Source organism: Chenopodium album, chromosome 10 (genome assembly GCF_948465745.1).
Source record: "Chenopodium album chromosome 10, dcCheAlbu1.1, whole genome shotgun sequence".
In the NCBI taxonomy this organism is placed as follows: Eukaryota; Viridiplantae; Streptophyta; class Magnoliopsida; order Caryophyllales; family Amaranthaceae; genus Chenopodium; species Chenopodium album.
In genome coordinates, this window is record NC_137843.1 from 55,205,847 (window position 1) to 55,320,440 (window position 114,594).

The following is a 114,594-nucleotide window of genomic DNA, read 5'->3' on the forward strand; positions in this document are numbered from 1 at the left end:
CGCATGTGGGATAGATTTGTTCCCGGTGCTGCGTTCAGTCTTCTGCTTGGTGGATATACTAGAGTTCCACCTGGAGGACATACTTGTGCACCTGACTACCTATCATGGTTTAGGAGAGTTAGCCATCCTATCGTCACTCCTAATGTTGAGGATGATCACGGTCTTCCTGAGAGGACAACGTTGATTATGTAAGTTTTTTGTTAGTCGTTTTTTATTTATTTTTTTTCTTCTTATAATTATTATTAATACAATTATAATTGTTTGTGCAGTGGGTAGGACGATTCATGGTTACAACACAGCGATCACTTAGTGAGTACCCTACGCTATCGAGAGACACTAGAGTAATGTTGGAGCAAGTGATTGATGATTGGAATGCAATAAATGGACTTGGAGATTAGTTGTCATATGTATTTTAGCTTGGACTTTGTTGTTTTATCTATGTTTTGGATGTTGTTAGTGGCCATTTAAGTTTTACACATTTGTTGGAAATTATCAAGTTGACATTTATGTATGAGTTTTTTATTTTCTAATTATGTAGTACTTGTTTAATATATTTTGAAAAGAATTGCTTAAAATAAATTTAAAAAATAACCATGTTTATTAATAAAGTTATAAGAAAGTTTAATCAAAATCCACGAAAATACTCAACAGTACTTAAGAGTTGATTAATGTCTTCCACAGTTGAAGTCTTCTCTCGTACCTTGTCTCCCACCCATCTACACTTGCCTGACGAGCGTTAAACCACATTGGTGAAATTGGAGGTAGTGGGTGGTCACGATCCATATGCAACCGAATGAAATGCGATCCACCAACAGTTCCAATCACAAACTCACCAGAAGGCCTATCTAAGCGTCCACGATTGTTCAATGGTAAAATAGTAGTAGATGGATAGTAGCATGACAGTCTATTTCCTACTCCATAACAAATCACCACCACATTCCATATTGTGGCAATAGCAAAAAAATCTTGTTGTGCTACCATCCAGTGCTCCTCTCCACACGCATCACCGTCCCATCTGATCCGGTCTACCTCCCTTTGCAATCCTGAACCATCCCCTTGGCCCCATATGTCGTAGTAAATCATGCTATACAGCCAAGGGTGAGAACCAACCTCATTTTCCATTTGATGTCGAACCAATCGCCACTCCCTGATTTCCGTACAATAAATCTGCTACGCAACGAAATCCGCAGTTCCCATCTCCAATAACGTCCTTAACACCTACGACATAAGGCCAAATGATGTTGGGAATATCGTAGCTGTATCTGCATGGTCGCATGTCGAACCCGGTACCTACAAAATCAAAAACATAATATGACATATAGTTAAATTAAAATATATGATGCATAAAAATATTATTTAAATCGATAATCACCTGTATCAAATAGGGGTGGCCTACTTCTAGATCGATTCTCTCGCCCACTACGTTGAACATGCTCGAAAAAGGAAGGATCCCGCCTATTACGATTCTCGGGTGGTCGTCCCCTTACACGGGGGTTGACTCTAGGCTCCTGAAGGTCATCGTAGTTAGGATCCATCTCACCCTCAATAACTCGTGACACGTGCCTAAGCATCACAGGATCGCTGGCAATAACCTGATCAACAAGGTTGCGGAAATGAGCTCGATCCTCATCATTTTCATCAACTATATTAGGAATGTCGACACCATCTCCAATGACAAGGGTCCTCCAATATGGATGAATGTCCTTCGAATAAAACCCCTTCCCTGCAGCAATCGAGTTGTATATTTGGTACGCACAAGGTAAGCCGTGGGTAGTACGTAGAGCACACCCACAACGTCGATGGATATCCGTACTCAACCCTCGCATCCTGTTTGTCTCACTGAGAAGAATAGATAGACAATAGTGGGATACCTTTCCATTCAACTGATGCAAAGGCTTATGCTTGTACTTCTGACCATGACTTGTTCTACATGCCTCCAATCCATTACGAATGGCTATGATCTTGTTCTCAAGCGAGCAGTGCACCTGAGCCCAAACCGTGTCTAAAGAACATATTGAACTGTCAATCCAACACTTCAATGCTGAATGCTAGCTCTCAACCCTGCAGTTGTTAACATTGCCGAAGTGTAGTACCTGGTTTGTCCAAAACAATACGAACTTCTCCTTGTGTACGAGCCAAGTGTCCACAACATATTCAATCACTTTCGGCCATCGACTCCACTTGGTTTTCAACACTGCAAGTTCTCTGTTATATGCCTCTTCAGAAGTAGCATTAATCACAAGCCTCCACCTCCCATTTTTGAACTTGGCACCAATCTCCTTTTTTTTCAAACATGGAAGTAACCTTCGCCTCAACATCTTTGTTAATATGCCACACACACAACATGTGTCTTGTCTTTAGAAACACGCTCTTCAACGCTGCACAAAGGCCAAGCTCCCTATCTGTCAGTAGTACCGACGGCTCTCTATGATGACCGATCAACAACCTCAAGCACTGAAACACCCACCGATAACTTTCTTGGGACTCTGACCTCATGAATGCGTATGCAACAAGAAAGTTCTGATTAGTCGGTGTAACCCCAACAATCTCAAAGAATGTATCGGTTCGTCTTGTAAGTGGAATCCATACCTATCACGTACGGGTATGTGCGTAGCAAATTTGTCATGATCGGGTGTACCATGAAAGCATGTTGCAACACATTGTTGGAATCAGTAAAAACCCAAGTGAAGTAATTGCTCTGTCTGGCCAAATAAAGCACCTGGTGAACTACTTCTCTTCCCTCGAATTGCTCCATTCTTATTTTACTTCTGCAGTTGTAGACATGCCTGATGTTTGGACGGTCTCCGGGAAACTTTTCTACAAGAGTTCTCATGATATGTCAAGGCGACACCTGTGCCTGAGTCATGTCACGCACTACCTGCTTAGCAGCAATACTAAGACCGCTAATTTGTCGATGTCCCTCAGGATAAACAACCAAAGAATGATTGTGAGTGCCGTTCAAGCAACTAAGTTTCCAACCATTTACTACTCTGACATACTCAACCTTGAGTTTGAAAGGAAAACTGTTTGCCTTGCTTTTGGTGTCTTTGCGTATCGCATTCATCATGTCTCTTATCGTGCCCTTTTTTCCACGATCACAACTCACATATCGATACGGTCGACCACTTTGATCGGTCTTGTAAGAAGCCTTCACTAACATAAATCCGAGCGGTCGACAAACATTTTGTGCCCATAGAACAACATCCTCAAAACTCGAAAACACTTCGTCTGTCAAAAAATGTCCGCTATAGTCCACACCATCACCATCCTCGGACTCAGAATCCTATATAAATATTAATAAAAGTTAAGAACCAACAAACACGACTAATAATAATAACAATTCTAACAACACACTAATTATAAAATACTTAATATATTCAATAATATAATTAATGATTTAAACCCAATAATCATTCTAATAACAATATTATAATATAAATTTAATAACAATAATAATTTCGACCATGTAAAATCCAATAACAATCAACGTATACGTGAAATCAAAAAATAAAAAAAAAATCGAAACCCAAAAAACGCCTAGTTTTTTCGAATAACCTAGGCTGAAACGCCTAGTTTTTTAGAATAACCTAGGATGTTTCGAAAAAACTAGGCGTTTCAGCCTAGGTTATTCGAAAATTCTAGGCGTTTCCTGGGTTTTGAATTTTTTTTTTAAAAAATATCGCAACGTACTGATTCCGTACGGTTTGACGAGCCTTCGGCGATCGTCAAAGGTTGTGTTTCTGGTATTTCATCGTCGTCCATAAGATCTAATGAATTTGATTTTGCAAAATTAAAAAAAATTTGTTTGATTTTGAAAATCACGGTGGTTAGGGTGGTTGACCAACGAGCGTTGGTGGCCGTTGACCACTACAGAGAACGGTAAAAACTTTTATGTACAGTAAAAGTGTGAAATTAAGGTAAAATTAATTATTTTTATAATCGTTATTATAAGGATAAATACGTAATTTTACTATATTTTGCGGGCGTTAGTTAGATATTCGAGGGCGACGTTTAGCTTTCCACTTTCTAAAATGTTATAATTCAAAATAATTCATTTCATATATCAAAAATCATTCATTTCATATCTTATTTATGAAAAACGTCCAAACCATTTTATTTTGGTCCATAATATGAGTCCAATAAATGTGTAGTTGGATAGGGCTTGAAAAGAGCTTTTCAACGATATATTATTATAAGCCTAATTTTGAGTTATAACGAAAAAGTTATGGCCAAAATACTAAATTGGATCCAATATGAGCTTTATATGCGGACCTGATGATCATGTGGAGGGTCCATTAATTTTAAATATAGTTCTAAAACCATTATGATTTATCTTAATTTTCTAGAATTATCTACAAAGTTATTGTAAGTTCTAAAGGCATTAGGATTAATTACTATCTTCTAGAAGATTTTCATTTATCCTATTTTGAAAATATAATGACTAAGAATTTATATCGGATAAAACAAGTGTTCTTAATGGATTTAAATCTGATTTAATAAAGATAAGTACAGAAATTCGACTAACCCAATTTGATTGGAATTCGGATTCCATACGAATCTTATTATACGGAATCTATCGCATCACGTCAGATCCATCACTGATGTGATGGAGTCATCGCGACGCGATAAATCTATCGCGTCGCGATGAATCTTGTTTTACTCCGAGTCAAATTTTGACTCTGACTCTTTTCTGATCTTTTCAGTCGTTTTCTCTATAAATAGGGACGGTTTTCTCCGTTTTCGTGGACCAACAATCATCATCTTTTCTAGCTCTCTCTCAAAGTTAAAGATTATTATCTCTTTCTTGATTTTCTAAGCATAGCCTTACAAACACACATTCCTTTTCTTGATTTTATCACCATTCCTCGTTCACGTGACACTAATACATCTAACCAATCTCGAAGTTGCCTTAGACCTCGACGTGAAAGGTTGATAGTTTTGAGGGTTTGGGCCCAAATCTATATTTCAATTAATATTATTTTGATTGTTTGATTTAATATTTTGTTGAATTTACTAACGTGTGTATTCTTTTTATAGAAAGAGGTACGAGGCTTCAAAGTAAGTAATTTGATTACTTCTTAATTATTCTTTTGATATAGAAATCATGCTTTGAATTTTATTTTAATTCCTAGTATCATATTAGAATGCTTTTATTGTTTCCTAGTATCAGGATGTCTTTATGATTTCTCCTATCATATTAGGATAAAACTTTGATTTTTATTATTTAGTAACATGCTAGGTGTAGACACCTAAAAATGTCTCACCAAAACCAAACTCGAGATGAACAACCTTTCACCACCATTATTGGTCGGGTTGAGTATTTAGTCTTGGAGTGCTTAAATCCACATTCAATCCCAATACATTTCATAAACTAAGCCAATTCCTAGCCCATTTCCCCAAACCATAACTTATTTTCCTCTTTTCGTGCCTTTAAACTTAAAATCATTCATTTCGTGTCCTTTTTATAAAAACGTTTAGTCTAATTTATTTTGGTCCATAATCTAGATCCAATGATTGAATAGTTGGATGGGGCTTGAAAAGAGATTTCCAACGATATATTATAAGCCCAAATCCGAGTTATAACGAATAAGTTATGGTCAAAATACTAAACCGAGCCTAAACCGAACCTAAGTCCACCTTACCTACGACCCAATGATCATGTGGAGGGTCCAAAGGATTTAATCCCATTCCTAAACCAATTAGGATTAATTGGAAGTTTCTATAAGATCTTTATTCTTTTTGAAAAGATAAGATTAAAGAGTTTGAAATTGAATAAAACTCCTCTTTTTGAAAGTCCTAATTCTATTCGAATTGAAAGACGTTCAAAGATAGTCAGATATGATTTTTGCGCCTCATAGTTTTTATCCAAATCTTAGATGGTTGGATAGTCCTTGAAATTATCTTTTCAATGATATATTATAATATTCTGAGCTATAACGAAAAAGATATAAAAGAAATACGAAACTCTATTCAAAACTGATACCGTCCCACTATTTCGGCCATATATTTTATTCTATAAATTATTTTAATCTAATTTCTAATTGTATTAGAAAGTAGACTTCAAGGCTTTCCAACGACATATTAGTTATCTTATTCCAATTTCTGAATCAAAAGATATGATAAAAACAAAACCTGTAAAAACCGCTGTCTATCGCAAGAGTTTTATTCCGATTCGAATTCGGATCTTTTCTTGATTCTTCGGCCCTTCTTTTTTCTTTATAAATAGAGGTCATATCACCCCTTTTTCAATCCTCAACAAGCTTGATCACAAAATCATTCTCTTCTCCCTCTTTAGCCTAAACACTAGCTCCCTATTCTCTCATAATACTTCCCCTAAGCACTCCAAGGAGTCCATACAATACCCGAAGTTCTATACTTAAACCAAGGCGTGAAAGGTATAATTAACTGAGGGTTTGGACCAAATCAACTTTACTTTTATTTAATTTAATTTCCATTTGATTTATATTTTTATTGAAATTAGTAACAGTTTATTCATGATATAGCAATTCAAGAAAACGCGGAAAGTGAGTAACTAATTCACTTAATTACTTTTATTTTTATTCTTGTTGCTAGTATCATGATTAGGTTTATTATGATTTGATTTGACTAACAATTTATTGTTGAATTGCTTCCAATATTAATGTTGATTATATTATTATTGATCACCGTATTGCATGCTTAAAGGGAATATGTAATAAAAAATCACGCCTAATAAGATAATTTGGACGACCGGTTTAGGTTCCTTTTTTAATCTTGTTGTTAATTGAAGTGATCACAATATTTTAGAATTATGTGTTGCATTAATATTCAACTAATTTAGCATAATAATAGTTTGGAGAAAATTGAATCTTTGTTTGTATGCCTTTGAGATCGCAGGAAATACTTTTCACTATAAGAATCGAGTAGAGGCCAATACGGGCGAATGTGACTCCATGACTCACTTCGTACCATCATCCCCGATCCTCCTTTCGTGGTTCCGAACCATATGGAGTTAGTAATCTCATGGATTATGAATGGGGTGTAACCTTCACGGGTTAATCATTGTTGCTTATCGTTGTCCCTTAATCGTGGTTGCCTTAAATGATCCGTGGATGGTTTACAAGTTCCTTAAAAACTTGTTGGCGGCTCCCTACTTTCCTTGTCCCTAATCGTATATGTCAATTCTCATTTCCTATGAGTGCCAAGCATATTTACAACATGCTTTAACGTAGGCGCACTTCGAACGACGCCTACACTAGGATTTGTTATTAATCTTATTAGTATCATGCCCAGAATCTTGCTAAATATTATGCTTTGAGAATATTATTAGTATGATGATTGTTGTGTCAAATTATACAAAGTTTAACTTAATTTACGAATAGTTTTACCTTAGTTGTTAATTAGTTTTGTGCCCTGTGCGATGCCCGGGTTGTTAATTGAATTTTAAGATAAATTTATAATCTATATATCAAAATTTAAAATATATCATTGATACAAAATTAGTTAGGAATTGATGTGCTTTTCTGACGATTTGTTATCTAGTAGGTATGTAATGACTAATAATAATGTTGGTGAAAATGTTCGATTTAATACATTAAAAAAAAAATAGCAAAAAATAAACTAAATAAAATAAATGTTCAAAGCACGTTGGATTGACCCGAACCCAAAACTATGGGCAACGGTTGAACATTTCTTGACTCATAACCTAAAGTGACTCAATCTGAGATGACTCATGACCCAACCCTAATTAACAGGTCTCCATTCTATTAGATTGTGAAGTATATAATTTTAACCGATTAGTATATATTATAAATGGATGTTTTACGCTTTGAACTACTCCTTCGCTCCAAAAAAAATTATGATATAAAAAATAAATTTATATGATGCTTTTTTAGAATTATAATCTAATAATTTTTTTTTTTTGGAATAAAATTATAATTCCATTTGTACATCTGAAATATTGGTATTTTATCGATAATAAAATTCTAAATTAACAATATTATCTTAAAATTTTATCCAAATAGAATTTTAAACTAACTTTTTTATCTTATGAAGTCTATTTAAATCTGTCCAACGTGGCGTGACACTTGGCGAAAAGTTAAAACGCCAAGTGTCGCAATCTCGTTACCTAGCTAAAAGTTTAGCTTTATATATTAGTTACATGATATACGAAAAGTTTTAACATAATTTGTTAATTTACGAATAATTTACATATAATTTGTTAATAATTATATATGTTGCATGATTATTCATCATATTATTGTCATTGCTTGTTCATGTCCTCTTCTTGCAAGATTAAAGGAAATTTGTGCTTGAAATCACGTTTAATAAGACAAAAAATTGGATCTCAGCCATTAACACGTTTTACTCTCTATTTTCTTCTATCTTCCTCCTCTATTGACAACTCATCCGCTCCTCCTCCTCCATTAACACCTCCTCCTTTTTCTGTTGCTGCTTCTCTAACCATAGATATTGGCTCCCTGGGAGCAATTGGCGCCTCGAGTCTTGGTGAATGTACGGTTCTCAGAGTAGGAAAGTTGCATCTGAGGTTAGGAATGGACACCCTCTGTGAAAATGGTTTCTACTTACGTTTCTTCAACTGTCAGTTACTCTTAAAGGATATAAGAAGAATGAGAGTGGGGGCGGACGGCCGGGGGGGGGGGGGGGTAAGGCTATAGTGGGTGACCGCCGTGGAGGAGACCCCGACCCATCTCCGGACGTCGAGGGGGTTGTTGATGGTGTTTGAAAGAGAAATTTTAACGCCATTAGAAAGGGGTTTTTGATTGAGTGCAGTGATTTTTTTGTAGTTTTGATAGTGATGTAATGGGTTTCCTTAAATAGGTATGAGAAGAATTGAGAATGGAAATGCATCATCTAATTTCATTTTGATTCGTTTATACAGAAATCAGAAAGGTAATCATAACAAACATCTTCAAATACCGATTTACCGCCATTAATTTTTTTTTATTTCTATTTTTAAGGGGTAAATCGGTAAATCCTTATGGGACTGTCAAAAGTGTACTTGTCTCATTATTCCAGACAAGGTGAAACCTTAATGTAGCTTAAATTATCCCAGCCGTCCATCTTTAATAATCCAATGGCTCACAATAATCTCCCTAACAAATGTAAATCAAGCTGCCCTTTTCCTTCCAATATGTAAATCAAACTAACCATACAAAATGCTCTTAACGCACACGAATTGTCCAACAGAGGACTGATGGTGCTGCTCCTATTTTTCTATTTTTTTTGATGATACTAATAATAGAATTAGTGGTGCTTTTGATTTTTGCAAGTGTACTCATGTTAGAGGAGCGGGAAATACATTACACCACTTTATAGCTAGATGAGATATCGAAATAAACACTGAACGTATTTGTATATGTTCTTTTCCCCAAAGGTTTTAGACTTTGACGAACCTTGATTTAGCTTAATAAATTTGTCTATTTTTAAATGCTTATGTTTTGTAATTGCGTGTTCTAAAATTAAGTGTCTATTTTTGTTTTTATTTCATGTATAATTACATATATATATCCTCACTTTATACTTTTTACCATACTAAACTTCCTTATATATCCTTCAAAATTAGTGCCCATATGTACTTCATACATGTTTTTTCATTATTGTTTCGTTAACAAGAAGATCATCAACAAATTGATTATCACCAATAATATCATCGTCCTCAATACGAGCCACCACATTGTCCTTTGTAATTATCTCTATGTTAGCTAAAGCACCTTCCAGATTAAAAGAAGCTGAATTCATAGCAATGCTGCTAGTTTCCCAAAAGCATGGCATTTGTTCACTCATATTATGACTTGCGTGACTTTGTGAGAAATAAAAGGGTGAAAACTGAGTTCCTTCATAATCTACGTATACATAGAATATAGATACAAAAATATAATCGCCTGAATTTAATAGATGTCTTATTCTAATTCCTTCGTCCCATAATAATGAAAAAACATGTGTGAACTACATATGGGCACCTAAATGTTATTCAATAATGAACAAAATGCTAATTACTAACCTTTTTAATATTGTCAATTGAATATCATTTTAATATAAAAATGAACATCTTATATAATTGAGCAAATACAAAAATCTATATTAATTAAAAAAAAGAAAATGAACATTAATTTTATGAGAATATCCTATATCATGAAAATAAACATTTAATTTTATAAGAATTGTCAATTTTGGTGGCAAAAGTAACATCCTGTACTCAGATCCTGTACAACAAATTGTCAATTTTCTTGATTGGGTATTACGTAGTACTTTTGTTATTACTTACTCGTACTTCACAAAGATCCTGTACTTAGATCTCCAGTTTCTTCTTTTAGCTGCTCTCTCCTACTGAAAGGTTTGCATTTCATTAGTTTCAATTTGGTTATTTTAATGTCTGAATTTGATGGGTTTTCAGAGAGTTTTGATTAATAATTTGATGGTTTGTGTAAATTGATTGAACAGTTAACTTAGTTGATGGATTTTTGTGTTGATGTTTGATTCATGATTTTTGGTGGGTTTGTTAAAGATTGGAAATTGAATTGATTTCCATCAGGGTTTGTGGTAGAATCTTGAATTTAGCTAGTGATAGTCTATTATTGATAGGAGGTACGCGATAAGTCTGTATGAGACGGTCTCACTTGATCAAGCTTTAATATTTGATCATGGAAGATTGGAAGCAATAATTTATTATTATTGTGCAAAATTTTAGTTCCAAGATGAATAGTTTTTAGCTTGTTTATTATTATGCTAGCTTGTTTTATTCATCTTTAATAATTGTTCTTAATTGGACACATATGGAGTTGTTTGAGCTAACATTCAATTAATTGGGGTATATAATTGGAGATTTGCTGGAATACTTTTATAGTAGTGATGATGATTGTAGGAAGTTATATATAAAGCATTGTCTGAACTAGTTAGTACGTTTTATTAGATATGGGGAGCAGCTCCACGACTATAGTTTGGTTTAGAAGGGAAAGGATTGAAGACAATCCTGCCTTGGCTGCAGCAGCCAGGGATGGTAGTGTATTGCCTGTGTACATATGGTGTCCAAAGGAAGAAAAACTACCCTGGCCGAGTTTCGAGGTGGTGGTTGAAGGAATCCTTGATCCATTTGGATCAGTCGTTGAGGTCACTTGGTGTTGAACTCGTGTTGATTAAGGCGGAGAGTACCCTTGATGCCATGTTGGAATGCATCAATGCCACTGGCGCGAATAAAGTGGTGTTTAATCGTCTTTATGGTGAGTTTCGATTCCTAATTCATGCTTGATTATGCTCATTTGCAAGTTTTTTTTTGTACTTCAGACTATGTTTTTGCTACTGTTATGTGCATTTGATTTATAGGATCAAGTAGTCTATAGTACTAGGATTTTGTTTGTAATACTAGCAAGAACTATGTTTTGAGTAGTTGGTAATCATAGAAACTATAGTTTAGACTACCCTACCACTATGAGAAACACTATAAAACAGAAAGTGAGGCTAAGAGGCTTCATGGTGTTCAGGCTGTGATTTTACTTATAACTGATAAAAAAAAAAGGTTATAATAGTGTAGACTAAGAACTCTTCTTGTTAACAATGATTTGGCTATTTGGCGATCTTTATTGTGTATAGCTAAGTTTAGGCCGTTGAAATCTTTCTTGTGTATGTTGCTTGATGTTCTTTATCAAGCTTCTCTCTTTCAGATAGATATGCAGAAAGATCAGTTATGTTATGGTAGGGAAAGAAGGAAAAGATGCAGGATTCTGCTCATTTATTCATCCTCTGTTGTATTATGTTTAAATTGTGCCTGTTTTTAATATAGTAGTAAACTTCTTGGAGGAAAAGAGTGTCAAGGTTAGTTTTTATATATCATCAATTTGTATGAGGAGCTCATTTATTCATAAATTGACCGTGCTGTTATACAATACTCTGTCCTTTGTAGCAATGGCTTATACTGTATTCTTGAAATTGGATTGTGTTTTTCTTGCAGATCCTGTTTCACTTGTTTGTGATCATAGCATCAAGCATAAACTTGGAGAGCTCAACATTGCTGTACATAGCTACAATGGAGATTTGTTGTACGAGCCATGGGAAGTGTATGATGAAAAAGGCCATGCTTTTACAACATTGGTTCCTTTCTGGGACAAGTGCCTGAACATGCATATGGATCCCACTTCATTTCCTACCCCATGGAGTCTTTGCCAGCTGCAGGTGCATATTCGTATTATGTATTCCTTTCATTCCATATTGATTTGACTTCTTAAATAACATTTTTTATATCATAAAATATATGCATTTTTATCTGTCAATTTATAGCACCAATGCGACATTACTTTTCAGTTTTTAATGCCAATGCTACTACCTTATAGTTTTTCATAACCTTATAATTCACTTGTAAAAGAATGGAAGGAGTACAAATTTCTACAGTAACTTATGGTAAGGAAACTTTTTAATAATCAGTGACTGCTTGTATTGTCTATCAGGATCATTTAAGAAGTTTTCAATTAGGGATTTGGGTCTTGAGAATGGTTCAGAAATATCAAGCAACGATTTGCTAAAAAGAGCTTGGTCCCCAGGTTGGACCAATGCTAATAAGGCACTCAGAGTTTGTCGATCAGCATCTGCTTGAATACTCAAAATGCAGGGTTAAGGTAGGAGGGAATTCAACATCACTGTTGTCCCCTTATCTACATTTTGGGGAGTTGAGTGTAAGGAAAGTTTTTCATAGTGTGCAAATGAAGCTGATGGTGTGGGCAAATGAAGGGAACAGTTGTGGTTTGGAAAGTGCAAATATGTTTCTAAGGGCTATTGGATTCAGAGAAAATTCTCTATATATCTTTGTTTTAACTTCCCTTTCACCCATGAAAGACCCTTGCTGAGCAACCTGAAGTATTTCCCTTGGAATTCAGATCAGATGCTTTTCAAGGCTTGGAGACAGGGTCGAACTGCCTATCCACTGGTTGATGCGGGAATGAGAGAGCTTTGGGCAACTGGGTGGACTCACAACAGGATGAGAGTGATAGTTGCAAGTTTCTGTATGAAATTTCTGCCGCTTCCTTGGAGGTAGGGAATGAAATACTTTTGGGATACACTTCTGGATGCCGATTTGGAATGTGATATTCTAGGTTGGCAGTATATCTTTGGGAGCTTACCAGATGGTCACGATCTTCACCGTCTGGATGACCCAGAGGTACGCACATTAGCTGCTTTAGTAAGTTCCTTCTGTTACATTAAAGAACCTCCTTTTTATCAGGATTCCAGTGTTGAGTTAATATGATAAAAGATGCATCCTTTGTTATCTACATGTAAATAGATGATGTTGCTTATTTCTTTTTCTCTGTCTATGGGCATGTTTTTGTTTCTAATCAGTTATTGACGTAAAGCTAAACTATGCAGTGATATTAGGCTTTGTTTTTTTTCACCCAAAAAACCTTTATCTGAACTTATTACCCCTTAATGAACTTAATGGCTCTTTCTTGAACTTATCTAAACTTGCTGGCCCTTGTTTGCATGTGACTGCAATTTTAGTTCTGAATTGAACTTGGGTATTATCAACCTTATTGTTCTGAACTCATTTTACCTAAAACTTATACGAGTATTTTTTTTAGCATGATGCTTTCGACATGCATACTAGCAAACACATAGTTCTTTGATGCCCTATAGGCAGTAGTTTGATGACAAATTCTGTATCAATTATGCTTTCTTTTGTTTCTCTTTCTCACAATTCGTACTTTGCTATATATTCAGAAATACATTTAGGCTAATATAATTTTTTCCCCTGTTTTATCTTGCTACCCTTAATGTTATGCCAGCTTCAAGGTTCTAAATATGATCCGGAAGGGGAGTATATTCGGCAATGGCTACCAGAACTTGCAAGAATGCCAGCAGAGTGGATTCATCATCCATGGAATGCACCTGCTACAGTCCTAAAAGCTGCAGGAGTGGAGTTGGGATTCAATTATCCAAAACCAGTCATTGAGATGGACACGGCCAGAGAAAATCTGACCTAGGCTCAGGGGCGGATCTAGGGGGGGTTCAAGGGGGTTCATTGAACCCACAGATTTTTCGGAAAAAAAATTATAAGTTTTAATTTTTTTTTTAAAAAAAAAAAAAGAAAAAAAGGGTTAAAAATAATTTATGTGAGATAAATAATCAAATGTTAAAGCCTGGCACATTGGTAAGGGAGTGATTGTTAGAGCATTGAATCTCCTCCTTAGGTCTTGGGTTCGATTCTTGCTGCCCTCATTTTATGTTTTTATTTTTTTTTTGATATTTTTTTCCGAGTTCTTCTGTTCTTTATGAGTTTGTGAGACCTCTTATTCCTCTACTCCTCTTAATTCTTAAATCTTTATTTAATGGTTAATCTCATTTTATGTTTTTATCTTTCTTTTTTGTAATTTTTTTCCGAGTTCTTCCGTTCTTCGTGAGTTTGTGAGACCTCTTATTCCTCTACTCCTCTTAATTCTTAAATCTTTATTTAATGGTTGATTTTATTAAAATTAGTGATAATTAGTTAATTACATACTGATTTTTTTAATTGGTTTTGATATATTGTTGAATACTTGAATTGTTGACAAATTGAATTGTAGAAACTTAGAATTTAAAATTTTTACTTGGTCTTTTAATTGATAATTAGAAGAAGTTTACATTGTTAAATTTGTGTTTATTGGGGGCTTGAGATTTTTTATTTTTATTTTTATGTGTAATATTGATTTTTTGCAATAGAAATATAGATTTATAGAAGTAGTAATGTATTAGCACGCTTGAATTTCAAACTATGAAAACTCGAAAAATGCTTTTGTAGGTGTTTTTTTTTTTTTTTTTTTTTTTTGTAAAATCCATCCATTTGTAATTAAAAAAAAAAAATGAACTTATGTATTGAATATTTAGTTAATATATGATCATCATTTTTTTAAAAATTCCGAACCCACAGTTCGGAATTCCTGGATACGCCACTGCCTAGGCTATATGTTTGATGCAAGGAAAGGCAGGAGCTGAAGAAACAAATGGCACAAATGAAGTTGTAGTCGACAGCTCCGAGAAGGGTGGAAACACAGGAGATACAAGGTTTGATAACTCTGAAATTTTCAGGAAATCATCTATACCAGAGGTTGTCTTGAATGGAAAACCAAGTTGCATTACTGGGTCATCCTGTGATCAACGGGCTCCCTCGATGCAAAATATGACTAATAATCTCTTGCCAAATAGGAAGAGACCGAGAATTACGGGTTCTCTCAGAATAATCCCTCTCTCCAGAAGAATAGACAGCACTTAGACAATCTTAGGCCTTAGCAGCTGCAGGAACAGCTGCGCGGTTTTATAGTTTACAATACAAGCCTTGTTCGGATTATGAAGTAGCCATACAAAAAGCAAAAAAACAGAGTTCAAGTGAAGATGGTCAGTAAAGCTGTTTCCTTTATATACTTTATGTGTTACGGTTTGCACATTCTGATGTAAGATTATTTAAATATGTCCAACTTGCTGTTCCATTCAACTTATGTCAATTAGCATCATGACATGTTTATAAGGAATACGAATTTATGTTGTTTTCTTGACTTCTAATTTAACTTCTTATTGCTAGTTAAATTTATAAAGTTTGATTTTTTCCGTAGGTTTGATGCTACTTCATAAGATTTGATTTTGTTAAAAACCAAACAAGGGCTCAGGTTCTTTATGTGAATAACGCGGTACAGTACTATGGCACTACCTTTGTTACAAAGTTTAGAAGTCTTTGATACAAGGTTCTTGGGTGTTTTTAAGACCCCCTTCACACACAATTCTCATATAGGAATTATTTCATGAGTTCAGAGTGGCTAAGATGGGTGCAGCAGGTAATGAAATTGCTAAAACTTTAGTGTGATTGGTAGGAATTATACCTCGGAAGAGTAGTAAGACTGTAAGAGATGTACAGATCCCTGAGACTTGGTAAAACCGACATCTCATATCTTAAATAGAACCACCTGACCTGATCCAAATCTGAATTACGAGATCCAGCTTGTAAATTTAATGTGACTAAATTTGATTTGTTATCTGAGTTTGCAAAACAACAATAGATACCAAACCTAAATGGACTACATGAAAACGAATTGTATGACTCATCACCTTAGTATGATAAGAATCGAACTTGATGTGAATGACTTGCAACATCAAAAATCACCCAAGTTATAAAATTGCTTCTTTGTAATATAGTGAGGGGCAAGTTAAGTTTTGTACTTTTATGAGTTTAGTTTTGGAAAATACTGGTCCTTTGATGTTTGACATTCATTCAGGCAGGTTTGATTATAATTCAGTATTATAGAGGAATGAAATATTTTTGAAAAATTTAGAAACCTTGCTTGCAGTTTCCTTTAATCGGCACCAATTTCCTAAGTTTTCTGATAATATTAGTTGGGTGTGGTCATATACTGCTTGTGAAGCATGTACTGCAGAACCAAGGTTTACGGCTTTGGTTGGTGGTCTATATGACTATATGTGACTGTTAATTACAGACGAAGGGAGTATATAGTTTTTATATGTGGTACTAGCAAGTACAACCGGAAAACTTTTTAGTGGCCGGTAATTAGGAGTTCAGACATCAGTTGGTCCTTTGCCGTACTCCAAGAGCTACATATACGTACGTAAACCATTTGTCTTGGACACTAATGGATTTCATCAATGAATAGCATTTATCTTCTTTTGTTAAATGCTTTCCTATTGGATTTGTCTCTTTGTCTAAATATCTCTAGACAAAAGCTTGAGTGTGATCTACTGAGAGCTCCAATCAGTAATTAGTCTTCATAAAACCTCTTTGAAATCGTGTCGTTTTCCATGTTTAACAGTTGAAACAATTTTTTATGTCGAACTACTAGTTTGCAGGATTACTTAATTTAGCTAGTTTAAGTGCAGAATCCATCTAAACTAATATTAAAGAGTAAATGCACTTTATAAGTGTGTGGCTCAATGTTGGAATTTATGTCTGAAGGCAATATTCTCCTAATAGTACAGATTGATTAACTATTGTAATGCAGGTGGGATTGGGTAGATTACCGAACATTTTGTCTGGTTGATCTAGACAAACATTCTGCGTATTATGTTCGTAGTCATCGTATAACATAAACATTTACCTACAACATAGATAATTCTTCTTATATCATCATCGATTAGGTATATATGCAGAAGGCAGAAGACAGTTTCCGCGAAACTCTGGTGCATCTTTCTCAAAAACAAATTGTGTACTGATTTCTGATACCGAAAAACATAGTCTGATAGTCAATGCAACCAAGTATGGAAACTTCGGTTTATAGAATGTGGTTGATGTTGAACTGTTAATCAATTTCAGGCTCATTCTGAATTAGGAACCTTCAGTTCTTGTCTTATCATAATAGGAAATAATCATGTTTATTTCTATATTTGCTGCTTTAAACTCTGGTCTGCAATTGCACAAGTAGCAAAAATTTTATGTACGGACCACATACGATTTTTAGTGAATGAGACGTTTGGAGATAATATCTGTCGACGTCTGGTCGTTTACGTGTTGCTTCTTCCCGTGACAACTTCATGCAGTCCCAAATAATCCCACGCGGTGTTCTACAAGGTCCTCCTTTTGCCACTCTGTGTCACTTCTTAACGTTTTCAGTGGTGACATTTTCTGAAATTTCCATCAGCAGTGCTGCTTGAGGCTTATATGCATCAAGATTTGGAATGGACTTTAGGAATGTTGGGGTGAAACTATACATATTGTGTAACTTTATCACTCAATTATACAAAAATGAAAGGTAATAAATGTGTAAGGTAGCGCCAACTCCAAATTTAGACTATGCATCATTGGTATCAACATTGACGATTCAGATAAATTAATATAAGTAAATACGGAGTATATCTAGGTGAAAAGAACACAGGCGTATTATACTTTTAGCACGATACTCTCATACTCCATACTTTTTTGATGTTTAGAGAGCCACAAGGACAGGGGTGAGAATCGATCACATGATCTCCTAAAACCGGAGAGAAGCTCTAACCACTTGATCTATCCCTCACACTCGTACTCCGTACTATTTAGCTATGTAAGATTATCATAGATGCCTAAGTTGGAGAATAGTCTTAAGAGCCTACCATAATGCGATATTAAGTTGGCTAAATTGGTCTCTTGACTTTCTCGAAAAGTCAGTGGAAGTTGATATTTCTGATTCTTAGGGGACAAACCCAAATCTTATATTGGCCCCGTTCTCTCATAACCTCATTTGGATCATATAGTTTAATAAGCAGTACTCAATTTTTGTCATATTAAAAAAGCCACTAATTACATTAGTAGTTTTTCAAAGGGAGTATCATTTAACTTTTAATATATTAGAGAGTTCTAATGTGAGACGGTCTCATGTTGTAAACTAAAAAAAGAAGTCTCATTTTTTTATTCATGAAAGTCATCCTTCAAAATAGGTTAGAAGGACGGAGTTTCATGAGTATAATGATATTTGTATGAGGAAATTAATTATTTTAAACCATGAATTATATAAGATCATTATGCTAAAGGAATGATGATAGATGAGTATATACCCAAGGATAAACTATGCATCTTTATAAGTAGGTTCCACATCAAAAGAATCCATGCACAAAAGAGAGGTTTACATCTAATCTATACATTTTACAAGATAAATAAACAGTATATTAATTGTGTGTTTATTAGGAAAAAGATTCTACTCCGAATTCTGTGGTGCTTTACCAATAATTTAGTGTTACTTTTGATATTTCTATGAGAATCTTCCCAAAATAATAGAAAAGGCTAGGAAGGAATTTGAGAAGTGGATGAGAATCTGAATTTTTAATTACGAGTTTATTTAAAAATAGTTTTCCTAGGTTAATAATCTAAATTTAAGGAACATTATTAGGCCTTACTTGTATAATATAGGCTTAGATTCGGCAACTATAATAAGCTATCACAAATATGATCACCGGAATTGCAACTACAAAAATTACATGCACTACCTAGAAGATTATCCATTAAATTCATCAGTAGCATCAATGTGAACACCAAAAAAAATCAATAGCATCAATGTATCATAGTATGATACGCTTTAATGTATCATAGCTGGAAAAACTTATTAATGTTAGAGGGAATCAATAATCAATAATTCAATAATTTAATACTAAAACAGACACCGGGAGTGACACGTGTCACATCCTGATGATGTTGTTTCCCTCCAAAACTCCCCTTCCCTTTTTAATCTTTTTTTTTTTTTTTATTTTTTTTTATTTTTTTGTGTTTATATTTGATTCTATAATAATATCATTTCAAATCTTTTATATTATCTTTATGACAACTATATATTCATTTTTATTTGGTGTTCATAATTCAAAGAGTTAAGTATAAAACAGGGGACTCAACTCTTGCAAAATGTAGAGAAAGGGGACTCTATTTATTTTACAGAGGAAAAGGGGATTGGGGTTAAATCTCTGGTGGTAGGGAGTATTTTCAGGTGACTTAACTCACTTTTAACCCAAGAAGAATTAATTCCCTTGTAAAGAATTGAGTCCCCTCATTATTACCTTGATTAAACCAGACAAATTCAATTCCTTCATTAATCATTACTGATGATTGGTTTAAAAATAAAATTGTTCGAAATTAAGAAAGTGCAATAGCAATGCAAAAGTTTTGTTCTTGAATTTTTTTTAATGTTTGTTGTCCAAAAAAAAAATAATTCTTTCAATAATAATAATAATAAGAACAAAAAAAAAGCCAAAGCATGCTCTTCATCTCTGGTTTATTGTAGCTTATTTGTCTTGTATTTGTTTGATTGCGTGATTATAAAGTTGGTAGTTGGTCAAAATTGGACCGGATCTTGACAAAATTTCTCGTGCCCAGGCCAAACCCGCAAAAAAGTAGCAGACTTGTCGAGTTTTTCTGGCTGGGATCGGGTTTGTAACCAAAAATATGTTTTAAGGCTTGTCCAAACGCGCTCTATTTTCGAGCCGGATCGATCCAAACTCGAATCAGACTGATATTGATCACCTCTAGGTGGTAGGTGGTTGACAATCCACGTGAGTCAAGATTATCTTATGAGATGGTTGTGATTTTAAAGAGAAATGTGGAGTTGGAAGGTCGAGGATGTAATGAAGATGTGAAGAAAACAAACATTCAGAAAGTTTTGTAATTCTATGCCTTATTTTTGTTTCAAAAAGAGGAAGGGACTCTATTTTTTATTAGTCTTAATTTAAATTTTTTTTTTCTTAATAAAAAAACACAATTAAACCAAAGGGACTCAATTGTTTAACCAAGGGGACTCAATTCTTTCTCTTATTTAATTAAAACCCACCGAAAACCCAAACTCATTCTAGCCCAGTCCCTTTTTCCTCTGTAAAATAAATAGAGTCCCCTTTCCCCACATTTTGCAAGAATTGAGTCCCTTGTTGTATACTTAACTCTAATTATTATATATATATACATTTACCTAAATAATTATTTCAACTTCTTTAAAAAAAAAAAAAATCAACTCTTTTTTAACTATATTTTAAATGGAGTATTATTATATTTTGTCAAAAAAGTTATAATAAATTGATTCATATAATAGATGTTAAAGAAATTACTTTAAAACATCACTTTTTTTTTTCAAATACCTCTAGCTAATATTTTATTTCAATTTCAATTCAATATAACTATATATTCAAGTTAATTACAATCTTGTTTATGAAATTTTACTACTATACGTACATATTATCACAAACTGATATACTGCTATAAAATAAATGTTGTGTTTAACAAATGATTTTTTAGATATAAAGGTGATATATTATTTGTAATTTTGTGTATGTTTGCACTTTTGCTAATAATTTTAGTGGAGATTTTAGTTTGTTATTCGATTAATTTTTGATATTTATTAAAAATACATTTATAAATAAGTATTCACTAATATGGCCACTAGACATGATCAAGCCCCGCCTGAAAAATTCTCGAGTTTTGGCAGACTAAAAAAATCCATTTTTTATATCATTTGTTGTTTTGCCTATTTAAATATATATTATGACATTATAATTTCTATATATTTGATTTGTATGTTTTATCAAATTTTATTTGTTGGATATAATTAATTTTCTTAAAAAAATTAGACTTATCATGCATGGCACGGGCCTTAAGCTAGTCTTATATTATAATTTTACCTCAGTAAAATCTCATAAATATACTTAATTTAAATATATGCATTATTTGAGTGTATCTATATTCTACATAATAATTTTTTTTGACACAATCTATACAATATTTAAATTCGTCTAAAGATAATATTTTTTTAAAAAAAATAATTAAAGGAGCAATATATTACCGGATGTATATTGACTTCTATGTATACTGTGATGTATAATAGGTTTATTACTTTTTTTTTCTTTAGGAAATAATAGATTTATTACTTAATTTTAAGCAAATTATTTTGACGAGAAGAAATTTAAGCAAATTTAATCACTTTAAGTTATTATGAATACAAGTCAAACAGTAAATTAGGATGGGTCAATTTTGTATTGACTACTACTCCTTAATAGATGAGTACTAAAAGTACGGATTCTCTTATACTCTATTGGTATAGTATACGGAATTACGGAGTCCTAACTCTTAGTCCTACTAGACCACAAGTCCACAACTACCACCCTTTTTTTTTTAAATAAAACCCAAAAAATTTGTACAAACTCCAAAATTACAGTTACAATACCCTTATCGACCGTTGGATCACACCCCTCACCTGCTCTCTCTTATTTTATTGGTTTTTTAATTTAATTTTTTTTTTTATTTCACCATGCTTCGTATAAAATATTGGAAGAATTTATTTCACATGGATTGTATGAAATTTCCTTAAACTTATACTCCATGTAAAATTTGAAGTACTCCGTAATTTATATCCGTCTTATCCTAAATCCAAACTCACATAATAATTTTCTTATTTAATTCCTCCCGAATATTTCCTTCTTTAACTTAAACTCTCACTCGAGGTACTTCGCATGAAATTTTCTTCAACTTGTACTCCATGTGATAATTGAAATACTCGTAAGTTATATCCATCTTAGAAAGTGAGGAACGAGGAATAACTCAAATGATTAGACCTCCCTCTCAATTTCAGGTGATATTGGGATCGATTATCATCACCCGTCCTCGTATCTCTCTAACCAAAAAAAAAAAAAAAAAAAAATTATATCCATCTTGCCATTATTTAAAAAACAAAAAAAACATATTAATCCCCCAGAATATTCCTTTCTCAACTTAAACACTCACTAACTCCCTCTCACTCTTACTCTCAACCAATACTCTCTCTCTCCTCCATTAACAAACAATGTTGAGCAGAGACTACGAAATCATCGAAGAAATCGGCAGCGGTCGATTCGGCGTCGTTTCAAAGTGCAAATCCCGATTAACCGGAGAATTCTTCGCCGTCAAATCCATCAACAAATCCTCTGTTTCCGGCGACACCATCGATTCTCAATCTCTCATCAACGAACCCAAAGCTCTCCTCCTCCTTTCTCTCTCCTCCACGTCATCACCACCACCACCATCCTCCTCGTACATCACTCGTCTTCACTCCACTTACGATACACCCTCTCACCTCCACCTCATCCTCGACTTCTTCCCTTTTCCCTCCCTTTACGACGTCGTTTCACTCCACCATCGAATCCCCGAACCCGAATCTCGCTCCATCGCTTTCTCTCTCCTCCATGCCATCCTACATTGCCACCAAAACGGTGTCGTTCACCGCGACATTAAGCCTGACAACATCTTATTCGACCCGGTTACAAAACGGGTCAAACTATGCGATTTCGGGTCGTCTGGGTTTGTTAACGAAGGTGGGAGGATGAGTGAGGTGGTCGGAACGCCATATTACGTGGCACCGGAGATTCTAGAAGGAAATGGGTATGATGAGAAGGTGGATGTATGGAGTGCTGGTGTCGTTTTGTATGTAATTCTTGCTGGAATTCCGCCGTTTTATGGAGAGAGAGTAGAAGAGGTTTTTGAAAAAGTTTTGAGGGGTAATTTGAGGTTTCCTTCGAGGGTTTTTGGGAATTTCTCACCTGCTGTTAAAGATCTTTTGAGGAAGATGATTTGTAGAGATGTTTCCAGAAGATTCTCTGCTCAAGAAGCTCTTCGTAAGTTCTCTCATTTTTATTTTATTTTTTGGGTAGTTTTAATTTTATTTAATCTCATGGTATATTTTTTGACCTGATTTTGATTAATTTTGGTTACTCTGTTTTCTTGCATATGTTTAATTTTACATGAGCTACTTTAATTTTTATTGTTTGAAGTTTTTTTCTCGTTAAAGTCGTATGGTTCTGTCGTGTTCAAGTGTTTGATTAAGCGCTATTTTTGTGAAATTTTACATGTAAAGAGTTTGAGTTTACATGCATTGTGAAATTAGTTATGTAGATTATTGTATAGTTTTGAAATATTTAGGAGATATTGGGTGATTTAATCCCGGATTGCATGCAATAGATTAGTTTGGGTATAATTTTTGGATCAAATTTGAGATATGTTACCCTTTTTTGGTGGATTATGTTATGAAATTTTTATTTATTTATTTTTTTTATTTAATAATTTGGTGGATCAAAGTGTAAATTATTATTTTTTTCCTTTTATTTTTAGATGGTGGTGTAAAATTAATTAGAGTTAAATTAGGAAAAATAAGTGCAATTTGGAAAATATTATTCCTCTGTTTTATTCCCCTGTTTATGTGTTTCTTGATGAGTGCTATTTTTGTTTGACTCAACAAAAAGGAAAATTACAAAACAAAATTAAATGGTGTGGGAATTAATTGAGGGTGATATCATAAAATTATTGAATATTCTTTTGTTTGACTGATAGTACATGCATTAGTACTAATGATTTCTAGAGCCCTAAACTACTTTATATGCATAATAATATTGTTATATGAAAGCTAAAGTTATATCTAGAGTCCTCTTTAGATACCGTTAATTGTTCTATTTCAATAATATTTTTGAGAAGATGATTGCTTATTATGATCTTTTTTAATTGTAATCAACCGTATCCATAGTGTTGCTTTATAATGTAGTTTAATTAATCAATCAGCCTTATCAATATACAAACGACAAAGATGGGGTGTACGTACCATGTACGTGCACAATCTTATGCGTCAAATGTTGTATAATCTGAATTGTTGTAATCTTTTATTTGCCTCAAATACCTATATTAGATCATCGATACTTTGACATGGGTGTAAAATTTTGACATGTCGACCAAGAACATGGAATTTTTTTATGCATCCGTACATAATATTGAGTTTATTAGTCCCAAGAGTAGGTCATGAATATGGTATGCATGTCAAGTAGGTCCTCATTGCATAAAAAAGTGCATTCTTAGTATAATTTTGGTAAAAATGAACTAATATGAATACGTTTGAATGATATGTAGGACACCCTTGGTTCATGGAAAATGGAGGGCAACCTACGACAATGACATGAATCTATATAAAATTAATACAAAAAGACAACATAAGAGTATATAATATATATATATGATGGTAACAATGCTAAGAAGTATTCTGTTTTTAGCTTTGCGAGGAAGTAATGTAAATGAAGTAAAAGTGTTTGGTAGTAGTTGTAGTAGTTTTCAAGCTATAAAAAGCCCGGTTTTCCTTCAACATAGTGGCTTTTGCTTGGATTTGTTTTTTAGCATTGCGGGAAGAAGGGTTAGGAGTATATGAGCAGCAATATGGTGTAGGCAGCTCTAATTTGGAAGATATTGTACAAAAACTACTAATGGGAATATCTTCTGATTTCTATACTTGTGAATCTTGTTGTTGTCTCATTCTTTTCATGTCTCTATCTTACAAATATGTACTCGTACTATACATAGTTTGTAAAGAAAATAAGTTATGAGGGTCTTTCCTCGCACAAATGATTTGATGCGTGTTGCGCTTGAAGTTGGCGCATATAGGACACAACTCAACCCTTCACATGTGCATGTTGTTTTTCATATCAAATAAACCTAGACTGTATGATGTTTATATAATATAGTATACGTTTCAACTATCATATATAAAGATAAATTCACTTCAGTAATAACGTCAATAAGACCAAAGAAAAGAATATTGACTAGTCAAGACACTAACACTTGTTAAGTATTTAACCCGTAAATAGTAGATAAAAAAAAATTCACGTGAATTGAGATTTATTGCCATAGATATACAACTCAAGTACTAAACATGTGTTTGGTTATATCAATTGACTGTTATGTAGCCACAGACACAGTGACCAATAAGATTGATAAAATTGATCCATAACTGAATTTCATTAATTTTGGTCAAATTTTAGGCTTTTGATTTATTTGGGCCAAATTTAGGGTTAGAAACTTAGAACCATATGTCAATATGGGCCTCTTTGATTTGTAATGATTCAATCTGGCCCAAATGGATTGGTATCATTAATATATAGCTATAGCCCACTATGATTGGTTGTAAATGTAGCAAAATTGTTTGGGCCATCACAAATTAAATTTGGGTTCACTTCTCACTTGCAATCTAGAAATTTATATCTTCTACTTCTGGTTGATGATAATAATTCAAGGAGATTTTCATTTTATACAATTCATAGGACCAAAATTTACTATCCATTTTCTCCTTCATTAATCAGCTTCTTATATGATCAAAGAGAATTTAAATTTTTCAGAAAATTTGTAATTCGTTATATATCTATTCTGTATAGTGTAGACCTTAATCAAGATGGATGAATATTATTGAACTTTAGAGAAATATTTTAAAATCATAATAATGAATTTCTTTAGATCCTTTTAACAATCTTTTTAATATTTCAATTAGCAACAACTTTTTGGTGCAGCAGGCCATATCTTGTGATAGGGGTTTTCCGAGTTATTTTGTTAGGGGTTACTCGAGTTTCAGTCAGGGGTCACTTGAATTACTCAGTTAGGGGTTATTTGAGGGATTCAGACATATGTTACTTGAGTGGTTCACTCGGTCAAGGGTTATTTAAGGGGTTACTTGGTCAGGGATTACTAGAGTTACTCGGTCAGGGCCTCAGGGGTTACTCGAGTTACTCGGTCAAGGGTTACTCGACTTACTCGGTTAGAGGTTACTCGAGGGGTTACTCGGTCATGGGTTACTCGAATTACTTGGTTAGGGGTTATTTAAGAAGTTTGGTCAGGGCTTACTCGAGCAGTTCGGTCAAGGGTTACTTAAGGAGTTCAGTTAGGGGTTACTTGAAGTGTTACTCAATTAGGGGTTACTTGAGGTGTTACTCGGTTAGGGGTTACTCGAGGGGTTTGGTCATGGATTACTTGAGGGGTTACTCGGTCAGGGGTCACTTGAAGGGTTACTCCATCAGGATTAACTCAAGTAACCCCTGACTTAGTAACATGAGTAACTCCGATGACTCGAATAACCCCTGACCGAGTACTCTTCGCCGCATGGTACAGTAGGTCGCATACAAAAAAAAAAATGTATTTAATTAGTCATTTGTAATAAAAGCCTAAAAGAGATACTTATCCATAAGTTATGCTACATCTAATTGATAAAATTTCACATTCTAAAGACTCGTACATTTATTTTTATAACATAAATTAAAGGTTTTTCTGAGCTATGCCCTTAAGATTGTTGAGTTTCTAATGTGTATCCATGTTTTTTCAAAAGTACAAGCTATACCCTTCAACTTAAAATATTTTACCAATTGTATCCTTAGATGTTAACTCAACATTAGTAATACTATGAAAACGTATATGATGTGATACGATGATGAGAAAAAAAAAAATGCAACTTTATATTATATGTGCACAAATGCGTTAATGTCACATTGAAAATAAGATACCAAAATGGGTTAAATTAAAACTCAATCAATTGTTATTGGATACTTCTTCTGTTTTTTAATAGTTGCAACAGTTTGACTTTTACACTATTCATGTATTTCTCTTTGACTAACTTTGACGGTTTATACTTAAGTAAAAATATAGTCATGTTGGATCTTGTTAGATTCATCTCGCCTTATACAATTTTATAATTTTTACATGTCGGAAATTAAAGATATGAACGATTAAAAACATGCATCGACAAATGTGAAAAGAGAATTATTACAACTATAAAAAACAGAGGAAGTATAAGATTATATTCAGTCGAGCAAGTACTGGCCGCCCACTTTGGTTAATGTTACATTGAAATAAGATGGGACTGGGTGATTAATTTACAAGTCTAGTGATGAGATACTTTAACTAGTAACAGTCGGTTTATTGATAGAACCCTAACAACATGGGCTTGATTAGGCTTGTGAATATTTTACATGCTTAAAGTTTGAAGTAGTGTTATGTAAAGTAAGAAATGCTTTACCTTATGAACGGATTTTGGGATTAGTTTCTCAAAAGATTGTAAGTTGTCATTGATTTATTTTCGTCTACTTCTTTCATCCCTATTTCGCTTCTGTTTTAAAAAATGCATAAGGTTTATTAACCACACAATTCAAGATGTTCGATAATATTCATTTTCCTTTAAAATTAGTACAGAAATCGGAGTTGAATAAGGCCCCAAGCTTTGTGCACAATTTCATTACATAGCCATAAATGTAGCAAAGGATTATGATCCGATTCCCTCCGTTCCCTCCTAGTCTCGGTCCCATCATTTTAGATTAGTGTTTGATTATCAAATGTTATTCGTACTATTATGTAGAAATTATTAATTAAAAAGTTTCTTAAGTGAGATGGATAAATAAGGAAATTAAACAGAATAATATAGACGAAATTTAAAAGAGTATTTCTGAAAGGAAAAAAAAAAAACTTAGTATATTGTCACTTTAAAGAACCAACTAACCAATTCAAGTGATGCACTCCGAATTTCAAAGATAAGTTGGGGCTTGAGGGAGAATTGTACATAAATCTTGTTATTTAGCCAATGAGCAAAGACGTGCAAAAATGCTTTCTTCAAGACACAAATAATTAAAGTTAAACACAAAGTATTGTGTAAACAGGAGGTAGTACCTTTGTACGTGTGAGATCAGAGACTAGATTGACCATGAGTCCAGTCTATGAGTTTCTACATAGGCCGTAGCCCATAGTGGTTGAGAAATTTAGTTGTAGCAAGTGAATGTGGCCCAAATTGATTTGTATCTTGATAGATAGGCCACTTGACATGGTAGCACAGTATGGCCATCTCTCTTTTATGTTAACATTCCTAATCACTCAAAACCGTAAACTTCATAGTAAGATAATATTTCATCATCAATACTCCGTACATGATATGATTCTATTATTAAATACTTCCTCCGTTTCTTTTTAGTTGACACGTTTCTTTAATTACGTTTGCCAACGCACAACTTCAACCATTCATATCTTTAATTACCGATAAGCAAAAATTATAAAAATTTGATATTTTGAAAATATATATCATGACGAATCTAACAAGATCCCCCATGACAATATTTTTCATTATGTATAAACCATAAAACACGGTCAAAGAGGAGTGTATGAATAGTGCTAAAGTCAAAATGTGTCAACTAAAAAAAACGGAGGTAGTATAAGAAAGATATATTATTTAATATTATAATATCTATGAAAAATATATCACAATAATATATTTTCCATTTTTCCTATATCCCTAATGTCAAATTTATTTTCAAATCATCATTATTAACGAAAAAAATATATAAAAAAACTATAATATTCATGTACGGAATAATAGCATAAGTTGAGCACAATAATTTTTCCTTTCCTAATTTTTTTTTTTTTTTAAGGATAAACTGATAAACTTTAACATAAGACTCCATTCCTTTTTTTTTTTTTTTTTCCAGGGGGTTTGTAATATGGGAATATGTAGTGGACCAAAGGACACTACAAAAGAAGAGACATTTAGCAACAGATCAAATCTGTTAAAGGATTTTTATTTCGGTCGCTAGTTTAGCAACGGATTATTTTTATCTGTTTCTTATATTAGCAACGTAAAAAAAAATCCGTCTCTAAATTCAGCAACGAAAAAAAAAAAAAAAATTCGCACTCTCAAGAATCGCAAGAGGTAGGAGTCGAACCCGTGACCTCAAAGTCACATAATGAAATATTAGAGACGAAATTTAAAATCCGTCTCTAGTTTAGAAACGGATGATTTTCAAATTAGTTAAAAATGGAAATTTACATTAGAAAGAAAAATTAGATAAAGTGAGAAGTGTAGAACTATAGAGATTAGAGAACTAACAAAAAAAAAAAAAAAAAAAAAAAATCAAGTGAACCGAAAAACGAAGGAGATCATTAAAAAAAATAGAGTGAAGTTATATTTATGTTTGGAAAAATTGTTAAAAATAATACAACCTTTGACCTATTCTTTTTTAATAATATAACCTTTTTATTATTTTGTAATAATACAACCTTTAGGGGTGTTCATTTTATATACGACAGAATCGAGTTTTCGATGGGTTTTGAGGTAGGAGAAGAGGAGGGGATATTCCCCCCTTCCCCATCTCTAGGGGTGTAAATGAACCAAGTCGATCAATAAACTACTCGTGTTCGGGCTCGTTTGAAGCTCGTTCATGTACGTTTACTTAATTAATGAGCCGAGCTTGAACAAATTTTGAAGCTCGTTTAATAAATGAGCTTGAACACGAACATAGATGTTCATGAACAACTCGTTTATTTATGTTCATGAACTACTCATTTATATATGTTCATGAATTATTGATTTATTTACAATTGTTAATTTAGTTATTAAATTTATAATTAAGATTCAATTATTATGCTTATTTTGAAAATTTCAAATATCAAAAGTACAAATCTCATTTATTGGAGAAGCTCGATTATTATTAAGTTCGTTCATGAAAGACTCGTTAAATAAACGAGTAGTTCACGAACCGTTCGTGAACATATATTGTACTAAATGAGCCGAGCTTGAACAGAAATTTGAGCTCGCTTGAAAGCTCGGGATCGTGCTTGAACTTGCCTAAGTTAAATGAACTTGAACATGAACAAGGTAATACTCGGCTCGACTTGGCTCATTTACAGCCCTACCTATCCCCACCACCAAAAACTCATCCCTTCTCCTTTTCTAGCCTCAAAATCCACCGAAAATTTAATTTTGTCTTGTTTAAGATGAACACCCCTAAAAGATTGTATTAATACAAAATAACCCAAAGATTGTATTATTAAAAAAGAATAGGTCAAAGGTTGTATTATTTTTAGCAATTTTTCCTTTATGTTATTACCATAGTTTGATGGTTATCTTGTGCGCTTTAGAATATGATGTGCATTTTGATTTTAGTTAAAATTGTTTTTATTCTAAAATGAGTATTTTATCGTAATTCTAGGATGTTTTGAAAACGACGAATATACTTTATGAATTTATTGAATGGTGTACACGTTTAATAAATTCATGTGATAATAAAATGATTGGTTATTAAATAATAAAGATAAGGCCATAAGAGAGTACAAGAGTTGAGTGAGAGACTGCGAATGATTGAGTGAATAATATAGAGAAGATAACGAGGGTGTGTGTAAAAAGTCAAGGTGGCATGTATCAAGCCGAAAGGCCAAAGTAAATATGTAGGACGAGGCGTGGAGTAGAGTGCTTGTTTTGTTAGCATTTTTTGTAATTTTTTATTATTGCTAATATCACTACTAAGTAGGTTGGTCCAAGGTCAACGGTATTGTGCAAATTGAATCTTATGCATAAAAGTCCAACTTCGTGTGCCCCCTTACTACCTAGCATTTACATTTGAGTTCTTAGCTTGTTATTTGATCATCTCTTTATGAACTTTAGGTAGTTAAGCTGAACATTTGTGAAAATAATTTAGGAGATTATCATTATCATTTTTTTTTTCTAAAAAAAAAAAAAAAAAAAAAAAAGGATACAATGGGAGATTAGGATCAGATTATCATTATCATTGTAACAAGCTGAGATGGGCTAAGCTGCATAAGGCCCCGTTCTTTAAAGCTGCTCTGCCCTGCTCTGCTCAAAAGAAATTTGCTCTGTTCTGCTCTATTTTCAAATAATAATTAATAATAACAATAATAATTAATATTCAATATTAATAATTAATATTGTATTGATGATAATAATTTATTATTTTAAATAATTATAATAATTATTAATATTAAAAATAATTATAATAATTATTAATATTAATAATAATTAACATTTATTAATCATAATAATAATTAATAATAATTATCAATAATAATCTAATATATATATATATATATATATAAAGGGGAGTTTTTTCCCGAGTTTTTAGAGAGTCATATAGGATTCATTTTTCTAACGCACCACGTAGGATTATAAAATTTAAGTGTAGCCAATAAAATAAGAGATTATTAATTTCTTTTAAAATTAAATAATTCAAATGCCATGTAAACAAAATTGTCGAATGAGATTTTTAAGTTTAAATTAATTAAATACAAAATATTATCTTTTGATATTATGAATTTTATCTAAATATATAACAAATTTTAGCAAATACATAAAAATATATATATATATATTTTTAAAAATTCAAAAAACCGTGCATCGCACGGGCTTCATCTAGTATTTAATAATTCAAACTATTAAGAATTAATATTTAAATATTTAATAATATTATTAATTAATAATTTCTAATAATTATAACAATTCTTTCAAAAAAAAAATAATAATAATTGTTTCGGGTGCTTTTTGGATCTCCTTGGATACTGGTCGCGCTCTTCAGGCAATGAGACTCGGACACCTGCAAAATGAACGAATATTCCTTTACCAGAATATTCGCCTCCGACGATCAAGTTAGAGATCTAAAGCGGAAAGGCTAGAGAGCGAAAGTAGAGAGAAGTTGGAGCTATTTTATGCTCTTTTTTATGTAATGTCATAATCCACCCCTCCCATCATAAATGATTGGGGTATTTATAGGGGTGGGAGTTTGTGCCCCTTTAGGGTTTGTGACCTAAAATTCCGTGACATGATTGGCTGCGCAATCAGGAGGTGCCACGCGTAATACGGGGGCGCCGTTTTGCGGCTTTCAAGAATATTTCTCGGGAGTTGGGCTATGATGCAATAAGGCCTCTTTATGATGGTTTCAAGTGCTCTTTTGAGCCCTGGACACGCGTCATCTTCCCATAGGGACACGTGTCGCCCTTTGATTGGGCCACGTGTCGCTACTGGGTTGGACCACGTTTATGGGGTATTTTTACCCTAAACATTTGCCCCTCAGAGGGGGTGGCTCGTACGCTACAGGGCGCCTCCTTTGATCTTTCACCCATCTTGAGGTGTACGAGTACATGGAGACTGGGCGTGTAGCTGAGAAGGCGAGCAGATCTGTCCGCCCTCATAAAGTTGGTCGTTCTACGCTGGCTGACTGTCTTCGTCCGCCTAAAAGCTTTTCTAGGGGACGCTCGAGTCTGAGAGTTAGACGGACGAACTATGCCACTTGGATTCTCGGGGGTGAGCTCGGACGCCCAGATTTTTAAGATGAATCCCTTAATTTTGTTTATTTGACCATCTATTTGGATGCGCCGTTACTCGTCTGTCTCTTTCTCCGTCCAACTTAACAGGACTATCTTTTCACCCTTTTGAATTCTAGATTACATTTTCAAATTAAAACCGTTCGAGTTCTGAAGGCGGGAAGATGAATTTACAAATATGCCCCCATAAATTTTGCCTATATATATAGAGGGTTTGACCTCACTTTTGCACTTTGGAACTTTGCGAATTTTTAGAGAGAGATCAGAGCTTTTTAGAGAGAGAAAGTGATTTCCTTTGAATCTTCAAGAGCTCTGCCGTGTGATTGAGTTTTTCGGGCATATTTTTGAGTTTTTCAGTCAACTTTGAAGTCTTCTCAAGAACTCTTCGAGTTTTCTACACGGACAGAGGTAGGCCGCCTGTTTTCTTTCCCTTCACCTTTACTTGTATTATTATTTTTCCTTTGTTTTATGTATTTTTTCAAATCTGGCTCAACACTCGGCTTCGTCCGTTTCTCCTCATGAGCCCGGCCGTTCGCCTGCGACTGAGGAGTCTAGAGTGGACGGAGACGAGTTGTCTTCTTCAGGGAGTGGGTCCATTTCTAGTGCGTACCTACTCACCTCCACCTACTCCTCTCTGTCCCTACAGTCGGACATGGAAAGGACAAGGCAAACATATGATCTTCATGCGGCCAGAAATCCAGACGGTAGTCTTGTAATACCTCGTATTTTTGAAACGTATTTTCTAATTAATTAATTAATTAGTAATTTCTAAAAAGGGTATTTTAGTAAATTTATTATTTGGAGCCAAAATAATATTTGAATTTTGGCGCCAAAAGTATTTTGAAAACTAATCATTATTTTGGATAAGATTTATTATCCATTTATTTTATTTAAAAACCGGATTATTTATATATATTCCGGATATTTTAATTAAACAAAATTATATTTTATTATGGCCGAAAATTCCTAATTTAATGACTATGATTTTCGGATTATCTATGTATGGAAAATCTGATTTTCTTAGTTATTTTATTTAGTGAATAATTGGAATTTTATTAATTAATTATTTTATACAATAAATATTATTTACACAATTATTTTTAATTCCTTAAAACTAGCAAATTAATTCCCTAAATATCTAAAGCCACCATGATGGATTTTTGGGTGACTTATTTTGGTAAATTATATTTTTAATTATCTCCTTAAAATCTCTTATTTTCCTTAATTCTATTTATCCATCTTTTTAATATCCAATCATCATATTTTCTTGCCATTTATTCTTCTTAATTATTCCCCAAGTAATTCCAACGTCCTTATTATTTTTCATGACATACATACATTCCATATTCAATTATACACAATCACCTTAATATCCAAACTTTCCTTAATTCTTTTACTCACTTCTCCAAGTAATCTCTTAAACCCTACTTACCATAATTCTTCCCACATTCTCTTGCCATAATTCTTGCATGAGCTAGCCTATAAATACCCCTTCATACCTCTCATATTCTTCACACAAAAACTCAATTCTCTTCTTCTCTCTTATTCTCTCTTATTCTTCTTTTCCCTAAACCTTTTCATACTTTTCTTCTCCTCTTTTCATACAAATATTATCCCGTTTATCTTTGAAGACAATTTTCGGGCACTTCTGGTCAGTTTTTGGGGTATTGCTGTTTCACAAAAGATTGTTTCTCTCGAAAAATCCTTGAGGTTAGGCTCAAGAATCACCCAATTCGGAGTTATATTGAAGGAGTTATGACCTCTGCAAGTTCTGCCTATTCTTTCCTACGAAAATTCAATTCTCTTTAATCCTATTCCTTTATCTACTTCATGGTTAGTTTTCTAAAATAAAAATACCTATTTCAAAGCTATAATTTTATATTAAAGTATTATTTTAAAAGAGTTTTATAGTCCATGCACATTAGATTTGAGTTTATGTTGTGATAACCTTATGGTTATGTTATTTGCAAGGTGTATTCGTGATTGAACTTTAAAAGTGCGAAGTGTTGATTGATATTCGGAATCAAGGTTCTTGAGGTTCTTTTTGTGTGGTTTTTCTAGCAAGGATCAAGGTACGTTTAGGTGGCTAGATACCTTTGAAAGTGATTGGTTTGAATAACATGTTTTACATGATTTGATTGGTGATTGAATTAAATTGATTTGAATTATGATTTTGAAATAAATTATGTTTGAAGGTATTGATTTTAATAAAAGTATTTTGAATGATTGATTTTTAAATCATGTTTTGAATGGTTTGAATTACTTATCATGTTTAAATAAAGGAATTGATTTTAAAAGGTTTGTTGAATTAAATAAAAGGTTTTTCAAGGAAAAGTTATTGATTTTGAAAAGTTATTGATATGAGATTTTATTCTCAAGTATCTATTTCAAAGGTTTTGATTTTCAAAGTATGTGGAATTATTAAAAGGAGTTTGAATTATAATGGAATTTATTGGATATTAAAAGGATTTATTGAACTATTGAATTATTATTATTAATGCTTTATAAGCATGTTGGTAATCCCACTATGCGGATTTGGTTTATTGATAAGGCCTTGGACTTTGTATGACCGGGTCTTTCCTTAAGAATAGTCTTGTAATATAAGGAGACTAGCTTGGGGGGTGTGCACACTTGGGTGAGAAATTGGATTAAAAGAAATTGGTTCTTAATAAAGGAATTGGTTTTATTAATTATTATTTTGAATATTGAATAGTTGTAATCGGTTTTGGAATAATGAGTTTGAAATTATTGGATTAATTATTGGAATTGATTTTAAAAGCATGTTTGCAAATAAATTGATTTTACATTATCTTGCACTTACCGTAGTTAGCATATTTTGCTAACCCGTATTTCCTATTTGTTTTGGTTCGCCCTGTTTACCGTAATGGTAAGCAGTGTTATTTCAGGTGGAGTGAATAAATTGATGCATTGGAGTCCCGGGATTTGGTTTCACTAAGTCAGGAATCGTGGTCTTTGTATCTATTTTTGGAGTACTCATAACGTTGGTTTCTATTCATAGTTATTATTAATAAAGAAGAGTTTTGAAGTTTCCGCTACAAAGTATTGGTTTATTTAGTGAGTTTGAGTAGCCTTGCATAATCACGCGGCGGTAATACGCCCAAGTCTATCTCTACGGTATAATTATACGTATTATACTAGTATTTCCGTAGAGGGAGATTTGGGGGTGTTACAAGTCTGGTCAATCCTAAGAATCCTTATGACCCAAATAACACGGACGTAGAAACCGGATCTACTACCCATACAACCGCTTCCACGGGTACTCATTGCTCGGCCGTGGAAGTAACTTTTTCTTTTGAAGAGGGCCAACGTGCACAAGGCGTCTCTTCTTCTGCGGGAGTGTCCAGGCCAACCCTACAACTCAGGTCCTCACAACATGCCAACTCGGCCATGCAAGCGGCCGAGTTGCTATCTCGTGAGAGGCCTCCTTCCCTTTCTCGGGCGGCCACTGCTGGTCCGTCCGTCTCAGTTCCTGCACCATCCCATCTCCAACATAGCAGAACGGACAGGCCTAGGACTGGGGTCATCATTAATGAGCTGTCCGACCTGCCACCTCGCAGCAACCCTTCTTCGAAAAATCAGGCGGCCGCTGCAAGGGACAAGGGCAAGGGTCTCTTAGTTCCTGAAGAGGCTGCTGTCTTTAGGGGCGGCCACGACTCCAGAAGTAGGAGCTCGGCCGAGGCTGCTGATCTGGACAGAGTTCTGTCTATTGAGTTTGGATTTGCTCCTCACCCTTGAGAAGAGGAGGCAGTGGATACGGCCGAAGGCGGGAATGCGGCAGAGGGTGAGGCAACGGCCGAGGAGGTCGTTGCCAATGCAGACACCTTTAAGGACCCGTACGCCTGTACGGTGGGTAACATGGGCTTAGCCTACTTGAATGATGGCTTTGACAAGTACAAGGCGTTTCTCCAGCTGGGAGAAGGATTTGAACTTAAGGCCCCGAAAAGGTCTCTTTCGGTGGCCGCCTGGGAGGATGAGCGGCCGTGCCGCAGATCATTCAGCGTCTACCGAGCTGATTTAGACATTGGACTTCGTTTCCCTCTTCACCCCTTCATTCGTACAGTACTGGACGAGTACGATATTGCCCTCTTTCAACTGGTGCCAAACAGCTGGTTGAACATATTTGGGTACTTGGTGACGTGCATCCGTAAGGGCTTCAAGCCGAATTTCTCGGTTTTCTGCAAGATGCACGCAATGATCCGCCTCGAGAAGCACACGGACGGATGGTTCATACTTAGCACCACAAAGGATTATATGGTGGTGATGGACCGTGTGTCGAAGTGGCGTGATTGGAAGAACCTGTTCTACCGCTTCAAAACCAAGGATACAGAGTTCAATTTGCGGATGAATCGGTTTAATGCCAAGCCGATCCAACTTGGCCGAGGGAATCATAGACCATACAAACCACCCGTCGACCCAGACCAGGCTCACCAACTTGAATATTTTAAAGTCAGGAAGGTTAGACGGGGTGGAAAGTTGGTGGCCGTGCCCCAAAACTGGATCCCCTTGGCCGGCTGGCTCCGGGACCCAATTTTTATGTCCGCATGTGGCCTGTACACAAACATTCCCCAAGGTGGGACTTTAGCTCTTTCTGGTTTCCGAACTCATTTTGTGTTGGAAATTATTCTAACTATTGGTTAAATTTTGTTTTTGCAGAAGAAGCGTACGCCATGCTGGACGAGGAGCAGAAGGGGGAAGCTGACATGTCCAAGATTGATCTTGCTCGGTACAAGGCTCGGCAGCGAATGTACGAGCAGACCAAGGAAGTACGAGCTGCCCTCTTTTAAGTCCTTTGCCGTACTGGTACATCGGGGAGAAGCTGCCTCCCTTTTTGGCACGGACAATTTCTTCTGTCTGTGCTGCTACTATGGGGGGAGTCACCTTTTTTGCGCGAGCTTTTCTTCATGTCTGTGCTGCTATGTTTGGTGGGGTCTCCTTCCCTTTTTAGTACGGACACTTACTTGCCTTAATTATTCCTGCGCTAATTTCCTCCTTTCTTTGCAGCTAGCCACCCTACCCCAAGGGCAAAACGAAAGACACCGACCACCTCTTCCAAGGACAAAGAGAAGGCGTCAAAACAAAGGAAGTCGGTCTCTGCTAGGACCCCTTCAGCTTCTGCAACCAAGACGACGCCGCGGTTTGCTTCAAAGAAATCCAAAGGAGACCAACCCCAGCTGGCAACGAGTGGGGACTCCAAGTCTGTGGACCCGCCAACAAGGTCGGTCCACGACCTGTCCTTGGGAGAGGACGGGTGCCCTGTTCAAAAGGTTGAGAAGTCGGACTGGCAAGCGGCTGCTAGTCACTCGACTGAAGATTTAACTGGCCGCAGAGGTGAAGAGGAGGACGAACCTCAACCTCCTCCTCCCTTCACCTTCAACTTCCCATCTCCTCCCAACTTCTCAACTGGTTAGAGAGGAATTCCATACTTTTTTTTTTTGGCAATCTTTTTCCTGACTTAACAGCTTTTGCGATTGTGTACAGATGTTGGGGAGGAGATGAATATGAGGTTGCCCAGCCAATCACTGAATGGTGCGGGCAGGAAAGCGATGAGGGAGGCCATGGCTAGGGCCGTCCCTCAGGAGCAGAAGGACAAATTCCGGGAATTAACGAGGGCTTCCTCGGCCCCATGATAAATTACAGCGCTGAGGTAACTGTCTGCGTCCAATTGCTATTTTAGCTTCTATACCTGAATAATTTCTTACTTACGAATCTCCGTCCGCGCGCAGCTCTTTCTACGGCTCACTGCCTTCCTAGAGTGGAAGGAGAAGGAGAATGAACGGCTGAAAGAGGCCTGGGTCGCTGTCAGAAAGGCCCAGGATAAAGTGACGGGAACGGCCGCCATCCAAAGGGTTCACTTGGAAACCCAGATTAACGCGCTGTCCGACAAGACGGCGTGGCAAGCTGAGGATCTGGTGAAGCTGGGGAAGGCTCTTGAAAAGGAGACCTTAGCCAGGGACACCTTTCGGCAAGAGAGGGACGAGGTTATCCTTAACGCCCAACAATGGAAGGAGGGCTTTGAGGCGTCCGAAAAGTTGAAGGGGGACCTGGCCCTTGCCCAACGGAACCTAAAGACGGCCCTCCAAGAGTCAGAGGCCCTCAAGGCAGAGGTGGAGACGCTGAAGAAGAATGTCTTAGACTTGTGTGAGCAGCTTAAGGAACCTCGGCCGCCCAGCCCCACCGAGATCGTCCTTATTGAACACAACGTCGAGGAGAGGTTTGTAAAGCCACTTCTTCGAGGCGTTCGAGCTGATGGTGGAGGAAGGGGAGGCCGCCTATTATCAGGAGCGCTTCGCTAAACGTCTCAACTTCGTCTGCCTCAGAGAGGAGGCCAAGAAGGCCGGACAGCCTTCTCCCGAACTGGTCGTTACACCGGCCACTTCGGACGAGGAGGAAGATGAGGATGGTGAGGCGGACGAGGCGGAAGGCGAAGAAAAAGAGACACAACCTGCTGATAATGCATTTTTTTTTTTTTTATTTGGTGCCGCCTGTTTTGAGGAGCCTACCCAAGACAAAGACTTGGCTAAATAGAGCCTAGGTCCTCCTCCGGCCGTCCCTCAATTCAAGCCTTTCAATCTTTAACTTCTGTTTTTGTTGAACGAATTTTTTTTTTTTTTATTTGGTGCCGCCTGTTTTGAGCGGCTTTGTAAGATATTTTGCCGCCTTCTGAGCGGTTTTTATTAATGCAAATTTTGCCGCCTTCTAAGCGGTTTTCATTTTATCTGTTCTATACTTAGCAATTTTTTGCACATTTTTATGCTTTTATGCTTTCGTACGAACCTGGGGGGGTATGCCCCTTTATTCGGCGTTCGCCTAATCCATATTCTGAGTAGTTTGATTGACCCGATAGTTTTAGTGAGTTAATCAAATCATAGTAATGATTGCCCTTGGATTAGGTGAAACGCCGAATCAACAGCTTATGCGGCCACTTGATGTACCTCATGTGAGCCGTCCGTTGAATCTATCGCTTGGACGTGCTCAGGAAATTTCAAGTAATATATCAACTCAGAAATTTCTAAATTTGGTTGGGCTATTATGCCTAGGTATGCCCTTGACAGATTTAGGGTACCTGATGCTTTTATCGTCCGCCCTGATGGGGGTTTACCTGTGACTTTCCAGTCATTATTCATATATATATATATATATATATATATATATATATATATTATATATATATATATATGTATATATATATATATATATATTATATATATATATATATATATATGTATATATATATTTTTTTTTTGTGGTCCCTTGTGACCATCTTGCTATATCGTAAACAATTTTGTTCAGCTCTTATAGGCCATGTTGCTATGTTGCAAGCAACATAGTTATGATTTTCACTCGACATTTCAAAAAGCATATGCAAAAGAAATCAGATAACTCAATAAGATAACAATGCCAGACTTTCATTAATGTGTCAAGATTACATTGTTGGGGCCGTACGGCTCTAATTACATTGCTCGGTCATTAAGACCTAGCTGTATATACAACTTTTTGGCTAAGTACAAAAGACTTTAAACATAATATTTTTTGAGGTTGTCCGTGTTCCATGTTCGTGGAATTGGACAACCATCTAGGGCTTCAAGACGGAAAGTACCATCTCGAACTTCTACACTGATTCGATACGGCCCTTCCCAGTTTGGGGTTAACTTACCATCCTCATTTGCTCGGCCTACAGCTTCCATTTTTCTTAGCATCAGGTCTCCCATCTTTAGCGGACGCTTAGACACTCGACGATTATATGCCCTTGTCATCCTCAAGCAATAGATTTCGTGCCGGAGCGCCGCATTGCCCCTGGCTTCTGGAAGAAAGTCCAAGGCGGTCTTCATCGCCTCCTAATTGGCTGATTCATCATATAACATCACCCGGAGGGTAGGCTCGTACATTTCTATTGGAAGAACTATCTCGGCACCATAGACCAAAAAGAATGGAGTCTCCCCTGTGGAACATTTTGCTGTTGTTCGTATGGACCATAACACATTAACTAACTCATCGGCTCATAAGCCGCCTGCTTTTTCAAGCTTGCGCTTGATACCATTGGAGATCAACTTGTTGTAGGCCTCTACTCGGCCGTTGGCTTGTGGTTGGCCGACTGAGGCAAAGCAATAAGCTATGCCCTGGTCTCCCAACCATTCCTTGAGATGGCGTGTTTCAAACTAGGGCCCATTATCGAACACCATCGACTGAGGTACTCCATATCGGGTAATTATGTTCTTCCATATGAAAGCTGACACATCCGTCCACTTAATTCTCCGGACGACCTCGGCCTCGACCCACTTTGTGAAGTAGTCTACTGCTACAAACACATATCGCTTTTGACCAGACGCTGGTGTATACGGACCCAAGATGTCCATGCCCCATTTTGCAAAGGGGAGCGGACTACTTATGGCCGACAAACTGTTGGTTGGGCGATGAATTAGGGTTGCGAACCTCTGGCACTTGTCACATTTCTTTACCATTTTCATGGCGTCTGATTTTAGGCTCGGCCAGTAGTATCCTAAGTGGGTGGCCTTTTCAGCCAAAACTCGTCTTCCAATGTGGGAACCGCAATGCCCCTAGTGGAGGTCGTCCAGCACATCGTGCCCCCTCTCAGGGGTAATACACTTTAGATAAGGCTTCACGAAGGCTTTCTTAAATAACTCCCCCTTTTTCATCTCGAACCAGGCCGCTCTCTTTTTCATCAGCCAGCTCTCTTTCGGATCGGCCGGAAGCAATCCATCCCTAAGGTAGGAAATGATTCCATCCATCTAAGTTGAGCTTCTATCAATGATCTGTATTGGCTCGGCATCAATACTCCTCTTTTCCTTTACTTCCCAAAACACTGATCTGGGAGTATCACATGATGCCGAGGATGCTAATTTGGAGAGGGTGTCCGCTTGGTGATTGGACGAACGGGGGACTTGATGCAGGGTAAAGTGCTCTAGACCCTTAGCTTCTTCTTTTACCATTTGCAAGTATTTCATCATGGCCGGCTCCTTGGCTTCAAAGTTACCATTAACTTGGTTAACTATAAGCTGGAAATCCGAGCTCACATCAACTTTAATTTCCCCTGCCGCCTTACACATTCTAAGGCCGGCCATCAACGCTTCATACTCGGTCTCATTATTGGAGGCTTGGAACTGAAATCTCATTGCATATTCAAACTTATCTCCCTCTGGAGATTGACAGATAATCCCTGCGCCGCACCCGGCTGCCGTTGCACTACCATCTACATATTCTTTCTAGATCTGGGCTCCAGCCGGTTGTAAGTCTGGCCGTGTCATCTCAGCCAAAAAATCAGCAAAGGCCTGCCTCTTTATAGTTTTCCTGGGCTCGAACATGATGTCAAAGCCCTTCAACTCTAAAGCCCATCTAAGCATGCGGCCGCTAGCTTCTAAAGTTGCAAACGGCTTCTTGAGTGGTTGATCTGTGTAGACCACAATTGAATGTGCCAGGAAGTACGGTCGCAGCTTCTTTGATGCCATGTACAATGATAGACCAAACTTTTCAACAGGAGGATACCTAAGCTCGCCGTTGTGTAGCACATGACTGATAAAATAGATTGGGATATGGTGGCCGTCCCTTTCAGCAAGCAGGACGGCACTTAAAGAGTGTTCTGAGATGGCGAGATAAATGTACAACTTCTCATTCTTGAGTGGACTGACGAGCAGAGGCAATTTATGCAGATGACTCTTTAACTGTACGAATGCTTCCTCAGCTTCTTCCGTCCACTCAAACATGGTTTTCTTTTTGATAGTTTGAAAAAAGTATTGTCATTTGTCCCCTGATCTTGACAGAAATCGACCGAGTGCTGATAAACAGCCGATCAATCTTTGCACCTCTTTAATTGTTCTTGGGACTTCATGTCCAAGACGGCTTGAATTTTTTCAGGGTTAGCCTCGATTCCACGTTAATCAATAAAAAATCCGAGAAATTTACCGGACTCAACGCCAAAGACACATTTCTTCGGGTTTAACATCATCTTATGCCGCCTGAGTTCGGTAAATGTTTCTCGAAGATCATTTAGATGGTCGGCCGGCTCCTTTGACTTGACAATCATGTCATCAATGTACGCCTCCATATTCCGGCAAAGTTGATCTCTAAAGACTATATTGACCAGCCGCTGAAATGTAGCAGGGGCATTCTTGAGGCCGAATGGCATAACTCTGTAACAGTACAGCCCCTGCTCGGTCACAAATGCAGTCTTCTCTTGATCTTCTTCCCATAGGGGAATTTGATGGAATCCGGAGTATGCGTCCATGAAGCTCATTAGGGCATTCCCGGCCGTGAAATCAACTAGGCGGTCGATTTTAGGTAAAGGAAAGTTATCCTTAGAACATGCCTTGTTCAAATCTGTAATTTGACTTTTTCACAAGAACTACGTTAGCTACCCAATTTGGGTAGTAGCATTGCCGAATGAAACCAGCGTCCATCAGCTTCTTCACTTCAGCTGAGGCCGCTTGATTCCTCTCTTCTCCATGATTTCTTTTCTTCTGGCGGACATGTTTAATGACTGGATTCACAGCCAACTTGTGCACGGCCAGGTTAGGGCTTATGCTTGGCATTTCACTAACTTCGAATGTAAACACATCTTTAAACTCTCTCAACAGCTGAACTACCTCATCTCCAAGCAGACCCATATCTATAGTGCCTACACTGACCGTCTGACCTGGTTGATCGGGGTCGAGCACCACATCTTGGTGATCGCCGGCCGGTTGAGGTCTCAGTTCTTCAGGCCGGCCGACGGTCATTGATGCTATGCCTGGTCGGCCATGGCCTACTTTCGCTTTTGGCCAACCTGGGATGCTTGGAGTGGGGGTTCTTCCCCTTTTGACTCGGACGGTGTTCCATGTCCACGAATCGTTGGCTTAACAGCTAGCTGATTACATTCTTTTGTCATCTTCTGACTTCCTTGAATCAAACCAATTTTTCCGTCCGATCGCTCAAACTTCAACAGCATCAAATGGGGGACGATCACAGCCTTAGTAGCATTTAGAGTGGGACGGCCGAGTATGACATTATAGCTAGTCAATTCTTTCACCACTAAGAATCGGACGACCATATCCCTTCCTTCCCCTTTCTGCCCAAATCGGACTGGCAAATCTATCTGTCCGACTGGGTGAATGATGCTTCCTCCAAACCCCACTAAGGGATGAGTGATGTCTTTCAAAGCATCTTATGGGAACTTTAAATTCTATAGGGCGGCTAGGGTGATAATATCGGACGAGCTGCCCGTATCTATTAGTATTCGGCCCACTTTCAAGTTGGCTATCTTCATGATAAACACCATAGGATCGTTGTGCAGGGCTCTAACCTCCCCCCGGTCAGCCTCACTAACGGTTACTTTGGGGAAGGGTTCGACCTTCACCACGTTCGTCTGCATCACCTTTCCTAAGTTCTAAGCGTTCTGCTTGATTCCCTTCATGGTGGGGCCGCCTGAGGCGAATCCCTTCGATATTACAACCACAAAGCCTGAATCGGTACTATTCCCATCATTTTGCTTATCATTTTTCTTTTTCCCCTCGGACGTATTGTCTGTCCATGTATAAGTGAATTTGGACTTCATCACATAGGAGTTCAACATGCCCTTTTCGGCTAGCTTGTCCAACAATATCTTCAGATTGATACAATCGTTTGTGTCATGCCCCACATCTTTGTGGTAGTGGCAGTACTTGTTTTTGTTCCTGTACTGGGCCGAGCCTCTTAACGGCTTAGGCTTTTCAAACTCGAACTTATCCTTGATTTCCACCAAGATAGAGTAACAATCCTTGTTGAACTCGTACTGGGGCTCGTACGTCTTGACTTTCTTTGACTTTGGTTGTTGGCCGTCGGCCACCCAAACTTCTTTCCTTTTGGTTCCTTCCTTTTTTTTACCAGCCGAGTCTTGCTGAGTAGATTGTTTCTTCTCAGCCCCCTTGGCCGGCGCCTCTGCTTTTGTAAGCGAACAAAAGTCGGCTGCTTCAATGTAGGCCTCGACTTCCCGCAGAACGTCTGCGTATGTCCGAACCATTTTCCTTACCAAATCAAACTTAAAACCATTATGCCTTAATCCCCGGAGAAATTCAGAGTAAGCCATTTCATCCGGCAGATTATGAATCTGGGCTTTTTCTTGGTTAAATCTTTGGACGTACGAACGTAGGCCCTCATTTTTTCCTTGTACAATTGTTGCCAAATTGAGACTTGTCTTTCGAGATGGTATGTTGTAAGAGAAATTCCCCACGAATAACAAACTGAGTGTGGTAAAGCAATTGATACACCCGGCCGGAAGACTATTGAACTAATCCTGCGCCACACCCTTCAAAGTGGCCGGGAAGCATTTGCACCAGGTAGCGTCATCTACGCTTTGCAAGTACATCGGGTTTCTATACGAAGTGATGTGTTCCTCGGGGTTACCCGTACCATCATAGGCGCCCACAAGTACGCTCTTCACCTTCGGCGGCTGAGGAGCGCTTAAAATTTCTTGCGAAAACGGAGGCGGATTATCTCCAAGAGTCAGCAAACGCATCTGCCAATCAATTCACTGGGGCTGCACGGACTGTCCGGCCAAATAATGAGTCTGGCCGAACGTCTGGCCAAATGGCCCATATTGTCCGAAGACCTGGGGACTCGGCTGCAGAATGCCGATGAAACCCTGGGGGACTGACGCTGAAGCGGTTGTACTGGAATGGGGTTTATAGTACGAACAACCTGACTCTTGCTGGAGATGGCCGAGTTGCTATGTTGGGAAAGATAGTGGTTAGAAAATTTATCCGGCATTGTGGGAGTGGAGGCCGTATCTGAGTAAGCGGCACGTTCCCGTTTTTTATGCCGAAGGTAGTCTCTCGCGTCCTTCCAGCGTCGAGACGGCTCTGTCTCCTCTCTTCGAGGCTGTCTGCCCCTCCCCCCAGCCGACTGGGTTTTCGCCAATAGACTAGACAAATTCGTTTTTGGCACCCTAGGAGACCTTCCATTCGGCCTACGAAATGGGGTGTTCCCAGCATATGTTGCATTGGTTACTCTATTTTGAATTTTCTTTGGAGCTCTTTCTCCCTCTTTTCTGGGCGGCTGCCTAGAGGTAGAAGCTCGGATGCTCTCAAACTCCTTTCGAAGTTTGTTGAGTGCGGTTTGCAAGGAAGCAGCAGTAACTGGAGGATCATCGGCCTCTTGAAATGAGGCGGTCAAAGGGTCACTGGAATGAATTGTAGGGACTATATCCTCTACATGACCGTCCTCGCCTGAACGAGGGCCTGTATTAGGTGTCTGACCATCTATTTCCATGACAGACGAGTATCCCCACAGACGGCGCCAAATGTTTCGGGTGTTTTTTGGATCTCCTCGGATACTGGTCGCGCTCTTCAGGCAATGAGACTCGGACACCTGCAAAATGAACGAATATTCCTTTACCGGAATATTCTCCTCCGACGATCAAGTTAGAGATCTAAAGCGGAAAGGCTAGAGAGAGAAAGTAGAGAGAAGTTGGAGCTATTTTATGCTCTTTTTTATGTAATGTCATAATCCACCCCTCCCATCATAAATGATTGGGGTATTTATAGGGGTGGGAGTTTGTGCCCCTTCAGGGTTTGTGACCTAAAATTCCGTGACATGATTGGCTGCGCAATCAGGAGGTGCCACGCGTAATATGAGGGCGCCGTTTTGCGGCTTTCAAGAATATTTCTCGGGAGTTGGGCTATGATGCAATAAGGCCTCTTTATGATGGTTTCAGGTGCTCTTTTGAGCCCTGGGCACGCGTCATCTTCCCATAGGGACACGTGTCGCCCTTTGACTGGGCCACGTGTCGCTACGGGGTTGGACCACGTTTATGGGGTATTTTTACCCTAAACAATTAATAACAATTTCTTTTTATAAACATTTTATATTAGAATCATAATGTATAGAAACATTTAACATGGGTATTGATTGTTAGTTCATTGAGTTGAATTATTTTTCAAATCTTTCCATACAATTTATGAATTAAAAAAAAAAAAAAAGAGGTTGTTTTCAAGTAGTACTTTGTATATTATTTTGAGGTTAAAAATATATGATTAAGACATATTTATAAGTAAAATCATTATTACTCATTAATCATTTTATTTTAAAATTTTTGTGAAATGAATATAAGTAAACTGTTGTCTTTTATCTTTCTACTACTAACATATGTTAAATATGGTACACATTTATTTATATTTTCACTATCTAAATCAATGGTATATGCACTTAATAATAATAATAATGATAATAATAATAATAACAAAAAAATTAATAATAATAACATTAATAATAGTATTAATAATAATGTAGAAATCTGCTTTGCTCGGCTTGGCTCTGCTCTGCTATCCTGAAATCTGCTCTGCTGAAATTTAATCTGCTCTGTTCTACTGCCTCCTGCTCTGCTCTGCCCAGAAGCTCAAAAGAACAGAGCCTAAGCTTGTTATTACTCGATTATAAGAACTTTCATGTTCATAAATTGTGAGTTCAACTTAGCTTAATGCTCACATAAGCAAATGGGAATCTATCCGAAAGTGAGAATAGAGTTTTTAATTCCAATTTAACAACTGATTGACTATCTATTGATAAGTTGTACAAGTAACATATAATATTTTCAACATAATTAATGGGATAATTTTTTGATTTTCAATGAAAAGAAGTTAAAGTTTGAAATTAAGGTTTGAGCTTTAATATAATGATTTAAATTAGACCAAAAACTCTTGTCTAATTTACATCTATCATATCATTACTTAAGTTACGTTCTTGAAATATATGTAGACTAGCTTACAGACATCGATATTGAATTTAGCTATTTTTGTAGTGTTTGTTTCACATTTCCAAGAGATCGAGTTTTGCTAGTTTAATAATCAAAGAACTTATTTTCTTCACAAAGATATTTTTGCTTGAGTTTCACTTTACGATCATGCTTGGACGAATTGTGGCTTGTACAAACATGCTCCTTGGAAACCAGTATTGAGTGTCTCACCGTACCCTAAGGGTACATTACCTTAATGTATGATGATAGAATTTACGGAATCATTGTGCTTGATAAGTTGTACATCATACTTTTGAAAATCCATAAATTTTATATCCAAAGAATACATAGTTTAAAATAATGAACAAATACAAAAAGAGCACTCATGGCCGAAATTGCCAACAAGAAAAATAAAATATACATTTGAACATAAGTATTAAAGTATGAGATATGTTCTTTTTGATTTTTTCATGTGATCATTTATTTTGAATTATAAAATAGAGTTTGCATCATGCATATGTAGGATTTAATTTGAGTGCATAAAAGCTAGTAGAGATATCATCTTAGGCAAGTTGCCAATAGCATATGAACAAGAACATGAACACAAATCAGAAGCTAGTGGTTGTCATATTCTGTTGGTAACTTGGTTTAAGTACCAAATAAGAGTTTTATTCATCGAAAATTCAAAGTTTTACGAGTCAATGAAGTCGTCGCCAAAAAAAGTTGTGAAGGGCGTAAAGGTACAGAGTTGCAAACTTGCAATCCATTTTTATTGTCATGTTTGCTTATCTTTTCGAGTTTTCCTTTCCTTTCTCTTTTTTCGTCGCATTTTACGTCACCATAAGATTTATTTCAAAATTAAAATTATTTTTTGGCCAATGATTGATGAGAGTTATAAACAGTTATATTTATAAATAATACGTAACAGTTATAGACGGCATACATAGAAATTAAAAAAAGAAATGTAACATAGGCTAAGAGTATCCACAATATGGTTGCATAAAAGAACCTGCTTGTAATTTTTAAATAATTAAGGTTTGTTCTCTTCAACTTAATTTCAGTTTAATTCAGTTCACTTCAGTTTAGTTCCAATCAGTTCAGTTCAGCTCACTTTAGTAAATCAGAACAGACCCTTAAAGCTATATGTTAGCCACTGTGGAGCTACATATCTTTATAGAGCTATGTAGTTTCACTCCACCCAATGCACATGTATTGATTTGTTTAATATTGTTTATGTATTTGTTTTTAGTTTTTTTTTTAATGGTTTATTTATTACAAAAGGAGGCAACTTGCCATTTTAGAGGTTGTAGCTTAAATCATGTAGTTTGGGGAATAATTTTGTATCAACTCAAAGTTACTTGTACATATAGGCATATAGCAAACCATTGTGGATATTCTAAAGCTATCGAAATTAATGTTGTTTCATTAAGGACATGTTCTTTTCAGCTTAATTTTAGTTCAGTTTAGTTCAATTTAGCTCCAATTGGTTCAGTTCAATTCAGCTCAAATCGGTTCAGTTCAGTTCAGTTCCTAATTTTCTTCTCTCATAAACAATTCACTTCACTTCATTTCAGCTCCAATCAGTTCAGTTCAATTTAGTAAATCAAAACATGTCCTAAATAAAAGTTAATTTTGAATAAAGTAAGAAGCAAATAAAGTTGTGGACGAAACTCCAAAGTCTAAACTCTATAATCTATATGTACCTAGATACAAAATGAACAAGGACACAAGGTACAAGGGTTAAATAAAACGTAAAGGGTGCAAGCCTTGAGCAGAAACAGACTCAAACACACATAACTTGATCACAATTTCTTCATTTTGCATCAAAATTTCCCTAATACAAGAACCAATAGTCCAATATGACACCCATTAATGGCCTGGACCAACTTTCAAATTTTTTTGAGGTAGGAAAAGTCAACAATTCTTCACTAGTTCTAACCTATCTTTAGACAGACATAAAGACACTAAAAATAAATCAACAATGGTAGTCATATTCTTAGGACATATTCTTAAGGTCCCAAATTAGTTGATTGTTTGAAATTTCAGTTCTGCAAGTCAAGGTCGTCGCATAACTCCTCAATTATTCAGAAGCTGCAGAATTGCAATCAATTCAATAGGGTATGTGTATACGTAATTATATGTATGGCCTTATACCGTTAGATATTACCCTCTTTCAATTCTCTTACATTATCCTCCCCCCTTAATTTTCAAGATAGAGACTATGTGCGACGTCTTCTAGATAACCATTAAGATGGTTACGACTTACGAATATGATACATTGAGATGGACACTCGCACAAGTACACAACACAATTAAATACCATGATCACAAAAGTTAAAAGACGTGGTACATAGTTATGTTAGCTAGCCATATCCCAAAAGTTATTAGAGCTAGGTAACGGATAAAGAAGCTTTAGCACTTAGCCCAAACAAATTCAGAAAATTGAATTGCACAATAGAATTAGCATTACATTGATTAAATTACTCAAGGAGTAATCTTAAATCTCTTCAGTTAATTGCAAAATACAAAATTTTTAAACTTAGCATTGTTAGCAACTCGCGGTAGCCAATTGCTAGCAGCAGCAACAACACATAAAAGTGCTTATTTTTGATGCAAATGCACCTCAGTGTGCACTGTGCAGCCATTTTCCTAGCCTTAGAACCTCAAAAAGGAAGAAATACATGTATTATACCAAGTATTTAAAACCAAAAAAAATTATATATAAAAAAAAAAAAAGAAAAAATCTTAAACAGGTACAGTTCTGTTATCAATGCTAGCAGACTGATACTCATCTTCAGATTGATCTTCATTTTCACCAGACATTTCTTCTAATGATTTTCCATTAGCTTCAGGAACAAGGAATGTAAAGAAGAACCCTAGTGCACAAATTCCACCCAATATCATCAGTGAGTTCTTAACTCCAATGCCTGGTGGATACCCTGCATCAGTCTTGGTTTTATCCGGGGACTGAGCTAAGTACAAGAACCCAAATGCTCCTATGATGGCCCCGGCTTTTCCTGCTGCAGCAGATATCCCATGGCATGTAGACCTTAACCGTGCAGGGAAGATCTCGGCTGGCACAACAAAAGTGGTGGCATTAGGCCCAAAGTTGGCGAAAAAGAAGGTGAAGGCATACATGACCACAAACCCAATGTGGTTCCCGGGTTTAGTCCAGTGATCGTAAGGGATGGCTAGTCCAAACATAAAGCCGGTCATGAAGAGGAATCCCATCAATTGAATGAAGAAACGGCCTAAGATATCGATGAAGGCCACTGTGAACCAGTACCCTGGGACAGTTCCGCAAAGGGAAACTAAGGTTTGGGCTCTAGCCACCATGTAGACCTCTTGTAGAGCACTCATTGTTTGCGCTTTTGGTAGCCAGCCAACCGCGGTGAAAATGTCCTTTTGGAAGAGATTGTTGCTGTAAAACGCGATGTCTAGTAAGAACCAGCAGGAGGCTGTTCCAAGCAAGTGAAGACCGTGTCGTTTCATAAATTGCTTAGAGAATAAACCAAATTGTGTCTTATTCTTTTCTACAAGTTCTGCTGCCTTTTCTTGATCTTCTTGAATCTCCACTTGTAACACCTTTGAACAAAAACAAAACCAAGACAAAAAGTGTTAGACTTGTTCATATTATAGACTTATTATAATAGAAGAATGAATAAGCTAAGTGTTGTACTACCTTAGACATGTCAGAGGCGGCCTGTTTAGCATTGTTGGCAACAAGAGCGGTGTAACGAGCAGTTTCAGGCATCTTCATACGCCAGTAGTAAGTCATAACAGCAGGAATAGCACCGAACATGAGGATGATCCTCCACACATAATCAGCTTGTGGGACTAATGAGCCGGCTGCATCAGTCGCGTAGGAGGGTGCAGGGAACGCTGCCTTAAAGGAAGCCGCAACAATAAGAGCAAAAATTCCACCAGTCAAGTTTCCAAACCCTTGCATAGCAAAAACAGCAGCAATAAAAGCTCCACGAGTCTTCTTATTCGAGTACTCGGACATGATAGTGGCTGAAAGAGGGTAGTCCCCTCCAATCCCAAAGCCGAGCCAAAACCGAAAGAAGCAAAGGGTTGCCATGACTCCCTTAGGCTCACTTCCAAAGGAAAGTCCTGAAGCTAATGAACATAAAACCATCATCATAAGTGTCATACCATAGACCTTTTTCCTTCCCATCTTGTCTCCGAGCCACCCAAAGAAGAGCTGTCCTGAGAGTGTCCCACAGAAGGCAACACCATTGACAGCAGCCGAGACATTGGGAGGCAAAGAGCCTGGTTTAGATGCACCAGGCTCGGTGTAGTAAATACGACCGAGAAGTTTTGTGACTAATGAAATGCTAAAGAGATCATATGCATCAGTGAAAAAACCCATGCCAGCAATCACAATTGCAGTGAAGTGATACCATTGTGTCTTTGCTACATCTAGTGCATTCAGCACTTTTAGCTGATCTTGTGCCATTTTTTTTAACCTGAAACAGAGGAAAAAACAGGGGAGATCCCTATCAATACTATGTACAATTTAGATATAGATTATGATTCCGTGTATAGGGGTACAATTGTCATTTCAAATGGGTTCGAGGGCCATTATTCTAATGTTACCCATAATTCTACATTTAACATTAACAATTAATCTGAATAAACAACAACCAAGTACTATGATGCAACATGTTGCTTTGAATTTTCTATTATTGTTGATAAAAGAGAGGCAAAATTAATCAATGCTAAATTATTCAAACAAGTCCACTTCTAGAAAGATATTCAAACAAGTTGAAACCTAAGGTCATGAAGTTGAAAATTCAAAGATGGTGACCTTTTTTTGTTGTTAATGAATGAGTAGTGACAATATCATGTGAACTGCTTTTTTGTATACTTCATGCAAAATGTACATGCTCGGTTACTATTTAATAGTCACACTACTTACAAATATATGTCCGGATTAATTTGTCACATTTTAGCATAATAATGGTAAATGGTTACTCTTTTCAAAATGTCACGACTAATGTCATGTGGTGACGGTAACAATACAAATGCACTAGTATTCAAACAATTATGTAGTGTCATTATTTTAATTTGTTATATCCGTAGAGAGATAATATGACAGGATTAACAGCTTATTTCGAGCAAAGATAACTTATTGTATTATCAAATTATAGAAAATTATCAATTTTATGCTCTGCATTTGTTTAGCAAAGGGTAGCAGGGTGCTTTGATGATATGGTCAGAAACAAGCCACTAGTGAAACATTATTCTCATATAGTATGAATTTTTTTTCAGTAAAGAGCAAGTTCATCATATATTTATGCCAAAACAAGGGTATTTTTTTTTATCAATGCATGAGTTAGTACTTACAGTATTATTTCAACTGTCACAAAATTTTCAAAACTATTATAAAATTACTTTATTCACTCGAACTTTCCTAATTAGTTTTCTACTCCGTTTAATGTATAAGACGCTCCAAACAATGTTGCAAATGAAATTCGATCTCATCACCCACAAAAACCACCCCTTCTAAGTTCTGATACAATTATACTTGAATATATAAATACAATACAAGTCAATGATAAAATGTAACTTTACAAAATAAAAATTAATAGTTTAAAAATAATAAAAATACAGAGGTAAAAGACAAAATTAAAAAGAGAATCTTGGAAAAAAGGTAATCATACCCCACTTACTGACTTCCACAAATAATGGAATTGAAGTCCGAGGAAACCTCACAAAATTAATTTAACGCTTTCTAATCCCATGCAATTAATCACTCACTTTTAAACAACCAGATTTTGTTTTTGTTTTTTTTTTTCTTTTTCTTATTTTATTTGCTCATAAATTAATTAACCTGAAATTTGCTAAACCACTTAAAACAAAAGAAACAACAAAATTAAAATAGGGTTTGTACGTCATTAATCTGGGATTCTGAGCACCCAATAATTATCCGATAATTCTTTTTTTGCGTTAGGTTAACTACTTCAAATAAATTTCACACATTCCCATCTCAAAAAATAAATAAAAAAATAGAATTTAAAAAGAAAATTCAAGATTATATGATTGTATAACAGAAAATATTCAACGAAGCATGTGATGAATGACGCAAATCCTAATTATCAACCATAATACAATGAATTTCCAACGATACTTTGGACTAATTGGAAGACTGAATCCACAATTATAAATCCAAAATTCAAAATAATATCACATATTATAAAAAAATAACCAAATTGCATTTATAAATTCATAAACATAAATCTTGATTCTTGATTAATGATTAAATAACAACATATTTGTTGACGAGAATGACGACTACCCGATAATCGAATATAATATCATATTGGTTAATACACCCGACTCAATACTACAATACGATTAAGGCTGCGATATTGTTGTTGTATAAGAACGTACCTTTAGACAATCGTTACAAACCCGGTACTTGTTAAACCTCCACTGCTAGAGAAATTTAACAGATAATATTTCTAAAAAAGAAATAAGAAATTCCCTTTTTTTTTTTTTTTTTTTTTCTTTTTTCTCTCTCTTTTTTCTAATTTTATGAAATTCAGGAGAATGTAGGAGAGAGAAAGAAGAAGGAAAGAGTGAGGAAGAGAAGAGAACAGAGGTGCCGTATTTAACTGCAAACCTAAAGGAAGAGATGAAAATGAACTGTGTGTTTGGGCCCTATTTTTGTGGGTCCCCTTATAATCAATTTTTTTTAATAATATTTGACTTCACACAGCTGATTAATTAGCTAATTACTGCTGTAAAAAATTCCTAATTTTGAAAAAAAAAATTAATGAAAAGAGTAGTTTGGTTGAAAGGGAGAAGGTATCTTTTACTAAATAAAAGTATATTCTTAATATTGTTCTTTTTTTTTTTTGTTTCTATCTTGATTTGCTATCTTTTTTATGTTAAATGTATCTTTTTTTCTTGTTTCCACCTTATTTTCTTTTCATATTATGTGTAGTCAACGCCTGCTTCAATGATTTTATTTATTTTTTTAATACTGGTATTTTTTTTTTTTCAGTTTTTATCTGGTGTATTATTGGAATAAATTGAGAATAATGATACTAGAGGTGACAATTAGCGAATTTGATGCTTATAGTTTTAAACATGTTAAGTGTTCTTGTAATACAATTGCACACCTAGTAGCTCGGTGGGAAATCGATGACAATTCTGAACTTGTACGCCTGGGCTCATTCCCCCAAAATCTCACTACTTTGGCAAATTTAGACCTTATTTAATTTAAATAAAAGCATCGATATCTTTCTTTCAAAAAAAATTTAGCGAATTTAGCGTATAAATACCGTAGACATCCTGATTTTTTTACTCGTATGAGTTTTTATCCCTCAATATTGAAGAGGTGGTAATCAATTGATTAAGCGTTTTTTTATCATAATACTCCGTATTAAATATGGGTTTATGAGTATTTTTAATACTCCCTCCGTCCCCAAAACTTCGACCCTTTTGGGATGATTTCGCAGTTATTAAGAAACTTAAATAAAAAGAAATAAAAACATATTGGAAAGATAAATTTACATGGGGTTTGTAAAAAAGTAGAGTGATAAAGTATTTAAAATATATGAAAAAGGGAAGCTAATTTTGCACAAATATTGTTGTAAATTAGTGGGTATTTTAATGCAAATGGGTCGATCATTTTGGGACTAAAATTAGGCTAAAAGGGTCGAAATTTTGAGGACGGAAGGAGAATTATGATAAGGTTTTTTTTTTTTTTTTTTTTTGAGGTATATATATATTTTGCTAAGAACCTTAGATAATTAGCAATGTGAATTTGAGATTAATTGATTTTTTGAATTATTATGTCAATTTTTCAGGTCATGTGTTTTTGAGTTAAATTTTACAAATCCGGGTGTCTATTTCAGGTTGGTTTGACTAGTTTGATAGCATTTTTGAGTTTTTTTATTAGGTTACTTTGATTTTTTTTTTTTTTTTTTTTTTTTTTTTTTTTTTTTGTATAAAAAATTGTGGCTACTAATTGTTTAACTGGGATGTTGTGAGAGATCCCAACATGATAACACCTTAAATATTTAATTAGTATTAGATCTATCTATTGTTAATGGTTTGATTAGCGCATCTCGACCTTAATTATGGGGTCAAACCACTAAAACCTAACTATGTTAATGTATTATTATTGTTTTAGAAGGAAGAACTAACAAGTAAAAGTTGTTGTGTTCTTATGTAAGCGTCATAAGAATTATTATTGGTGACTCTTACGTGAGAATTAATCCACTTTTATCACCTTTCGAATATCACAAAAGTATTATACTTTCTAGTTAAGTTCATCAATCGTCAACATGACTGCCAATTAGCTCTTTTTAGTGATTATATTTTAATTTGGTGTGACCTAATTTGTTGAGCCCATGAGAAAACCCACATGTGAGTGGTGTGTTGTTCCACATTGGTTGAGTATATAAGTGAGAGTTTGTATTGGGCTACTCCCCTCATTGCCATATGATTTTGAGGTGGAAGCTCCTTGATCGAATAAAGTGGACAGTTGTGACGGATGTGGCCCAGACCCGTTTATTATAATCTTATTGGAAAAAATGATACGAGTATAATAATAATAATAATAATAATAATAATAATAATAAATTTAATCCATATATTACGGATTTACAAAGTAGATAAATACGTAATACTTGCATTATTGTTGCACTTCTTCATCAATTTTAAGTTTTTTGTTGTCGAATTAAGGTTATCAAGTGAATCTCCTGTATAGAAACCAACCAAAAGTTTAAGCTGATGGTTGAGGCTTAGGAATATATTTTGGCTCTATCACGCCCCCTCACACGAGAGCCCGTTTGGGCTAGAAGTGTGGATGCAGCATAAACCCTCCTCATACCCAGCGCTTAATATTCCACTTGGAAGTGGGGGGTGGATGAGATTCGAACCCATGACCTTTGTGTCACGCTGACTCTGATACCATGTTAGTGAACCAACTCAACCAAAAGCTTAAGTTTATGGTTGAGGCCTAAGAATATGTTTTATACTCTATCACATTGTAACATTTCCAGGCTAATCAATTATGAGCATTCAAGTCGCAATAAAAAAATGCCATTGAACATTGAAGACAATATATACGTATAATGAAATCATCTTAACACGATTAATTTGGAAAGACGAAATCAATTAGATTAACAACATAACAGCATGAATCAGATCATTGTATTTGGAACAAGAACTTGTAAACACGACAAGCGGAAACAATGGTCAAAAACTTATTATATACTTTTGTATAAAATAATGGAGGGAATACATGCACTGTTGTCTTATTTTTGGCATGCTCTATCTTTTATTAACTATGTAGTATATTAATTGAAGAGTATGAAGACGGAGACATGTATTGAAGCACTGTCCTTAATATAATTTAAGTATGATTTATATTCTTAATCATATTATTCTAATTAATAGGCATGTATACAAGCTATTATATATTTGATTAATGAATGTATGTACTCAAGTTTTTAAAAAAATCATGTAATCTGATGATTTCATTTTATAATTTTCCAATACATTTAAGAGATTTCTAATCTACATTATTTAGGATGCACACGAATGTAAAATTTAAATTTCGTTAAGAAAAAAAAACTTTTTTTCTCTTTAAAAGTTCTATCTATATAGATTGTGATTATCTCACGAAAAAAAAATTTATATACCATCTTGTCCATCTATACGTAAAAGGGAATCAATTTATATTTTCACTTTGTCTTGATATGTTTGAAGAACTTGGTCAATACGTCAATGATAACTTGCATGATACCACTTCCTTAAAAAATCTTTTAGAACCTATCATCCACATGTGAACTAAATAAAATTATGCCCAATTTATGGTGTTATCAACTCAAACAAGATAGAAAAATTAACAAAAAAAATCTTAAATATATAAAGAATAACATTATAAAATAATTATAAAGTACTTCGTACAATGGAGTAATAGAGTATATTAATTTCAAAGTTTGTCGTATGATGGACAAGTGTTCCAATGGCAATATTTGTTGACTGCAAATACGGCGCCACTTCTTTTTTAAATACATGGCGTGCATGGACGCATGTAGATTACTCATAAGCTTAAAATGTGAATATATCCCTATTTTTTAAGGGAAGGAAAATGATCTAAAAACTGATATTTACACGTTGTACTTAGTAATTTTACCATACATTGTTCATTTATTGGTTTGAATCATCTAATCAGCTCGAGATAATTTTTACTTTATTTTATATAAGACGTTTTTTAATGGTGAGACTCAAGTTTGAGTATTGAAATACAAAATGATTTGTTTTTTACCTCTAATGGTGATACCATACCCACTTCTCAATTTAGCAACTTATGTAAAGTCTAATTTCCCAATGGTGAGACTCTTTAAAAATATACAAATATCACTTTCAATTTATGGCCCACCAAATCCATTTCTTTTTAATATCAAATGTTATAAGATTAAAAAAAAAGAAAAAAAAAAGGTAAAATTTAAATAAATTACAAAATATATTAGAATATTGACAAGGGCCTACACTTTTTGTTAAATGAGACTCAAAGTTGAGTATTTCAACTTAGCAACTTTCTTTTGGAGTTGCTAAATTTAGATATCAACTTATTAATATACATTGCAAAAAATACCCTCTCTCTCCTAAAAATACTCACTTAGTCTCACTATTGAAGAGGGTCTAACTATAATAACCTGTTATGATTATCTAAGTTTTATTATTTGTCTTATTACTTTTATATATATATATATATATATATATATATATATATATATATATATATATATATATATATATATATATATATATATATATATATATATATATATATATATATATATATATATATATATATATATATATATATATATATTGTAAATTTTGTTTTGGATTTATGTTCGATATACATTATTTATTGTATACCCGCCTGACGTTTATACATTAAGAGTAATTACTTTGGTATAAATCGAAAAGTTTTAGGGTAATTTCAATCTTATTTTGAATAACTTTGAATATGATATGATTTTAGTGCAAATGGTCCATGTGGAGTTTTAAAGAGTGATATATTTACTTCACTCACTCACATTTGATTTAACTCCTATAAAAAGTGTAGGATAGCATCTCCAGTTATAGCTAAAAACTTGTTTGTAATTTTAAAAATTTTCTAACTACTAGTTTGACCATTGGAACTAAAAAATGAAAGTAATTTGAATTGGTCAAGCAAATAATTAGCTTGGTCAAAGAGGGGTCGACATAATCATAAAATAAAATTTTAAAAAGTAATTAAGAAATTAAGGCTCATTTAAATCACAAGCGATTAGCTACCTATTGGGGCACAAACTATCAACAAATAAGCTAAGATTAACTTAAAGTCATTTGTGACATAACAAGCTAATTTGCTAATTAGCTTACCATTGGAGTTGCTCTCCATAAAACATATACGAAGTATAGTTTTAGTATATCAAGGGTACGTAACTATTTCTTATATCAAAGTAACTTTTTATCATTTTTTGAAGGGAATAACTTTTTATCATTTTGAGGCGACTTTGATGTACAATAATTAATGTAAACTGAATTTATTTATGATAGATATTATACTTATGATAATATTTATCTTAAATTAGGATAATATTTGTATATATTTTGTATCCTTATCATATTAGGTTTAATTTTGATTAGGACTAGTCTTGTAAAACTATATATATATTGATCCATGGTAACACTTCAAATTGAGGAATTTTCCCGAAATCTAACAAAAAAATTTAATTACAAGTTTGTAATTCTGTCACTCATGCGTTTCAAAAATTTGCTTTTAATCATGTTTATTTTCACGATTTCATAATGCATTGGCCGGTTAATTAATATTTTATTTAATTAACATTTTGTTTGCCTATCAATTTTTATTTGTATATTTATAACTTCTCTTCACTATCTTAATTTCTTTAACCTCACCAAAAAAAAAAAAAAAAAAAAAAAAAAAAAAAAACTTAATTTCTTTAACATTTTAGTTATAATCTTAAGAGTGGTCACCAATTCACCATGACACCAATTGAGGGATGATATCATGGTATTATGGTAAGCCTCAATTCAGAATAGTTTGCCCAACAACTTAATGGAATTAACTTGTCCTTTTTTACAAATTACTTGACGAATAGCTGACGTCCTAATGGGACCCACCCCTTGATCTTTAGTGAAATAGCTTAAGTCAACAAACCTTTCCTTCGGTCTATAAATTCAGCTCTGGCATCTGGTTTTGCAATCAATTTCCATTAATTATTACGGAGTAGTTTTTTTTTACTTAGGGTCAAAGTCAACTCTCTAATTGGAGAGGGCTTTGGTGCCTTATCATCTTATGTACATGTACATCTAAACATAATATACAAGTAGTTTTTTTTTTTTCCTTTCCTTCTTAATATAAGTGCCTTTTATATTTTATCATGGTTAAACTTCAAAAATTTGAACAAAGTTTTTCATTAATAATTTTATTATACATAATAATATAGTTATGTGAGACAGTGAGATATTACTCCCATATTAGACTTGAAATATCATCTCTTTTATAATATGCAATTTATTAGATTTGCAGTTTACAAAAAAAAAAAAACTTAGAAATATATTATAGGGAGTTTACAATAAATATAATAGAAGGCGGATTTACAATAATTTTTATTGTAAGACGGTTAATTTAAGGATAATTTTAACAATTTTATATAGTAATTTTAATTCTTTTAAGAGTAATTTCAAATTTGTAATGAGTTTAATTTTGTTTAATGTGTATTTTCTAGCACAAACTATTGGATGCGGACGTCCACACCCAACAGTTCGTGCGGGCAGCTTTCCCTTTCAAACACAACTTCAATTCTCAATGAAAACTGGGATTTTAGGGTTTACAATTCACTGAACAACATTCAATTTAAGATCACAAAGCCCATAAAATTCAACAAAATTCCATAAAAGGCACAAAATATCTCTAATCACCCAATAAAATAAGAGAAAACTGGGAAAAAAAAGACATTATCAAACATCGAATTTCTTGGTGGTAGAATTTCAACACTGTCGGAGTTGAGCAATGGTGTCGCCGGTGGTAGTTTTTCAGCGTTTTCGGAGGTGAGTGGGTTCGGTGACTCCGAAGATCGAACCTGCATCTTGGTTTTCTTCCTCTGATGAAATTGGTTGAAAGGATGAGTGGGTTCGGTGGCTGTTCGGTGGTGGGTGAGTGGGTTCTTGGTGGTGGGTGAGTGGATTGGTTCTATAGCTAGTGATGCGGTGGGGATCGCTGGGTGGGTGGCAGGTGGTTAGTGGCGTGAGGTTGTTGGGTCTTCGGTGGTGGCGTGAGAAACAAAGAGCGGAAGAGGGAGATAAAGGAGAGAGGAAGAGGGAGATAGAGGAGAGAGAAAATTTTGTCTACACTTGCTTATGCAATGCAAGTTTATGCTAGTATCATATCACATATTAGCCAACAAATAATTCATATCAGCCATTAAAACGAACCTATCATCCAATTGATGTATGATATCAGTCAACATGAGGGATACATCAGACATTTATAAAAACGTATCAGTCAACACAAGGAACATATTAGCCAACAAAAAGTACTTATCAGCCAACAAAAGATACTTACCAACAAAAAATATATATAAGTCAACAAGAGGAGTATATCATCCAACAAAAGATACATATAAGCTAACCAGAGGAGTATATCAGCCAACAAAAGGTACTTATCAGGCAACAGAAGGAACATATCAGCCAACAAATGAAGCGTATCAGCTAACAAATGAAGCGTATCAGCCAATAAAAATAATAGGTAAGCCAACAAAATAAACATATCAGCTAACAAAATGAAACATATAAGCCAACAATTAAAATATTTATCATCTAACAAAATGAAGCATATAAGCCAACAATTAAAATATACATATCAGCTAACAAAATAAATATATCAGCCAACTAAAAAAACATATTAGCCAAATTATGTCAGCCAACAAAAGAAAAAAAAAAACATATCAACCAACAAAAGGAATATATTAGCCAACACAAAAACCATATCAGCCAACACATGAAACATATCAGCCAACGAGTAAAATATATCAGCCAACTCTCCCGCACCAAACAGTTCGTGTGTCCGTACGCACACAATACCTTCTTATTTTCTAATGCATATGTGTTTTTTTTAAAGTAAAAGTTATGTTAAGAAAATGGTAACATTTATAATATCACAGGGTAACTTTATATACTTTTATGTACTTTTAACTCGTCTTACAATAAATTATTAAAAGTCCGTCTTAATTAAGAATTTGTGAGGTGTTTATATTTATATTTATATTTTTTACCGTTCTAAGAGTGTAGACCTCTTTTCTTCATTATCATATTTGTATACTTAAAAAAGATAGAACACATACTTTGTTATTTGAAATATTTTTTTATGTGTGTATGTGTATTGTTTGTCATATACATGCCTACAATTGGCTACATTGATATATGTTGGACACGCCAATCAATATGAGAAATAGGGAATTTTCCGATCAATTAATTGGTTATTATGTACATGCTCTTGACTTCGTCTAAGACCAAATTTTAGCCTTCTACGCACGGAGCACAACAATAATACTCCTTACTAGAAAGTGGAGTATTTTCTAAGCAAAGATGAAATTCAGTTTAATAATGCAATACAATGATGCAATTGTCGCCATATTATAGTCAGTTTCTAACTGCTAGAAGCAATGGAGCCATGGATGGTTTCATTTTTTTGGGACATCTCCGATTCCCCATCCCTATCCCCATCCCCTTCCATGAGTGGCCCACGACCCCAAATTTAAATCTTTTGTCACAAATTTTAGGTACCTTAACTTTGTTAACCAAATACAAAAACCGCGTAAAATGAATTTATGTAAGCAAATCCGAATAGTGTTTAAGTCAATTAGTATTAGCATTAAATAGCATTCTAAGATAATATGGCCAAATTTAGCGTGGTCCAAGAGTGGCTTTTCACAATTCTTAATTAGCTTGTCTATCGGTCATTTCTAAGCTATTTCAATTATGCATAGTCACTGTGTGGAGTCAACAGTCTAGCTAAGTGATAAGGTAATACGCGTTAGGTGTCATTTTAGGTGAAAGTGATTAGGAAAAACACGAAAGAAAAAGAAAGTAATGGTAGATCACACAAGCAATTTTTTTTCCAATTAGTGATCATAAACATTATACTATGTCATTAGAGAATTTAAATTATACTTCGCATTGAATAATAATTATATCCATCCCTATTTACCCACCTCAACACCTTACAGATATTTTGCACAAGATTTTATATTATCCGACTCACGGTAATACTTTCTTAACAAGAAAGTAGGACAAGTAAATTATGGTACTCCAAATAGAAAAATAAAGCAAGTAAAATGAAATGAAATAGGTAGATAAATTCTATACGGAATAGATTTTAAGGGAATAATGATGAGCTTTATTAAACTTAAGCACCTACAAATATCTTTCTTGCAAACATGTTCCAATAGAAAGAAATGGCATTAAAAGTTCACAGAATTCTTCCAAGGTGTAACTTTGGATTATTATTATTATTAGCCTCAAATTAAACAAGCTAAGAAACCCAAGAACATGTACCATATCTTATTTCGGAGAATATCATCTCGACTCATAGGGCCAAAATTGATGATTAGTGACAATCCTACAAAAGAAATAGGAGAAAAAAGTATCACGAAATTATTCTTTTTACAAGAATTTGATTACAAGTAATTGATTTTCAAGGTGATCGAACTGAATAAATGCCTTTTTTCGATTTGGACATATCAAACTTAGTCTAAAATATAAAAACACTTACGAATTCACGAAGAAGATCCATTGTAATATTTTTATTTTATTTTTGTTTAAATTCCTTCGAAATAATGATCATTGACAAAGTGTAATGTTAACAATAATGTTTTCATTGATTTCTTTTTTTTTTTTTTTTTTTTTTTTTTTTTTTTAATGAGTTAATAAGATGGTCATGTTCAATTGGTTTTTAATATTCTTCAAGTAATATGACTTGGTTTAATTTCAACCCCTTACCTCCATTCTACAAGGACAATCGTATATTATATTCTTACTTCTGAGTTAAGATCATAGTTGGGGTCCAACTTTTTGGAAAATATTGTATTTGGGGTCTAACTTTTTTCTACTTAGTGTTTGGGGTCTAGAATAGTTTTTTCGGTGAGATTTAATTAATTGTGTGCAAAAAACCTAGACCCTTAGTTAAAAAACTTGGACCTTCTAGTTAACCAATAAAAAAAAAAATTCTTTCTTTTCTTTTTTTTTTTTTTCAAAAAAATAAAACAACCAATTAGAATAATTGAAAAACTTGGACCCTTCTAGTATTTTTTTTTTAGTTATAGTGATATTATTTCCTATATGATACTTTTTATTATTGATAATAATTTAACTTAGTTTGTTTTTTTTTTTTTTTTTTTTTTTTTTTTTTTTTTGGGTAGTGTAAGCAAAATACATAATTATCTAATTTGTTCTTTAATAATAATTCATGTTTCATTTCAATAAATATGTAATAAGAAGAGAATCAATAAATTTTGTTATATTTCACAATTTTGTAAGACAATCTTTCACTAATTAAAAGTGTAAAATTGATAATAATACTAAGAATTAAATTAATAGTAAAATCTTTTAATACAACTAATATTTGAAACAATTTAATAAAATATGAATCTTATTTATCAAACTTAAATTTAAATAAAAAAAGAATATGCATAATTGACATATCGTATTAGGGCCTGTTCACAATTACTGAGTTGAGCTGAACTGAACTGAAGTGAAATGAATATTTTATGAGAGAAGAAAATTAGGAGGTGAACTGAACTAAACTGAATTGAATTAAACTGGACTGAACTAATTGGAGTTAAACTGAACTGAAATTAAGCTGATTGTGAATTTTTTTTTTTGGAGATTTTATCGCACCCTTATTTTAGAGAATTCAGATACAGCAAAAAAATTAAAAATTATTTTGTAAATAATTATGATATTAATTTTTTCTTATGAAAAATAATTATTTTTATAAATTACCAAGTCTTACGAAGTATTACAAAATTATTTTATTGTTTGAAATAAATCAGATAATTTTTGTCACCCTTAAAAAAAAGTGTTTTTGTCAAATTAAAAAAAAACAATTTTTTAAAAGCGTCTAAATTATTCATTGTAATTTAGAGAACCAAATTAATTTGAAAAAGTGGTATATGTATTCCAACATTGTATTAACTTTTATTATTAATATGGAATCTTTGTATAAAATTTATTAGTTATTTCTATAATTAAATGCATTAAGGGTATAAATTTATTAGATAAGGGGTGTAACTTTTTTACAAGAGTAACTTTTTTTTTATCTAAGTTTAATGGTGAGTTAAACTAAGGTTAACTCACCGGAATTTCTAACCTAGACCCCAAAAACAAAGTAAAAAAAAGTTGGACCAAAATACAATATTTATCAAAAAGTTGGACCCTATTTGTTATCTTAACTCTTTTACTTCTTACTTTTGAGTTGTGAGATCGAATCTTGTCTAGTTTTTTTTTGCTCTGTCAATATAAAAAAAGTTTCTAACTAGGGAAATATTGGAATTATCTGTTAATTGATTTAATTTCTTGATTAAAATTAGGAAAAATACTATACCTTTGTTGCATGCATGGCTTAACCTAATTTGTTAGCGGACATTAGAGGTGTCAATTCGGATAATCGGATAGAGTTTGGGTCGGGTCTATTCGGGTCGGGTCTGTTCGGATCGGATATGCTCGGGTCAAAATTATTCTTATAATTCGGATTGGGTCGGGTCGGGTCAAATTCGGGTCATGGTCTATCGAGTTCGGGTCGGATATGGGTCGGATCAACTCCAGATCGGTTCATGTTCGGTTCGGATAAATTCGGATCGGGTTCAAAACGGGTTTAACCGGGTTAATTTCGAGTCGGATGAATTTGGGTCGGGTTGATTTCGGTTCGGTCAAGTTCGGTTTGATTAAGATAAGGTGATCCGTTGATTCATTAAATTGGTCAATTTCAATTCAATTCCTTTTTGTGTTTGGCTGGATTTTAATCGAGTTGACCCAATTCATATTTAAATAAGATTATTTTTAAACTAGAGTTATTATTGAGTTTTTACCTTATTATTGGGTCAATATCAAGTCATTCATGTATCATACGGAGTATATTTTATCGAGTTAAAAGAAGAGGTTTTGATATTCAAGTATTACAAACTATTTGTAGCAAATTTTAGATGAGATGAATATAAAGCTTAGAAAATAATTTTATGTAATTGGGTATATACATGAAGTAAACTTGTTACTTCGGATTATTTCTTTGTAGTAAAAAACGTAAACTTATTAATAATAACGGAGCAATATAAGAACTTGAATAAAAAGGTCAAAAATTAATTATGGCCTGGTTAAATTCGGATCGGGTAAAAATCAAATCGAGTTAAAATCGGGTCGGGTTAATATCAGTTCGGGTCAAAACAGATCGGATTAGATCGGTTATTTGCCGGGTCAATTTCGGATCGGGTTGAACTTGGGTCGGATCAAATCGGTTCGGTTAGAGTTCAGGTCGGGTCAAACCGGATTCGGGTTGAGTTCAGGTCGAATCAAATCGGTGCCGGGTTAAGTTTAGATCGGGCCGAATTCGGATTCGGGTTGAGTTCAGTTCGGTTACAGATTGGGTTTGGGTCTTGAATTTCTCGAATCAAATCGGATCGGTTACACTTCGAAACGGATAGCTTTTTTCGGGTCGGTTCGGTTTTGACACCTCTAGCGGACATAAAGAGTATTTATAATTATATACTTTTAATTAATCATAGTAGTCATACTTATACCACTCTTGTAAATTTTGAAAACATTTTTCTATAATATATTTCTTTTTTTGTTTTTCAAAAAATTGAAAAACTGAAAATATAAAACCATAACAATGAGCCCTTAGTAAGTAAGGCCACAAGAAATAACAAGATGTGGAAATTTTTTTGGGACAAAACACCACAAATTTGGCTCCTTTTCTGTTTGTAAATTTATTAAAGTTAAACAATCTAGTGTTTAATGGCCCATATAAAGGCCATTGGGCTTATATAAATCCTTAAAGTTAGTAGATCTAGAGTTCTGATGGCCAACATTAAAGCCCATCTGACTAAACTAATGGGCTTCTTTTGTGATTTCTGGCTAGTCTTAAGGGGAAACAAAAAAATTCAGAGATGAAGGGGGAAAAAAAAAGAGTTGAAATTGATAAGTTAATTGATAAATTAATTGAAATTAGTAAGATAGTATTGAATAAATGAAAATGATAAGGTGTTGAATTTATAAGATAATTGATTATATATGATGTTTGGTAGTTCTATGATAGACTATTTATAGATAAATAAATATGATAGTTTCAATTAACATTATATTTTATGATGATACTCACATTAACCTCAACTTAATTAATCTCTTTTTATATTCAAAGTGTGTGTCAACAGAATGCTAATTAATTAGGGTGCTTTGAATTATTAGAATCTTATCATTTAAAGTGTCTAAAATAGATTGTCTCTTGTCAAAAAATTAAATTGTCATTTGTCAAACACTCAAAACATATATATAGCCAAATTATTATAATTCTTCATCCAACAGTCCAATACTTCCAGGACGATTGGCACGGATAAGTTCGCTAGACTTGAAACAAAGATCTCATAGAGTCATTGCTTCAAAAAAAAAAAAAAAAAAAAAAAAAAAAATCAAAATCATAGTGTCATAGTTTCAATTTAAGATGATCAACTACAGAGCTGTGTTCCTTTGCCAAAAAAAAAAAAAAATAAAATAAAATAAAAAGAATAATTGTTAACAAAATATAATCAATTTCTGAATTTTATATAGAAGGATATAATTGTTGTTATCCATACAAAGATATGATAACACGGGGTATTACCCGAGGTCAAAAACTAGTTTATACAATATGAAGAAAAAATACATCACATAAATTTGTGTTTAATTATAAACAAACCCAAAAAAATAAAGACACAATAAAAACTCCAAAGTTAATAGCAAATCAAAAACCATAATTAACATCGAGCTTTTAATTTAAGCTGAATTTAATCATACTGAAGAAACATTAGCATTATTGTTCCCCTCAACCGTTTCCTCTTCTTGGTCCTCATTAGCTGCCTCTTCTAATGACAAACCCTTAGCTTCAGGCACCAAGAAAGTAAACAACATACCAATGAAATTAATCACACCAAGAACAATCAATGAGTTCTTCTTTCCGATACCGGCCGGGTAGCCGGCATCCCTCTTTGCCGGATCCTTCTCTTGGGAAGCGTACACGAATCCGAATGCTCCTACTATAGCCCCGGCTTTACCAGCCGCGGCTGATATACCATGGCAAGTAGACCTCAACCTAGCCGGGAAGACCTCAGCGGGTACCACGAAAGTAGTAGCATTAGGCCCAAAGTTAGCAAAGAAGAAAGTAAGCCCGTACATAACAATGAACCCAATACGATGCTCCCTTTGACTCCAATAATTGTAAGGGAAGGCAATGGCAAACATGAAAATTGTCATCATTAGGAATCCCATAAGTTGGATAATCCATCGCCCTATGACATCGATTAGGGCGACAGTGAACCAGTATCCAGGGACGGTTCCACAGAGAGCGATCAAGGTTTGGGCTCGCGCCACCTTGTAGACCTCTCTAATAGCACTCATTTTTCTTGCATTAGGGATCCAACCAATAGAGGTGAAAATATCTTTTTGGAAGAGATTTTGACTGTAAAATGCAATGTCGAGTAAGAACCAAGTAGTAGTTGTTCCAATCAAACGTAGGCCGTAAATTCTTGCAAACTCCTTTGAGAATAAACCGAATTGTTGCTTCTTGTCTTTCACCATGTCTGCTAACCTATCTTCATCGGCGCCAATATCTGTCTGTAGAACTTTAGACATGTCTGCTGCAGCTAGCTTAGCATTCTGCGCAACCAAGGCCGTGTACCTTTTGAATAAAAAAAATATATATTTATGATTAGATTCGTCTCAATATAAATTTATTTATTTTAAATATTTTTATAAAACAAATCTATGTAACGAAGATAAATAAAATGACAAAATGTTACCTAGCAGTCTCAGGCATCTGCATACGATAATAGTAAGTCGCACCAGCAGGGAAAGCACCAAACATCAAGATGACTCTCCAGATGTAATCGGCTTCCGGCGTAAGTGAACCAGCAGGATCTTCTTCAAAGCTAGGAGGCTTAAACCGGGCTTCAAAACCCGAAGACACAATTAAGGAAACAACACCACTTACTAGAATCCCAACACCTTGCATAGCAAAAACAGCCGCGATGAAGGCACCTCTAGTCTTTTTGTTAGCGTACTCAGACATGATGGTGGCGGACAATGGGTAGTCCCCTCCAATACCAAAACCAAGCCAAAATCGGAAGAAACAAAGAGTCGTCATGACACTCTTAGCGGTGTGCCCAAAGGAGAGGCCGGAAGCCAAGGAAGCGAAAACCATCATAACCAAAGTAAGACCGTAGACTTTTTTCCTTCCTAATTTGTCACCTAACCAACCAAAGAAGAGTTGGCCGGCTAAGGTACCACACAAGGCCACACCATTAACCGCAGCTGAGACATTGATAGGGAGGGTGCCAGGGTGTGTAGGGTTCGGGTGAGTGTAATAGAGACGGCCTAACAATTTTGTGACCAATGAAATGGAGAATAGATCATAGGCATCCGTGAAGAAGCCCATACCGGCAATGATGATTGCCGTGAAATGGTACCATTGTGTCTTCGCTACATCTAGCGCATTTAGCACTTCCAATTGTTTTGCTTTCACCATTACTTCCTATTTTTGTATTTTATCTGCAAGTGAAAAAAAAAAATTAAAAAAAAATCATGTCAACCTATAATACGTACTGTAGTAATTAAAGTTACTACTTACTAGCACTTCTATCATAATTAGATTCCTACTTCTCTCTATTATGTGAGGAATAAATGCTAGAAATAAGAATTTAATAAAGGGACAAAAGAAGTAATAATAAGACTACATATATAAGAACAAATTAAATTAGGAAAAATCATTTACTTTAAAATTGTATTACATAGTACAAAGTATTAGATAACAGAATGATATATATACAAAGTATACTATAAGGTATTTTTTTCATTTATATACATTATGATATAAAGTACTTTGCATACATATTAAGAAGCTTAAAATACTAATTAAGAATTTAAGACCAACCTGATTATTAGTGAAAAGATGGAAAAATGGAGCTTGAGAAGCTCCTAATTAAACTTAGTTGGAGAAAGAAAGATGATTGAATTGTGGGAAATAACGGTGGAAGATGCTGTGTATATATATGCATGATATATGCCAGCACAAGTTCATATTATGGAATTAATTAATTATTAGTTGTAGCATTTATTATAGCTTAATTAATTAATGTGTTAATATATATGCTGTCGTTTCTGAAAAGTCTTTTACATGTCCTTTTCTTATATTGCGGGCAAGCTTCTTTAGGCCGATCCACATTTTTTATGGAGTATTATTTCTATTATCATTATTTTTGTGATATGTGGAAGTCAACAACAGTTTTTTTTTTCTTTTCTTTTTTTGAGGAATGATTGATTTAATCAATATACTCCAATTAACCTCATCTCTTTTCTGGTTAAAAAAAAGTTTGAATTAGTAAATATAATCAAATCAGACAAAAGGGTATACATGAAATGACCATTTAAAATTTTGGTAAAGCTTTGTCAATAAAGAAATGTGCACAAAAATTAAGGGATGAAGTTAGTATATGAAATCGCAACTCTCAAATTGAAAACTAGGTACATCTCACAACTTTTTTTTGGTCCTCTTAATCTCTTATCATTAAATAAAAATTCGAAGTTGTTAACTTCATTCTATTTTATAGTAGGAAATTTGAATGCTGATTGCTTATCATATCATACTCCAAAATTAAGTTCCTTTAGTTAATTGTCCCGTTTGGTGGTAGCGTTTGAGGTAACAGTTAGCATTTTGATCTGTCAAAACATTACTAGGAAAAAATTGAGAGTGTTTGACAAGATAGCGATTCTAGTAGCGATTAGCGAAAGAGGTAGTGTTTAGGTAGCTTTTCTTAAACGTTAAAAATAGTAGCGTTTAGAAGTAGCGGGTAGCGTTTGGTAAATTTTTATTACTTTTTAAACAATATTTATATGAATTTTGATATATTTTAGTATTGCAACCGTTACTTTTGTCAAACACTCATACTATCAACCGTTATTTTGACAGCTAACCTCTACCCGCTACTAATTGACAACTACTCGCTATCTTAACAACTACCACTACTCGACCGCTAAAAGATACTCGCTACCGCTACCTTTTCCAAACAGAACCAATGTCTTTCTCATCCCTCCGTAACCTTTTAATTAATAAACACTCCATATTCATAACTTTTATATTCAACAATATAAATTATACTCTTGTATATAAATAGAGGTTGATGGATTTAAATTTGTGACCTATCATATACAAACAACCCTTATTATCACTCGAATGTTGCGTAGCCTAAAAATCAAGGATCGGTTAAATTGATATGAAAACCATGCGATGAGTTTATATGTCAATCCTTAATTTTATTTTATACTTCGTAGATACAAGTATAAGTTAAGTACAATACTTAGCTTGTACTTATCGCCTCCCTACAACTTTGTCGATCATGTTTGGGGTTTCGTTCTCTACGTTGACTTTTTTTGGGGGTTGGGTGGGTATCTCTATAGAAAGTCAAAAGGGCTACGTATCAAACTATCTATACCAAATTGTCTAAAAGCGGATGATGTAACCAAAAATAGAAACTTAATCATCATATTAATCACAAAAGGCCAAACTAATCAATATAATTAAATACTCTCTTATTCTTTGATAAGTATTTGTTGATAGAAGTTTAGTACGGCTACTTATTAGTAGTAGGTATTTATATTATCAATATTTTGCAATCATCTCTATATTTTGCAATCATTTCTTTTTATTTTTTTATTTGTAAAGAAAAAAAATAAAAAAATAAAAAAAAAAACCAATTTTGATTTCAAAATTTATGAACGAATACAAAGGATGTACAAGTACAAAGCACAACGTATGTAGGAATTGAAAATCAGACATACTGAGTACAAATTATGATCAACATTCAAATTAAAGAAGTACTCCGATCCGTAGTCTATCCGTATAAGTTATGGAGTACTCCATAAGTCTCTGAATTGCATGGCTGTAATATTAATTATGCCATGATGAACTTAATTGACGTGATTTTCCTCCAAAGTCAATACTTATTACACTTTAATATCGCCGATATTTTTAGTAGTCTAACGCAACATGTAAGCCAAGTAGGCAACTAGAACATGAAATTGTCACATTTCATAATTTTCATGTCATTTATTTTAATGTAACCAATTAATTGCAAGCTTAATTATGTGTTGTTGTAGCATGTTGCATGTAGATCAGTTGATGTTAGCATATTTGCACGTTATTTAAACAACGAACTAGGATAGCATCTGAGCATATAGTCTGCTACTAGCCAACTATGCGTATTACGTACTTGTATAATTTACGGATAGTTTTACTATAACGTACAATACTTATTTTGTAGCTACTATAATCTTTGATCCGATATTTCATTTTTTGTGTTCTTTTCGTGCCTAAATACAGTTCACACTTGACTTATATGGATCCAAATTTGACCATAAATTCCCGTTAATTTATAAGAGATTATATATATACTCATCTGGGATCTTGTTGGATTCGTTACGTTGTATATTTTACTAATATACAGATTTTATACTTTTTACGCGTATGAAAATAGAGATATAGACTTTTTAATTTTTAAGACACGTCTTAGAGATCATAAAAAGTCAAATAAGAACTATATTTAGGAACGGGGGAGTATTAAATTTGTACCCAAGACAAACTTTTCATTGGGAAATATATACACCTTCACCTTCAATACTTCTTCTCTGAAGTCCTGCCGCTCCATTTCTTTTTCTCAAATTTCCTTACGCTCTCGATCATTGATGAAATAATTTCTTGGTAAAAATTACTCACGAAAATACGAAATCCCTCTCTAGTTTTTGTGGATATGGATATATAATTACTAGATGAAACCCGTGCGATGCACGGTTTGTTTGTTTTTTTTTTTTTTTTTCATATTTATGTGATTAAAATTGTTATTATATTAGTTTTAAAATATTAGATAAAATTCCTAATCTCAAAAGATAATATTTGTATTTAATTAATTTAAACTTTAAACTCTCATTCGTCAATTTTGCTTACGTGACATTTGAATAATTTAATTGTAAAAGAAATTAATAATGTCTTATTTAATTGGCTACAATTTAAATTTATAATCCTACGTGACGCTCTGAAAAAATTGAGTCATACGCGGCTTTTTAAAAACTCGGGGAAAAACTCCCCTTTATATATATATATATATATATATATATATATATTAGATTATGATGTATATTACTCCGTATATTATAGCTCATATTTTGAACTCTTCTTGGGTTAGATGAGGGAGTTGTAGAGAGTATTACATCGTTATAATTAAGCTAATAAAAATGTAGAATAAATTCACAAAAAAATTTATTTATACTATAATAAAAACATTTTCACTAGAATTAGCCGTCCTATTATTTCATATTTACAAGTACAAAATAACTTTGTAGAGGGGTTATTCTTTGACTTGAAGGGGGACAATCCTTAAAAAAATTGTACTGTTATTAAAATATTCTCCAAATCCAACATACAAGTCAAATTTGCTGCAGTGAATACAAATGTTACGTCTGAAACCCTGATACATGAACTCGAGCAACATGCCTATATTAAAGTATTTTATATTCCCTAAAAAAGAGTTTAGAATTTTTATTTCTAAATTTTATATTAATCTTATTATCCCAAGGTGATATTATATTATTATGTATGCATGATGTGCAATCACATAGCCGATGAAATAGATAAACTTGATTTATAATATTTTGTAAGAAATAAATTTTATTAGGATTGGAGCATCTAAAGATAATGCGCGTACTAGCTAAGAAAAATCTTTAGATTCATCTCAATATATGGAATGTTTAAAGATTGTTATTATCATGGCATCTAACTATATGTCTATATCCAAGTACGAAGTACAGAAATATAATCGACCAATTTCCCAACGCTTGATACTCCACCACGATTACGATTATATTGTAGTTGGCTTGATGCTACAATGATACAAGTTTTTTTTTTTGTTTTTTTTGAAAAACTGGATGTCATTTGAAAAAAAAAATAAAAAAAAAATAAAAATAAAATAATAATATATAATTAAGCCATCCGATCCCATATCTCCAATTCTCAAGATAAGATTTTTTTTTCTTCCAATTATTCGGGTTACTAACAAGGTAAAAAATTTTCATATCCATTGGAATAATATTTTAAAGACATATCAATTCTTATGAGCCAAGGCCTAACACACATAGTATAACAAATTTTTTTTTTTTTTTTTTAGAAAATTTTGTGAAAAACTAGCTATTATAGTCCAGAATTTGCGAGAAACTACCTATTAAAAAAATGTTGTAATTGACTACCTAATTTTTGAAAAATGTTGTAATTTACTACCTTAGGTCGGAATTTGAAGTTTGACCAAAATTGTCCGGCGTTGACTTGGTCACGTTGATTTGGGAAAGAAAGGGGTCATTAAGTGTCACGTGAAGGTCACATGACCAAGTCAACACCAGAGAATTTTGGTATAACTTCATATTCCGACCTAAGGTAGTAAATTACAATATTTTTAAAAAATTAGGTAGTCAATTACAATATTTTTTTAATAGGTAGTTTCTCGCAAATTCTGGAGTATAATAGGTAGTTTTTCACAAAATTTCCTATATTGTATATTGCCAGACATGATGAATTATATATGAAACGATTGAAAGAGTTATAGACATGTACTTCATAATGGAAAAACGTGAAACCTTCTTCTATTAAATGTGTGAGATTAGGTCTAACCATACTTGTCATGTGGGACACTCATCGATCGATGTGGGATATTCAAATGTGTTATTTAATTTGAAAGATCATGCTTCAAAGAAACGACACTTGTGAAAACTCAAGCAAAGAAGTTTATTCAAGCTTCAAGCAAGGAAGAACTCCATTAATGGAGGAAGAATCTCCAGATTTTACAGAGAGAATTCGGAGCTTATAAAGAAGATGAAAGCAGAAAATGAATGAATGATATTGACAGCTAACTAACTCTAAGCCTATTTATATTACAGGTAGTTACAACTGTATTAAGTAATAAAAGAGCTATGCTCACTGTACAAAGTCATAACATAATATGTTATAACTGATTGTGCTGAGCTGGCAACCCACTGTCCTCAATACCCCCCCCTCAAGCTTTGGGTGGTTTGAACCATACCAAGCTTGGAAAGCAATTCTGCAAACTGAGCTGATGGCAGGATTTTAGTAAAAACATCAGCTATCTGACTTGTGGTAGGTAAGTAGCTCAGCTGGATTAGACCTTCAAGAACTTTGTCCCTTGTAATGTGGCAGTCTATCTCTATATGTTTAGTCCTCTCATGGAAGACTAGATTCCGAGCAATGTGAAGAGCACTCTGATCCTCACAGTGAAGAGTCACAGGTTGTAGATCAGAAACTCCCAACTCTTCTAGTAACCTTACAGCCCATGTAACTTCTGAAGCAGCTGATGCCATTGCTCTATATTCTGCTTCAGATGATGAAGTAGAAGTAGTTGGCTGCTTCTTGCTTTTCCAACTAATAGGGGAATCTCCCAATAGAAAAATGTACCCTGAAATAGACTTCCTTGATTCTGGACAAGCACCCCAATCACGGTCAGAAAAGGCTTGTAACTTGAGCTTATCAGAACCCTTAAGTAGAATCCCCTGTCCTAAAGTAGAAGCTACATACTTGAGTGTATGCAACAAAGCTTGATAATGAGGCACCCTGGGAGTCTGCATATACTAACTTAGAGTCTGAACTGTATAGGACAAATCAAGCTTGTGTTTATAAGAAAATTAAGCTTTCCAACAAGACACCTATACAGGAAAGGATCATGAAACAGATCTCCTTTAGTTGAACTCAGTTTCAGTTTCTAAGGCAGAGGAGTAACAACTTTTCTATCTAACTACAAAGAAACAGATTCCAAGAGTTCCTTTGTGAACTTTTTTTGAGTCATAGTAATGCCCTCTGCAGTATGACTAATCTCAATCCCAAGGAAAAAACTAAGTAAACCAAGATCCTTGATACCGAAAGTTGTATCAAGGTGCTACTTTAAATCAAAAATTGAAGCTGAATCTGTACCTGTAACTATCATATCATCTACATAGACAGCAACTATGGTAATATGAGCCCCTGACTTCTTGATGAACATAGAATAGTCATACTTGAACGGAACAAAACCCTTAGTTACCAGTTAACTCACTAATTTAGTAAACCATTGCCTTGATGCCTGTTTTAGGCCATACAAGAATTTTCTGAGCCTCCAGACTTTGTTTCCTGGGTTTGGAACCCCTTCTGGCAGCTTCATGTAAACTTCTTCATGCAAATCTCCATGGAGAAAAGCATTGTTTACATCCAATTGGAAAACAGGCCACTTTTTGCTTGTAGCAAGGGCTAGAATACTTCTCATAGTAGACATTTTTATTACTGGAGAGAAAGTTTCTAGATAGTCTATCTCTTCTTTCTGTGTGTATCCCTTAGCAACTAATCTAGCTTTATACCTCTCCAAAGAACCATCTGCCTAGCTTGATTTTGTACACCCACTTGTAACCTATTGGTTCTTGCCTTTTAGGAGATCAACAATATCCCAAGTATTATTCTTCTTTAGTGCTTCAAGCTCATTCTACATTGCTAACTGCCAATTAGGATCCATAAAAGCTTGCTTATATGAATCAGGTTCTGTCATATAAGAAAAAGAAGCAATTAGGCATTTATGAGCAGAAGGTAAGTCATTGAAATACACCAGATTACACCAGTGCTTCCTGATGCCCTTTCTTAAAGTAGAACAATCATAAGCACTCAGATAGGAAGGAGTTTTAGTAGGTCTAGAAGAAGTTCTGAGAGGGGAAAAATGAGAAATATTAGAAATATCCAGAACCTCAGTTTGATTATCTGGGACAAAAATTGGTTCTGTAGTGATAGATTGGGTGTAAGTCTTATTTTGTGTTTGGTTTTGAGTAAGGGAATGTGTTTGAGGCTGGGTTTGGATATGGTTAAGGGGTTGTGTTTAAGGTTATGACTGATTACTTTGCACAGGAGTGTGTAAATTGAACATGTCAGGGAAATCATAGGAATAATTAAAGGCAGTGTTTACAGGCAGGTAAATTTTGAAAGTAGAAGAAGATGGGGTAGTTGAGGATTCAGAAAAATGGTATGGAAAATGTTTTTCATGGAAGACAACATCTCCAGAGATTTGAGCTTTCTTTGTATGTAAATTCAAAACCTTATAAGCTTTCTGGTTTGAAGGATAACCAAGAAAAACACAAGTTTGAGCCCTAGGGTCAAACTTTGTTTTGTTTTGCTTTATAGTTGATGCAAAACATAAGCATCCAAAAACTCTCAAGTGATCAATGTGAGGTTTAACTCCAAAAAGTATTTCATAAGGTGACACATATCTCAAGACTTGCAGGGGCATCCTGTTAACTAAGTGAGCTGCACACAATAAACATTCACCCCAATACTGAACTGGAACCTTGGACTGGAAATACAAGGCTCTGCTAGTCTCTAAAAGATGCCTGTGTTTCCTTTCAACCACTCCATTCTGCTGAGGAGTTTCAGTGCATCTCTTTTGCACTACAATTCCTTTCTTATTGTAGAATTGTAGGAGTTCTCCCTTAGTTAACTCCCTTGCATTAGCAGACCTTACACAAAGCACCAAAGTATTAAATTGAGCTTCAGCATAAGCAACAAAATCTTGCATAACATGCACAACATCAGAATTATTCTTAATCAAATGTACCCATGTATTCCTTGAAAAATCATCCACAATAGTAAGGAACATATTAAAACCATTATAAGTAGAGGTTTTATAGGTCCCCACACATCTACATGAATCAGCTCAAATGGCTTTCTAGTCTTAATACTACTGACTGAAAAAGGAAGTCTTGTTTGCCTGGCAGCAGGACAAACTTGACATACACAATTATCTAAGCAATTGCCTTTCAAATTTTCTTTGAAAAATTGCAATCTATGAAAAGGTAAATGTCCAAATCTCAGATGCCAAAGTTTGGACTCCTTCCTGTCCTTATTCTTCAAGCTAGCATCAGAAGAAGATACATGTGCAACATGCTTATTAAAAGTGTCTTCAAGGTTCCCAAAGCTATCACAACCTTGTTGAGCTTGAGTGCAGTAAAGACCATTTTTTAGTTCACCAAGAACTAGTGGATGAGTAAGATGAGGCCCCTGAATAGCACAAGTGTTAGCTGAAAAATTCACAGCACAATTCATGTCTTTGCAAAGCTTATGTACAGAAATCAAATTGAATTGAAATCCCGGTACATGCAACACATCTTGTAATAGGATATCATTACTCAATTTGACTGTTCCTATATGTAAGATCTTAACCCTTTTTCCATCAGGTATAGTAATAGTATTGTCCAAATCACTCATTAAAGTATATGACTAAAAAAATCTCAGATCATGACATATATGATCTGTTGCACCACTTTCTATCAACCATTTTATGCTAAAACTAGTCATAAGACAGATTTTACCTGCAAAGAAAGCATATCTAGCATTGTGAGTCTCAGCTTCATCAGTGCTAGACCCTTCTTGCTTGCCATAAAAGCCAAATATTGGTTGTATTGATCTGTTGTCATCTGAACCTGCATCTCAAAGTTCTTACCATCCATACAATTATCATCAACATTTTCTTCTCCATCAGTCTTAGCTAGATTTGCAGCTTTGGCCTTAGCAGCATTTCCAGTCCACCCTGGAGGAAAACCATTGAGCTTAAAACACCTTTCCATACCATGTCCTGACATTTTACAGTGATCACAGTACCAATTTGAAGGTCTCTTTCCTCCTTGCATCTTTCCATTGAAAGGCTGATTCCTGTTAGACTGCATCCCATTTCCATTATAAGAATTATAATACTGTTTGTATCCCTTGTCTGTTTGCCTATCATAGAATCTCTTCCTGTCAGCAGCAAAAGCCATGGCTTCTGAATTCATTCCTGCAGCAATCCGACTTACTTCCTTGTGCCTCTCTTCTTGCATACACAGTCTGTGTGCTATGTTGATAGTTGGCAAAGGCTACATCATCAGTATATTTGTCCTGACCAAAGCAAACTTATCATCCATCTTTATCAAGAACATCATGAGTCTTTGATCTTGCTGAGTCTTAAGTACCTTCTGTGTTATACCACAAGCAAAACTTCCACAAGAACATACATGCAAGGATTCTCACTATCAATTGCATCCCATATTGTCTTAATTCTAGTGAAAAACTCAGTCACAGACTCATCTTTCCCTTGTTTAATATCTATAAGTTCCTGCTGTAATGAATACAATTAAGTAGCTGATGTCTGACCAAAACGTTCCTCCAAATCCTTTCATATCTCACTAGTAGTCTTATAGAACCAAACACTCTTAGCAATCTTCTTGTCCAAAGAAAATAGTAGCCAACCAACTACTAAATCTTGACACCTCTGCCAAGCATTAGCAGTATAATCTGTACTAGCAGGTTGAGGTACAGATCCATCTATGAAACCTAATTTATTTCTGGATGAAGTTCATAACATCATCGTTCTTTTCCAATTATTGTAACCAGTTCCATCAAATAAATCATTCACCAATTTCGTATTGGAATTGTCAGAAGGATGAATGTAAAATACACTACCAAGCACAGTTGTAGGATCAACAGAATTTCCAGCAGCCATTTCAATTTCAATAGCACTTCCAGAAAAATCGACTTCAATCAAGAATCAAGCAGGAAAAACAAACAACAACTTCGAGCAATTACTCGCAATCAAACAAATCGCCAGAAATAACCAAAAAACTTCAGCAGATCAAGCAATCACCAATGATTTCAGACAACCAGTACAATTCCAGAAATATCAAGCAACTTCAAAGAATATCTCAAAACAAATGAGTGAATACCTCGAAAAATCGACAACAACAATTGTCGAAGAAGCAATGAGAAAGTGCAGAAAAACAATCACAAATTCCAGTTTCTCTGCTCTGATACCATGTGAAAACTCAAGCAAAGAAGTTTATTCAAGCTTCAAGCAAGGAAGAACTCCATTAATGGAGGAAGAATCTCCAGATTTTACAGAGAGAATTCGGAGCTAACAAAGAAGATGAAAGCAGAAAATGAATGAATGAAATTGACAGCTAACTAACTCTAGGCCTATTTATATTACAGGTAGTTACAGCTGTATTAAGTTAAAAGAGCTATGCTGACTGTACAAAGTCATAACAGAATTTGTTATAACTGATTGTGCTGAGCTGGCAACCCACTGTCCTCAATAACACTTGATCAATTTCTTATTAGGCCACATTCATGTTTATGTTAGGTTAGCGCATTTGCAATGCTGCAGTATATTGATTGTTCGTTCTTGATTTATACTTGAATGACACTAAGGTTGGTTGGCTATTGTGGGTATACCCTATTAATAATTCTAACAAAACCTTACTTGTGTGCTACTAAAGGAATGAACAACATTCGAGATAAACCCCTTAACTATATTCATATGGTGTACAGAACGCCTATCATCATATAACTGTTGCTTTTTCTTTGTTTTTTTTTTTTATTGTATTTATACGCAGAAAAGAAAGTGGTTGTCTTAACTAGGCGTTCTGTATTAGATTGAATATAGAACACCTCCAATTGGCATCTTGTATACTTTATAAGGCACCCTAGTTGAAGAACACCTCTAAGGCAACCTATATTATCTATTTTAGACGTTCTGTATGACCTATTTTGTGGTAGTGTTGATATAAAAACCTAGTTATAAATGGCTCAACAAATCTAATAGGTCTATGCCAATTGCCAATTTGCTATTGGACAAGCTAATTCAAGAAGGTTGAGAAGATTTTCAACCATTTATAAGCTCATATTTATAGTTTGTTCCATGATAAACTAAGCTAATTGGTGATATGATTGAGGATATAAACGACTATTATTTTAAAGTGGTTTCAACAATTTTCTCCCGAAATCTAGTTATTTTTGGCATGATTAGTTTTGTGTCTCATCATTATTATTTTATGATTTTATGTATGTGTATATGTTGCAGACATTCACTTGTATGTTTTTGCTATGAGGCTATGTTTACCGAGTTGAATCCATGCTCTATGCTCTTATCCGCATCTAGCTCATGGCATGTCTTAGTATGACATTTCAACATGAGCGATACAAGTAACCCGTAGCATCCCCATGGCTTTGCGCACAACCCTACATAGCCAGGCATTCGCGGTCATTACTGTGTCACGGGCCTCTTGGCTAACACTAATTCCTTCAACCTACAAAAAAAAATAATGTAGCGTCATATATTAACGTTCAACATATTTCACTACACTCTTACCATAATCCTAATAATAACCTTTTGGTTTATGATAGAATATAAAGTCATTAGTCGACAAGCTTTTGGTTAGAGTAACACGAGTTAATAATTTTATAAAATCTATCATAAATTACTTAAATTTTAAATATTATTTTTAAAATTGCGGAGTTTATAATTAAATAATAAATAAAGTACAGGTTACTAAAAAAGGAAATAAAATACCCTAACATTAAGAGAGAAGGAGAGACAAAGAAAAAAAAAAAAGGTGCTAACCTGTCTAAAGCAAGAGTTGCACACTAAATTAGAGGGAGTTTAAAACTGGTGAAGGTTTTAAAGGACAGTAATGAAACAAAGTACGTATTAATTAGACATTCTGCCGGAAATATCGCCGGCATATAATTAGCATATGCTCGTATAATTTATGCTTGGATCTTTTTCGGCATCTTTTTAGCATATACTTTAGTCTAACAGTCAACTACATTTGTTTTTTGAGTTTACTTGATTATCATTTACGACATTTACTAGTTAATAATGTTTTAATAATGAATGTTTCCACGATTTGGAACTGTCACTTACATGAGTACATGTAACTTACTTGTAAACTTAACTGTCTTTTAATTATTTGTTTGAACTAATCAAGTATTCGTATGTGATAATCTTTTTTTTTTTTTTTTTTTTTTTTAAAAAAAAAATAAAGTGTACCAAGTTTGTACATAGTAGTTGACTTTGTAGGACATGATTTAAACTACATATGTCTAGCTGTTTGATTGAGAATCTGTATGAGGAGAATGGACAAAGAGGGTTGGTATGGGATTAGATGGAAAACTTTATCTGGTTTGGTCTCATGATCTAATCTAGTAAAATTAGAATAAAAAGCACGGAGTAATAAGTTTTTGAAATAAATAATCAAGCATGATATGTTTGGTGAAGGTAAAGGGAAACTCACATTGTGACTTTGATGATACAAATTCGAGCCCCATCTTCTACATTTTGCTTAGGAGTAGAGGATTTCCTTACCCTCGCCCCCCTAATATCAAACGTTGACTTACATAACTGAACACTCATGAACTTAACTCGCAATATAAATATTTGCACCAAAAAATTTCACCCCAATCTAAACCGTACCAAAAAAACAAGTTACATATCCCTCTATTTCCTAAAATTTCTTTCTTAAATAATTTTTTTCTTCCAAATTTGTTCAAATATTATGAGAAAAAGCAAAATTGAATCCCACTAGTTTGCATGGCAAGGATGAATTAATTCATGAGATTCCATACCCCCCCAAAAAAAAAAAAAAAAAAAAAAAAAAAAAAAAAAAGTGAAAGTTTGACAATTAGGTGTCTTTGGGTCAAGAATTCAAGATACTTCAATGCCTATAAAGTGTTTGTATTTATTTCAACGATCCTGGCCCATCTCAATTCGTTTGGCTTGGGCTTTCAATGGTACAATATTTATCGGTGCTCAAAGTTTATATATAAACGATAAATTAAGAAAGATCAAGATAGTAAAAAAATATTCTTTGGAGTTTGTTTTGGTGTTGAATAGGCCCATTAATAGGATAAAAATTTATTGGCTGATTATGGAGTATTACTAGTAAAATGACTTTTGATGGTTTATTTACAATTAATTTCCTCATAGCTAATAAATCTTAGGCTCCGTTCTCTTTACCTTATTTTTGCCGAACTGAAATTATTTTTACTGAAACAAAATTATATTTGCTGAACTTATATTATTTTTACTGAACTTAAATTAATTTTACTGAACTGAAATTATTTTTGCCGAACTGAAATTATTTTACAGATTTTCTATTATAATTTTTCTTTAAGAAAACTGAATTATACTGAACTGAACTTATTTTACTGAACTGAAATTATTTTTTCTTAACTGAAATTAATTTTAATGAACTGAATTTATTTTTAATGAAGTGAAATTATTTTTACTTAATATTATTTTTTAAGGTGAAGAAAACAGGGCCTTACTGGTATAATCTAAGCTTTAGCTCTCCCTACCGAAAAAAAAAAATACTCCCTCCGTCCCTAAATGATAGTCCCTTATGGGCAAAATTCAGTCCCAAATTGATAGTCCCCTTTGGTATTTTCAAGAAGCATTAATGTTTCAGTTTTACCAAAATACCCTCATTTTTTTTGTCCTTTTCCTCTGTCCTTCCCATATTACCCCCGTAATTTAATTTGATTGTTGTGCCATTTTCTCCTAAATTTCTACACTCTTCCTCTCTCTTCTGGCATTTAATTTCTTGTCCCCTCTTTCTCTCTCTTCATTTTTCTGCATTATCTCTCCTAAATTCTTAAAGAACCCTAGTTTTTTTTTCTTGTTCTCTCTCCTAAATTCATGGGTTTCTAGTGACGATTTGGTTGATCGAGTTGCAGATCGGTAATTGATAGGAACTACGAAGCAAAGCCCCCTAAAAAAAACAAAAAAAAATCGCCATTTTCAGGCCAAGGTATGCGTATTAATCCTACTTGTTCGTTTTTTTTTTTTAGCAAGTATGGTATAATTTGGTACTTGGGGGTTTTTCATAGTGGAAAATTAATTATATATGCCTTTGGGTTTGGTAATCTGGATGGTTATGGTTTCGTACTCAATTTGATGTTTTTTTTTTGATGTTTTTTTTTTTTTTTTTTTTTACTTACTGTATTTTTTTGTCTCAATATTTAGCTTATTTGTTGTTCAATTTGTAGATCTTGCTAAGTTATTGATGATGGTTATTGTTAATATTGACTATTCTAATTGCTTGGTGTGATGACTGTTCTTTTTAGTGAATTCAAATTGGACCTTGTTATGTCAATGTTTAGCTTAATTGCTTTGTCAAAATTTATTTGTACTCCGTATATACTCCATATAAAATTAATTCATTTGTTACTATATCGGTTTGAATGTTGAGCCTTGTTAGTTAATTTGACTGACTATCATACTCTAAGTGGTCATGAATACTGTCATTTGAATGTATCATGGATGAAACAGGAATGACAGATTAATGGCCGCTAACAGAGCTAAATAAAATTGAATATCTTCCATGCATTTGCATTTGTGAAATGTTTGATAAACTGTAATATGTGAGCTGCATCTTAAGTTGTTGTAATGTTGTTGTATTTGTGAGATACATATGTTATTGGATTGATTTGGTCTATTGTTGATAATTGATGCACAGATCATGAGTCAGTCCCCTGGTTCAGATGAAGAATCACACTCTCATCACACTTACAGCTATGACATGTACAGAAAGCAGAGGGCTAGTAGGGATGAGGTTGATAAGCCCACCACATATCCAGCCAAATCTCCTCCTAAATCTCCATCCAAACCTCCTGCCAAATCTCCGGCCAAATCTCCTCCTAAATCTCCTCCCAAGTCTACTCCTAAATCTCCTCCCAAGTCTACTCCCAAGTCTCCTCCCAAATCTCCTCCAAAGGCTCATGCCAGAATCCCCATCCCCTTGGAGGAGCAAACTAGTTCATTGATGCACAGGATATTTGCTCCTTCCAGATCAAACTATACCTCTGAGCCCTATGAGTGCACCGACAGAGATTGTGAATTAGGAAGTCGGTGTGACGGTGAGCACAGCTATAGCAATGAGACTCTGAGGCTCAGGTTTGGCATTGTTCCACCTGGAATGCCACCTGCTGATTCTGACTACTGGCCTCATAATTGGTACAGAAGGCAAGCCAGAAAACAGGGTTTGCCAAGAAGCTATGATAATGTTGATTCCGATTTCTCAGACTCTAACGATGATGATGGTGGTTGCTCTCCTTCTAAGAAGACTAAGTCCCCTAATGATTCCGATAATGAATCAAAGAGCTAAGTTGCATTTTGCCTCTTCTTACAATCTAAGATTAGAAAGCTGAATTAGTTATTTCTTGAAATGTAGTAACATGTTAAGAGTCTAATGTTTGGAAGTTGGAATTTGAAATATAGTTGGTTTTTAAATTATGGAATTAGTAATCCCTTGGTTGCCTTGATTTTGCCTTGCTGCCTTGTTGCCTTGATTTATGCCTAGCTGCATTGATTTGATTGCCTTTAGTTGCCTTTATTTTGCCTTCTGCCTTGTATGCCCTAAATTTTGCCTTGTTGCCTTGAATTTGCCTTGCTGCCTTTATATTGCCTTGTTGACACTACAATGATGAGTCTATTTTTGCTCAGATATCCAACTTTAAATGCCCTTAACTTCTGTTGTCCTTAGTGAATAACACAAATTAAGTTGATTTGTTTGCTTTGCTGACTTTTGAAGTTAAGTGGCCGTTTGGTTGGATTAACCATGACAGATTGGGGACTTCTGAGTTTTTTAAAATGTTGTGCAATGATGACTTGAGCACAATATTTTAAAACAAAATGTGTCTGCTTTCATTTCATGGCAAAAGATGTGATTATACTTTTTAAGTGACCTAAACTGAACCCATTACACTTAGAAATTTACATAGTCCCCTCCCAGACATACTTAAATAAAAAAAAGAACATTAAAAACAGACTTGAATCTGTTATTCAAAAGATGATTAAGTAGTCCCCTATTATTGGATGTTCCTTGCATTTGCATTTGATGTTGATGCTTCATGGTCATTTGCCATTGCAAATGAATGTTGTGATGCATTGTTCTGTGTGCCTTGGGTTTGTTGGTGCTCTTGTTCATCATCTGTGTCTTCTTTGTTTCCATGAACCCTTTCCCATGCATCAATCACTGCCCACAATGGTGCTTCAACTGGATCTTGTAGTCTACCTTCTCTGTCTAATTTATCTTTCTTGTTATGTGGGATGTCAAACTTATTTGAACCCTTTGCCTTTAACACTTCATTCATCACAAAGTACAATGTAACCCAGCACTTGAACAAAGTCTTTGCACTTAATTCAAAGTATGCATCTTTGACTGCCTTTAGTAGTTGATCTGGATTCCTTGCCATTTTTTTGTTTTGAAGTGACTGAATGCTATTAAAAAACCCCAAATCTAGAATGTTCAATTCTGGACTATTTGGTGGCTGTTGAATGAGAATGAATGTGAACCCTGGTTGTTCACAATGTTGCAGCCACTCTCGATCTGATTGAAGAATATGTGCCTTAGCATTGTCTTGTTGGATATATATTGTGTTGTGATGACCTGTGTGTGGCCACTTTGCCATAATGGCTGGTATGATATTTTGAATCAGCATCTTCCTTGATTCATCTCTGTTCACTCTTTCCACCACCTTTGTGACCATTTCTCCCTTCTTTCTATATTTAGAGTTCCTTAGGGCTGGCTCGGTATATGTGAATGGGAATATACCAATCTTCCCATCCCAAATGCACTCCTTTTGTGCATTGTACCATGGCTTAGCAACGGCTCCTTCAAACATGAATTTTGGGATAAATTTGGTTGATTGAGCAAATCTATGAGCACCCTTCTCCCCTTTAGCCAAGTATGCCCTTTGACTCTTTTTAGTCAAGCTAAACCATTTTTCATCTATCATTACTGTGTTATACATGCTTTGATACTCTCTTTTTGTGCCTGGTGAGTCCCCTATGAGTTTACTTAAGCACCATCTGAGTCTTTCTTTTTTGTTTGCTGGTGTAAGGGCAGGCTTAAGGGCATTTGAGTGTGGCCTTATGTCTCCCCTCTTTACCATCCTCTGAACTGTACTTTTAGACACACCAAGCATAGTTGCTAGATCTCTTTGACATGATCTGTCACCCATTGCAATACTCTCCACTATATGAGCTTGTATCTGCATCCTTTTTCTTCCAGCATTGTGAAATTTTGTTGTGACGTTGTATGTTTGATCAGCTCCTTCAATCCTGTTTCTCTTGTTCCATATTCTGCTGATATACTTCCTGTTGATATTGAAATGTTGTGCAGCAGCTTTATTAGCTCCCCTATCAAGTTTGCCATTTGTGGATCTATTTAAGAGCCACAAAAGGATATTTAACTTGTCCCCCCTGCTGAGCCTGTGCTTCTGATGACCAAATGGTTCTTGATTTAGTTGATGTTGATTCTGTGTTGGTTGCTCATTGTCTTCTTGCTGGCCATTATTGAAGTCAGTCCCCTGGTGTGTTGATTCCATGTCATGATGTTCTCCAGTTTGATTGAGATCAAATCCATCCATGTCTTCCTCATCTTCACCCCAGTAAGCGGCATTAAGATCAAATTCAAATATGGCATCCTCTTCTTCATTACCAACATCTTCAACATCAGCATTTAAATCAAAAAACATGTCTGAAGCCATTGAATACAGGCAATGATGATAGTGGATATACTCAGATTTTTTTTCCCCTTATTTTTGTTGTTGTGAAATGTTTAAATTTAGTTTAGGAGGGAATGAAATTCTTTTTATATGGAGTACTGAGTTTCAAGTCTAATTTGAATAAGAGAGTAATCTGTGTACTTTAATTTGATTGGGTGTTGTAATAAAATACTCTCATGTCATTGGTCAAATTTAATTCACATGGATTCAGCTTTGCATGTGCTTTGTTAGTGGGTATTGAATAAAAACAAAAAAAAAACCTTTGGTTTCTTCTGAAACACGGAAAACAGCAAAGCAAAACACTTTCTCTCTCTAGAATTTATTTGCTAATCATTATCTACTGCTTTTCCCCATAGAGTTGTACTTCTCAATTAAGTTTCTTAATTCCCGTGAATTTTGGCCATAAGGGACTATCATTTGGGGACGGAGGGAGTAAAATTTAGTTGTAGACACGGAAATTAATTGTCGTTGCACAGTATTTGGGTCAACGTCAAATTTGCAGATTCAAATTTTGTGTTTACATAACAATTAAAAAAAAAAGACCAATAAGTAATAACACTTACAAAAATAGAAAAAGTATAGTGCTGGATAAAATGATTACTCTCCTTGTATTGTTATTTATTATAAATGAAATTTTTTGAGAGTTTTTATTTTTTTTATTTTTTATTTTTTTAGAGTATGGGATAGTTTAAGTGGTTACAATCTCATCATAACCTGTGGAATATACAACAACGTATTAGATTAGTCCCAATATTGATATTTTACATTCTAGTCATCTAGTGATATAAAATACCAAATTCTTTTTATTAAAAGTTAATTTAAGATATTAGTTGAAACTCCTCCCAAAAAAAAAAAAAAAAAAAAAAAAAAAAAAAAAAAAAAAAAAAAAGAGAGAGAGAGGAATGAAGTGTACAGGATATTAAAGAGTAGTTGATCACTTGATATGACAATTTACTAAAAAATTTAGTGGTCTTCCAAAAAAATTTGTGAAAATATACAAGTTACAAAGAAATTAGAAGGCGTTTTGATTTTCCCAAACACCTTATTTATCAAAGTGAAGCTAAATACAAAACGTAAACAACAAAACCAGGCTAAGATGTACACCAAATTGAATCAATAATTTGTAAAGAGAAAAAGGCCCCAAAATGAAGCAAATTAATTTGAATCAATAGGTATGTTAAGAAATTACAAAGCAGTAGCTTAGTTGAACATTCAGTTTTACTGGATTTCAAACTATCACTTTGTAGTAATTTTCAGCGTTGTCAACATCGACTTCTCCCGCCAATTCTTCAAGTGATTTACCCATTGGTTCAGGAATCATAAAAGTGCATAGCATACCCATGAAGTTGATCACACCAAGAATGATGAGGGACTTCTTCTTGCCTATACCAGACGGATAGTTATGACTTCTCTTACTCGGGTCCTCTTCTTGGGAGGCGTAGAGGAACCCGAAGGCTCCTATTATAGCCCCGGCCTTCCCTGCCGCGGCTGATATACCATGGCACGTGGATCTGAGCCTAGCAGGGAATATCTCAGCTGGTACAACGAAGGTAGTAGCATTCGGACCAAAGTTGGCAAAGAAAAAGGTTAGACCGTATAAAATGAGGAAGCCTATACGGTGGTCCTTCGAGTTCCAATGGTCATAGGGAAAGGCTATGGCGAACATGAAAATTGTCATGAAAAAGAATCCGATCATCTGAATCCACCATCGTCCAATTACATCTATGAAAGCGACAGTGAACCAGTAACCAGGGACGGTTCCACATAGAGCGATCAAGGTTGAAAATCTCGCTATTAGGTAAACCTCCGTTATAGCACTCATCTCATCTGTTGGAGGGATCCAACCCACGGAGAAGTAAAGATCCTTTTGAAAAAGGTTTTGACTGTAAAACGCAATGTCGAGTAAGAACCAAGTACTGGTGGTTCCTAGGAGGCGGATACCATACCGGCTAGCAAATTCACGTGAGAATAACCCGAACTTATGCCTCTCACTTCGTACTAGCCTCTCAACCCTCTCTTCCTCCGCGTCTAGATGAACATTGAGGACTTTCGACATATCTTCAGCAGCTTGTCTAGGGTTCTTTGCTACCAGAGCGGTGTACCTAGCAGTCTCAGGCATTTGCATACGCCAATAGTATGTAAGGACAGCAGGAAAGGCTCCGAACATCAAGACAATTCGCCAAATGTAGTCGGCTTCCCGAGGGATAGATGCCACAGGGTCTACATTAAAGGGGGGAGGTTTAAATTTGCTTTCAAAGGCCGCCGAAACAATTAAGGCCACAATCCCACCGGCTAAGATACCCATACCTTGCATTGCAAAAACCGCGGCAATAAATGTCCCACGAGTCTTCTTGTTAGCATACTCAGACATGATAGTAGCCGAAAGAGGGTATTCCCCTCCAACACCAAACCCAAGCCAGAATCGAAAAAAACAAAGACAAGCCATTACACCCTTGGCAGTCTTCCCAAACGAAAGTCCCGAAGCAAAAGACGAAAAGATCATCAAAATCAATGTTACACCATACACTTTTTTTCTTCCCATATGATCACCAAGCCAACCAAAGAAAAGCTGCCCAAATAATGTACCAAAAAGCGCGGCACCGTTTACAGCAACTGCAACATTGATAGGCAAGTTCCCTGGGTGCTCCGCGCCAGGTACTGTGTAGTACAAACGTCCGAGCAGCCTCGCTACCATTGAGATGCAGAACAAGTCATATGCGTCCGTAAAGAATCCCATACCAGCAATCGCAATGGCCTTGAAATGGTACCATTGTGTTCGGGCCACATCAAGCGCGTTAAGCACTTGCAACTGCCCTTCTAACATGACTGAATAATTAAAATTACTACGTAATAATAATAAAGACAGAAACGCTATTAATTAATTAGTCGCCGCGATACGAAAGGACAGAAATAGGAAAATAAAGAAGAAGAAGAAGAAGAAGAAGAAGGTATGAATCAGGTCAATACATGCTACAATAATACTGCTTGTTCTGCTATGTTTCAGGTCAATGCTACATACAGCTATTGAACAACGCCAATAGTTTAATGAAATAGAATTATTTTTTTAAAAATTATTATATTTATTTATTTTTTGGGTATGAGTAGAATATAGTAATATCTTTTGGTTAAAAGTTTTCCTTTGCCGCTCTCAAATCTTCAATATTTACTTTAACACTTGGTTATATAATGCTACGAAAGACATTGATGTAAATTGGTTAGATCGATATTATTTTTCACATTTAAAAAAGAATAAATTTACCGAATAAGCGAGTTCACAAATCGTAACAAAATATTTAATTATTTGTTTTGCTAAACTAATTTGTAGCCTTGACTCAAATCAAAAGTGATGCTAACACGTTGTAGAATCCTTTAACAACAACTCAATCAAATGTTGTTGGAGTTTATTTCTTCGTATTTGCCAGCACGTTTGCAGCATATAATTGCATTTATGTGCTTCATTATTCATGCCTTCATTCAAATTAAATGGCTTTCTATTTTTGGGGCCTATTGACTGGGCCACTGGCGGCATATTAAGGATTCAAGGTCCAATAAAAATAAAGATTGTACCTAATAAATGGGTTTCAAAGTCCAAATATGGTCCAAGCCCAGCCACCATAATAAATCCCAAATCTATACTTAGTCTATACTTACACAAACCATCACCCTCATAATGCCACATGTAAATTATATTTTCCACCAATGCCACATGTCATCTCCTTTAACCTTTCTCATAATAATAATAAAAAAAATACACTAGCTTTAATTCAATACATGAATAAATGTTTGGTTCACTTTCCCCCAACTTAATATCTTCTACAATTACATTCAATTTTCACCGCTTTTTCTCCTTTATAAACTATTCATTTTTCAATAAAAAATATATTATAAAATTAAAAATTATATTATATACTTATAAACAATCCGTGCATTGCACGGGCCAAAAGTCTAGTTACATTTAAATTCACCTTCCATATTACATTAATAAATCTATGATACATTTGCATCAATAATAGAGGTGGTCATTGGCGGGCCGGATTAAGCTTTGGGCTGAAAATTATGTGCCCAAACCTGCCTAAATTGACCGGGCCATTTAGATTTTTGGACTGGATAAAAAAATCAACTAAAATTATATGAAACTGTATTACCAAACCTGCCCTAAAAATTTAAAAATCTAGTCAGGCTCAATCTGATTTTGGGCAGAAAAAATCTGCCAACAAGCCGCCCAAATTCGAGCCATGCTAACTTTGATCAACTCTAAGCCTCTAATCAATAATCATTAAACTCCTACCAAAAAAAAAAAAAAAAAAAAAAATACATTCCATTTGTTCAGGAGTAGGACTTTAGGAGGATTCCATATTTGTATACTCTATATTATTATGATTCCATATTTGCTCAACTATATTGTTAATCGCCCTCTTTTATCATAGTGGAATGAAACCAAAAAAAAAAAAAAAAAAAAAAAAGAAAAGAAAAAAAATCATCTTACAAACTAGTGTAACACTGTAACATAACCAACACACGTACAACACATTATTTATTTTTATTTTTTTTTAAACAAGAGAAGATCCCAACTAGGTCGAAATCTCACACGGTTTAAACAGGCTCGGATTAGCAAGCTAAAATCTTTGTGTACATACAAAGTACATAATTTCTCAAAGAAGAGAGTTGTAACTTGTAAAGCCCTTGCAAGTGTTGGGGACATATCCAAAAGCCTTTATAACATAAACAACCAAATTAAAAAATTTGATTACATAAAGTGGATACCAACTAAAGAGGACTAGAAAATGATACAAGAAATTAATTACTAGTTTAACAGATAAAAGATGCCATACTTGAATTGAACTCATCAAACAATGCAAGCATGCATGGTTGGACAATACTAGTTAAACAATCGTATATATATATAAAAAAAAACATACATTATTTATACTTTTAATTTTGATATATTTGACTAATTGAGATTAAGGATATACTTATGAGATTACGGAGAGGATTCCGGAAGAATGTGTAAACATGATTTCTATTTAAATACTCATCTTTGTTCCCTCCATTTCCTTCACAAAAACAAATATTCTCTTCTACTTGAGCTTCTTCCTTCATAATAACGCACAGGTTGGTGAATTAAACTCTCTTTTATATTTTTTGTCCAATTTTATACACACCATACATTTCTTCCGTATTGAAAGTTATAATAGTTTAGGGTTTGTATGAGTCGATTGTTAGAATTGAACTATTGTTAAGTTTATTTATTTATTTATTTTTGACGGGAACTATAGTAGTTAGATATACGTAGTCCATATATAATGATTTAAGGCTTAACTTGCATAATGCATATGTTTAGACTCTTCTATGACTAAAGTGTAGCATGTGTGTATGACCGATAAAGTTTAACATAAATAAAATATTCTAAAAATAATATTATACATTCTTTCAAAAGAAAAAAATGTTCTTTAATTAGTACATAGAAATAATATTGTACATTCATTGCAAAATTTGTAAATTTATATGTCCTTTTCACTGTTTCAAGCTTTAATAATTTTATTACAAAAATTAAGTATTCATTCAGTTTTTTAATACACAAATATGATTATTTTACCTTGCAGGGCGTAGATGAATAGGGCTGGCAAAAACTGACCCGACCCGAAAACCCGACCCGAACCCGACACGAAAAAAGCGGGTTAGGGTTGAGTTTTTCGACCCGAAAACTTAAATGGGTCGACACGAACCCGAACCCGAAATTAAATGGGTTAGGTTAAGGTTGAAAATCTCAACCCGAAAACGACCCACTTAACCCGAAAAAAAAATTCAGGTCAAAATCAGGTCGGGTCAACCCGAACCCGACCTGATAACCCGAACTAGTTAAAGTTAAAAAAAAAAAAAAACGTAAAAAGGCTTATAAAACCCCCAGCCCAGCCCAATTCCTAAAGAGGCTTCTAATGACAAAACCCTAAAATCTGATTGTTCCCCTCATTTTTTCATCAGCCGTTCCTTGGCTTCACTTCTCTCAATCTCTCTTAATTTTCTCTCTCCTCAAAAACCCTAAATCCCTTCACCATTGTTGAATCAAAGTTCTTTACCATTGTTGAATTCGACTACTTCACTATCTTCTCACTCTCATGTGGTATTGTACAGTTGTACTATTCTTTTCATGCTTTTTGTTCATAATTTATGAATTTATGCGAATTGATTTTGTTATTTTGTTAGTATACGAATAGATCTTGCTAATTTATAAATTTATGCGAAATTTCAGGCTACTTTAAGTAATTATGTGAATTTATCTTGCTAATTTGTGTTGATTTTTGTTGTTTATTTACAAGTATACGGATAGATCTTGCTAATTTATGGATTTATGCGAATAATTCATGCTAGTTTATGTTTTATGTGAATTTTTGTGTTGATTTTTGTTGTTTATATACAAGTTTACGACTTGATGTTGCTAGTTTATGGATTTTTGTTGTTTAAGATACATAGTATCGATTTTTTGCTAGTTTATGTATTTTTGTTGTTTATTTTGCTAATAAATTAATAATTTGCCAATTTGTGACTGTTGAGTGTTGGCAGGAAGTAATTATGTCCACCACTCTATGGATCCTCAATTGGAAATGCTTTGTGGATCAATCATGAAGCTTGAGATGCAGAACAAGAATGGATACGCCACATACAATCCTCTAATTAATGTTAATGTTATTTGAGAACTTAAATATTTGAACTTGTTTGGTTTGTAATTTGTTAGTACACTCTTGGTTTGTAATTGATAATTAGGTACCATAATTAGATTATGCTATTTGATTTTGGACTATCTGTTAAGTTGGTTTGAAACTTTGAAAATTTTGGCAGTTCACTTGTTTAGGTTAGTTTCAGACTTTCAGGTCATATTCAGGTTGAAATAACCTTATTTAAACCCAAAGAAAAAAAATCAGGTCAAATAAGGTCATTTTCAGGTTGACCCGAACCCGAAAAAATCAGGTTCAGGTTGAGGTTTTCAACCCGAAATGTTAAACGGATCAGGTTCAGGTCAGGGGGTAGCTGACCCGAAATCAGCTGACCCGAACACGAACCCGACCCGACCTGATCCGATTGCCAGCCCTATAGATGAAGGTAGAAACATAAAAACAAGTAAGAAAAGAAAAAATTGACAAAAAAAAAAAGAAAAGAAAAGAAAAAGAGAGCATATGATGGTGAAGGGACAACAATTAGAAGTGCTAAATGCACTAGACGTTGCAAAGACGCAATGGTACCACTTCACAGCAATTGTGATTGCTGGTATGGGATTCTTTACAGATGCATATGACCTGTTTTGCATCTCATTATTGACGAAGCTTCTCGGTCGTATTTATTATGACACTCCTGGATCTGGTAAGCCAGGAGCATTGCCTATCAATGTCTCTGCTGCTGTTAGTGGAGTTGCTCTTTGTGGTACTCTAGCCGGCCAACTCTTCTTCGGTTGGCTCGGAGACAAGATGGGGAGGAAGAAGGTGTACGGTATCACCTTGGTTATGATGGTTGCGATGTCTATTGCCTCCGGTCTCTCCTTTGGGAGCTCTGCCAAGGGTGTTATGACAACACTTTGCTTCTTTCGCTTCTGGCTTGGATTTGGTGTTGGAGGAGATTACCCTCTATCTGCCACAATCATGTCTGAGTATGCTAACAAGAAGACTCGTGGAAGTTTCATCGCTGCTGTCTTTGCTATGCAAGGCATGGGTATCTTGGCTGGTGGTATTGTCTCTCTAATTGTTTCATCCGCATTTGAGGCCAAATTCAAGCCTCCCCCATTCAAAGTCAACGCTATTGCCTCCCTCCCACCGGAGAGCGACTACATTTGGCGTATTGTCTTGATGTTCGGGGCCATACCTGCTGCCACAACATACTATTGGCGTATGCAGATGCCTGAGACTGCCAGGTACACCGCTCTTGTGGCTAAGGATGCTAAGCAAGCTGCTTCAGACATGTCCAAAGTCCTAAAGGTTCAGATTGATGCAGAGGAGGAAAAGGTTGACAAAATAGCAAAGAGTGAGAGGAACCAATTTGGGTTGTTCACTAAAGAATTTGCTAGACAATACGGTGTTCGCCTTCTAGGAACCACCAGTACATGGTTCTTACTCGACATTGCATTTTACAGTCAAAACCTTTTCCAAAAAGATCTTTTTAGCTCCATCGGGTGGATCCCACCAGCAGCAGATATGAATGCTATCAGGGAGGTGTATATGGTAGCAAGAGCTCAAACCTTGATCGCCCTATGTGGAACCGTCCCCGGCTACTGGTTCACTGTCGCTTTCATAGACGTCATTGGACGTTGGTGGATTCAGATGATGGGATTCTTTTTCATGACTGTTTTCATGTTTGCGATTGCCTTCCCCTACAAATATTGGCAACAAAAGGAGAACCGTATCGGGTTCATTATTATGTATGGGCTAACCTTCTTCTTTGCCAACTTTGGTCCTAATGCCACCACCTTCGTGGTTCCTGCAGAAGTCTTCCCGGCTAGGTTGAGGTCTACTTGCCATGGTATATCCGCAGCAACTGGAAAAGCCGGGGCTATAGTAGGAGCCTTCGGATTTGTGTACGCCTCGCAAGAAAAGGATCCGGCTAAGAGAGATCATGGTTATCCCGCCGGTATTGGGAAGAGTAAGTCCCTTATCGTGCTTGGCGTCATCAACTTTATTGGTATGCTTTGCACTTTAATGGTTCCCGAATCTAAGGGTAAGTCCCTTGAAGAATTAGCTGGCGAGGTTGAGGTCGATGTCGATGAAGTTGATGACCAGCGCAGAGGATCCGCTTGATTAACATTGCGGTGAATTGGAGTTTTTTTTTTTTTTTTTATTCTTATTTAATTATTTAATTAAGACATATCGAAATTTTTTGATTTTTTGTACTAATTGTTTTTTGTTATTTGTAATGAATACCAAATGATTAGTTGGGATTTGATCCCGCTTGTTATTTGTATTTAAGCTGCTACTAAAAGCAGCTTATAAATCATGAATGCAATGAAAGTTTTAATAAATTAATTAAAAAGTACGTACTTCGTATTCTTTATTAGTACTACTATAACTTTGTTTTTGTTTTCTTTTTCTTTCTATCCAAAGTTTATTCCGTAAAATAAATATTAAGTTCTTTTTTTGGAACTGGGATTTCATTTAAAACTCTAGAATTAGCCCAATTAGATAGATATTGGGAAAAAAAAAGGTGTATTTATCCTCTATATATAACTTCCTCATCATTTTCGACCATTATTTCAGGATATGTACTCTAATAATTTGTTTGAAGAGTTTTCATAAGAGTTAAATTAGTATCAATGATGATAGTTGGGTAAAATTTCGTGTTATTGAGTGTAGTTTTTAAATGAAATATCAAAAATTATCAAAACTAAATTAAGTTTTGTTGAAACATCAATTAAAGGATTATTAATAATATTAAAACGGGAGCTTGTAGTAATTTGTATTTTATGAATAACTAGTGTGTCAGTGTGTGGTTCGGGCGATGCATCGAGTTTTACTTTGAATATCAATAAATATTATTTGTGCTATAAAATTATTAACTATATAATTACATAAAATAAGTGAACAATAATAACTAATGAAAATAAATTAAAATATAGCAAAGTTGGTAAGAACATTAATTCATTTGTTATTGGTCTTTTGTTCAAACCGAACAAACCTTGTGATAAACATTTTTATTATTGCCATTGAAACATGTTTATTGTAAAATGGATGATGTGGCATATTATGGTGATGTGGCATACTTCTAATACGTATGAAGGGTGCCACGTGACACATATTTTATATTAGGAACGCTTTTTTAATATATATACTACCTCCATTAAATGTTATGTGCAACTTTGGAATATTTTATATCTCACAAATAATACCCTAAAGTTGCACATAACATTTAACGAAGGTAGTATAATAAAGTACGTATATGTATAGATTCAGTAAGTACAAATTGTTCTTAAAAATAAAATACCTTAAAATGTTTTTGAAAACACTCATGTAATTCTTCATTATTTGAAGCTAACCAATTTAAATCATTTATTAAATTTTCTATGACAATGAAAACATAAATATAAGTCAAATAATTAAAAGATTGTTCTCTATTGATCTGTATAATTTTAGGGTAAACTTGTTCCATCATCTCTGGTCTAGATTGAAATTCACCTCTTCTTGATCTTTGATAGAATAACCTTGATCATATCAGTAATTTTATTTCTCCATTAAACTTGTTTAAACTTAATATACCTAGTAAAGACTTAAATAATGTTGGTTAGTCTTTTGCTTTACCTATTCTCATGGAATTATGCATAAACGTCATCCGAAATGTCCTAACAAGAACAATTATAAATTATTTCCAGATGTAGTGAAAGAACCTTAATTTTAAATTAAATAAGGGTGTAAAGGATTCAAGGAGTAAAGTTTTGGGCAAAAGCTAACGAGTATTTTGGGGGCGTTAGATAAGTTAAAGTTAATATTAATTACACCGATTGATGTATGATTTTGTCACGCATTTCGAACTTAAAACTATTTTATGCAAAATCAATTACTCATTTTTTCTAAATTTAATACTCCATATCACGCATCTTTACACACGTTTTTATGCGATAAGTGTATACACCATATGCATCCTATGTACTCGTAGTTTAAACAATTCTCTAAGCACAAGATTTTATGTATGTAGTTGATAATATATTGAAATCTTCGATTACATTGAAAATAGTATAGTGCACCCGGGAGCACCATGCGTATGATGTTGCACCCGAAAAGAACATTAGACATATTTTAAAGAACATAGGCAAAAAAAAGAACATTCTAGTGTTTGAAAAAGAACATACCTGTGTTTGACAAAAGAACATGTTTGTGCTTGACAAGAACATGACATTACAAAGAACATAAAGTCTTTACAAAAAGAACATGTTATTTTTCAAGGTAACTCGGGTGGTTGAACGTGTTTGAAAAAAAACATTATATTTGACAAAAAAGAACATGTTTGTGTTTGACAAAGATAGAGGTGATCATTGGGCAGGCCGGGCCAAGGTTAAAAAATCAGCTCACTTATCGGGTTGGGCCAAGTTTTAGGCCAAAATTTTTGTGCCCAAACCCTCCCAAAATGGTCCGGCCGTGCAGGCTTTTCGGGTCGAGTAAAAAAAATCAACTAAAATGCATAAAAACGCATTTCCAAACCCGCCCAAAAAATTAAATTTACGGGCCGGGTCCGACCCGATTTTGGGGGCGAAAAAATTCTTCCCAAAACCCGTCCAAAATCGGGCCGAGCCGGTCTAACTTTGGTCACCTCTAGCCAAAGAATATAAAGTCTTTACAAAAAGAAGATGATAATACATTAAAGAACATGTTCTTTTTCCTAGTTACTCGGGTGAATTTTTTATTTATTTTTAATTTTTTTTATGTACATACATTAAAGAACATATTTTATAATGTAAAAAAATAGTAATCAAACTTAAAGAACATATTATGCTCGTGTTCTTTATAAATATCTATAATGTTCTTTTTTTTCGTCCATGTTCTTTTAAATATACCTAATGTTCTTTCCGGGTACACCAACCACACATTACAATTACATGGTGGGAAATAGTGACGAGGTGTTATTTTATTAATCGATAAAAGTAGATGTGACATAAGTAGGGGTGAGCATGGATCAGATATCCGATCCGAAATTATCCGTATCCGAAAATTGCTATATTTGATATCCGTATCCGATCCGAAAATGTTCGGATATCCGATATCCGAATATCCGAAAATGTCGGATCGGATAGCTCGGATATCCAATATCCGACCTCATTGTATATTAATATTGTACAAATACTAATTTAATGGCCAAAAATCTAAAATTTAGAGGCAAATTTATACGAAGTATATACGTTGCATTGAACAAGCATTTTTTACTTTTAACAAACTTGAACAAACAAATTAATTCTACAACAATTCTTAAAAAAAACATAAAATTTCTTTAACAAGAAGATTAAATAGACTACAAATACAAAAAAAATTCATCAAAAAGTATTCAGAATTTTCATAAATTACAAAACATAAAAATTATACACAAACCAATTCATTAAACAAAGAAATTTTAATTAGAGAAGCAGTCGTCGTTGTTGCGGTTGTTGTCGTCGTTGTCATGATTGCTAATGACGGTGTGTGTGAGAATCGAATTGAAGAGGGACGAACGAAGACACTTAACTTGGTGGTTCCAATGGAGGATAATTTTAAGGGAAATATGAGAGGAATGAAAGATAAAGGAGAAGAGATAAGGTGGTGGCCCTGGTGGGTTCTGGGTTGCAGAGATCTAAGAGGAATGAGGAGAGAGAGAAGATGGAGAAAAAGAGGCGGTGAGGTTGGAATATGAGGGAATTATTTAGGGTTTTTTGGTTTGGGTTGTTGGGTCTTTGGGTATTTGGGCCTTTGGAGTTTGGACGGAAGTATTAAATTTTACTTCTTTGGATTATATTTTTCGGATTTCGGATCGGATATCCGAAATACAAATTTTTGATATCCGATATCCGAAATTTTCGAATCGGATATCCGATCCGAAAATGTTTTCGGATCAGTTATCCTAAATTTTCGGATCGGGTGCGGATCGGATCTTCGGATTATCGGATAATCAGATAGTTTTGCTCAGGCCTAGACATAAGATAGTGGGGTAATTTTTTCATTCATTGAGAAAGTGGGAAAGAGAAAGACATTGTCAGAATAATTTTTACCAAGTTGTATAATAGTGAGAAAAAAGAAGTAATTAAACTTTAATGGGTTCATGACATTATTAATAAAAGTGCGATATTCTTGTATAAAAATATTACTTTCATTTTACTTTTACTGCACCATAAAAACATTTAAGGTTTACTTTTTAAATATAAATACTTTATAATTTTTTACAAAAGTATGACTAAATGTATAAATAACCAAAGTATGCATTGACAAACATGAAAATGCTTATGGTGCAATAAATAAATAAACAATGGAGAAAGTATATAAAAAAAAAGTGCGACAATAGTATATTTGAAAAAGGAGTACAAAGTTATACTTTGTATTGGAATATCCATTAGCTACTTTTAATTAGTAGCAAAATAAATAATTTTAAAAACATTATGAAGGCAAGCGGGTTTTGAACCCAACTAATCATTGGTGCTCAATACAAATAACGAAAACAAGAGGTAAAAATAATTTTAAAAATCTGGTAAATCTTGAATTAACCAGAAGGCAACATCTTCAAGTCACCATAGTTTAAATCAAGCAGATTCCTTGCGTTCATCATCAACTTCATCGATTTCAACCTCCCCAGCTAACTCTTCAAGAGACTTACCCTTAGATTCGGGAACCATTAGAGTGCACACCATACCTAAGAAGTTGATGACACCAAGCACGATAAGAGACTTACTCTTCCCAATTCCGGCGGGATAACCATGATCTCTCTTAGCCGGATCTTTCTCTTGTGAAGCGTACACAAATCCAAAGGCACCTATTATGGCGCCGGCTTTACCTGTTGCAGCAGATATACCATGGCATGTAGATCTCAATCTAGCTGGGAAGACCTCGGCAGGCACAACAAAGGTAGTGGCATTAGGACCAAAGTTGGCAAAAAAGAAGGTGAGCCCGTACATTATAATGAACCCAATGCGATTCTCTTTTTGTTGCCAATATTTGTAGGGAAAGGCAATAGCAAACATGAAAACGGTCATGAAAAAGAATCCCATCATCTGAATCCACCAACGTCCAATTATGTCTATGAAAGCAACAGTAAACCAATATCCGGGGACAGTTCCACAAAGAGCAATCAAGGTTTGAGCTCTTGCTACCATATACACCTCCCTAATAGCATTCATATCTGCTGCTGGTGGGATCCACCCAATAGAGGAGAAAAGATCTTTTTGGAAAAGGTTTTGACTGTAAAATGCAATGTCGAGTAAGAACCACGTACTGGTAGTTCCTAGGAGACGAAGACCGTATTGGCGAGCAAATTGTTTTGTGAAAAGTCCAAATTGATTCCTCTCACTCTTTGCTATTTTGTCAACCTTTTCCTCCTCAGCATCTATTTGAACCTTGAGGACTTTGGACATATCTGAAGCAGCTTGCTTAGCATCCTTTGCAACAAGAGCGGTGTACCTAGCAGTTTCAGGCATTTGCATACGCCAATAGTATGTTGTGGCGGCAGGTATTGCTCCAAACATCAAGACAATACGCCAGATATAATCACACTCCGGTGGTAGGGAGGCAACTGCGTTTACTTTGTAAGGGGGAGGCTTGAATTTGGCCTCAAATGCGGATGAAACAATTAAAGAAACAATCCCACCAGCTAAGATACCCATGCCTTGCATAGCAAAGACAGCGGCAATGAAACTTCCACGAGTCTTCTTGTTAGCATACTCAGACATGATTGTGGCAGATAGAGGGTAATCTCCTCCAACACCAAATCCAAGCCAGAAGCGGAAGAAGCAAAGTGTTGTCATGACACTCTTGGCAGTGTTCCCAAATGACAGACCGGAGGCAATAGACATCGCAACCATCATAACCAAGGTGATACCGTACACCTTCTTCCTCCCCATCTTGTCTCCGAGCCAACCGAAGAAGAGTTGTCCAGCTAGAGTCCCACAAAGGGCAACTCCACTTACAGCAGCCGAGACATTAATAGGCAATGCTCCTGGCTTACTTGCTCCAGGTACATCATAGTAAATACGGCCTAGAAGCTTTGTCAACAAAGAGATGCAAAACAAATCGTATGCATCTGTAAAGAATCCCATACCAGCAATAACAATTGCTGTAAAATGGTACCATTGTGTTTTCGCAACATCAAGTGCATTCAGCACTTCTAGTTGTTGTCCTTTCACCATTAAATCGTCTCTTTTTGTTCTCCAGTTTTCCAACTCGTTATCGACCTTATATTGTACAAGACCTGCAAGGTAAATTACATTATTTAGGGATAGATAGTGATGAATTATATAGCTTGAACTTGAATCAATAATTGAAGTTAATTGCACTACATATATATTTTGTAATTTATGATTAATGTATTTTGTAGCACATATTTATGAAACTATACCACGTATGTATATCATCTCAAGACTATATACAAGTATATCATTAAGCTAGGACAAGAGAAATAATTATCAGAGTAAGATTGTTTACTAACCCTTTCGAAGAGGAGGAAGAAGCCGAAGTAGAAGAGAGAATTTGATTTGTGAAGAAATTGGAGGGAAAAAACACAAGTATTTAAAGGAAAATCACGTTTAAACATTCTTCCGGAATCTACTCCGTAATCTTATAAGCATATACTCTTTCACGTTTTAACAAATAGTTTTTAATAAAGTTTACATGCAAATATATATGTTTATATGAATGAAAATTTCCGCAAGTGGAAATTCTTATGTTTCTTACATGACAATAAGAAACCAACTGTCCAACCATACATGTATATATTTGATATATTAATTCATTATATTTTGGTATCTTTTGTTAAACTAATATTATAGTTTTAAGTCAACTAGTAAACAAACAGTGCATCAGAAAATATCTCTCAATTTTTATCTAAATGTTTGATAAGTTCCTGCCACATGCAACTATATGCAAGGGTCACAGCTTTCTTCATCTGATCTACTATAAATCCGTCGCATTCTATCTATACTTGTTGGCATTAATTAATTATATATTTTTTCTTTTGAATGAAATTTACTTGCATTTTTTTTAAGAAGAAATTTACTTACACACAATCTCTAATTACGTTATACAAAAATAAGGATTTTTTTTTTTTTTTTTTTTTTTTTTATACAAAGTGAGAGACTTCCACTCATCAAAAAAAATTAAAAATTGAAAAATGAGAGACTTACATACCATCTACCAATCTGCGTTGTATGTATTGGTTAATGGATAATTTTATTTATTTTGGTTGTTGTAATTAGAGATATCAATTGAAGTGTTTGAATCAGGTTGAGGTTGAGTCGTTTTAAACGTGAGTCATGCTAAATTATTGTGCTCATGTGAGTCGAAATCTGAATTGAATATTTTTCATATTGGGTCAGGTTTTGACACCTATAGCTATAATAGACTAGTTGAACCATTATATTTGCTTAAACACTAATTTTTCTTGCAGTTTTAATTAATGAATTGCTCATATCGTCAGCGATTCATCACTAGTGGCAAAAGGTGTGTATATATTACCATATGAATGAAATAAGCTAAGAGGAGAAATTTGTTGTAAAATTAAAACGTGGAGTTTCAGTTAGTAAATACTCCTGTTGTTTCAAAATAACAGATATGTTAGACTTTTTCACTATTCATATATTCACTTTGACTATAATTTTTTTCACAAATTACATAAAAATATACTTTGTCATGAAATATAGTGTAAAAAGGTATTTACATAAAGTTTCATAATAATCTTTTTATATTTATTTTTTACTATATTTAAATAAAGTTAAACTATTACATTGACATGTAAAAGGGAAAGAGGCCAAGTTACATCCAATAAGACCTTAAGCCCTTAGAGTCCACCTAGGTGGTTGAAATTGTCCACTTTGAATTTAAACAAGCAATTTACCCATTTAATTTATAACTTATATTAAAACCACCATAAGACTTTATATGAACTTGTATGTGGTAAAAAAATGGCTCCAAACAGTATTGTATGACCCCAATATGCAATCCTTATAATCTCGAGATTTTTTGACACTGAGGGCCTGTTCTATTCAACTTAATTTTAATTCAGTTCAGCTCCAATCAATTCATTTCAGTTCAGTTCAGTTTCTAATTTCCTTCTCTCATAAACAATTCAGTTCAGCTCAGCTCAGTTCAGTTCAGTTTAGTTGTTTTCAGCAAATCGGAATAGCCCCGAGTCCCAATCAAAACCTCCAAAATTGGTCCGCTTTAGTGTGTTACGGCCTTCATTTTTGGAAATTTTAAGGCGTGAAAAGTAAAGTGGTCGTGGCTCTTCCCACAGACCTCGTGACCCCTAGGGAGTCCATTTGGGTGATTGATTGAAAACATTCTATCTGCCATTAGACCATTAAATTTAGCCACTTTCTTACACCCCGGGCTCTCTTAATTAACTTAAGACCACCATGGGTGTTTATATGACGACCAACTAATGGTCATATAGTTCCAAAAAAATAATATATGATTTTAGAATGCATCCCTTACTATCCCAAGATTTTTCGACATCAAGCCCAAAAGTCCAAAACCTTCGAAATTAAACCAAAAGCATGGATTATAGCCTTCAATATGGAACTTTTTTTACTTTTTAAACTTGAAAATGAAAGAGATTGACATTGGCCCCATGACTTCCCAAGAGGCCATTTAAGTAGCTGGTATCGTCCATTTTGCCTTTAAACTGTCAATATGGCTATTTTTGTATACGCCTCCTTTTATTAGCTTAAGACCACTACGGGAATTTATGTAACTGATTAATGGGCATATATGGTTCAAAACAACATTATAAGACCCCAAAGTTACGCCCCCTACGATTTTGTGAATATTCGACATAGGATCCTGAAAATTGATTAGATTTTGTGTGTTATACCTTCAACTTTGGCTTCTAGAGAACAATTTTGGACTCAGCAGGGTTATGCATTCCCAAAAGGCCTTAGGTGTCCTACTTGGTGATAAGAACCATCTTATTCAAGCCTTGGTCCACCCTTATCATCATTTCTTAAGATGCATTGACCTTGTTATTACCTTGTCTCGTGTTGCCTTGGTTTATGTTGTCTTGCCTTTCCTTGGATCTAATTAAGGCAAGCCAAGATGGTAACCTAAATTTTTAGATAAAAGTTTTAAAAGATCAAGTCCATTTTTTCTTGTGAATTATTGTCCTCTTTCAGCATATGTTTATATATATATATATATATCTACAAGCTAAGTTAAAATTAGAAAAAGGATTTCATTGATGAAAGATAACCAAACAACACTTACAAACAATTCCTAGGAAATCTAAAATTCCAACACAAGTACAAATCACTTTAGAATTAGTTACATATATCGCAGATTCGATCAGTGATCGCCTTAATAAAAAATATCATCCGAAACAGTACAATTTATAAGTTAGCCTTAATTCGGCTTGAGATCCACCGATGAATTCATCATTGGGATGAAGTATCATTAAGAATGCTACAAGGAATTTCATTTAGCTGAAGTATCATTAAGAATGAGGTGTGGAGCCTTTAATGAGTTACCAAATAATAGTTATCATCTAGTAGCATGTTTGATTTCACTATTTTAAAAAAAAAAAAAAAAAAAGAAGAAGAAAATTGATAATGAAAACATGCATATTTCCAAGGTTTTCTACTAATAATTTTTTTCATTCCTTCAGGATGATTGCCCTTAGGATCGATTCGAGGTGGCTAACCCCGGATAGGTTGAGTTATTAGTTGGGGACTTGCGGTTGTTCATTCATTTTATCATTTTGGTCTTGATTAAATATTATTCAATGTGTGAAATTTCTTTTTTTTTTTTTTTTTTTTTTTTTTTTTTTTTTTTTTTTTTGTGGAACGAGAAATTTGACCAGGTTCTTCATGCGAAGCCTCGTGAATTATGATTACAAGTCTCTTCAATAGATAGGGGACCAATTTGGGGATGAAACTATGTTAATTAAAAAGTACTAATAAAAATACTACACAACACAGTATGCTGCGGTAAACCCGAAAAATTCACAATCTTCATAACTACATAATCCATTCACATTCAAAAGACGCAAATAATTTAATTACCAAATTTGGAAAATGAAAGAGAGACACTAAAAGATATTAAAATTTTTCATTGCATTCAATAGCTACATTAAGTAGCAAATCAAATAATTTAAATCTTTACAAAACATTAAATTATAATTAGGAAAAACATGATAAGTAAATAAAATAAATATTCAAACCCAATTACAAAAATCAACATTGGCTTAGGGTACGAACAATGAAAATATGAAGCGAACAAAGAAATTAAAAATAAATATCAAAACAAAATAAATCACGTGATTAGTATCTACGCCAAAAAACAAGCACTAATCAAGCAGAACTCCTGCGTTCGTCGTCAACTTCATCAAGCTCAACTTCACCAGCTAATTCTTCAAGAGACTTACCCTTAGACTCAGGAACCATTAAAGTGCACACCATACCTAGGAAATTGATAACACCGAGCACAATGAGGGACTTACTTTTCCCAATACCAGCGGGATAACCATGGTCTCTCTTAGCTGGGTCCTTCTCTTGTGAGGCATACACAAATCCAAAGGCTCCTATAATGGCTCCGGCTTTTCCAGTTGCTGCGGATATGCCATGGCAAGTTGACCTCAACCTAGCTGGGAAGACCTCAGCAGGCACCACAAAGGTAGTGGCATTAGGACCAAAGTTGGCAAAGAAGAAGGTTAGCCCGTACATTATAATGAATCCAATACGGTTCTCCTTTTGTTGCCAATATTTGTAGGGAAAGGCAATAGCAAACATGAAAACGGTCATGAAAAAGAATCCCATCATCTGAATCCACCAACGTCCAATTACATCTATGAAAGCAACAGTGAACCAATATCCAGGGACGGTTCCACAAAGAGCGATCAAGGTTTGAGCTCTTGCTACCATATACACCTCCCTGATAGCATTCATATCTGCTGCCGGTGGGATCCATCCAATAGAGCTGAAAAGATCTTTTTGGAAAAGATTTTGGCTATAAAACGCAATGTCAAGCAAGAACCAAGTGCTAGTGGTTCCTAGTAGACGAATTCCATATTGGCGAGCAAATTGTTTGGTAAAAAGCCCAAATTGATTCTTATCACTCTTTGCTATTTGGTCAACCTTCTCCTCCTCTGCATCAATTTGAACCTTGAGGACTTTAGACATATCTGAAGCAGCTTGCTTAGCATCCTTAGCCACAAGAGCAGTGTACCTAGCAGTCTCAGGCATTTGCATACGCCAGTAGTATGTTGTGGCAGCAGGTATAGCGCCAAACATCAACACAATACGCCAAATGTAATCACACTCAGGTGGTAGGGAGGCAACCGCATTTACTTTAAAAGGAGGTGGCTTGAATTTTGCCTCAAATGCGGAAGAAACAATTAAGGAAACAATCCCACCAGCTAAGATACCCATACCTTGCATAGCAAAGACAGCGGCGATGAAACTTCCACGAGTCTTCTTATTAGCATACTCAGACATGATGGTGGCAGATAGAGGGTAATCTCCTCCAACACCAAATCCAAGCCAAAAACGAAAGAAGCAAAGTGTTGTCATGACACTCTTGGCGGTGCTCCCAAATGAGAGACCAGAGGCAATGGACATTGCAACCATCATAACCAATGTAATACCATACACCTTTTTCCTTCCCATCTTGTCTCCGAGCCAACCAAAGAAGAGTTGGCCAGCTAGTGTCCCACAGAGGGCCACTCCACTCACGGCAGCTGAGACGTTGATAGGTAATGCTCCCGGCTTATTTGATCCGGGTACATCGTAGTAAATACGACCGAGAAGCTTTGTCAACAGGGAAATGCAAAACAAATCATATGCATCTGTGAAAAATCCCATACCAGCAATCACAATTGCAGTGAAATGGTACCATTGTGTTTTTGCTACATCAAGTGCATTCAGCACTTCTAGTTGTTGTCCTTTCACCATTAAATCGTCTCTTTTTGTTCTCCAGTTTCTTTACTCGTTGATGGCTTTATGTTGTACAAGACCTGCAATGTAAATTATATTATCGGTTAGTGACACGTAATATATATATATGCAATGACATTAATTTTGTAGCACGTATTTATATAATATCACAAGACTTTATACTTCGTATAAAATTTAAAAAAAGCATGATTTGTAGTTCTAGTATACAATATCAGGAAACTATATAAAGCAACGTTAATTATATTGTTTTTATCTATTATAATAATTCACAATTGTATTTATGATGATCACACATGCTAATGCTATAATCGAAAGAGATCGATTGAGCTTTGAGTAAAGAGACCGTTTGATCATATATTACTCGAGCTCAATCGACAATGAGTAAACCACAAGACCTATAACAAGATTATGTTTAGAACAATATATGGTATATATAAAGCTAGAACAAGAAAAAATAAGAGATTTTCATGACTAACCCTTTCGTAGAGGAGTAAGAAGCCAAAGTAGAAGAGAGATATTTTGATTTGTGTAGGAATTGGAGGGAAGAAAGACAAGTATTTAAAGGGAAATCATATTTGAACATTCTTCCGGAATCTACTCCGTAATCTTATAAGCATATACTATTTCACGTTTTATCAAATACTTTTTAATGGAGTTTACATGCAAATATATATGTTTATATGAATGAAAATTTCCACAACTGGAAAGTCTCATGCTTCTTGTATGACAATAATAACACAACTGTCCAACACACCTAATGATATCTTATGTTAAACTGCTATAATTTACCTTAATAAACTATGGAGTACTTCCTTTAATTTGCACCTTTTTTACTTTTTACTTTTTATTAGCATTAAAATTTTTGATTGAAGATGATGTGGCATATTTCTAGTGTTTGAGAATGGTGCCACGTGACATATATAATTTCTTAGGAGCGCTTTTTAATAGATTAGTATAAATAAGAAACATTTTAATGACTCACTTTCAACCCTTCTACATCTTAGTTTCCGAATAACCTCATTATTATATATAACCCCCTCCCCCCCCCCCCCCCCCCCCAAATTCCCCTTCCCTTTCATCATTGTATCCGGCACATGCCAGGATAGCAAATTACAACTTTTAGTATTGTATATGGTACATTTTTTTACAATATTTTATTTATAATATAAGATAGTTTTTCACAAAATTTAAAATATATAAGTAGATTAGAGATAAAATTGAAATATTTTAAGGAGTGAATGTGACCTAAACTAGTTGACAAAGGTATTTAGGGTGATATTTAAGAGTTGAAATGTTATTGTATTAACCACAAGTGAATATTTGCATGATATAACCTATTTTATAATCTTTTTTTTAATAGCGTATACTGAAGATATTATTGATCAAATTTATGCACTAACAAAAATAAAGCATTCGGAAATAGATTGTGGATGAAAGATGGTAATATTGTTAGAATATATATTTATCACAAACTCTTACTAACATCCGATTTACACTAAATTAGTGTAAATCGGGCTGGCTGGGCAACTTCATCACCGAGAAAAACACCCACCACCGTCGCCACTCCCTTAGCTTCTCCCAAGAATCCGGCGTCCCCCTCCAATTCGACCTTGCTGACCCCCCCTCCCCCAATTCCGGCGCCAGTGATTTGGAGGTGGGTGTCAGTGATTCGAGGACAGGGAAAGAGGTCGAGATGAGAGAGAAACGGGTAACGACGAAGGACGCAAGGGAGGAATTCGGGTCGGAGGAGTTTGGCAGATCTTCGGAAGGGTTGTAGTTCTCAAGCTTAATTGATTTCACCATTAAAGGAGAGAAAAAATGGAGGAAAATACTTGCTAATTGTAGAAGAAAGATGGTTGAATTTTGAAGAAAGTGAATATGATGGAGGATAAATGTATTGTATTGTTGGGAAGAAGGTGGTAAGTGGGAGAGGGTGTGATATAATCTGGTACTGAAATTGCAACTTCAAGAACAATACTTTCGAAACTGAGAGGTGATGATTGCTATAGAACAAAAACTTTTGCCTTTTGTGTTTATTTTTTTTATTTTGATACTCTGTTTTTGTGAAAAAAAAGGGTCACTTTTGTGTAAAAAAATGGTAACTTTTGTAAAAAAATAAGGTCACTTTTGTGAAAAAGGGGTCACTTTTGTAATAAAAAGGGTCACTTTTGTAAAGAAAAAGGGTCACTTTTATAAAGAAAAAGGGTCACTTTTCGCAAAAATGTTCGATGTACAATAAAATTATTGTAAATCGGGGGCATGCAAAAGGAGTTGTATATTTATTCACTTTATTTCAATAAATAATTACTTATTCAGAACACAAGAGGAAAAAAAAAATCAGAACATGTCAGATCAAAAAAATAAGTTCAGATCTACTTTGTTATTTTATAAGCAATTTTCGCTAAATATCATTAAGTTCGTAGAGAAAAAATTATATGTAATTATTACCTATTAAAAAAACAAATTATTTCAAATCTAATAAGACCCCATTTGATATATTTATTTTTGTAGATTAGCGTATATATAAGATCCAAATTTGATCAAATTGGATAATAAATTCAGATTATCAAATTAGATCAAATAATAAAAATTAAGGTGAAATAAACATAGGCATGTAGCATTACTTTGTCAACCAGTCAAGCTTACTACGTTTCTAAACAATTAGATTGCATGGTGGTTTCACAGTCACTTCCCATCTTCCACATGGTGATATGGGAGAGTGGGAGACTAGAGATCAAATTCTGCATTGGGTACCAAAAAAAATACGAGGTATCACTTACTTGATTTACATTTTTTTTTTTTTTTTTAATATCAACTTTAGAGATTTTTATTTATATGTAATAGAAGTATGAGATATATTTATAAAGATATTGTTTCTGTTAGAATATATGATAATATATTCTTGTATATATCTTAGTTAGTTAGGTGTATATTGAGTATATATCCTTTCCTAGTTTGTTAGCCTAATTATAGGTGATTAGCATGATTGTAGCCATGAATAGCTACCTTGTATTTTGTATATATTCTTTGCACAGCTAATGAGAAAGATCAACAATCATTATCTTTCAGTTTCAGGTGAGCTCAGGTAACTTGAATTTTGGGATCCGTAAAGGTTTATCGGTCAATTAAGTATCTGCACACTCAATGCAAATTAGCTAATTTGGGGAATTATGCGGAGATAACCGCTCCGATGCTAAAGTTAGCAATTTGATGAGAAGAATAAAAGAAAAGATAAGAGAGTGTTTAAGAGAGAGAGAGAGAGTGAGAGAGAGTCGCGGAGTTTGTTTGGGATATTGGAAGTTCTCAATCTTTAGTACTCTCTCCGTTTTTTTTAATTGCATCACTTTGGATTACACAAAGTTTTAGGAGAGTAATATAATATTGTGAGTTGGTGAATAAATTATTATAGTAAAAATAAGATGGGGACCATGAAAAAGAAAGTATGTAAGAGAGGATATATATTTTTATTATTTTAGTGGGGACCATGGAAGAGAAAGAAATGATAAAATAAGTTGAGTGGGGTTTAAAGTAAGTAAGAGAAATAATAAAATATAGTATAAAGTTACCAAAAATAGAAGTGATGCATTTAAAAAAAACAACCTTAAAAGGAAAGTGATACAAAAAAAAAAAAAAAAAAAAAAAAAAAAAAAAAAAAAAAAAAAACAAAAAAACAGAGGGAGTATTCTACTATGCTTCATTCCAAATTGACATTAAAAGAATTTTTACTTCAGCTAAGTAGCAATAAGGTCTTGAAAAGAGAACTCATTGACAATAATATTTGATTACCCATGGCCATGGGATTAAAACGACAAAAGATAGATTAAGTTGAGTTTCTTTTGGGTTAGATAAATCATATGTTTTTAAATGCGTGATTATTCGTTTGGGCTTTTTGTTAGATCGAGAAATTTGATCAACTTCCTCATGAGAAGCTTCGTGACATACACGCGCACATGTACACACACAGAGCAATTTGATCGATGAAGAAGCTAGAAATTAACAAGATATACAACCCCACGTCATGCAGATAAATTAGATAATGCACAACCTTCAGAACTATGTAATTCGAAAAAGGTTTGAACTTTATATTCTAACTTTAAAAATAATTTTCAGATTTCATACCTTTTATTTTGAAGCCTCTAATTGCATTGAATTGATATATTCTTGGGTTTTTAACACACTAACTTGCTATATAATGACTATTTCAAGTAATTATGCTTATGGGGTTATTTTATATACTTAAAACAAATTTCCAAATTTATTTACCCACTTTAAAGTTGCTGTAATTTGATATAAAACACTATATTTTCATAAATCTAACATATAAACTTGAAGTTGGGATGTTATATTACTAACTTTGATTTTGGGGACAATTTAAAGGCTTTATTTTGATGATTTAAGAGGTTTTAAAGTAGTTTAGTATTGCTGTAATTTTAATTGCTTTGGTATTGATTTATTTCTAATTGTTTGGTTTAGGAGAGGACTTTGTAGAAGGCGACTTCTAGTTTTAAAGTGGCCAATCGAATTGTTTACTCAAGGTACGTACAATACGAAACCTTGCTTGTAGGTGCATGTTTAAAGACGGATCGAGAACTTAGTATCATGTATAGGATTCAATCAATCAATCAATCAATCAAAGCCTTAATCCCAAAAGTGGGGTCGGCTAACATGAACCAAATTTGATTATTCCGTGTAGTCATCAACATAAATCTTTCTCCTCCATCCCTTACGATCCAAAACTTCATCCTCACGTAAATCCATGCACTTCATATCCTTCCTCACTCCTTCCAACCAAGTCATCTTTGGTCTCCCTCTTCCTCGTTTAATCCCTCCATGGTCCCACTCTTCCACTCTTCGCACCGGTGCACCCTCGGGTCTCCGTCTTACATGTCCAAACCAACGCAGACGATTTTCCCTTAATTTATCTACAATGCCCGCCACACCTACTTTCTTGCGAATAACCTCATTTCTGATTCTATCTCTTAAAGTGTTTCCACACATCCACCTTAACATGCGCATTTCCGTAACCTCCATTTTTTTAATATGCTCTTTCTTAGAAGCCCAACATTCTGTACCATAGAGCAACACTGGTCTTATGGCAGTCCTGTAGAATTTTCCCTTCAACTTTAAGGGAATGCTGCGGTCGCATAACACTCCCGTGGCCGCTCTCCATTTAAGCCACCCTGACTTAAATTGTCTGGTTGTACATTGTGAATTTCAAATGATGTGCACTAGTTTATAATGCAAGTATTATTTGTGCTTTAATTATGCAAGGTGCACTTAAAAGCAAAGGTATGTGATTGGTGTAAAGATCAAATTATTACTCATTCATGATTATATAAACAGGATGAGTAAAGGAGAAATTCAAGTCTTGTAAGACAAGGTTAAGGTTTTGGGGTGCCTTATGCACTCAAGGTGTTTATACACCGAGGTAGTAATGGAATAATTAATAAATGCTGTTTATCACTAATAAATCAAGAATCTAAATTGAGAAATTGCCATGTTTGATTGAATTGTTTTTGGGATGTTTGTATTGAAATGTATATGAGTCATCACCAAGTCTAAACCTGTAAATCACGTAAAGTGCAAGATGGATGAGCAATAAAACTCTGGAATGGTGCACATCTGGAGTAATGACAATCAGGGGTTGGGGTACATGGGGTATTAGACTTGTACTTTTATCGAGGCCGTCTGATCTACGAGTCTCCTATTTCAAATATTATTTTTCTAAAACTAGGAGTTAGGTGAGATCTCATACTAACTACGGCCACGGAGTCGCGCCCGTGGTCGTTGGATGTTTATTGATGTTTCCGAAAGGAGGCATGGGGTTTTTCTTTATTGATGTTCCAAATGGGACATGGGTTGGACAACCTTGTCTATTGCTAAATCCAATGAACTAATTAAATGAGTCAGTCAATATCAATTAGTGAGGTCTTAATAAATTTAATAATCGAGTCATGAATTGAGTCTATATTTAATGATGCTTGTGCTTGATTATTCGTAGCATGTTAGGTATTTTCTTAATTTGATTTCGCAGCTTGTATGTACTCAGCTTTGCTGACTGCGTGCTTTTGTGTGTGTCTTTCTTTGGTCATGGCTTTCGCCTTTCAATGACCCTATGACGATCCAATTTTTACACTTGTAATATTGGGGAGCAGAATAACCACAGGTTCTTACACATGCAACATTCATCATGGTTGTGGGATCTTGAGTAGAGAGTTGGTTGTTTGCATTTTATTTCTTTGGCAAGTTTGAATTTATTTGAATTCGATTTTATTTGACACTAATTCTTTTGGGTTTGAATTTATTTGAACACTGAATTTAATCACTGACTACTTTTATTGGGTTTTAAATAAGGGCCTTAATGGTTCCAACTTGTAATACTTATTTTGATTTAATTCCTTTGTTTTGAGGTTTATTTAAAACTGTTTTGGTTTTCCGCTGCTAATTTCTGAGATAGCCTTAACGATTGAAAACGTGGCGGTAGCACGCCAGTAATTCTCGTGGAATTGTTCAAGTTATATACAGGTTTCTCACAGGTTTTTTAAGAGAGAATTATTGGGGTGTTACAAGATGGCATCATATTTTTCTCTTGTTGCCATATAGTAACAAAATATAGCAACAAATAATTTATTTGTATTGATTTAGAAACAAACAAAGGCAATGAACTTTTGAATTTTTCCATTAGAAACAAGTCGTCTAAACTATTGTTGCTAGATGATAAGGTATTTTTTTATTTGTTGCCATTGGAAACAAGCTATGTTACATTTTTCTTGTTAATTTATTTATAAGCCACTTTTTGCTATTAAGTATAAAATTATTTGAAGACACTATTCTTATTATTTGTTGCTATAATGACATTAAATAGAGATGGATTTCAATTTCGCCTCTAATTTAGAAACGGATTTTTGATTTCGTCCCTAATTTAGAGACAATTTTTTCAATTTTGTCTCTAATATTTCGTTCACTTATTATAAATTATATACATAGAAGTAAACAAATAGTACTTGGTATAGTTGGTAAGAGTTTCACCATGTGACTTTGAGGTCACAAGTTCGACTCCTACCAACTGCGATTCTTGAGACTAGGGATTCAAAGAGCCTTACATGCAAAGTCGAGCCGAGTTGACCCGAGTGAGGTTTCGGATTGGTAAAGGCCGGGATCGGGTTGAACCGAATAGCTAATAAGGATTGGGTTTTTGTCTCGTAGTGTTGATAGCAACCAATATTTATGATTTG

The 114,594-nt window shown here is 34.6% G+C and overlaps 3 protein-coding genes and 6 pseudogenes across 6 annotated transcripts; 3 read left to right on the plus strand and 6 right to left on the minus strand.

Moving 5' to 3' along the window:
* Positions 1-1,111: 1,111 nt before the first annotated feature.
* Positions 1,112-2,318, minus strand: LOC145565441 (uncharacterized). The gene is made up of 3 exons (XM_081625445.1): positions 2,094-2,318; positions 1,373-1,985; positions 1,112-1,290 (listed from the first exon to the last, which is right to left on the minus strand). The coding sequence occupies exons 1-3, from the start codon at positions 2,316-2,318 to the stop codon at positions 1,112-1,114; spliced, it is 1,017 nt and encodes a 338-aa protein (XP_081481571.1).
* An 8,596-nt stretch (positions 2,319-10,914) lies between these two features.
* On the plus strand, positions 10,915-13,967 carry LOC145562574 (cryptochrome-2-like; annotated as a pseudogene). The gene is made up of 4 exons (XR_014094410.1): positions 10,915-11,219; positions 11,948-12,168; positions 12,441-13,147; positions 13,770-13,967. The product of XR_014094410.1 is annotated as a cryptochrome-2-like (transcript).
* Positions 13,968-22,244: 8,277 nt separating this feature from the next.
* On the plus strand, positions 22,245-109,032 carry LOC145564174 (phosphoenolpyruvate carboxylase kinase 1-like). Its single transcript, XM_081624510.1, has 2 exons — positions 22,245-23,052; positions 108,864-109,032. Exons 1-2 carry the CDS (start codon positions 22,245-22,247, stop codon positions 108,866-108,868), a joined length of 813 nt encoding a protein of 270 aa, XP_081480636.1. The 3' UTR covers positions 108,869-109,032.
* LOC145562575 (putative inorganic phosphate transporter 1-4) lies at positions 49,465-53,642 on the minus strand. The gene is made up of 3 exons (XM_081622891.1): positions 53,442-53,642; positions 50,728-51,514; positions 49,465-50,630 (listed from the first exon to the last, which is right to left on the minus strand). The coding sequence occupies exons 2-3, from the start codon at positions 51,502-51,504 to the stop codon at positions 49,791-49,793; spliced, it is 1,617 nt and encodes a 538-aa protein (XP_081479017.1). The 5' UTR covers positions 51,505-51,514; positions 53,442-53,642; the 3' UTR covers positions 49,465-49,790.
* Positions 67,128-68,859, minus strand: LOC145562906 (putative inorganic phosphate transporter 1-3 pseudogene; annotated as a pseudogene).
* On the minus strand, positions 87,909-89,599 carry LOC145564172 (putative inorganic phosphate transporter 1-3 pseudogene; annotated as a pseudogene).
* LOC145562576 (putative inorganic phosphate transporter 1-3 pseudogene) lies at positions 92,729-95,804 on the plus strand (annotated as a pseudogene). 2 transcript variants are annotated; one of them, XR_014094412.1, is made up of 2 exons: positions 92,729-92,909; positions 93,337-95,804. The product of XR_014094412.1 is annotated as a putative inorganic phosphate transporter 1-3 pseudogene, transcript variant X2 (transcript). The 2 variants fall into 2 exon arrangements; XR_014094411.1 differs by having other exon boundaries at positions 92,729-92,896.
* On the minus strand, positions 100,007-101,605 carry LOC145562577 (putative inorganic phosphate transporter 1-3 pseudogene; annotated as a pseudogene).
* LOC145564173 (putative inorganic phosphate transporter 1-3 pseudogene) lies at positions 105,565-107,356 on the minus strand (annotated as a pseudogene).
* Positions 109,033-114,594: the final 5,562 nt, after the last annotated feature.

Coding starts and splice junctions, on each gene's coding strand:
- LOC145565441 (XM_081625445.1), bottom strand. CDS start 2,318: ATGTTGAGGCGAAGGTTACTTCCATGTTTGAAAAAAAAGGAGATTGGT. Junction 1,986..2,093: donor TATTGTTTTGGACAAACCAG/GTACTACACTTC, acceptor GTTTGGGCTCAG/GTGCACTGCTCGCTTGAGAA. Junction 1,291..1,372: donor GCCACCCCTATTTGATACAG/GTGATTATCGAT, acceptor TTGATTTTGTAG/GTACCGGGTTCGACATGCGA.
- LOC145564174 (XM_081624510.1), top strand. CDS start 22,245: ATGTTGAGCAGAGACTACGAAATCATCGAAGAAATCGGCAGCGGTCGA.
- LOC145562575 (XM_081622891.1), bottom strand. CDS start 51,504: ATGGCACAAGATCAGCTAAAAGTGCTGAATGCACTAGATGTAGCAAAG. Junction 50,631..50,727: donor CCGCCTCTGACATGTCTAAG/GTAGTACAACAC, acceptor TTTTGTTCAAAG/GTGTTACAAGTGGAGATTCA.